General features: G+C 37.4%; 1 long non-coding RNA gene across 1 annotated transcript; it reads left to right on the top strand.

The window, feature by feature from the left end:
* Positions 1-67,297: 67,297 nt before the first annotated feature.
* Positions 67,298-124,681, top strand: LOC132673521 (uncharacterized). Its single transcript, XR_013557065.1, has 3 exons — positions 67,298-67,367; positions 67,918-67,953; positions 124,080-124,681. It is a non-coding gene; the product is annotated as an uncharacterized LOC132673521 (long non-coding RNA).
* The last annotated feature ends 19,498 nt before the right edge of the window (positions 124,682-144,179 follow it).

The raw sequence follows: 144,179 nt of genomic DNA, 5'->3' as shown, positions 1-144,179 counted from the left end.
TAATTAGGTCATGAGGGTGGAGCCCTCGTGAAGGGGATTAGTCTCTTTATAAGAAGAGATACAGGAGAGATATCTCTCTTTCCACCAGGTGAAGAGAATGCGGTCATCTACAAGCCAGGAAGAGGGCTCTTACCAGAACTTGACCGTGCTAGCTCTCTGATCTTAGGCTTCCAGCTTCCAGAAATGTGAGCAATAGATGTTTGTTGTTTAAACCACCCAGTCTGTGGGACGTGATAGGAGCCTGAACTGACTAAAACACACCCCCCCCCCATCTCAATTGTATTTCTTTTCCCTTGAGATCATGGCCCCATTTCCAAACGGATTGATCAACAGATAAAGTTCTAGCCTGGGGCTTTACTCTATCACCCTGTTCTCTGCTACACTCACCCAGTGCCTCTGCAGCTCCTAAACACACATCCACTATGCACCGGGACACAAGACCACTCACTTTTGCTTCAATAAGCCAAGTGTTTTCATGAGTATTGACCTCTGCTCATGCCGATCTCTAAGACTGAAATTCTTTTCACTATCTCTGAGTATTGAAAACCCATTCATTTTCAAGCCCTTCTCCTAACCAAGTAACAGACATGAGCTCCAGTTTTCCATGTGCAAAACGAGGGAATATATAGCATCCCCTTTTTGTGGTGATGGTGAAAATCACTTGAGAGTATGTGTGTGATACTCTCTCGTAAAATGTCCTGGTGTTCTTTAATTATCACTTCATCTCTGAGAACCAGAAACATGTTGCCCTTAAAATGCTCAGCCTCTTTTTATGCATACCTATGGAAAAATCTTTTTCTATACTTTGTAGATCTTATAGAAACACTGAGCATTATTTATATCTATATAAATACATAGCATTTATTTGGGGCTTCGGACTTAGTGGGAACTTAGTGAATATTTGTTAACATTGCTTGCCCAAATTATCAATGTACCCAATGTCCCAGTGCATACTCTTGGATCATTTGGACCAGTTCCAAACTAAATTTGAAATTAGTCCAATTCACCAAGTTTATTCTTACTGCAACATGTCCTCCACAATCAGTGCTTCTGAGTTACACCTTTGGACAGACTGCCACAGAGGGTTGGCATATGAAATACAACAACATTTTTTTGGCTTTGCATGATTCTGTAACAGTGATGCAGTCCAATTGGTGAATTGAAGAAAGCCTAGAAATGGAACTTCATTTACAGGCTTTCCTCGTGCTTATAGATTCTACATTTACAGCTTCATTTTTAGCAGTTTTGGTGCTGGCTTGCTGCATTTCAGACGGCAATACTATGAGCATAAGTGTCAAACCTCATGGTGTGAGGGACATTTTACTTCAAGTGGCTTCTCTGATGCCAAAGGTACCCATTGTGGCACAGAGGAAGAGGGAGGTACTCCCCTTTAATATAGGACTGTGGTGTTGCCACATATTAATGAGCATAATGTGACAGGACCACACCAAAATTGTAAAATGCAACACTTCGAAAGGTATAGTGGGCTCCTTTATCAGAATTTTCAGACTGGCTAGCATGAACTGTCTTTGCTCATTGATGGAGAGATTTGATACATTCTAAAAGATGAGTTGCAGAGTTTCATGGTTTTCTCCATGTTTGTTTAAGCATCCTGTTTGATATCAGCTGACCAGCTAATGAAATAGCAAAAACTTTGTCTTTTCAAAAAAAATATATAAAAATGCTTCCTAACTTTTGTTTTGTTTTGTTTTGTTTTGTTTTGGCATAGGGTACAGTACTCTCTCCTTATCCACAGTTTCACTTTCCATGGTTTCAGTGATTCAGTTACTCAAGGTCAACTGTGGTCGGGAAGTAGATGATCCTACTGAAAAATCATCAAAAGGTCAGTAGTAGCCTAACCCTATGTCACAGCACCTGCGTCATTCACCTCACTGCATCTCCTCACATAGGGTTTTACCATCTCATAGCACAAGAAGGGTGAGTAGAGCGCAATAAGATGTTTTGAGAGAGAGACCGAGAGAGACCACATTCATGTTACTTTTATTACAGTATTTATAACAATTGTCCTATTTTATTATTATTTTGTTAATCTCTTATTGTGCCTAATTTATAAATTAAATGTTATCATAGACGTGTATGTATAGGAAAAAAAAGCATAGTATATATAGGCTTCAATATTATCTGGGGTTTCACACATCCCCTGGGGGACTTGGAACATATTCCCTATGGATATGGCGGGGCTACTGCATATTTATTCACATCCCTTTTTACTCCCTCAGAGGAAGCTGGTCTCTTTAAAATGTGTGTGGAGGGCTAAACTTTTGTCCTGGCAGCAAGTGACCAGCCCCAAAACTACATCCCATAAGGCACTGAGGGAGAGACCACTCGTGATGCCGTCTTTAGACTGAGATCACATTGCTCTGAATAAGCCTGCTGCACAGCTAGTCATTTTAGGTTCAAGCATTTGCCAAACTGAGTTTCCCCAAACTGCATGTAACTCTCACCTCTGCCAATCAAACCCACAAGTTTAAAATATATGGAAGGAAAAGAGCACCAAATCCTTCCAAAGATCCATTAGGCTTGTATTTTGAAGCAAGAAGTGGAAATATATATATTTTAAAGAAAGAAGTAAAGTTTGCCTCTCAGGCCAAGTATTTTCAAGTTCTCATATGTCTCAATGAAAGCCAGCCTAATTAGTATAAATCAGGGTTTTGTATTATAGACGTTCAAGTATAATGAGTTCTATTATGACAGATTGCAGTAGGTGAGATATGTTATTCAATGGTACGTCTAGGAAAAAAATAAACATGCTTCACTTCTTCATTAGAGAATGCTTATTTATAGTGCAGTGTATATCTACCTCCACTGTAACATTAAAGTTTTGACTGCTTTTTAACTATAAAATGTGATATTGTTGTGGCAGCTGTACTATTCAAATGATAGCTGTAGAACAGCTGCTATCAGCGAGGGAGATTTATTGCTTCCCTGCACGGATAAGGATATGTGCATATTTACTTTTTAGTTTCATTGCTGGTGTCCTATATTTTAATGACACAATGTAATAGAAAAGAAGATTATAATAAAGACGTCCTTTAATTCTGTAATATCAATGGTAAGCTTGATATAAAACTTTGTTTTAACTTTATGTAAATTCCCTTTTTCCTTCAGTGAAACAGTCCACATAGGTAGAGAACTTATACTCCTGAGAGTTCCCTTGTGTTTGTTTTTGACATTTCTTTCACACCAAAATCACTGGGTAGGAGACAAAGGGTGAAGTGAGGAGGGGAGAAGAGAGGAAAAAGGAGAGATTGAGTGAGTATCCCAAAGTAGTTGGGCTCATTTTTGTGTGTGGTAACTCATTTCCGAGGTAAGTTGGTTGATTTGTTTGGAAGCACGTGGCTTGCCGGTCAATAGACAATAAAGAAAAGTATCAAAAGTTGAAAAAAAAAATTTCCAACTGATTTTGTCTCTTGTTCTTTGTCTTAATATTGTCTCGAACCAATAACCTAGTGACAGATGGGCAGAATTCTGAGCTCTTGGCAGTTTGGATTAGATCTGATAAGCATTCAGTGCTATTTGGTATTGAAACAGAGTTGGAAATCACATGAAGACAGGCTTTTTCAGAAAAGTCCATTACTTGGTAGTTTCTGATGGGTTGAAAGTGCTGCTGGAAGAGTCTTTGGAGTATTTGGGGATTTCATGATTGATATCAGGCAATACAGAGATGCCCAGTGTGCTCTCAATAGTATTAATCACACTCTTTAAGGCAGGAGAAAGTTTTGATATGTTTTTTTCATTATCCCCCACTCCTGAACTATCCCTTATACTCATATGCTCCTCTGAATTTTTTTGTTCAGACTCTGGGGGGTTTAGAATGCTGTTTTAATTATTTCTACTTATACACTAATAACCTGTGAAGTTGGCAGATACACATGCCCTAAAGTGTATGAGATTTAAGGGGACATGTCTTGACCTTTCAATTATCAGAGAAATAGTATATAGCTCTCAAAAGGTCATCACGTGCATGGTTGAAAATAAATTGGCAATTCAAATCATTGAACAAGGAGATCAGGTTATTTCACCTGTACTCAAAGAAAGTGAAAATATTGATCTTTCTCATCTGTTTTCTTCTTTGCTCAGTAATTTAGTAGCATTGTTGATATTTTTAAAGCTAATTCGGTGTTCTAGGTATTCATTTTTGTACTGGAGTCTTATGTGGGGATTGTTCTTTACGCTTTAGCCACGTGCAAACCACATTTCCACTAAATATTTATCAAAATGCAATTCCTAAAAAGTTCATAGGTGTCTTTTAAACAAAGTCCAAAGAGCTGCCTTTGTGAATTAAGCAGACAGACAGTTTGGGTACATGAATTATTGTTTCTGTAATAACTGCCTGCAACTGACTAACACATGGAGACCATCTTTGATAAATTTAGAAATAACTGAGTTTGCTAAATAGTCTTTGCATTATTTCATTATAAAGCTATGCCAGTCAATTAATTCTTCTTTCCAGCATGTGAACACATTGTGCACCAAGTACTGGAATGAGAGTGTTAGGCGCTCCTACAAGCTAGACCAGATTAGAGACTCCTTCGTGGGGAGAATAGGAGCAGGCATTCACTTCCCTTATTATGTCTGCATGCATACATTTCTTGGTTTAAAATTACCTACTAAGAATATGAGTAAATCTCCAAGATGACTGTTTCTTCGCACCAGTCCCTACCCTGCACCACTGTCCCCCACTTCCCACCATATAACATGGCCAACCAATGACACGGTTTTACTACTAATGGATATTTTACCCAAATCTATTTTAAAGATTATGGGCATATGGATTCTTTTTTTCAGGTGTTTTCTAAATAAATATTTAGTATGTATGTGTGCTTACAGTAATTTAATTTTTTTGTTGATGTGGAAAAAAAAAACTATGGAAATGCAGAATTTCACACATTTCCACCCTGGATTTTAATATCAAACTTTTTAAGTGACAGCACCTATCAAAAGTATGAAATTCTTTGAGTAATACAGATGAGAAAACTTCTGGTAAAGAGAAAATCATCACATGAATAGGATCATAAGCAATATTAAGTTATTTTTGCCAGGTGCTTAACTGTATTTTATTCTCAAATTAGTTCTGTCAATTGATTAAAAGTAATGACATCTTTGCTGCTGTAAATTTAATGTGAAACACTATAAAATGGTGAAAGTTTATTTAGAATTTGAATTTAATAATTTTACAGTGATAATTTATTTTTCATTTATATCTTTTAAATTCCACCACCTAAAGATGCTGCAAGTAATTGATTCATTGATCGATTTCACTTTAATCTACTTCTTCAACACACTTGTTTCAATCATTTTTGATTGAAACACCTGATCACTGGCTAGTTATTAACTGGAAACTTGGATAAACTGGCATCTATCCAATTTTTATATTTGAAGAAGTTTCTAAGTGGTTTATAAACGGTCCCTGTAGAAAGTGGGAGGGAAAAGTTGAAAAATTAACATTTTCAAGTGCATTTTCATTGAGAGTGAGTTGTCCCTCTTCTAACAGAATGGAAAAGAATGTCCGCATTATTCTTTGCTGCCAAATTGTGATGACATTTGGGGATGGGTAGGCAAGAGGGTATGAAAAGATCATTGAGAAACCTGGTTCTGTATTGGGAATTTGAAAGCATGCTAGCATGTCATTGCTACAGCAAAGCTTAGCCAATAGCATTATGGGACCAGCTAAGTAACTGTGGAATGGAGAAATTAGGTAACTTGTTTCATGTCACCCAGCTGTAAAAGTGGCACAGTCACAATACAGGAGCTGCCAGAAGAATCATTGGTATTTTAGATAAATGCTTTCCAATAGACATATGTGAACCACAGATTCAAGCCTTATATGTAATTTTGAGATTTCTAGTCATATTCAAAGGAATAAAAGGAAACAGTTGTAATTAATTTCAATAACGTATTTTATTAAGTGTGTCCACTTTTATTTAGAAGTACAATAATTAAAATTACTATTGATGTGAGTTTTGGTATTTTATTCATACTGTCCAAATTCAGTATGTATTTTCATTTATAGCACATCTTTTTTCAAGCTAGTCACATGTCAAGTGCTCAGTAGTTCTATATAGCTAGTGGTTACCATTTTGGACAGCATACCATTAGAATCTTTGAGAATCCAAACGTATCACACCCAGTACTGTGATTGATTGGCTAGTAACCATTATAATTCAAATGGCCAGAAATTCCAGAGAAAATGACCCTACTGACATAAACATTAATTTGGGGTCATGTAGTGAAGGGTTGGTTTCATTAGGGAGGACATAATTGTTGTAAGGGAATATGTTACTTAGGAAATTAGAGTACAGGACAGCATAGAAAAGATGTTCAAGTCTGCTGGTTGGTGAAACTAAGCATATATGGTTTCCTGGGTTCATAATTTTATTTGCAATAAACAAATGTTGTTAAGTGCTATGGTCTCTGAACTGCACTATGTACCCAGAAATAGCCCATTGGTCTAAGTTATGTGTACACATATATTCAAAGAGAGAGAATGACAAGTTCTTTTAAAATTGGACATCACATGGGCGCCTTCGTGGCTCAGTCGGTTAAGTGTCTGACTTCGGCTCAGGTCATGAACTCATGGTTTGTGAATTCAAGCCCCGTGTCGGGCTCTGTGCTGATAGCTCGGAGCCTACAGGCTGCTTCAGATTCTGTGTCTCCCTCTCTCTCTCTGCCCCTCCCTCACTCGCACTCTGTCTCTCTCTCTCAAGAAAAAATGAACATTAAAAATTTTTTTTTAAAAACTGAACATCAAACTACTGGGTATTTACCCAAAGAAAATGAAAACATTACATTGAAAAGATATATACACCTATATTTATTGCAGCATTATTTACAGTGGTCAAGATATGGAAGCAACACAAGCATCAATCGATAGATGAATGGATAAAGAAGATTGGTATACACACTCACACGTACACACACACACGCACACGCACACACAATGGAATATTACTCAGCCATAAAAAGGATGAGACCTTGCTGTTTGCAATAACATGGCTGAACCTAGAGGGTATTATGCTAGGTGAAATAAGTCAGACAGAGAAAGACAAATGCCTAGTGATTTCACTTATTTGTGGAATCTAGAAACAAAACAAATAAATGAACAAATACACAAAACACAGAATCAAACTTATAAGTACAGAGAACTTATCAATACACAGAACAAACTGATGGTTGCCAGACGGGAGGGGGTTGGGGAAAGGGCAAAGTGAGTGAAGGGGACTGGGAGATACAGGCCTCCAGTTATTGAATAATTAAGTCACAGAAATAAAGGGTATGACATAGGGAATATACTCCATGGCATTATAATAGCGTTGTATGGCGACAGATTGTAGCTATGCTTGTGGTGAGCATAGCATATCATAAAAACTTATTGAATCATTGTGTTGTACACCTGAAACTAATGTAACATTGTATGCCAATTATACTCAAATTAAAAAAAAAAAACCGGACATTGACAGATATTCAAAGGGACTAAAGGACCATGGCAGCTATCCCAGCTCCCAGCTAGTTCGGTACCAGCTCACTGCCAACATATCATGGGTATACACAAAAGGCAACCAATCCAGCAAAGAAAAGAAAAGCAGTAAAAAAGTTGATCTAGAAAATGACCAGGTCCAACCGTTAGCCATTGACCTTTATAGTTGCAAAGGTTTTAGAAGAAGGATTGACAGTGAAAACAGTTCACTCTTTTTAGAAGATATAGGTGTTTTATGGCTGGTGTAATTAATGGGTAGGTGGCTCTGCTAATGATTTTATTGTGCTGGTTTTAAGTTCTCTTGAAATAATTGCTTTTTTTTCATGTGGATTTCCTCACCTACAACATAATGTGCATCTATCTAAATAAAAACATATGCATTAAAAGCATACCTCTGATATCTCACAGCCTGGGTACAAACCCTGGGTCTCTGTGTTGTAGAGCAAGTTACTCTGTTCCCCAGTAATATCAACTGTGAAAGGAGCACAATGACCCTCTACTCACTGGTTGTATGGAAGAGATTAAATTAGTTAATATATGCAAAGGGGTTAGAACACTGCCTGGCATATAAATGCTCCGTGGATCTTAGTTATTATAATTATTATCATTACTATTAAAGATATGTAGGGAAATTTTAAGTAATACACTTTCCATGACTCTATTTCATAGTTACTGAATTGGCCTTTTGGGAACTGCCAGTGACTCTGAGGACCAGTGGAGTTTGGAAACCACATTATGGATAGAGGACAAGTATTCCTGGTGAAGCCGATCATTCTCAAGATTAGCCGTTACTCACAACAGCGGTGAAGTTTGAACCCTACACTAGAGTCACCAGAGAGCACCCAGACCAATTGAATGAGAATTGGCTCAACGTGGGTCCCAGGCATCAGTATTTTCACAGCACCCTGCCCTTCCCCCACGCATGGTAGCAGCATGTAAAAACGGCAGGGAACCTCTGATCTTAGGTATGTTTAAATCCCCCATCCTATTTTTTTTTTTTTTTAGAAAAATGCTTCTAAGGTTTTAGATGATGGCAAATTGACATAAAAATAGCACATTAAGAAAAGCTTTATGAAAAGGGTGCTTAACTGACCCAGTGTTATCTTTCCCTGCCCTTTTTTATATGGATGAATAAAGACAGATAGGAGTTAATTGCTCTTCAGCTAGATCGAGGTCAGTCTTTTGTACCGAAATCTTAGAAGTAGGTTAAACACGAAGGTATTTTTTTTTTTTTTTGTATTACTGTACTTAACCTTGACTTGGGTCATTTATTGCAGTGTTTCCTAAACTTAGTTGAGCATCAGAATCACCTGGGGAGCAATTTCAAAAGTACATTACTTAGCCTCACCTCAAAAGATTTTGATTTGGTTGGTTTAAGGTGAGACCCAGGAACCTGAGTTCTTTAAAAGCTTCCCATATAATCCTAATGATACCATTATCATTCGCTGCATGTAGTGAATCAAGGTACCAATGGGTGGCGAAACTGATGCTAATGTTAGTAATTAGAAAATGTTGACATAACAAAAGCAAAACAGTATTGTTTCCTCTTTGGTATACAGTTAGTTAACTAGAGCTTCCCTGGCAATGATTTATCTAGAAAATGACTTTTTCTTATTCCCTATTTGGTACTTGGCATCCAATAGTATCAAATGTTATGGACAACTTGCTAATGATACAGAGCAATTTCTAGGCATTTTTTGTTATATAACTAATCCTCATGACAATCTTTTGGGAAGGAAATGTTGCCTCTATTTTACAAATTAGGAAACCAAACCTTAGCTGATTGAATAACTTAGTTGCAATCACCTAGCAGGTAAAAGTAATGGGATTGAACTAGAAGCCAGGTGTATGTAACGTCAAACCTATGTTCATACAATTAATGAGCATCAATAACCTGACAAACAATAGTCCTAGCAAGAATCAGTAGCAGACAAAAAGAATCAAATGTGTCTTTTTAGTAAGTATTCATTTTAAGAAATAAATAAAAAAAGAAGTTTCTGTTATGTATAAACTCTGATTAGTAGGAAAGGAAAGTTGTTTTAAAAAATATTTTTTCTGGATGCGTGGGTGGCTCAGTCAGTTAAGCATCTGACTCTTGATTTCAGTTCAGGTCGTGATCTTATAGTCCTGAGATTAAGCCCTGCGTTGGGCTCCATGATGGGCATGGAGGCTGCTTAAGATTCTCTCTCCCCATTTCCGTCTGCCCCTCCCCTGCTGACATACTCTCTCTCTAAAAGAAAACAGAAAAAGAAAAACATATATTTTTTTTCTTTTTTTTTTTTCCTAAGCAGTTGGGTTTGAGAGGCTCTACATACCCATGCCGATAATTTTCATGTGTTTATGATGAATGGAATCATCACACTTAAACCAAGACAGACTTCTGTGTTGAAGAATCTCTGACTCCTTTAATAAGGTGTTCCAAATAACTGTTGGGTAAGTCCTTTTGGGAGCAATAATTTTAACTTTCAGGTACGCTTTATAGTCAAATTTAGGAACAAATTGGAGAGAGGTATCTAAATGACCCCTAAAGTTTCGTGATCTGAAAATACTTTTTTTTTACTCAAGGTTTAGTCTTTGGGACATTTGGAATCTGTTTAGGCACACACTTGGTTTGTGGCATTGGGATTTAGACTTCACGTCGTGTGTCCGATGTCCTTCTGTAAGCTGTAGTAGGAGGTTGTGCATTGCTTGTGTAGCACTCCTGATGGTCTAGTGTCATGGTCAACCTAATTGTACATCTTCTATTGAGGCTTGGTCATCTTCAGCACTGGTCTAGCGCAGTGCAATCACCTAGCAGGTGATTGGTTGGTTGGTTCTCAGTGTCTGTTGGAAGAGTGAATTGATGTGATTAGTGGAATGAAGAGCTTAAAATATGGAACTAAGTCATGATTTTTCTCATCAGATTCCTCACTTCGTCTAGAGTTACTCAAGCCTTGCTTCCAATCATCTAGTAGTTCATGGAATGACTATATGCTACCAGAACCCTTTTATCCCTCAAAGGAGCCCTTGGGTGGATTCAAGTGCATGTCCATTGCGGGCAGAAATCAAAGCATTTACATTTCAAAAAACAGAAAAAAAGGAAAAAAAAAGAAAACATATCTATTACTCTGATTTTGATACACAGTTAAAAAATATCTGCAAACGGGGTGACTGGGTGGCTCAGTCGGCTAAGCGTCCGACTTCGGCTCAGGTCACGATCTCACTGTCCGTGGGTTCGAGCCCCGCGTCGGGCTCTGTGCTGACGGCTCAGAGCCTGGAGCCTGTTTCGGATTCTGTGTCTCCCTCTCTCTGACCCTCCCCCGTTCATGCTCTGTCTCTCTCTGTCTCAAAAATAAATAAACGTTAACAAAAAAAAATATCTGCAAAGGAGACAGTTGAAGCTATTGTAAAGAATTTGAGTAGGGACGTGTATAGTTTTACATTAGCGCATAGCGTTACTGTTTGATAGTCTAAAAATTAAGAGCAAGTAGCAACAGTGGCATATGATATATTTAAAAAGATTTAAAAATGTATTCTTTCACCAAATGGTGTTAAGTTAAAGTAAGCTGTCAAACTGACAGCACATTAATGCCATCTTCACAGTAGCACATACTGTATCACAGTGGAAATTGTATCAATTTTATAGAGAAATTAAAGATGAAATCTGAAAAAAATAGCTTGAAATGCTTTCTTTCCTTTTTTCCTTTTTTTTTTTTTTTTTTTTGCACTTTGAGAATCATCATTACTTGCTAGAACCCACTCCAAATATAACCAGATCATGATAATTAAATTGGAGCTTTATTTTGGGGTAAGGAGCAGCAGATACACTTCATACTACTTACTCAAACTATGATTATTTTCATTAAACTATAAAATTGCTTACTGCAGATCTACTCTAAACGCATACAATCGTATCCTTAACAGTGAATACTACTAGGCCACAAATGTGCAAAATAACTGAAGTCAAGTGCAAAATAGCCATCCTTGATTTGTACTTTTTAATTATATATCTTTGTATACACAATCAATGTACTTTTGTGGTTTTATAATATATTCCTTCTTATTTTGTTGAAACATCTGACAGGCTTATTCAGTCTCCATCCTGTTAATTAAAGGATAGTGTCAAAAAAAAAAAACTTATGAAAATGATGTCAGGTGCCTATTAACACAAACTCTCAAGTAGTTTGTGGCTGTCAAGAGTACAGATTATTCTAGAAATAAAAGGTCTGGGGGATAATCTAATAGGTTTTATGCTTTGTGAGATGGGAAGGTGATCAGAAAGGTGGTGGAATAATCTAGAAAAATCAAGGAGACCTAAAGTATTGCCCTGAAGTGAGTGGTATATTTCATACAAAGTGAGTGAAAAATAAGGTATTGAGAGCAAGGCATCTGAAATCGTACACCTTCCAATATTCTTGTAGTTACCAAACAACATATTTAACAGATGCCTTGGTGGCTTTATTTTTTAAGTGCTATCTTTGCCAAGAATGTTTACCTTTATAAACTTTGTCCCATCCTATGATATCCAGAGATTGCACTTAATAGGAATAGAAGTGGAATTCATGTGTTGTTTCAACACTTGTCAGGGAGATTCACAAAACTTGTGAATATTGTCAATACACTGTGTATGTCTATTGTTGTATGGAATATGGTTTCTACTGTATTAAAACATAGATACAAGATTGTTTACAAACATAACACATTACTTATTTAAATATTTGTTACCTGAAAGAAACTTTCATTTTTGTTATTGTTTCCAGTTTGACTAGTAAAGGTCTTGCCGATGTTTTGACTAGATCTCCGTGTACACATTCCTAAGAAATGTAGATAACAAACGATTTTTGTTTTTATTTTACTAAGATTTAATTATTTCAGTTAGCTATCTATGTTTTAAAATTCACTTTAAAATAGCAAATACCACTTTTCTAGTTTCTGTATAGATACAGCAAAAAACAAATCAGTGCAGCATTTGGTAAAATTGTGTGGATACAGTAACTGGGGAAATGAAATTCCAGTTTTCTTGTCCAAGTCCAGAAAGAGAAGTGTCTCTCTTTTGTGAATCTTGAACAAAAAATCTCAAGTGTATTCTGATTGGACCAATTTAAGTCACCTGCCCCCAAGGAATGGGTTACTGTGATCAGGGAAGCATGCATCCATGAGTGGCCTAGACTTGGTTATATGACCCTCCTTGAGCCCAACCTGTGGCAAGCTTAGTTCTACTGCTTGGTTCAGACCACTCGAGGCCCCTCATTGAAATTTGGATTGGGATGTTGGTGCTCAAAGTGGATCATAGAAGGTTTTGGCTCTGTTAGTAAAGAGGAAAGGAGAAGTTGTTGTTTAACCATTTTAATTCAAAGGTTTTACATTATAAAGGGAAAGTTAACTTCTTCAGAATATCCAAAATTATCTGTAGTGGTTTTTCTTTGACTTAAAAAGAATATAGCATTAATGGCACAGAAATGACATTTCTTAGAGAAATTTATTTTATCTCAGTTGCCTATTTTTCCTGAGAATCTTTACTGCTTTATATTGTTATATTCATACTCATATATATTCTCAATTCTAAAGAGTATCAGACTTTACTAAAATAGTTTTAAATCACTCATATTGGTTTGTTCTTTGATCAAATTGTTTTTCATTTGAAAGCTACTGTCTTCAATGCATTCTTTTAAAGAAATAGAAACCAAATTTTAAAAAAAGATGTTAACATAACTCACGTGAATGTGTGAAAATTAAATTTAATGTAACTTATATATCACAGGACAGAACAATTTTTATCACTAGAGGTGGTAAAGAAATATGATGGTGGTGATGAAGAAATCTAGAAAAGTTGGAGTGTTCAGTTTAAATAAGAAACAATAGGCAGCTCCTGGGTGGCCCAGGTGGCTGAGTCTCTGACTCTTGGTTTCTGCTCAGGTCATGATCTCATGGTTCCCTAGCTGAAACCCTGTGTCCGGCTCTGAACTGACAATGCAGAGCCTGCTTGGGATTCTCCCTCTCCCTGTCTTTCCCTCCCCTGCTCATGCATGCTCTCTCCATCTCTTTCTCAAAATAAATAAAACTTTAAAAAAGGTAATTTTTGTATATTTTGGGCAGCAATTGGATGATATATCTAGTCTTCGTAGAAATATATTCGCTATTTTGACATTTTAAATGTTATGTCATATAATATAATAATAATTCTAGATATTGTATGCTGTTTTATCTGCTTTACTTGATTTTTATTTGTGTTACTATAAAATGACTGGTTGTATATAATTTTGTCTTGCTAGATACAAATGCTCAACCTCAATTGTGGGTGACTTTCAAATCATATCCATAAAATCAGATTAAGATGCTTAACTATGTCTCAGATTACCTAGATAAATTGACTTTCAAAATCAACAGTTGTGATATTTGAGTATTTGTTGCAGCTTTCAGTCATAAGTTTAAAGATAGTTTTAAAAAGGCGTTGTGAGTGCATCCCTGTATGCAAGCTTAATTTATTAGTGTGTAATACAGAAAAATATGTATATGAATAAAACTTTGTTTTCTACTCTTCCTCTACCTCTTTAGTCTCATAGAATAAAGGTAATGCTATGTGGATAACTCTGAGATTAAACTCGTGTAAGTCAGATGTGTTTTCAAGCATTTGAGTGAAAATAGAATACCTTGCTCTAAAAGTTTTTCAGAATTACATCATAATAGACTTATACTCTATACTGTGCATAAAAATGATACTATAGCCACTAGGGGTAACTACAGAATGATGAGCTGGTCACAGAAATAATCAGTGAGTGGTATTTTTTTATGCAGCCACCTTGCAACCTACATTAGCTAAAACTTTCTGCAAGTGACAGAAAATGGAATCTGTTCACTCTAATGACCAGAAAGTCCAGAGGCACTGCTTGTGTCAAGCTTAGTTTGACACAGGGGCTCAAACCAAGTTCTCAGGACTTGGTCTTTCTTAATCCCTTAGTTGGACTCTGCTCCTCTCCACATTTTGGTTTCATGCTCAGTTTTCATTTTGTAGTAGGCTGACTCCTCTGGCCATAATTTCATGGCCTCACAACTCCATGTGGGGAATGGTTGCAAGAATCTTGAGGCTCAGAGTCACCCTGACTGTGTAGTAAGCTTCAGTCATGTGCCCACCTCTGAACCAATTGCTATGGCATTCAGTGATTGCTTGCCTTGCTTAATGCTGGGTCACATGCCCATTGTTGGATTCCAGCAAAGAGTATCAACAAGACTACATGAAGTCTCCAAAGAAAATAGGGGCTGTTGCTGGAAGGAGAAGTAAGTGCTAATAATGCACATGTTTACTATTAGAGTCTGTTTAGGCATTATGGGATGCTAACTTTACTCAAGATATTTCTGGAATTCTTGTCTTAATGTGGAAAACTTATGAATGAATCATTCCACCAAAAACAGTCTTATTATTCTATATTCCCAGTGCACTTTTTATTGAATAAGATTTTATAAAACTTAATTAGCCATCTCACTTGTTAGCTCTGCTGTGACTGACTTCTGACTAGTTCCAAAATAGCATTTGTCTACATAGGAAAGGGTTTGCTTTTGTTGACAATATTCACAAGAGTGCACAAAATATTTTCTTGTTAATTCCAGAAGCTCAGATCTTAAAATATTCTGGGAAAATATCAGTATCATTAGCATAAATGTGTAATATTCCAAGACAACTGACTTGAAAGAGTCTACACTTATTTGGAGATATATATTCTGGTTTATTTGGGTACAGGGTACAAAACATTTCTCTATAGTAATGTGGTTATGAGCATGGGCTTTGAAGCTTGACCACCTGTGCTTGAATGTCAGGTGAGGCTCCTTGTGGTCTTAGAAAAGTTACTTAAGCCCCTCCTAGTACAAAATTTCAATTTGTAAAATAATAATTATACATATTTCACTGGATTGTTTGAGGACCAAATGTGTTAATATACATTTCCTAATAAATGATAGATCTTATTACTATTATTTTAAAAATATATCTAAAATTACTATATTCTGGGGCACCTGGTGGCTCAGGTCATGATCCCAGGATCGTGTGACTGAGCCCTGTGTCAGGCTCTGTGCTGAGCGTGGAGCCTGCTTGAGATTCTCTCTCTCTCTCTCTCTCTCTCTCTCTCTCTCTGTCCCTCTCCTCCAACTCATGCTCTCACCCTCTAGAATAAACAAAAATTAAAATTACTCTGTACGCTGTGTGAAAAGAAAAAATACTCTCTAAATCAACTTACAAAAAATATCAAACCTATAGTCAATCAAGAGTACAAAATATGCCATAGGTAACATGGAAACATGAGGCCTATATTTGAACCCTGACTTTTCCTTAAATAGCTTTGATCTTTCTAGGCTTCAGTCTCTTCACCTACAAAATGTCTTCTTGTAACAATGAAATTGGATAATTTTATAAGTGCTGATGCAATGCAGAATGAAACAATGACCAGAATTGGCTTGGATTAATTAAGCAAGACATCCCAGTAGACACAGTTTGGAACATGGTTTTGAAGTATATTCGGGAACAAGATTAGTGGAGGGAAAAGAAAATAATAAGAGGGTCTCCCAGGTGAAGGTAAGTAGAGGCCAGCAGCAGTGGAAACATAAAAGTGGAGTCCATCAGATAACTTATGTAGGTCGGCTGCATTTGCTTTCATTAATGTATAGAAAACATATTGTGAAATAATAGTTGAATAGGGAGAGGCATGAAGCATTCATCTGCTTCACAGTATTGCAGGCTAGGTTTAAGATTTTTAAAGCAGCAAGAAGTTCCTCTAAATTTGTGAATAAATTAGGGGGATAAATGGTATTTGAGATGATGACCAGCATTGTGAAATAAGCAAGTTACACATAGGAGCTTTTCCAGGAATGTGTGTTGCTTTGAAATTCACTGGGCTTAAAAAGAGATACCCCTGATTGGAATACTAATACATCATGGCCTTCATATTATTCTTGTGATAAAATGTTTCCTTTTAATCATAGGAACCTGCCTTTGTTTTTTAAAAGTTACCTATGTCTTGCAGTTAAACTGAATTCTAGGAGACAAGTGTACTTTACTTGAAGTACGTACCATATGGTTATTCTATTTACTATATTTCATTCTGGAAGATGTTCCCTCCAATTAGAGAGGGACTTACTTAGACATAATTTTATTCTTCGTAGGCTTAAAGGAATAATATTTCTCAGTAAATACAGGTGTAATTAAGGATATCTCTTGTCACACTTTGCCCCCATCTAGGACTTACAAGAGATGAAGTTGCTTCTAATTTAACTGAGGTTATTACCTAAATATTCACTGTCCTATCCTGTACATATTTTTTTTCAGACCCCTTTTGTTTGTTTTCTTTCTATCCTTTCTCAAAAAAAGTAGGTGAACATTATCCCTTCCAATGCTAATTTCTCTATTAGGCTTGTTCCTTGTTCATATTGTGTGAGATCTATGAATTTAAAGTCCAATGTCTGCTCTACCTTTCTACCATGACTAGCCTCTTAAAGAATACTACTCTTGGGGTGCCTGGGTGGCTCAGTCGAGCATCTGACTTCGGCTCAGGTCATGGTCTCACTGTCTGTTGAATTCAAGCCCCGTGTCGGGCTCTGTGCTGACAGCTCAGAGCCTGGAGCCTGTTTCAGATTCTGTCTCCCTCTCTCTCTGTCCCTCCCCACTCATGCTCTCTCTCTCTCTTTCTCTCTCTCTCTCTCTCTCTCCCCAAAAGTAACTAAACATTTAAAAAAATTTAAAAAAAGACTACTACTCTTGAGGAAAAACCAGACATTTGAATATGACATTAATTGACATTAAGACATAGTGATAAATACAATTAAGACATTAGTTGTATAAGGCATATAACTGAAAATTGAAACTAATTTATGGCATGATTTTAAACAGTTGATAGGATATACAAAGGGAAATCTATTTTATCTGAGTAGTACAGGGCTGGAAATACTGTAGAGAAGTTTAAGGAATTTGGAGAATTTAGCCAGAGTGCACTGATATTTATATACTCATTACATTAGTAAAAAGAGGTGAGTGCTACTACAGTAATGAACAGTCCCCAAGTTTTAGTGGCTTGAAACAGCAAGGTTTCTTTTTCATTCCTGCTGAATATGAATTATAGGGTGGGTAGATTCTGCTTTATGCGGTCCTCACTTTGGTCCTAGTCTGGCTGCTGTAACAAAAATACCATGGACTGGGTGGCTTAAACAAAACTTTATCTCACACAGTTCTGGAGTCTGGGAGGTTCATGATCAAGACACTGACAGACTCAGTGTCTGGTGAAAACCTGCCTCTTAGTTCATAGATGGTGTCTTCTTACCATGTCCTAACACGGTAAGGGAGCTCTGTGGGGTCACCTTTACAAGAGCATTAATCTCATTCACCAGGATTCCACTGTCCTGACCTAATCAATCACCACCCTAAGGCCTCACTGCCAAACACTGTCACATTAGGCATTAGGTTTCAACATATGAATTTTGGAGGGACACAAACATTCAGTCTATAGCACCAGGATAAGATAGCCATTTTTCTGGAACACTCTGGTTATTGTGGCAGAGTGCTCACTACACTCACAGAGAGCTCACTACACATCATACACTGGCTCTTAAAGCATCCATATGTCACTTCCATTCACATTTTTTTTTTGTATTTTATTTATTTGTCCTGTTTAAAATTATTTGAAGTATAGTTGACATACAAGGTTATATTAGATTCAGGTATACAACATAGAGATTCAATAATTCTATACATTATACAAGGCTCACCATGATCAGTGTAGTTATCATACGTCACCCTGCAGTGTTAGTACAATATTATTAACTATATGACTAGAAGTTTGTACCTCTTAATCTCCGTCACCTATTTCACCCATCCCCCACTCACCTTCTCTCTGGCAGCCACCAGTTTGTTTTCTGGATATATGAGTCTGTTTCTGTTTTTTTTGTTTGTTTGTTTGTTCATTTGTTTTGTTTTTTTAGATTCTACATGTAAGTGATATCATATCGTGTTTGCCTTTCTCTGTCTTTTTTTTACTTAGCATAATAACCTCTAAGTCAGTCCATGTTGTCACAAATGTCAAAATTTTATTCTTTTTGCAGCAGAGCAATATTCCATTATATATATATGTCATATATATATCACATATATATCACACACATATATATATATATATATATATATATATATATATATATATATATTTATCACATCTTTATCCATTCATCTATTGATGGACACTTACACTGCTTCCATATTAGATATTATAAATAATGCTGCAGTAAACATAGGGGTGCATATATCTTTTTGAATTGGTGTTTTTGTGTTCTCTGAGTAAATGCTTAGTAGTGGATTTACTGGATTATATGGTATTTCTATATTTAATTTTTTGACGAAACTCCATACTGTTTTCCACAGTGGTTGCACCAATTTACATTTCTACCAACAGTGCATAAAAGTTCACTTGTCTTCACATGTTTGCTAACACTTCTTTCTTTTTTTTTAAATGTTTGTTTATTTTTAAGAGAGACAGAGATAGAATGTGAGTGGCTTAGGGGCAGAGAGAGAGGGAGACACAGAATCCGAAGCAGGCTCCAGGCTCCCAGCTGTCAGCACAGTGCCCGACTGGGGGCTAGAACTCACGAGCAGCGAGATCATGACCTGAGCTGAAGTCAGGCACTCAACCGACTGAGCCACCCAGGCGCCCCACCACTTGTTATTTCTTGTCTTTTTTGATACTAGCCATTCTGACTGATGTGAGATGATATATCATTGTGGTTTAGATTTGCATTTCCCTGACGATTAGTGATATTGAACATATATTTTTTTGTGTCTGTTGGTTATCTCTGTGTCTTCTTTGGAAAAATGTCTCTTTAGGTCCTCTGCCCATTTTTTAATCAGACAACGGTGATGATGATGATGATGATGGTGATGATGATGATAGTGGTGGTGATTATTTTGGTGTTGGATTGACGATCTAAATGTAAGACTTAAATGTAAGCCATAAAACTCCCAAAAGGAAACATAGGCAGTAAACTCTTGGACATCAGGCTTAGTAACATTTTTCTGTATATGTCTCCTCAGGCTAGGGAAACAAGCAAAACTATACTCTGGGACTACACCATACTAAACAGCTTTTGCACATCAAAGGAAACCATCAACAGAATGAAAAGACAACCTACTGAAAAGGCAACAAAGGGAGAAGATTGTTGTAAGTGATATATCCAATAGGGTGTTGATATCCAAAATACATAAAGAACACATTTTTTTAATTTCATTTTTTTGAAGACATATTTCTTTTAGAGCAGTTTTAGGTACACAGCAGAATTAAGGGGAAGTTAGAGATTTACCATATGGTCACTGCCCCAACCTGAATAACCTTTCCCATTATCAACACCCTCCACCAGAGTTGTGTATTTGTTACAATTGTTCAACCTACATTGACACATCATAATCATCCAAAGTCCGTAGTTCACATTACAGTTCACTCTTGGTGTTTTACATTCTTAGTTTGAACAAATGTATAATGACGAACAGCCATCATTTGATGACATATCCATCATCCATCTATAGGGTAGAGGATTTTCACTGTCCTAAAAATCTTCTGTGCTCCACCTATTTATGCCTCTTCCTTTAAACACTGAGTGACTGATTCTTTTACTGTCTTCATAGTTTTTTTTTTCTAAAATGTCTCATAGTTGGAAATATACAGTGTGTACCCTTTCCAGATTGGCTTCTTTTATTCAGTAATATGTATTTAAGTTTCTTCCATGTTTTTTCATGGCTTGATAACTCATTTCTTTTTAGAATTAAGTAAATGGATAGACTACAGTTTGTTTATCCATTCATCTACTGAAGGACATCTTGGTTTGCTTCCAGTCTTTGGCAATTATGCATAAAGCTTCTATTAATATCTGTGTGCAAGCTTTTTTGGAGACATAAGTTTTGAACTCATATTGGTAAATGCCAAGAGCACTATTGCTGGATAGTATGGTATGAATATTTTTATTTTCATATGAAACTGCCACTCTTCAAACTGGCTGTACCATTTTCCTTAATAGGTTTGCAGTGGTATCTCATTATTGTCTTAATTTTCCTTTCCTTAATGACATATTGTGTAGTATCTCTTCTTTGTCACATATGCTTTTCATATACTTCCTTTCCATCTGTGGTGAGGTGTCTGTTATGATATTTGAATAATTTTATAATTAGGGTGTTGTTTTGTTATTGTTGAGTTTTAAGAATGCTTTGTATATTTTGGATAACAGTCCTTTATCAGACATGTCCTTTGTAAATGTTTTCTCTCAGTCTGGTTTCTCTTCTCATCCTCTTGACATTGTTTTTCACAGAGCAAAAGTTTTAAATTTTAAATTTGGGGACACCTGAGTGGCTCAGTTGGTTAAGCGTCTGACTCTTGACGTCATGATGGCTCAGGTCATGATCTCATGGTTCATGAGACTGAGCATTGCTTCCAGCTCCATGCTGTTAGTACAGAGGATTCTATCTTTCCCTCTGCCCCTCCCCTGCTTGCACTCCATCTCACTTTCTCAAAATAAATAAACTTTAAAAAAAAGTTTTAAATTTCAATGAAGTCCAGTTTCCTTCTTACCAATTCTGATTCTTTCTTTCTTTCTTTCTTTCTTTCTTTCTTTCTTTCTTTCTTTCTTTCTTTCTTTCGTAATTTCTATACACAATGTGGGGCTCCAACTCATGACCCTGAGATCAAGAGTCAGATGTTCTGCCAACTGATCTAGTCAGGTGCCCCATCAATTATTTCTTTTATACATTGTGCCTTTGGGGCACACCTGGGTGGCTCAACATCCAACTCTTGGTATCGGCTTAGATCATGATTCCAGCATCATGGGATAGAGCCCCAGGTTGGGCTCCATGCTGAGTATGGAACCTGCTTAAGATTCTCTCTCTCTCTCCCTCTGCCCCTATCCTCTACTTGTGCGCTCTCTCTTTCTCTCTCAAAAATTTAAAAAAAAAGTGCTTTTGATATTATATCTTAAAAGTCATCACCATATCCAAGGTCATCTTGGTTTTCTCCTTTGTTATATTCTGGGAGTTTTATAGCTTTGCATTTTATGTTTAGGTGTGACTCATTCTGAGTTAATTTTTGCAAAGAATGTAAACTCTGTGTCTAGGTTCATTTTGCATGCCTAAGTTTAGTGGTTTCAACACCATTTCTTGAAAAAACTATCTTTGCTCCATTGTATTGCCTTTATTCCTTGGTCAAAGATCATTTGACTATATTTATGTGGGTCTATTTCTGGCCTCTCTATTCTGTTTAATTAATCTATTTATCTATTCTTTCACAATACCACATTGTCTTGATTACTATAGCTTTATAGTAAGACTTCAATGCAGGTAGTGTGAGACCTCCAACTTTGTTCTCCTTCAATATTGTGTTGGCTATTATGGGTCTTTTGCCTCTTCAAATAAACTTTAAAATGAATTTATTGATATCCATAAAAAATCACTGAGATTTTGATTTGGATTACTTGAGTCTATAGATTAAGTTGGGGAGAACTGACATCTTAACAATATTGAATATTACTAACCATGAATTTGGAGTATTTCTCCAATTTATTTAGTTCTTTGATTTTTTTTCAACAGACTTCTGTAGTTTCCTCACATATATTTTGTACATATTTTGTTATATCTAAATACAGTAAAACCCTGGATTGCAAGTAACTTGTTCTGTTGGTGCTCCGTAAGATGAGCAAACATTTCTAATAAATTTCAACTTGACAAACAAGCAATGTCTTGCTATATGGGTAGTACGTGATGCCAAATGCCACATGATCACAGTGGAGCAATGGTTCTTCTCTCTCTTTCGCTGCGGGACTGTGGGTGACTGTCTCCCATGCTTGGATGCTTGGTCTCACGCTGTGGTGTTTGGTAGAAATCAGTGATTTTTCAGAACACTGGAAGATACCCACAACTGGCACTAGTGTATTTTTTGTCATTTCAAAGCACCTATGGAAAGTACTTTGCTTTTCCAAACAAGAGTAAGCTTAGGAATGCTTTGCTTCATTCTAGGTCAGGTTGCCTGCAGACATAGACCCCTTTCCTCTGCTGCCTTATTGCCAGTTACATTAAATACAGTATATGACAAGAGTTTATCAATACTGTACTATAGTCAACATCTATTAGTGACAGTGAAAGTCATCCTATATAATAACCCTCCTCTCTCTTGTCTCCCTCAAACCAGCCAAGAAGGTTTTCAAAGGTAAGTGCAGGTTAATTTGTTTATTTTCTTTATATTTTCTTTATTACTTTATATTATATTACAGTATTGTAATCACTTTTATGTGAATGTTTTTGGGTTGTGGAACAAATCATCTAAGTTTCCATTTTTTTCTTGTGGGCAAATTTGCTTTGCTATGCAAGTGCTTTGGATTATAAACATGTTTCCAGAATGAATTACACTTGCATACCAAGGTTTTACTGTATTTCAATTTCTTTTGAGTGCTAATGTAAATGGAATTGTGTTTTAATTTAAATTTCACTTATTCATTGCTGATACATAGGAAAGTGATTGACTTTTACATCTACAACTTTGCTATAATCCTTCAATAGTTCCAGAATTTTTCAACTTTTTAAAAATTTTTCTGGATCTTTACATAGATAAGCACATCATCTGTGAACAAAGACAGTTTTGTTTCTTACTTCTCAATCTGAATAACTTTTATTTCATTTTCTTATCCTATTACATTAGCTAGAACCTCTAGTATAATGTTGAAAAAGAGTGATGGGAGAGAAGTCCTTGCTGTGTGCCTAATCTTAGTGGAAAATCTTGATGTTTCTCACCATTAAGTATGATTTAGCTGCCATTAACATTTTGTAGTTTAAAGTATGTTGTGTGGCTATATTATTTCCAAGGTGGCAGAGAAATCCAATTCTAACTTCTGTTGAGAAAGAGACTGGGAATATTTGGGAAAATGGCTACTACATTTATAAGAAAGCAAAATATTTGAAAAAAATTATTAAAATAATGAATTTTCAACTTTAAGAACCAACAGAGTTAAGCACAAAAGATTCAGTTTTGTAGTGCAATGTTGGCAGTGTCTTGCTCAGAAAACTTCGTTTCTATTTCATAGCCTCTTGAATAAAATTCTATTTCCATAGACTGGCATCTCCCTTCAGCCTTTTTGTCCTTACCCTCCTACACAAATATTATTGTAAACAACATTGAATGGAACTTCTTCTGTTGCTTCAGAATTTTTATGAGGAGCAAAAGCTGAGAAAAATAGGCAACAAGTGGCCCTATATTCCCAAAAAGGGCAGCTCCCCTCATCATCCTGCTGATGTATGCAGATGAGTAGATATTAGAATGCATTCAATGAGTGGTAAGGTATAGGCATAGAGGGAGAACATTTTGATTTCTCTTCTCCCTGTCCTTCCAAACCTACTGAGGACCATTGAGAAATTTCTCATAAACATTAAAGTATGTACCAAAAAGAAAGACTGACATCTTCCATTCCTGATGAAAGCTTGCTGAGCCCTAGAAATTCATGAGGCCACTGCTGGCACAGACATCAGAGTGGAGAAAAGTAAAAGTTTTGAAAGGGAGTTACATATGTATAACTCATAGAGTTTGCTTAAAGTTATTCAAACAGAATTCTGAGAGAGAAATAGAGCATCTGTAACACAGAGGAAGAAGAGACAGAGCCATCAGGGAAGTCTGCACCATCAGTGTTTTCCATGACAAGGGTGTGTGAGTATCCCGTGGATCAAGTGGAAGCTTCAGAGATTTCCTGTGTCGTGGGAACTGTGCCAGTAAGAAACTGTCATGCAGACCCAGGAGCAGGAGATGAGAGAGAGAAGAAGTCAGCTGTAGAATGTATCATCCATCTTAGGAAACTTCTGGGAGATGGCAGCCCTGAAGAACCCACAACAAATTCATAGATCGGCATTTGGATGACTACCCTTCACACTTTCACCTCTCATGTATCCCCTTTGACAGGCCAACAATGTTGTGATGCAAGGGAAACCTGGAAACTGCAGAAAGGAAAAGAAGCAGTGAAAATGCAAAAAAAGGAGGGGGGGTAATAAAACAACAAACTATGGTATCCTTCTCTATTGCAGGAACGTCATCACAGACGTTCTAGAATATCTATATCTATCCATGTCTATATATCTATATAGATATAGATATGGATATTTTTAAAGTTTATTTATTTATTTTGAGAGTGGGGGGAGGGGAAGAGAGAGAGAGAGAGAGGGAGAGAGAATCCCAAGCAAGCTCCGTGCAGAGCCTGATGCTGGGCTGAATCCCATGAACTGTGAGATCATGACCTGAGCCAAAATCAAGACTCAGAGGCTTAACTGACTGAGCCACCCAGGAACCCTGATCTAGACTATATTTTAAATACTGAAGGGAATCCAAAGTCTTGGGAGTTTTCTTCAAAGGACAGAGAAGGAAAGATTACAGAGTATTGTTAGATGGAGTGATTAATGGAAAAAATAAAGAATTTCTCATTGAAATCATTCTGAATATATTTGCCTATTTCTTATATCATTCTTTCTCTCAAATATTTGAAGAACAAGGCACTAGGCAGGTGGGCTGAAGGACCTGGGCTTGGCATGAATAGGGAGTGTACTGGCCTACAGGCAGAGGAACCCAAATTCATGGTGATCTGGCAGACCATGTCCATGAGTGAAACTAAAATTGAAAGCCTGCTATTCAGTCTAGATGAGGCATCAATCTAAAAGGGAGAGAGACAGATGGCAAGCAGAGGCCAAAAGGATAAGAAATGGGAACACCAGATCTTGCAGAAGTTTTAAAGAAAAAATGGGAGATGGAGACTTGAGATGTTTTGGATACTAGAAAATTCCCATCCATTCTTCTGGGACAGCTATAAAGCCACTACTTCTACAAAATGTACTTACCTGACTGGTTGGAAAGATATCTCTTTTCCTTTGAACTACAATAACATGTCGATATTCACACCTACATATAATTGTGCACCTATGTTTCCCATATTGCCATGTGAAAATCAAGATGGTTAGTGGTTACTTATACATATAGAGGAAGTATTTAGAAAGTATTTGTTGGCTGAATATTACTTTGAAAGTAAATTCACAATTTAGAATAATTTTGAGCCTGATTTTTAAGCTGCAAAAGACATGGCAGATGAAGTCAACATCAATAAGTGGTATTTATTAAGCAATCACATTTACATATTGACGTTTAAGCAACATGCCAAATAAGTTAAATAAATTGTTCTCAATTTTCTCAGAGCAACTTGCAACCTTACCATTTTGTGATGTCCAGAAACAGATTGACTAGAAATACAATGGAATGCTGTGAAGTCAAGAAAATAATTTACAACAGTTGCAGAATGGTTGGCAATGGCCAACAATTAGAGAAAGATAAGATGATAGGTAGTAATAAAATGTAGTTGTGGTGTCAAGCATAATAAGAAATCATCATTTTTTTCTTGATAACTACCACAAAGCACCTGTAACTGACTCTAGACATTTACAGATTCGCATAATAGAAGTACAAGACTTCCGGTGTGGACCACCTATCCCATTTGTTTCTGTATTCACACTCTACGTTTTATAATGGCCATTTCCTTATCTGCCAAGAATAAGATGTACTTTTCAGTCAATTTTCTTGGTTAATATTTAAAAAAAAAAGCAAGAATGAGATTAAGGCAAGTGTAATTCCTGAGCTAAAGATATAGAACCTGAGGCATGGAAAGGTCAGGGTCACAAGTTGACCCACTCACCATCCTGGATCTGCAAATGTACTGAAGGGTTTTTTTTGTTTGTTTTGTTTTCTTTTTTGTTTGTTTATTTGCTTTTTGCCTCCTGGAGCTTTCTGAAAATTGTGTGAACTTTTTTTTTCCAGTTATGTATTTATATAATGGTAGAATCCTAAGGGTTTTATTAATGTTCTAAAATGGAATTTATGAGTATATTTGCATACTCAGGGATTTATATGAGCTGTAAGAATAGCCTATATAGATAGAAATATACTATCGAGGAGAATATGAGGTCCAGTACCAAACACTCTTTATTTTTATTTTTAAAAAAACATTTTAAAATGTTTATTTATTTTTGAGAGAGAGAGAGAGAGAGAGAGAGAGCATGAGCCGGGGAGGGGCAGAGAGGGACACACACACAATATGTGAAGCAGGCTCCAGGCTGTCAGCACAGAGCCCGACGCACACTCTAACCCACAAACCGTGAGATCATGACCTGAGCCGAAGTCGGACGCTTACCAGACTAAGCCACCCAGATGCCCCCTAAATACTCTTTAAAATTAAGGCAATGAATTTGATAATTAGAGAGATTGAACTGACGTGCCAGCCTACTTAGAAGACCCTTTCTACTGGAAGGTATTAAGATTTATACCAGAGAGGCTTCCATGCCCCCAAATGTTTATCCCACTGCAAAATTAGTCTGGTTAGCTGAGAGAAAGGGAAAGAGATATGAGAAGAAGTCTGATTTGAAAAGATGGTCCTGTGCCTACATTTGCTCAGGCTCTCAGCCTGGGGAATTTTAGAGTAGAAGAATGGCTGTAGGCATTGATGCACTTCCGGCAAAACAACATTTGGAAAATCCTTAGTTTGATCGACTACCACCAAAAGCCATGCTCCTGCCTGCACATTCTTTTTGAAATAGGACATACCCCAGCTTTGTGAAACCAACACAGAAGAATAATGCTTGTTCTCAAGCCAATTGGAGGAGGGCAGTGTTCATCACAAATATTGTTATAAACAGAACAATGACATTGGCAACATCATTTGATCTTTGTGCCAAGGATGAAATTAATGTCATATGCTTACTCCGACGGGTGACTGGAAGTAAGTTTCCACGAAGCACACTTAAAAGCAATGGTGTCCTCTCTCACTTCCATTTTTCCTTCTGATAAGTCAAGAAACTTTCATAAGCAATACTGGCTTCTTGAGGGTTTGACATAGCAAAGGAGGCTCAGAAGTTTACAAATTCGTTTAACTTAGAGATATTTTGTGTTCTTCCTTGGAAAAGAAAGAGACAAACAACCATGCAAACAAAACCCTCCAAAGGTACCAACATTTTCGATGAACAGAAATTTCTTCCATTCTCTCCTAATCTCGTGTACCCTTCATAATTGAATAAGTTCTTGCAGGTGTTAGGAAAATATATTATGACATGGGTCCTTGGAGCTTGGCCAGATCCAATGCTGGCAAATGCCTACCATTCCCAATCTGGGTTACTTCACATTTATGATTTTCTTCATGAAACGTCTCTACTTGTGGCTTGGTGCTTTGTCAAAGAGGTTAGTACCGAATCAATGTGGACCATTTCCCAAATTGTACGTGTCCACTTTTAACTGTACCTCACCAGGCCACCCCAAGACAAATAAATGAGATGCAGTACGCTCTCAGGCTGGGGAGGCAGAGGCACGTAGACAGCTGAGCCTTGTTGGCACATGCAAGCTCTTGACTCTGTGTTTGCTTCCCGGCTGGCCAGACGCCAGATTTGGGCGAGGAATCGCTCATGCTTATACTCGAAAAGCCTGAGAAAGAGAGGCGCTACCTTGGTATTTCCACCCTCCTGCCTCAAGCTGGGAACTTTCAAAGGAAGAATATATACTCGGGAATGTGTAAGAACCAATGCTGATCAATAAGTAAGGTTTGATGGTGATTCCTCACCAGGTTGGATAGAAATAGTGTTCTTGTGAGAGGCTTCGGATATTTCTTTAAAAAAACCAATCTAACTGAATTTGAAAAACCAGTGTCACTTTCATTTTTAGCTGTGGTGTTTATAGATCAATAAATAACAGGACCGAGGTTGCATTTTACTTGAAATATGCATTAAAATAAGATTTTCCCTTCCTCAATAAGAGGTAGTTCATTATCTTATGCTAAAGTCGGACCACACTACGGATGTCATAAATGTTGTCATTTTTAAAGTTTAATTGGTCACGTTATTGCAAAGGTAGTCTTGGGGGAAGAAAAAACCCAAAAAACCGCTGCATACCATCTTGGCTGTCAATAACTGCCGGGACTGATAACCAAACTTCTTTAATATGTCTCTCCACAAACACTGGCAGAGATGAGGAAGTTGCCAGAGTTGGAAGGATATCACTGGGGGCTCTGGGAGTTTCTTCTGAAGTCATTCTGAATTAGCAGCTAATGGGAAGCTCTCTTTGATAGCGTTATTATAATTAAATGCAGCTGGATGAAAATCAACCACAAAGGGAACTCGTTTGTTTATCATTACTTCTGACTTTGTTAGCAGATGTTTTCGAAGTACCGTAGTAGCCAGCTTAATTTGTCTCTGTGTAATGTGAAGCAGGTAAACTTTGATTAATAAACTGACAAGTTCAGTCCCTGATTTCTTTTCTGAAGTTTCCTTCTGTGACTCTTATATGGCACATATGTCAAATCCGGAAAGCACACGGATAAACATTCAATTTCTTTTTATATATGTCAGGCCAGCTGAAATGGAGGTGTCAGTCGGCGGTGAGCTGGCTTGTCAAATGTTCATCTTGAAAGCTGCTGTAGTCTTATCGCATGTAAGTAGGCTAGTGAAAAAGATAAACACATATGGCACATACGTACCAGGCTATAGAACGACAGCTCTCTCGGTTGTAATCACTATTGGCTTTCCATAAGGGACTCAATAATTTTCAGTAAATTGGATCCTTTATGGGTTTAAACATTAATTCATCTATTTAAAAAGGGTAATTTTGACATATCCTTTGCTTATAATAAATGCCTCCTCCACTTCTTCGCAGGCAGACTTCCTCACCACCCACTTTGTCTGTTCAACCCACTAACTTCAGTGTCTTCATTCAGAATGTACTTTCTACCTGTCTCCCTCAAGAGCTTAGAGTGCCTCACTCCTATCATTTAAAGAACGCTTGAAAATCGCACCCCTCGCTCCAAATCTTTCCCACATACCTGGAAATAATGTGATTTTTTTAAATTGCTCAACAAAGTTCAAAGATGCACAATCTGCGATTTATACTGTATCCGTTACTAAAGCCACGAAATTCCCGTGTCCTATGATTTTGCCCTTTCCTCAAGATTACTATTTGCTCGAGATAAAGTTGCATATGTGCCTGCATGCCCTTTGATTTTTTCGTGTCCCTGTCAATGTTATCAGCTTCACGTTGGGATGTCTACATCTGGTTTTAATTGCCATGTACCTAGCACAGTACTGAGTACTCTGTATGTACTTGAAAATCACTTGCTGGTGCTATAACACATCTATTTATTCAGTTATTTATTACTTCTGAAAATTTACTTCTATGGATATGTGTGTCAGCGTATATTTATGTATATGTTTGCGTCGTCACCTGCTTGCTGCACAGAATTCATTTGGACTTAACTCAGCAAAAGGGATGAAAAAACTTTGGCTAACTCTGAAGTTCTTTGCAGATAAGTATAGGGAAATGTAATCTTTGGCACTATTCTACTTCCCTTTCTTTAAAGGCCTGATTGAGTTTTAAAGTGTTCTTCATGTAGGCAGAGTGGAATAGAAGAGGGAGCGTGAGCTGTGTGACCAGATGGGACCGAATCCCAGCACAGCTCCCTACTCGTTGCCTGAGCCTCAACTTTCTCATCTGTAAAATTAAGGACAATAATATCACCTTGTGAAGATTAAAGAGGATAAATCCAACGATCTTGGCACACGACAGGCCCCAGTTTATATTAGCCAATGCCATGAAAAATAAGATACATGCTATTTCAGTAGAAGAAAAAAAGTTAAAAACACTCTCTGTTACATGGAACAGTATGAGTGGCCCTCTATCCTGGTCTTCATGAATGATGTTCACAGCCTGTATCGGAACACCAGTTGAGACGTTATTCCATGCAAAAACTAACCTAAAATGTTAAATTGCAACAACAACAACAACAAAAAAAAACAATTGAAATTCATTAATGCCTAAAGAGTATTTCTTGTGAAAAGAGAACACCTATCTGTGACCGGTGCCAACTGTATATTCAGCTCCCAACTACCAATCGTCATCTGATTAAAAATAATCCATCTTGAGCAGGTATATTTCTAACCGGGGGACTTTTCAAGGAAGCTTCATTAAATGCCCACTCTCTACAAAACTTTTTGAAACAATTGTCTATATTAGAAATGTCGGGATAATTAGTTAAATCACAATCTTAGGTTGATATGTAGTGAGGACCAAATGTGTATTTGTACCTTTATGTCATTTTGGAATATTTGAGAATTTGTTGGGATTTTTTTAGCCTTTTAAGCTTTTTCTCTAATGGGAATCTGTCTTTACTCTTCTTTTTCTGGGGTGAGGAGAGCAGGGCTAGAGTCACAATGCTTTAATAGAACTGCAGATTAGCTAATTTTGAAAAAAAAATCCTTGTTAAGATGATTGCCCTTGAGGAAAATCCTTCAAGTGTGAGTAACTATCTTTATTATTTCAACTACTTTGCTAGAGAATAGAATTACCTGACAACATTTTGAAGGAGGATCATACGTTAACTGAAGTGTGGCTTACAAACAAGGTGGCATATGCTTTCTGGAAAAGTCTGCATGTTGGTGAGTTAGAGAATTCAGTAAGGGAGCCATTGCACATGACTCTGATTCTTGGTTCTGTATTTTATCTCTTAAGGTGACCAGATTCATAGACTAGATAAAATCAAATATAGTTAGCATCCTTTTCATATGATGGAGAGTGGGGAGTCCACGGAGTGCCGTCCTTCACCTGAAAATAGCCGAAACTAAATCACATGTGCCTTTCTCAAAGCTGGGGGTCATAGACATCTGTGATGCCAGAGTGTGGATTTACTCCAAAATCTAGGGAAATTATGCCACATCTTAAAAATCCTGCCCAGTCGTTGCAGCATCCGTTAGGCTAGTGTGAGTGAATGTGAGATACTAGCTTGTCAGAAAATTTGTGGGTGCATTGCTGAAAATAATGTTATTTGGCAGTTAATAGCATGGCATTTTTTAAGCAGGATGACTGTTTCACTGTCACTGGAAGGCAACTTGTGTTGTGAGATTCCGAATAGATATTGCAGTTTCAGGGACCATGCCATTTTTGTGGCATTTGCTGAGTCTCTTAGGGTAATGTTACTTAGAACGTGCTCAGGGAGGTATTTATAAATAAAAAAGGAGGGAGATTTAAAAATGTTGGTATAAGGAAAGCTGAGGCCAGATATACGGAAGATCTTGAGGATCTTGGGGAAAGTCAAATGCTCTTTGCAATTGAGAAGGAGGTCTTTGGGGCACCTGGGTGGCTCAGTCAGTTAAGCCTCCGACTTCGGCTCAGGTCATGATCTCGCGGTCCGTGGGTTCGAGCCCTGCATCGGGCTCTGTGCTGACAGCTCAGAGCCTGGAGCCTGTTTCAGATTCTGTGTCTCCCTCTCTGCCTCTCCCCCACTTGTGCTCTGTCTCTGTCTCTCAAAAATAAATAAACTTTAAAAAACCATTTAAAAAAGAAGTTCTTCTACCAGGTGCTACTGAAAATGGATGTGCATGATTTTTATTATGATGTCTGCAATATGAGGGGTTTTTTGGGTGTGAGTCAGGGAGAATCAGTGAGTGGTGTGGGAGCTGAAAGCCAGGAGTTTGCAAAGGTGATAGGGATTCTGTGAAAGGTATCTGTCCAAATCAGGCAAATCTGTCTCTGGGAAGCTGCTGGCATGTGTACAGCTTGTTCTTTGTGTTCAAGAGGGAAAAAAAAATGTGTCCAAAGGTAAGGAGCCAATACAAGAATGTATGTGAGTAGTGCTAATGGTAATTCTTCTGGTGATATGTGTCTGCTTTTAAATTTCCAGAAGCCCTGACCCTGGCTTAAGTCCTCCCAGCTTATCTCTTAAACTGTTTCTGGGCCTTCATCCGTTTGCTCTCAGCCTGCAGCACGGGGGTGAACGTGGCAATGACCTTGTTGATGCCCTAGAGTCCCATGTCTCTGCCTCAGAATGATCTGTCAAAGAATGGACCCTCCTAAGAACTGCATCCCTCCTTGAAATTAAAGAGAGAAGGGGGACTAACTTGAAGGATTGCTCCTAGACTTTTATCTATCTCTGATTTTTACCCAGCAGCTCTTGTGGAAAGTTCTGCAAAAGTCTGTAAAAGAAAATAGAGCAGATGATGGAAACAGATGACTAAAGTCAGCTGTTCCCTAAAAGCGGCAATAATGTCAGAGTGGTAACTGGATAATCCATTTTGTTTTGGGTTTTGTCTATTTTTCTTGTATCTGAATTGTCACTTGGTTGTCTCTTATTTATACTTCAGCGAATGGTTCACAATGTGTGTGTGGGGGGGGGCATGTGAAAAGTAGCTGTATTGTAATATTTATCGTTAAAGAGCTGCCTTTGTTTCATTTTACAAGCATCACACTGATGATTTGAATAATAAAGCTGACTGGCTTACTCACTGAAGGTTACTTCCATAATGGAGCAAATTTATGTACCGAGGTTCTCGTTTTCTTTATTAGATAATTGGACAAAATGCTGAGAAACTGCTACTAATTGAGCACTCATTCCAGCTTTTGTCTATGTTGAGGCTGGACAGGTTTTCTGATGTTTGCAAGAGAATTAAATATCCATGAAGGCTTGCAACAGCTTCTCTCATCCCAGTATGTTTTCATTAACTTTAACTGAGTCCCTGGGCTTAAATGTGGTTTATCCCAGAATTTTAACACTCACCTTTTATAAGAATCACATATTGGAGGATGTTTTCATTTTAGGAAAAAAGTGTGATCAAAGACAGGTCATATGTTTCCTTCTTTGAGGCAGCAGGGGCCAAATGGGCAAGGTTCAGATCAAATGTTTTTGCTAGCATGACATTCAATAGGTAACAGTTGCCCTGCAGCAGGGCATGAAAGAGTTAGGGGAAAGAATAATAGAAACTGAAAAACCTTTGAAAATCCATATAATATTAGGTATTTTGAGAATCAGAAGTTGAAAAAATGTTCTTTCTAGGAAATGCACGGTAAAGCATAGCTATGCTGTCACAGTAGAGCCCTCCTCTCCCCCTCCTACTGCCCCTGTTCGAGTCTGAGCCTTAAGAGTCGCTCTTTGTCTTTCAGGGTAGCTTCCTTAAAGTATCCTTTGAGTCCACACCACGTCTTGTACTTCGAGTCTGTCTTCCACGGGACCTCTGGACTGTTTCTGGAGGCATACCTGATTCTGTTACCGTCAAGTTGAAAAAGAATAAAAAATTTCCCAAACTTAAAATAAGAAAGCTCTAACTTGTTAGCATGACAATCTTTAACTCTGACCTACTTTATAAAGACTTCTTTTCTCATACACATCATGCATTCAGGTTTTCACTACGCTGGAGTGGCTACCTGCTCTTCTGAAGCAAAGCTCCATATGTACTCCCTTCCACGTATGCGTGCATTGTCTTCCTGAAACCTGTGCTCCTCAACTCTTTGCATTTCTACCACTTGAAATTCTATCTATCCTTTAAAGGTCTACTCTGGCATGCGGCCTCTGAGATGGCCCCCGTGATCTTGCCTCTTGGCATTCGTGGCTCCCACTGAGTGTGGGCTGGACCGAGTGACACATTTCTAATGAACATAGGATAGCAGAAAGGATGAGATGTCACTTGTGAGATTAAATTGTGGGAAGTCTGTGATTTAGATCTTGTTCATTCTTGCTCTCTTCTTTCACTCTGAGGGAAGCCAGCTGCCATCCTGGGAGCTATTCTATGGCAAGGCTCTGATAGCAAGGATCTGAGGAAGGCCTTCAGTTGATGGCCAGGGAGGATCAGAGGCTCGCAGTCCAGTAGTTTGAGAGGAACTGAATCCTGGCATGAATGTCAGCAGACTGTCTCCCAGACGAGCCTTCAGAAGACACTGCACCCCAGATGACCCTTTGATGGCAACCTTGTGAGAAATCGGTAGGGGCATCCAGCCAAGCTCCACCAGGAAGTGTGACAGAAACTGTTGAGATGATAAATGTTGCCTAAGCCATGACGTTTGGGGGGCTATGTGTTATATAGTAATTGATAATTAATATAGATTTTGGTACCAGGAGTCGGGCTTAAATCCTTGCAACCTATGATTCCTCTAGTAAGAACTCATATCTCTCTTCTGTGTTCCTAGGATACATTGTGGGTGCTGGTATTTTGGCACCTTTCAAATTCTGCCTGCTTTTGTTTCCATTTGTGCATAGCTTTTCTCCTGTATAAAACTGCAGAGTTCCTTGAGGTCAGGGGCTCTGCCAGATCAATCTTGGAACTTCTTTCTCCCAGGTTTTGGCAACAGATTTTATGTAGTAAGTGCTCAATAAATATTTGTTGAATTGAATTCAGTGAATGTATTCAATCATATCTCAGTGAACCAAAGTTCATAAGTAAGAACAATTGACCAGTTCATGTCTAATGATTTTGGGTTTTGTCAATAATTTCGTATTTATTCAGGGACATCTTCCCCCAAATTTCATTATACTGAACCTTATTTCTTAGTTTTTAGGGAAGTGAATTACAAGAAAACATGATTTTGGTAAACTTTCTGTAGATTTAAACTTTTCCCAGACTAAATTATGAAGACTCAGATTTTGTCATATGACAGCATCTACTGAACTATCAGGATTGTGAGGATGTTTTAAATCATTTTTATTTATTTATTTATTTGTTTTGAGAGAGACAAGAGAGTGCGAGCTGGGGAGGGACAGAGAGAGAGAAAGGGAGAGGGAGAGAAAGAATCCCCAGCAGGCCCTGCAGAGTTAACGCCGAGCTCGATGTGGGACTCGAACTCAGGAAACTGTGAGATCATGGCCCGAGTGGAAATCAGGAGTCAGATGCTTAACCCACTGAGCCACTCAAGTGCCAGATGTGAGGATGTTTTAGACTTAAAAATGATAGCCACCTGGATAACTTCACAGCATCAATTTCTCTTTAGAAGCTCCATTTTCTTTGCTAAATATCTGTGTAGACATTGATTCACTACCCTGTGTAGTGGCTGAGAACTCACAAATTACTTATGAAATTTGGTACTGCCATGCGGTAGAATAAACGTTGATTTTTAAAAATTTTTTTATTAAATTTTTTTTAATGTTTATTTTGTGTGTGTGTGTGTGAGAGAGAGAGACACACACACACACAAAGTATGACTAGGGGACGGCAGAGAAGGAGAGAGACACAGAATCCAAAGCAGGCTCCAGGCTCTGAACTGTTAGCATAGAGCCCGAGCAGGGCTTGAACTCTTGAGCCATGCGATCATGACCTGAGTTAAAGTCAGACGCTTAACCAGCTGAGCCACCCAGCCGCCCCATGAATGTTAGTTTAGGAGTGAAAATAGTTCTGGTTTGGATTTTTGCTAACAATTTATTTGCTATTTGACCTTTGGCAAGTTACTTAGTCTCTCTGAGTGTGATGGCATATTAGACCCCAAGCCGTCGGTTTTGAGGAATAATTGATACATTATTTTGAATAGGTGGAACTTGTGAGACAAGATATATGCACATCATATGTATGTGACGGCTAAATTTTGTTCAACAGTTAATGCTGGACAATGATCCCAGGGTGTCACAGTGAATATCGTATTTAATCAATTCAGCAGCACTTTGCAGTGCCATTATTCCTCCCATTTTACAGTTCAGGAAACTAATAATCCAATTAAGGGAATCGCCTAAGATCAAACAGCTAGCAAAGAGATAAGGAGACAGAGAGAGACTACATATTATATATACAGACTATCTCTATCCATCCATCCATCCATCCATCCATCCATCCATCCATCCAAAGAGCTTACTGGTGTGTAGCAGTTAGAAATTATTAAGTAAATGGTAGCTGAATAATACTAGCCTATTCTTTCTCTTGCTAGCTGTTTGATCTTAGGTAAGTCCCTTAATCGGATTATTAGTTTCCTGAACTGTAAAATGGGAGGAATAATGGCACTGCAAAGTGCTGCTGAATTGATTAAATACGATATTCACTGTGACACCCTGGGATCACTGTCCAGCATTGACTGTTGAACAAAATTCAGCCGTCACATACATATGATGTGCATATATCTTGTCTCACAAGTTCCACCTATTCAAAATAATGTCAATGTGTCTGCCAACTGCAGACTCTTTACAAGTCTGGGTGGTCATTTATAATGGCATCTAGGATGGGGATGGCTTCTAATATCTCACCGGGTTCATGGATCTAGAAAAAAAGATGTGTTATCCATAGGTCATCAATAAAGGTAAACATTTGCATATGACAATGTGTAGAGAAGACACCAGGCAGGCTCCATCTAGGTCTGAATGAGCCGGTTCCTTAAGGTAGAGGTCAGCCAGTAAACTGCTCAATCACCCTCTTGGCCAGTGAGCACTAGCACCCCACAGCCTTTACTTCCCTTTGTTTCTTCCTTCACGCCTCTCTTGTGCCAATAACATCCTGTTTTGCCACCAAATACCTTTTGATTCTCAGAAAAGAGTTTGAGTATTTCCCAAAGGACAAACACAGGATTCTTCTCATGATTAAAACACACACTATATAGGTGCCCCTGGGTGGCTAGGTTGGTTAAGTGCCCAACTCTTGATTTCAGCTCAGGTCATGATCTCACGGCTCATGAGTTTGAACCTCATGTTGGGCTCTGTGCTGACAGTGCAGAGCCTGCTTGCCCTCTCTCTCTGACCCTCCCCCACTCTTCTCTCAAAATAAAACACACACATACACACACACACACACACACACACCATGTATTATAGCAGGTTGAGTGGTCTAGCCTCAAATAGATAGCAGGGTCATGCTTCAGGCCTACTCATCTGCCATCAAAAGAACTGTCAAGTATGCTGGGGCACTAAAAGCATCATTTTATAGGTCCTTGTTGCATGCTGGATTCTAAGATGTGGCAACCATGGATATGTGCAGCTCAGGTCTCCTTCAAGAGAAGAGCCTACTGCTTGGAGCAGAGTTGACAGGCTTTCCTAGCTGCTCCCACTGTGAATTCCAAGACCATGCATTCCCTGGCTGCTCCCACCAGCGGCTGAGTATGGTGAGGACATTAGTGCGGACCCTCTCCCTGAGACTCAGAGCTTCTTCCTCTGACCTGATAATTTCTCAGAACTGCCCTGCAATCTGGGAGCCTTCTTACCCAACTTCCCTTTCCTCGGTCTGTTCACAGGTATCAGACCAGACATGTGATCAGAGATCTTGTCCTGCTTATTACAGTTCCTGTCCCCTTTCCCCAGGAGAAAAGTTTAACCTCCCCCAAATCTTGCATGTCACATTCTGCCTTGGCTTCTCAAAAGATCCACACTGTCACAGTTGGTAATATGTTACCATACTTGAAATACAACTCCATTCATAAGGATGTTATACTGGAGGTATTCAACCTCATACCCTTGAATCCAGGAATCTGTGCTCTTGCAGTGAACAGAATATGCCTGTAGTCTCTGCCATGAGAGAGCCTGTAAATTTATACAGGATAGAAGATAAATGTCTCAAATTCATTAGCACAATCATGGGGCCCTCAACTCAGACTTGCAATTTGTATCTTCGTATATGCATATTTATCTAATATGTCTACATGTTTATATATATTAATTCTCCAGTTAGCCTATAATCTCCTTGAAGGCAATAGCTGTATCCAATTTATATCAATTTGTGCTTTTCCCTCTGACATTACACACTTTTGAGACTGACAAGTGATATGTCCAAAATTAAAAATTCCATAATGAGTCCAAGAAGGAGCTCTGGTTCAGAGCATTCAGATCTAGGTTCAAATTCCAGTGGTGCTGCTTCCTGTTTGTGCAACCTGGACCATGTGACTTTTGCCTCTTTGAGCCTCAGTGTTCTCCTCTGTAAAGCGAATTTTGTGAGGATGAAATGAGAAAGTGTAGTGAACACACAGTCTCTGGTGCAGTTAGCCATCTATATATGGTACCAAGGGTTAATAAATTTCATAGAAAAGCATTGTTAACTAGTGCCGTGCATTGTAAGTTCCCCATAAGCATATTCAATATCAACATATACTTTATAAAATACAAATAAGCTTGCCTAACTTTTTAGGATCACAAATTTAAAGAAAATTAAATTAAACTTTATACTGGACTCTGCTCTCTAGATACTCGCTATAGATACTCAATGTTTGTTATCCTGCTAAAATAATATTATAATATGCATATAACATAACTATAGCATACCATAATATAACATAATTATATTATAATTAAAATTATATGATTATTTTATAGTATATTATCATTAATGCCATTCATAATATTAATACTGAATACTAATAACATTAATTATTAATGTAAAAACTAGATTAGTCTTGGATTATTTCAAAATACAAACAATCGGAGTGTCTGGGTGGCTTAGTCAGTTAAGCACCTGACTCTTGATTTTGGTTCAGGTCATGACCTCATGGTCAGTTGTGAGATCCAGCCCGCATCAGACTTCACACTTAGTGTGGAGCCTGCTTAGGATTCTCTCCCTCCGCCTCCCTCAGAACCTCCCCTACCTGCATTCTCTCTCTTTCTCTTAAAAAACATGAACAAAACCAACCAACAAACAAAAAAACCCAAATACAAACAATATATAAGAAAGCTGTGTTCCTAGCTGAGTTTCTGCTGTGCATACATTCATTTTTTATAGGTTTACTTATAGTCTTTATAAACGTAGAATATCCTGAGTGAAGAGCTCACAGTAATTTGCTCAAGGCCTGTTCTGTTGGCTGTTGTGAAAAAGGAGGCAAAGGTTTCCCTTAGCTTACCTATCCCCCATCATCTTATCTTCTCAAGGCTGGGCTTCCATGCCTCCCAAGTTTACAACTGGCTGATGGAAATGAGTTACCCATGTTGATATGTTAAGGGATAAGACAGAAGACAGTCCCCAAGGCCTTTCTTCTTTTTCAGGGTAATGTACAGTTTAACAGTGACCTTCAGAAGATGAGGACCTTGTTTTCGTTTTCTAAATAAAATATCCCTGGTTGCGAGAATATCAGACTGTGTGGGAGCAAATCGCTGGGGAATGTGTTTTGGGCGTGCGACTACTTTTGTTAGTCCTGAATTGTATCATAGCAGAGGCAGCCACATCTACCAATCACTTCAAAATGAGCTTGTGGTTTTCACCCTGATGATATCAGAACATTTAATATTGCTTGGAAACATACCCTAATTCCTACAGAATCTAGAGTTTTTGATAGCTGGATCAAAACATATGTATGATTTCTGCAAAATGTCTAGTCCTCTATTCTGCAATAGTTAACACATGTCCTTCCTAAGTATCTATAATTTTTTACTTCGTATGGCATATAAGCCTGAATTGTCAAACAATTAATTAAGATGTTCATGCATGATAAGCTAGAGAAAGGAAGATTCTGATTTAGAGGTATTAAACGCACCATGTAAACTCTTTGACAGCTGAGAAGAACACTAAACTAAGAGAAGATATTTCAATGTGTTCTCCACAAAGACCCAGAATGAACCTTTACACCAGAGCGAGTAGAAATGATTACCTTCTGTGTTAACACCTAGTTTTTGACCATGACCACTGACAAGGTTCTTTCTGTTAGCTAACCTAAATATTTGATGCTGCAGTGCAAGAACATTTTTCTTGTTTTCAAATTCCCATCAAAAAGTATTTTTTGATTCATAGCAGAAAGAATTTTCACATAGTATTTCCCCATCTGCTTTTAATTTGCTACTAGAATACCTCTGCCTTCCACTGATCTAATTCCTATTTTATAGAGCTGCTTTACTCTGCCTCACCTCATAACCCTAGATTCACTTCTAGCCTTGCTTTCCTACTAACATGTAGGAATGTTCATATGTGTATGCGTGACAGTCGTAACCATTGCATCCAAACAAGCAGCACACTCTGATGCTGTTAGCGCCTAAACATTTCACAATTTTATCTGTATTTCTCCATGGCTTAGAACACACTTTAGTCACTCTTACCCAGAACAATGGTGTCTCTGAGCTTTTGTTTTTCAGTTCCCCCACTGCTAAACCTTTTTGAGCCTTGGTTTCCAGTTTATATAGCTTATAAATGAACTGGTATATTAATTTATTATATACATCATAAAATGTATAATTTTATACATTACAAGATGAATGCCAAAAGGTGAGAGTTTTTGAAGGAAAATATAAAAACAATTAGAAATAGAATCTCAATTCCTTTTCTCTCTAAATGAATTGTCTGGTACTCTCCTTGAGAGAAGTACATCCCATGCACCCATCTTTCAAGACTATTGTCCTGAGATATGGCAGAAATATTTTAATCCATGTTCTTGCGTTTTAACTTATTCGTTTGAATTCATCTTTATTTAGCTGCCAAGGTGAGCCATGTGAATACTTGGCCTTGTCATTCCACTGAATTCAGGGGTAGCCTCTGCCAGACTAATCTCAGACCTCTCATCTGAAGCTTTTCACACCCTTCCCTCCAGCCCCCTTTGTGTGATTTCCCATTTTAGTAACATGAAAAAGTTTGTAGTTTGCCTGGGCACATCTCATTTTTTTTTAAGATGTTTTTTAAATGCTTATTTAAAAAATTTTTAGCATTTATATATTTTGAGAGAGAGAGAGCAGGGGAAGGACAGAGAGAGATGGAAACACAGAATCTGAAGCAGGTTCCAGTCTCTGAGCTGTAGGCACAGAGCCTGATGTGGGGCTCCAACTCATGGACTGCGAGATCATGACCTGGGCACCACCCAGGAGCCCTTAATGTTTATTTATTTTTGACACACAGAGAGAGACAGAGCATCAGTGGGGGAGGGGCAGAGAGAGAGGGAGACATAGAACGCAAAGCAGGCTCCAGGCTCTGAGCTGTCAGCACAGAGCCTGACACAGGACTCGAACTCGCCAACCATGAGATCATGACCTGAGTGGAAGTTTGAGGCTCAACCGACTGAACCACTCAGGCGCCCATGTGCACGTCTCACTTTTATATGACTCCGTGCTTTTGCTCATTTTGTTCCTTTTGCCTGGAATAACTCTCCTAATCTTGAATCCCTATTCCAAGACTTATTCTTCAGAAGTCATCTCAAGCATCTTACCTCTTTTTCTAAGAATTCTTCCCAGGGTGATTTTAACCTCTAGATGTATTGGCACAGGGAAAAGACCTATGGGATCAATAAAGACCTACTATAAAAGTTAACAACCAAAAGGAGGGAAAATAAAAACTGCAAACTTGAAATGAATAAATGTTTAATTACTTAAGAACATGACATGTCATTATATCAACCAATCAACTGCTATTGCAACTCAACTCCAATATTACATATTTGAGTTACATAAAAATTACATTCATTTGTGATGTGTGGTAGCATGTCAATATATTTGCTATAATATGAAAGAGGACCTCAAAAACTGGTAGTGCATTGGGCCTACTAATATCATAGATGTTCCTGACTTTTTTGTGTCACCATATGGTTCTGAAGTCCTCAGATCACTCAGACTTTGTATTAAAATCATCTCATATGTCTGTCTCTTTCACTTTTTCTAGGATATAACAATCATCAATTTAGAGCATAAGGATCATATACCAGGATTTATTTTTCTCACTGTATTTTATAAAAACGAAATGTCCATCAATCAATATTTTAAATAAAAAAGATTAATAAAACTAAATATTTAATACTTCTCAAATACAAACATTTCTAAATATTATAAAACATAAATAAAATTTAAATTTATAAAACTATCAATATTATGTATATACTCTAACACAGAAAATTAAAGTGATACATAAAGCAATATTTAAAAATAAAAAAATATATAAATGAAGACAATTACATAAAATTACCAAAAATTAGTTGATCTTTTAAAAGTAATCTTAGAGGATATGTTTCATCTTTTTAATTTTAAGGAGTTGTTTTGAGAGAGTGTAAGCAGGGGATGGGCAGAGAGAGAGAGAGAGAGAGAGAGAAAATCCTAGCAAGCTCTATGCCCAGCATGGAACCCGATAGGGCTGGATCTCACAACCCTGAGATCATGACCTGAGCCAAAATCAAGAGTCAGATGTTTGACCGACTGTGCCACCTAGGTGCCCATTATGTATGTTTTATTTTTATTTTTTTTGAAATTTTCTTCAGTGGCTGACTTAATTATTTTTGAATCTTTACTACTAGGAGACATATCAAGGAGATAGGCCTATAACCAAATATATTACAGTAATTACATCAACATTGTTTAAGATCATTTTTTGTTTGATAACTTTAGGAGAGCATTATAAGCTTTCTCCCTGGAGTTTCATCCAATCCTTTTGTTAATAGCCATGTATAATTTTGTTTCAAAGAAAGCATTTAGGGTTCATCTTCATTTTCTTTGTTTTTATTGCATATAGATGGAAAATTCAATGCACGGTTACTTTATCAATACCAACACTGGTCTGTTGGCATCACATTTGTTCAGTAATTATCTGTGCAGTATAATTTTTGCTTTATTTACTCCCATTTTCTAACTCTTCCAGGGTATTATGAAATTTTAGAAGACTAATTTTAAGTGAGAACAACTTTATATCATTTGTGGTCTTAACACTATTTATAACTCTTTGAGTGGAGATGATGTTCCTTTGACAAGTGATTTCACTACACATTGGTAACTTTTCAATTAATGTTGATTTCAGGAGGTTTGTATATTGGTCTGTATAGTTACCTTTACCAAAAACTTGATATTTTCATACGGTTTTGAGTTACTGTCGAGCAGCCTTTCATTTCAACTTGAAGGACTCTCTTTAGCATTTCTAGTGGCAGGTCTAGTAGTAATAAACTTACTCAGCTTTTGTTTATCTGGCATGTCTTATTTTCTCTCTAATTTTTGAAGGACTGTTTTTGTAGAGACAGAATTCTTGCTTGATTTTTTTTTCTGTTGTTACTTTAAACTTTTTCTAATGTTTATTCATTTTTGAGAGACAGAGTGTGAGGGGGGAGGGGCAGAGAGACAGAGACAGAGACAGAGACAGACAGAATCTGAAGCAGACTCCAGGCTCTGAGCTGTCAGCACAGAGCCCAATGTGGGGCTCAAACCCACGAATTGTGAGACCATGACCTGAGCTGAAGTTGGACACCCAACTGACTGAGCCACCCAGGTGCCCCTGTCATTAATTTAAATAGATCATCCCACTGCCTTCCTGCCTGCCAGGTTTATGCTGAGAAACCTGCTGACAAGCTTATTGAAAATTTCTTGTATGTTCCAAGTCACTTTCCTCTTGCTAGTTTCAAGATTCTGTGTTTGTCTTTTTTTTTTTTTCAAACTTGATTAGAATGTGTCTTGATGTCATTTCTTTGAATTTATTCTACTTGGAGTACATTGAGTTTCTTGTATTTGTATATCAATGTCTTTTGTCAAATTTGGAAAGTTTTGAGCAATCATTGCTTTAAATAAGCTGTCTACAACTTTTTCTTTCTCTTCTCCTTTTAAGATGCCCGTAATGTGTATATTGGTTTCCCACAAGTCCTTTAGAATCTGTACACTTTACTTAATTCATTTTTTTCTTTATACTCTTCAGATTCTATAATTTCAAGTGACCTGTCTTCAAGTTCACTGCATCATTTTTTCTGTTTGTTTGGGTTACTGTGGAACCCCTCTTGTATATCTTTTCATTCAGTTATATTTTTCAGATCCAGAGTTTTTGTTTCCTCCACCCTTAATCTCTTGCCTCGAGGGTCTGTGGGCCTGTAGAATTCTTTCAATTTTTACAAGTCATGACTGTTGCTTTCTGCAGTTGCTGGTAGTCTGAGATCTGAGTCACTTTTGTCCATCTGTGCTTTAAGTTGGGTGACACATGGAACAGTGCCTCAGGCAGCTTAGAGTCAGGTCAGAAAGTTTCAAATTGTTCCCACTTGGTTCTCAGGTCACCGAAAGGAACTGGAGACCGATTGGACTGCTTCTACCCCCAGACTGGGAGGGAGGGACAAGCATGAGTAAAGGCATTGTGAAATTCTCCACTATTTTGTGTGTGGATTTTCTTGGTTGGGTGTTTGCCTGGTGTCTGTAGATCTCTGATTGAATTCGAGAGTGTCTATAAAGTTATTTTTGTCAGTTTCAAAGGTTTTGCTTTAGTGTTTTTAGAATTTTAAAAATACCACAATAAAGACCTATATGGAATACCCCTGGTCTGTTTTTTCTGGCCTCTAGTAGTGTAGTTGCTTCTTTGGGCTGGAGTTTCTTCCTCCACGGCTGACCTTTTCTCTATGGCTCATGATATAGCTAGTCTAGTGAGGCTTTAATATCTTCTTGCCAATATCTTCTGGCTACTCTATGAGAAAGTTTCAGAACTACTGACTCTGGGCATCTCCTGTGCTTTGGCCAGAGGCTATTTTGAGAAAATTGTGTTTATCTTTCTACCACATGGAGAATTAAGGATCTATTTAGGCAGAGATAACAACCTACTTCACAGTATTCTTCCCCTAATTTTTTTTTTTTTTTTAAGATAGAGAAGGGGTAAAGCGGAGTTTGGATGGGTTGGGTGGTGGAATTGAAACAGCAAAACAGGAAAAGGCCCTAATGGGCTTTAAGTGAAGATTTCAGGGATGGAGGTTTGGGAAGGACAGGAAAAGGGGAATGGTGAGCAAAATTATTGAGTCGTGCCCAAGGTAATGTTATTTCCTCTATTCACCCCTCATGTTCTTAATATTACAAAATAACATGGTCTACCAAAAATACTGTATGACAATCTGATTCATCTTTGTAATTTCAGTATCTAACAAAGTATACTAAGCACTTAACTGGTGTTCAATATATGTTGAACAGAAATGACAATGATCTAATCATATAAGTGGTTCTTAATGCAGACCTTTAATATATAACTTTCCCACAAGGAAGTTATTTATTCCTAAATAGTGTTACATGATCCTGTCCATAAAGTGTATGATTATTACCTAAAGATGAAGTGTATGTGAAAAATATTTGTAAATGTATGTTACTTTTATCTCTGTGAAGTATGAAGGAGATTATGAGGATGATGAATATTATTCTTTCCTTGACATGAAAGTTTTTACATCTTCTATTTCCCTTTCTCTCTTTCTCTCTCTCTCTCTGTCTCTCTCTCCCCTCCCCCTTTCAATTAGTCAGTGAGCCGTACTGTGGATGTGTTTGCTCAGGATTTTGCAAGGTGCTGTCGGGCATATTACAAATATCATAGTTACGGTCCTAGGAGAACAATACAATATACCTGCTCTCATCTCACTTCACAATGAGTTTATTTTTTCCTAAATGAGAATTCTTCTACTTCTGTCCAGTTTGAGCTTTTGTTGAGTGAGATATGGAAGGAGGTGGAAGAGTGACCTGATTTAATTTTCTTTTGAGAGACTGTCTTGTGTATAGGAATGAGTCTTGGACTCAGCAGCAGAATATCTAAGTTGTAGCCTTAGTTCTTCCACTCTCCACTGATGTGTCATTGTTCAAGGAAATTTAACTCTTCGTTGTTTTTTTTTTTTTTTATGTATAAAATAAGGACAACCACAGTTTCCTCACGGAGGAACTCCTCTGTATTCCTAACAGAGTTTTTAGGGGGTCCACGTGAGAGCATGTGTAAGAAGATGATATAAAATGAATGAGTGTAATGATCTTTCCCTTGACCCTTTTGTTTGTTCTGTTTTCTCTGTTGAAGGAAATAGACATTCAATAAATTGAAGGGCAGAAATTGGCATCACTGAATGCTCAAGCTAGTAGCTGATGGAAAGCATAAATTGCCAACAAATCCCTGTGTGTTGGAAACAGGAATGTTTGGAGAACTTAGAGAACGTGTGTGTGTGTGTGTGTGTGTGTGTGTGTGTGTCTATTATTAGGTCATGTCTCCCCTGAGCGTCACAATTCTCCAGGGGCTTTCCAACTCACTTAACTTAAAATCCAGCATCCTTCCTATGGCCTTCAAGCCCCTTTCTCTTACCTCAAATTTATCTCCTCTTCATTCCTCTCTATTCCTACATCTTTACTGTTACACAAACATTCCAAGCCCATTTCCTGCTTACGGGTTGTGTATTTCAATTCCTCTTTCTCAATCCTGTCAGTTGCATGACTCATATTTTCTCTTTATTCAGTTTTCTACTCAAAGGTCACCTCTTCCGAGGGGCCTTCCCTGATCATCTATCTAAAATAGTATTTCCTTTATCTCTAGTCCCATGACCCCACTTATTTTTGTTTTTAGTACTTAATGTGACTTCTCTCTGTTTTATATCTGAAATTTTAATTATTTTTATTCCCCACTAGAATGTAAACTTCAGAAGGGCAGGAACTTTGTCTGTTATTTTTCCAGATCTATGTTCAGTGTCTGGCACATTGTAGATGCTCAATAAATAATTGTTGAATGAATGAATGGCTGGATGAATGAATAAACATTAAGTGTACATTCCATGAACTCCATGTAAGATCTGTATCCAAGTCTGTATTTTTGGAAGTATTATCTCTTGTTGTAGATTAAGCACCTGATCACAGTTAATAGCACTTAGCTTCTCCCACTATTTATAATACCACTCTTTTGCTCTTGCCTCACAAGCCTGAATGGATTCCTTTTAAGCCATTGCTTTGAAGGCATTTGTATATTTTTCTAAAGATGTGTAATGAGTGGAAATAACCATGCATGAAGCACTTTTAGTGTAGTCTTTATAAAGTCAGCTTTTGCATCTAGAAGTCTTGTTAGGTAACTCACTGGAAAAAAATATATTTGTTTGTATCAGATTGTTTCTATCACAGATGATTTTTGAAGCTACTTTTTAAGTAATTTAAAATATGAGGTTATAGCAGGGTGACAAGACACAGATCCCTGAAACACAGAAATTCAAACTCGGCTCAGGCAAAACTCAGTGGACAGTCTTCCTGACAGCATGACCACGTGAGCAGTTGGAGGCAACTCTGACTACGTAGGGACCGCGGCTTGGCTGCTGCCGGCACCGCTGCTAAGGTCGGGGAAAGGAAAACTAATTGTAATTCGTGAGATTCCAGAGTTTAGTGCCCTAACCACTTAGGAGAGTAGCTGCCCTGGAAGCAGAGGGAAAATGAGAGAACATAGGAAATGATAGAGACCTTAGCACAGTTGTGTCCTCTCTGACTTGGCTACCACAGTAGTGCTGAGTTTTGTATTACTGCAGTAATTTTTGTTTTAGCCATGGGATATGGCAAAGTGCACTGGGTGACAAGGGTGAGGAGCAAAAGAGAGAAGTCTGTAATTCTCTGTTAGGTAGGTGGAGACGGAATGTTCATAAAATATGTAGTTGAACAGATGCACCCGTGTTTATCCCTGGGTTAAAAGCAAAACTCTAGCCCGGGCCCCTGAAGATTTTACAAAGGGAAGAAGTCACTTTCAAAAAATGTATTAAAAAGTATGTAGACAAGGAGGAGAGGTATCAGGCCAGTATGTATCTTCGCAGTCTATCTTCTTATCATTGAGAAGACAGTTTATTCCCAGGTTTGGCTAGGAAAATATGTATCCTAATTTTCTTTGTTTGCTCTCTTCTTTTGAAAAAGACAAACCACTTTGAAAGAAACGTTAGTCCGATATGCTAGGAAGTTACTTGCTGAGCTCTGATATGACAATGGAGAGCATTGCTGTGAGCCAATCAGGTGCTGCCTGTGGAGATGTTTTTGTTTGCAGCCATTTTCACACATACTTATTCAATAAAGCTTTTGTTTTACTGACATTGGAAAACAGTGTGCCGCATTATGCTGTGATTTTGAAGTGACAGTGTCAGTGGGACTAGGGTGAAAGATTTGAAGTGAATTGAGGCTGAAAACTAAAGCTTTGTTTTTGCTTAGTTAGGAAGGAAAGTTAAATTTAAGATCCCCCCCCCCCCTTGCTCCAACCCCTGGAAAAACACAAACAACGCGAACAGTAAGAGAACAGCAACAGGAAAACCAAACTTGTGTCTTTTTACACTATTTTCAGGGAGAGAATAAAATTCCAAATATATTTTTATATTTCTCGGGTAATAAGAAAATCGTCGCAACTTCTTCTGTCAAAACTTATGATGGGCAAGGCGTATTTAATACTCAATAAGTAACATAGCTGAATCTGGTTACAAGTCAACATTCTGAAAAGTGTCTGTTCAAGTAAGATAAAGCAATACTGACGGCAAAGAACAGTGTCTGCAGTCAGGGTTCCTGGGATAAATCCAAATCACAACACATTTCTTCCTTATATCTGAGTTATACACTTAAAACTTAGACTTTGACCCAGTAAGGCGACAAGTCATGAGGATAAACCTGCTGTAGTTCAAATGACTGTACTGTTGTGCAACTCTGTCCCCCGTGTTTGGATTGACTTCAGCGCCCCAGGGAACCTCTGCAAGGCTTTATGTTCTGCATCTGATTGAAGGAGAGCACTTCACTGCACTACTCCTAACACGTCTTTGTGTTCTAACTCTCTAGGAATCACTTTGTTTCGGAAAATAGGTAATTCAAACACCGTGGTGGATCACTTAATTTCTTTTTTTTATTTTTTTAAGTTTACTTATTTATTTTGAGAGAGAGAGAGAGCGAGCACAAGCAGGGGAGGGGCAGAGAGAGAGGGAGAGAGAGAATCTGAAGCTGACAGTGCAGAGCCCTATTGCGGGGCTCAGTTCCTGAACAATGAGATCATGACCTAAGCTGAAATCCAGTGTCAGACGTTTAACTGACTGAGCCACCCAGGAGCCCTGTGGTGGCTTTTAATAAGACATCAATAGAATTTTGTTCTTCGTGTTGGTGTGCATGTGTGCACATGCCAACACTACCCCCTGAAAGTTATTATTCGTAAATTTAGAGTTAAATATTACTGGCCTCCACTTTCATGGAAGGGGGGAGATGATTATAGTTCCCACGGGGCTCCCGCAGTTCTATTTTCTATCGTAGCACTTATGCTGTTTGGTAATTGTTTTGTATGTCCTTGTCCTCCATTAAATTCTGCTGGTTTTTCCCATTCCTGATGTTACAGTTTCTCTTGTCTTAAAAAATAATTGACCCATGAGAATCATCATCTTTTATCACTTTGTTCCCTTCAAATTCAAGAGTAATATATCATACTGTTTCATTATTTACCTTCCTTATTTTTCTAATTACCAACCAACATTCTCTATTCATTTTTTCAAAATACTTCTCAAAGGCACTTGACCTTGTTAATTCCACCCTACCTTGTGGAAGTTGTGCTCAGTCATTCTTAACATTCACTGTAGACCCCCCAGCTTGCAGTGGACAGAAGACTTTGGTATTTTTAGGGAACTGAGGCTTGGCCTCTTCTCTTCACACTTTTTCCCAGGCTCCTAATTTATACATTTGAGGCCCATAGTCATCAGATAACTTATATTCCCCAAATTATTGCCTGCGGTCGAGTCATTGCTCCTAAATTCTATTTGAATCTTGGTCAGATTTACTCAGAGGCCTACTGGCACTTCAGGTTCAATGTCTTCAAATCAGAACTGACACCATCTCATCCCCTACTTCCCAAATCAAAGATTTGCAAACTTTCAGATTCTTTTTTCTGTGTTATTCTCCCAACATGGCCTTAGGCTCTCTTCTAGCCTAAATCCTAGACTGTATCTTCTCTCTTCTCCTAATCCATCGATACTACTTTAGTTTAGACTCCTAGCCCTTCACACTGGAGCTATTATATAGGTGTTTTATGAAGTTTCTTTGCCCATTTGTTTTCTCTTCTATTCATTCACCACACTGCAGTCGTAAAAATTAATTAAAAGTGCAGATATTATCACATATTTTGCCTGTTTAAAACATTTTAATGTTTGCCGTTGCCTCTCAGAAAAGTTGGAATATCATGGCACGAAAGACCCTTTTTTGGGTATCTATTTTTCGAAATTCATCCGTTGGATTTCCCCCGCCTTCTTTTAGAAGATGCACTATGGTCATACACACTACTAACAGTTCTCTACACATGGCATACTGCTTTATATCTTTATCTCCACACTGTTTCCTTACCTGGAGTAGCCTTTACCCGTGATCAGCCTGCTGGACTCCTAGTCAGCCTACAAGACCCAACTACATGAACTTTTTTATGATATTCCTGTAAGCACAGTTGACTGTTCAACCTTTGAGTGTTCAGTGCCCGTCCCGCATGTAATGTCCAGATCTCATTTACCTTCTCTCATTAATCGTGTTTTATTTATACCTGAATCCTCATTTACTGCTCCCAATAAATAATAGTTACTGAAAACATGTTGGGTAAAAAAGGTACCAGACATCCCAGAAAATAGTTGAGAAGTATGACTAATAATGCAACAGTTTTCCTAAGGATTTTGTGATCTTCTCTTGTGTCCCTTCTTCTCCCCGTAAAAATAATCAGTGAATAAAAATAATTAAAGCAGGGGGTAGGTTGGTATTAAAATCCTGAAGGATAACATGGCTGTCGGTGGGGAAAGATCAAGAGGAGGAAGCTGGAGTATTTTGGGCACTTCTGAAGGGGAGATGGAGACCATCTGGAAAGGAGGATGCTGCAGGAATGAGAGCCAGGACGGAGATAAAAGTGAATGGAAAGGAAATGGTGGCTGAACAACATCAAAGAGGCAACTCTACTGCAGCATTGAACAAGTAACTGTGCACTCACTCTGGCAGAGATACAAGTGGGTGGCATTGGATGACGGATCCCAATGGTTATGACAAAAGCTAAGAAATGGGGACATAATTTGGTGTAAGACCACTTCCTCCAGTGTAGCTGGGCTTATGTGCTTAGGACAAAGTAACAGGAAGCAAACGGGTACTTTCTGATGTTTTCAATTTCTTTTTACGTGCAAATGTATCTGAGCCTGTGTTTTCTACTTTAAATAGAACTAACTTAAACTATTAATTTAAAGAAGTCCTTATTAGCCTGTTTAGCTCTTTTTCCTTTAAAAAATCCGTCCAACTGCTGAAAGTCCACCAAGAATGTTATTGTAGAAAAGACCCCTCCTTTCTGAGAGCAATCATTTCTGTGTTCTGCCATGAATTTTTCTCAGCCGAGCTCAGGTAGACCTGTCTGGGGACGGGAAATTCATGTGACTGAAACAGGATACAGCATTTGTTTGACTTAGGAAAAAAAAATTGTAAACGTAAACATCCTCTCCAACCATTTGTTTACAATTAATTGCTAATGATAGATAGAAAGCTTTGAGAGCAACAGGAAGTATAAATAATATAGGAAGAAAAAAGAGAAAAGAATAGTGTTAACAATAACAGTTGCAGATGGTTAGCGTTTTCCCTGGAAAGTATTGTTTTAAATTTCTGTTAAATCTTGCCAGATTTCGGGAGATTGTTTGATCTTAAGTAGAACATGTTGCCACTACTTCAGTGATAGTAAATGCTGCTGAAACATTTGCAAAATAAAGATCAATACACTGGAAATGCATGAACCTATAGGTTTAGGTGATAAATCCCTAAGTGCCACAAAGAAGTTACTTCTTGTGTGGTTACAGTTCCAGAAAAACAAGTTGGATGCTTTAAACTATTCACACAACATCGTGATCTGAAATGCGATTTTTCTTGGATAGAATTGGAACTCAAAAAAATGCACACACACATACATATTTTCTTTTACAGACCTGCAGTTAATTCCTTCCTTGTTCTTTAAGCAATGAAAATAAAACCAAATAGTATGTGAGTAATTAATATTGGTAGTAATCTAGATACTGAGAGCTTTCATAGTATGGTAGAAAGGAAATACTTGAGTATGTCCTATAGCTGTTGGGCTGACTGGTAGCTCATTGTTTCACGTTAACAGTGAAATGGTGACACGTTTCCTATTGTGTTACCGTCACACTTATTTGGCCATTTCTCACAAGAGTTTTAGGAAGAGATGTGATAACTGTGTCATCTTCAACCTGAGGAGTCATTAGTCAGTGAGATTATGGTACCAAAACCCAATGAGCGTTGATGTGCGAGGAGGACAAAATAGCAAAAATGGAAACACAAAAACACAAGATAAAGAACAACAACACTACCCAGTAATGTTGTAACTACTCATATAGTATTCCTGTTGATACCAGGAGAGGGCAGGTATTTTTAAGTTACTTTCACTTTAAGACCAATTCTACTTTGGTCTATTTGCAAAGCCAAATAAAAACAATAGGTTAGGGGCGCCTGGGTGGCGCAGTCGGTTAAGCGTCCGACTTCAGCCAGGTCACGATCTCGCGGTCCGTGAGTTCGAGCCCCGCGTCAGGCTCTGGGCTGATGGCTCGGAGCCTGGAGCCTGTTTCCGATTCTGTGTCTCCCTCTCTCTCTGCCCCTCCCCCGTTCATGCTCTGTCTCTCTCTGTCCCAAAAATAAATAAAAAACGTTGAAAAAAAAATTAAAAAAAAAACAAAAAAAAAACAAAAAAAAAAAACAATAGGTTAATACTAAGTATAGTTGTAGACACTGATATATTAAAGAATCTGAGGCAGAATCCAAAACAACTTTAAAACCTGCTTTAAAGTAAGATGTGTTATTCTAAAGAAATTCTTTGGAAGTTGTCCCTCTTGAATTTACAGTCACAAATTTATATTCCCTTTGTGATATAAGTGGAAATGATCTGTCTTCTGTTCAAATTGCCGGTCAATATGTCAGTCAGATCAAATGCCACTAATAAGATGCTAAAAAGTGCTTCTGAGGAACGGGGGATTTCTTTAACAAGACATAAAGTGCTTTTTAATCCATTTCTTACTTGTTAAAAGCATTATGACTCTTACAGATTGTTCTATCATGATGCGGTTTTAATCCTTCATGAGAAGTAAAAATGCATTGTGGAATTATGAAATAGAAGTTAAGAATTGAGTGTGGGTAGCCTCCTCACTAGCAGCCTTCCCCCAGGTTTGAGGTCATAACAGTTCTGGAAGTACTGTACTCAATGAACTGTGGAAGATTTTTAGGGAAAGCTATAAAATATTTGGGAATTTTTTATGAATGAAGGTTTAAAAACTTACTTTTGACTTCTAAAGAATTTGGTTTCTCATGTTCTGAATCAAGTCCACTCCAGAATACCAAACCGATGAGCAATCATGGGAACCCTGAGAAGAAGCAAAGATAATGTTGCCTTGTGGAAGAGAATGCTTTATTTTCCCTGTGAAATTTAGTTACTCTGGGAGTAAGAGCAAAATTGCCAACCTTTCCCCATTTCTAGTTACCCCCTTTATCCCATGATTTGCTTATCAGTCTTTCTTCCCATTTGAGGATAGTGAGCACATCTTTTGGTTAAATTGAATAATTTTTTAAATGTTTATTTATCTTGAGAGAGAGAGAGAGCATGTGCAAACATGTGAGTTGGGGGAGGGACAGAGAGAGAGGAGACAGAAAATCCCAAGCAGGATCCACGCTGTAAGCACAGAGTCCTGCGTGGGACTTGATCTCACAGACTGTGAGATCGTGACCTGAGCTGAAATCAAGAGTTGGACGCTTAACAGACTGAGCCCTCCAGGTACCTCTAAATCAAATCAAATTAAATTAAATAATGAAATAATTTTACTGATAGCTAAATGTTAGAGGTACAACAGTGAGTAAAATCCTGAGAGAAAGGGGAAAGGATAGAGACTAGGGGAGAATGTGCTGACAAGTTCATTATCAATTTGCCTGCTGTGTGGAGAATGAATTGGAGAAGGGCAGGTATATGAGATGGTTTTCTATTGCAATTGTCTACATATGGTATGATGGTGGTTTGGATTAGGAAGGTAGAACTGATGATAGGATGGGGGTGAAAAATACATGAGTAACGTTGTAAGACATTATGATGAGGTGGATATGGGAGAGGAAATGAGGTTGGGATCAGGAGTGGTGCTTTGTATTACTTCGCTGGGAGAGAACATTGGAAGGGGGCCAGCTTGGGGGTGGAGAAAATGGGGTTAAAAATAGTAAATTGGCTTGAGACATTTGAGACATATCAAATAATTTTCATCTTTATATTCTAGACTCAACTCACAGTGATGGCTCAGTAAAAGGTAAATCATTTAATTAGTAAAGGTATGATCTACATTCAGAGTATATGGCATAATGATTAGAAAAAGCAAAATTTTACTTTTCTCAGCATGCCATCACTCCTATTTTTTATATCATGGATCTTTTCTCAATTATGATTTATATAGTTGCTTTTATGACTCTCTCAACAAAGTAAAAGGAATTTAAATGATCTTTGTTTCTTCTCTTTTTAATAATATTGTGTTTACTGTCTTTTGACTAATGGTCTATATATGGAGCTTCTTACAGCTGCCAATAATCTAATAGATCATGACAGGCACGTAATTTTGAGTGGGCACAAGAAGCTCCAAGTATGGTTTTTCTACTCATACTTTTTTAGGATGTCCTTGTCTCTGTCAGGGAATGTGTGTTTTTGCTTCATGAACTTTAGAAGAGCCTTCTCTGTTTTAACTCCAAGCCCAGTAACTAACCTACGGTCAGGAAATAGGGCAGGCACCCCCCATACACACACACACACACACACACACACACACACACACACACACGCTCATGAATTCTCTTTTAAACAAAAAATGAATGAGGAACTATACCAAATGTATCTGACCGAGTTTGGAAAAGAATGTTAATTCTTTGGTCCTGTCTATGCTGGCAAAATGGTTGAAATTTTGTGGTAATTATTTGAATATCACATTAAGAAAACCTGATTTGAAGATCTAGGTTCTCATTTCCTACTGAATTATGGACAAGTTCTTTGGCATAGCATTTAAAGCTTTCCACGGCACGCCACTGAGCCACTTTTCTATCTTTATCCTCCCCTAATCCTTTCTCTCTAAGCCTGTGCTCCAGACAAACTAGACTGCTTGTCATTCCCCACTTTCCCTAATACTGTTCTCTAGACCTGAAATCTTTTGCTTTCTTACCAGATCACTTCCCTTCTTGCTTTTCATTTCCTGCCCGTGTCCTATTCAAAACTTTGAAAGTTTTGATGACTTTTCTTTCAAGGCCTGTGTCAAACGCTAGCTGTACCGTAGCACTGCTTGGTTTTTTTTCTTAAAGCATTTTTAATAATTTGCATGCTCAGCTTATCCTTTAACCTTGTAAAGCTCCTACTCACCCTTGTCTTTCTTATAGTGGCTCTCAGAGTGACTTGTGCATATTGTACAACCAAGAAATATTTTTTGAATGAAGTCGAATCATCTCCACTGACAGCCTCTACTTATGTTAGACATTGGGAAATTATTCACATCACGAAACCGTCTTGGTTGCTTAGACAAAGGTACTGTACCAGGCTCTCCCCATTATATTGCCTCATTAGGCCTCATTCACCAAACACGGGTTGAACACCTACTAATTGCAGTGTGCTGTGTTACTCTGTCCTGGAAACAGGACCAAATATAATTACATAATCAAGTGTCAGAAAAAATATATAATTACGTGCATCTCACATATTCAAAAATAAATTTCTAAAATAAAATAATTAGACTAACTTGATATCAATTAAATCTTGTCCAAATAAAGACGGAACATTCAGCTTTGTTCAATCTCATGTAAATGCTGATAAAAGAGAGTTAATCCTTCCACTTGAGAAAAACAATTAACACATATCTAACCCAGGCACTCATTTATTCAAGAACTTTCTCAACCAAATTCATCAGTGAAGACAAATTTTTCTTCTCAGTGCCTTCCATGGTTGTTTTTCAAAGGATCTTCCAAGGATTTTGTTTTAGAGTCTGATTTTAGGTATGTGACTCAGGAGTGGTTATAAACAGGACAGAAGGAGAGTTGAAGTGCGGCAGCAGCAACAATTGTGGAAAATCTGTGAAGTAATGTTGTCCTTGCAACATTTTCCGGCCTACTTTTCAAGACCCATGGGCTTTAGATAAGCATTAGGTATGTGTCCAAAATAAACCACTGGGGTTTTTAAGCCACTGTCCATCCTTGGTGTAACTTTCTCACAAATCATCAACTTAATAAAATACACTCTTTTTCCATGATTAAAAAAGTTGGGGGGGTGGCGGGGGGGGGGACTACCTGGGTATGTGTGATCCGACAATTCACTGTTTTAATTTAAAATTTCTGCCCAACATTGCATTCATAAAATGACCACACGTTGATTTGTAAGCCAAAAAGCATAAGAAGTGCATTGTGGGTAAGCAGTTTATTTTTGTTATTCTTTTGAAATATTCAGCTGGTATTAAAAACAGATCTTTTGAGCTGGAACAACAGTGGTACAGGTAGACTTCCTACTTTTGGAAAAGATCTGGTCTTTAGCTTATGGGAATCAAGCCGAAGCAGATGTGAAAAGTTCAACTAAAGGAAGAACAGATTAAACGCACTTTTGTGGTTGAAAAACCAAAACAGATGTTATTATTAAACCACAAAAACCTGGGTACATTTAAGTAACACTAGGTGTCTGAATTTTAAATTTGGATTTGAAGTAATGAAGGCATTTAAAGTTACATAGGCTGTTGTGTGCCACTAAACTCTTAATCTCAAATCGAGCAGTTTGCATATGAAAAAAAAAATTCAGGAACATTCCGTCTCTGTCATTTTGCTCATCATCTGAAAATGAGAAAGCATCTGATGATAAAAAACAAATCCTTTTGATGATATTTAAATTATTTTCCCGAAGCATTTTGAAAATATTTATTTGCATAAGGTTATTGTATCTTTACAGAACAACTTAGAAATGTCTAGACTACTGTTACAATGTAAATCTTGGAGGGATCAAGTCACAGAGCAGAATTAAGGTGATGCCAATACATGAATTCACAGACCATTGGTCAACTTATTGGACCATTCCCTACCCATGACAGCTCTACCATGGGATATCAAATGTGGGAAAACAAATACAAATCAGAATTGTCCCACAATGGCATGACTACTCTTTGAGATTTGATTTTGGCTTTCCCCGTAACTTTTTTTCTAATATGCCACCCCTTCCACTTCAACCTAAAGAGGTTAAAAACCTGAGTTAAAAGGACACAGACACCAGGTGTTATCCAGTGGAAAATCTTGTGCTAGAGAACAGCCAGCAGAGAAAGGGCAATAAAGGGAAGGTGGCTGTCATTTTTTTCATAACCTTTGATCATTAATCTAGATATGTTTCACACATTAGGCCAAAAGGGATGTATTTAGCTAAAATGGACATTAAGGATGTCGTCATACACTTCTGTTTGGGAAAAATGAGTGTCGCATGATGTACGATGATTTAGGAGAGGGCTGGGAGGGTGCCAAACTTCCATGTCACATGATCTTTGGATTTTGGAAGTTAAAGAGTCCCTATTAATTATCTATTCCTACTGGAAGGATTCTCTTTTCCACTTTAGTTCTCAGCTTGGGAGAAGAAATGGGGTGACTTCTAAACTGTTTGGGGCATTTTTTTCAAATCATGCATGCTTTTTTCTCTCTACATGAACATTTCTAAAAATCTTTAAGATTATCCCAACTCACACCTTTCATTCCCTCACGTGGCCCCCACCACCTTGAGAATCACAGTTTTGAACACTCTGCGTGGGAATAACCTGTTCTTTAACACTCTAAGATTCATGACATAGCCAGGTGGTTACAATCCCTGCATAGCTCATACAAGAACTTATATCATCATATTGATTACAAATTAGATTCATAATGCCCAGATATATATTTTATTGAATAAAATATATTATCATAATTTTCCTTTTTCTTTTTAGGTTTTGAATGTGGTTACTAGAAAATTTAAAATAACTTAAATGGCTTGCATTTGTGGCTTACGTTTTATTCCCATTGGACAGCTCTGTCCCATCTTGTAAAGAAAAGAAAGAGAGAGAGAGTAAAAGAGAGAGAAAGGAAGTGGGGAGAAAGAGCGAGAGAAACACATGACTAAGAGAAAATAATATATCACATCTCGTTGCTTTCAGCTGTACTCTGCCTTAGCAGCACAGTTTTGACCATGTGTGAATTTCATTTAAAACCAGGTTAGGCAGCTACCAATTCTGAGATGATAAGTAATAAGGCATGATCCCAGAACAAGCATCTCTTGGGTGGCTAGACCAATAATTACAAAGGGAAAGATGGCATTTCAGCTGGGATACATGGGAGAGGATGCCTTTGCCTGGCCTGAGGACTGTGCCTAAGGGACAGTGAGCTGTGGATAGTGTAGACCACATTCTCCAGGAGTGCAAATTCCAGGTACAACCTGGATGTGTATAATGCAGCATACGGAGTTCTTTGGAAAAACTGTGACAGAGAATGTGAATGGAGAAATAAGAATACGTGGGAAGGATGTAACTCTCCAACAACTGGAAATCATTTATTAGTTCATTCTTTAATTCTATAAATATCCAGTGAGCTTCTATTGGGGCCTATTGAAGCCTTTTTCTAGATAGTAAAGAGGGAACCAAAGAAGCCAAATCTATGTTTCTATGATGTTTGTATTTAAAGGGAAATAGAAAGATAATAAACATGTAGACAAATAGTTAGGGCATCAAGATTTTCTAACAGGAAAGATAAAATAGAGGAAGGGGATAAGGAGGGAGGGGATGTTGATTTAAAAAAGGTGTTTACGAAATCCCTTTTTGAGGAGGTGATGATTGAGCAGAGACATGGCTGAAATTAGAAGATCAAGTGGTAACTGCGGGAAGACTTTTCCAAGCCATGGTAGTGGATATACAGATGTCTGAGGCAGGGGCTGTGTGGTATGCATTTGAGGAGTAACAAGGGGCCCAGTGAGGCTAGAGAGGAGTGAGGAACAGGGAAAACTGTAGGAGATGAGGCTACAGAGGGGGTTGGGGTCAGATTGTGCTGGACTGTGGAGGATAAAGTAAGGATTCAAGAGTTTATTCTAAGTGAGATGGCCAGCCATGTAGAGTTTGGAGAGTAGTACTGGTGCCATCTGGTTTGTATTTTAAAGGATCCCTCTGACAGTAAGTAGAACACAGATTCTAGTGGGGAAATGAGGCAGAAAGACTGGTGAGGAAGCTGTTCGAAAGGCTAAGTTTAAGCTGGTAATAGCTTATACTACAGGGCTAAAAGTGATGTGGTTAGGAATGGCTGGATTTTAAATATATTTGGAAACTGAACCAAAGGGGTTTCCTGATGAGTTGTATTTGTGGGAGAAAGAAAGTAAAGAGTCAAGGATAACTCCAAGGGTTGGGCTTATGTAGCTATAAAAACGGAATCACCATTTATGAAGACAAGGAAATTTGTAATAGATAGTAATAAGCCAAAGATGTATGTTGTAATCTACATGGAATACACTAAAGAGAAAGCTAGAAAATGTATAGCTAACACGCTAACAGAGGCTAAAATAAAATGATTAAAAATATGTGATTTATTAAAAAGAAAAATCAAGAAAAAAGTATAAAACCAGTGGATCAAATAGAAAACAAATAATGTGATGGCAGACATAAATCCAAATATCAGTAATTACTTTAAATAGTCCATTTAGGGGCGCTTGGGTGGCGCAGTTGGTTGACTGTCTGACTCTTGATTTCAGCTCAGGTCATGATCTCATGGTTCATGAGATCAAGCCCTGCATCGGGCTCTGTGTGGGCAGTGAAGAGCCTGCTTGGGATTCTCTCTACCTCTCCCTACCCCTCTGTTTGTGCTCTCTCTCAAAAAATAAATAAATACACTTAAAAAACATAGTCCATTGAAAAGTAAGATGACAGAATGGTTAACAATATAAATTGAAAAGAAAACTGCAATAGGAATAGATAGGAAAGAGTGAAAATTGGGATTCAGTTTTCCATATGGTAAGTAGAGATGGTTAGTTGACACATGATTATTGAAGTTTGGAGTTTAAAAGACCAAGGCTGAAAATGTCAATTTGAATCACTAGAATTTTTAACAGTTAAGGGTCTATCTTTCAAACTCATGTTTAAATAGTGACTTAGCTGATTGGCTACTTGAGTACCAAGAGGGCATGTTTTAAAAGAGATTCAAATACTTTACTGATAATTGTATTAACAAACTTGTAAGATTTCTTCCTGTTTGGGATTCTATACACTATCAAAGAAGTATTTCACTGAGAGGGAATTTAGACAGGATGGTTGCTTATAGTCCTTTCCAAATCTAAAATTCCATCACTGGAAGGTGAATGCATGATCATTGCTCCACAACAAAGTGTTCCTTGTTGTGTTTTGTCTGAATCATGTGAAAGAGCTATGAAGGATACTAGCTCTTAAACTCCTTTTAAGGAGTTCCAAGTTGCCGTGAGACTCATTCATTTACCTTGATAAATGCCATTGGGCAATCACTGGTAAAATGTATTTTGTTAAAAGTTTATTTTGTTAAAAATAGTTGGAGACTTGGAGATATGAACAGGGGGATTCAGATTTATTTTATTTTATTTTTTTTAATTTTTTTTTTAACGTTTATTTTTGACACAGAGAGAGAGACAGAGCATGAACGGGGGAGGGTCAGAGAGAGAGGGAGACACAGAATCGGAAGCAGGCTCCAGGCTCCGAGCCATCAGCCTAGAGTCCGAGGCGGGGCTCAAACTCACGGACTGTGAGATCGTGACCTGAGTTGAAGTCGGACGCTCAACCGACTGAGCCACCCAGGTGCCCCAGATTTATTTTTTATTACAACTTATCACTACTTTTCTACGTGTATAATTAAACATAAAATCTAAAACTGCTTTTCTACTGTGTGGTTGTTTTTAATTAGCCTATGCATTTATTATTCTAATAGAGTTCTTACCACTCTAGTTTTTGATTTGGGGCTCATATTCAACAGGTGGTCTTTTTCATATAAATTTAGGTATTTGTTATACGGAGCCTAACTAATATTTGGAACTTAAATCCACAGGTTTATAGTATGGTGTTAAATTTTATCTTCCTTGGCAATTCTAGATTATAGAGATCTGTTTGTATATTGACTCTGTATTCCAAAATATTCGCTCTCTTCCAAGCTTTATGTTATTGTAAAAAAAGGAATATATACTTCCTTCTGCATCTCTTAATCTAAGCCATTCACAAAACCTTTGTTTGAGCAGACGTAAAAGAACAGAAGCCCAGGTATATCACATCAAATCTACTTCTTAGCATGATAATGATCAAAAGCCTGCATTCATATTTCATCAGAGACAAATTTAACTTAATTGCATTATATTGTCCCCATGAAAACAATAAGGACGATTTTAGAGAATTGGGAGAGGTAGAGAGAAAAAGAAAACACTGTACATAGTAGAGGCTCTTCCCCTTCATTCTGCTTAAGTGATGTACGCCTTGTGGTTGCAGTTCTTATAGGATTCCTAATGTTCATTGAGTTTGATCATTTTGTCAGACTGAGTGAGGTTCTAGTTTTTAAAAATTTGGGGGGATATACAATATGGTTTGTAAATATGAGCCAACCACTTCATATAATGCTCATAGAAAAAATGATTAGCTACATAGCTGTGGGAAAAACCGGCCGTGTTGTTCTTACTGAGACAGACAGACATGTTGAAAACAATCTCAAAGGCAATTTTGGCCACATGGTATTATTATGCTACAAATGAAATGTGAAACCTTCAGTAAGATACAACTTCCCTTAACTGTACCATGACTTAACCTAAATCTCCATCTCATCAGTGAAGAAATGATGTATAATTTCTGATGGGAACAAAGATAAATTATTCTTTTGCTTTTCCCTAAACTGGAAACATTTCCATAAAATGAAGTTAGGCTACTGAAATATTATTTATTACCTGTGGATATTTGCTAACTTCTAGCTGTCCTTTCCTTCTTTAATGCGACTGCTCGTTATGTTTTCTAACACATTTAGCTTTTGATATTTTCTAGACTTTTTAAAAAATTGAGTGGATTCACACATATTCAAATATTCTGATATGAATGCAGAGGGCAATACTAGATATCAGCGGGAATTTAGTTTCCTCATCCTGCAAAATGCTTAACACTGGCTTTTCAATCTCTGCTCATGCAGTTTTTCATGTCACATTTCACACTGCCTTCAAAGATTCAGCATTTTCACAAAGTTTTCTTTGTGATTATGTCCTATGCCAAAACTCTCCTCTTATAATGTATTCATCACTTCTAAAATAATCATTCACTGTTTAAAAATGTTGTCTTGTAATCACTCATCACTAGTATTTGTAAATATGCATTAAACATTTATTATAAATCAGGTATCATTTTAGGTATTATGAGCATAGAAGTAGCAAATGAACTCTCTTATAGCCCAACCTAGTTGTACAGATAGTACATTTCAAAATGTATCCACAATCAAATAGGGTGTGGTTTAAGAGAGAGAAGTCATAGATGCCTTAACTGCATTTGAATGGCTCCCTTCCCTAGCTTCATGTTAGAATCACCCAAGGATTTAAAACAAACAAACAAATGAACAATAACAAAACCTACGCCTTGATCACCCAAGGATTTAAAACAAACAAACAAACAAACAAATAACAAAACCTATGCCTTGATCTCATGCCCCCCACTCTGATTTACCTGGTGTAAAATAGACCTGAGGCATTAGTACTTTCAAAGTTCCGCGGGTAATTCCAATATACACCCAGGGTTGAGAGCCACTGGTCCCCCCTTTAACTGAATGCCTGTTGGGGATCCTTAGTTTATAGGGTATTGACACATGTCCCTCTGGCTAAATGTCAGTATCTCATTGAGTCTTCAACTTTTCACAAGGAACAGTAATAAAGAATGGGTCTGCTTTTAGCATTCATTTTTGTGGTCCCAGCAGTGAGTTAGATTCTCTGTGGTACAGCCACAGGAACAGAACAGCAGCCTCGGGAATTCTTTACCTATCAGGCATCAATGATCTTCATCCTCATAGAAAGTAAATAGTACCCATTTCGTTCCTTCACCAGCTCCTTTCTGTGTGACACCTTGGCCTTTATGCTTTATCCTCAACTTTTCTTTAATTTTAAAGATTGTTTTCTGGGCCCAGACACTTTAATATTCTTTAAGCAAAAGTGAACAAATTTCATGTCTACTATGGATAAAAAAAAATAATTTTACTAGTTATCCAAGTCTAGACTTACCAAAGAAGAAAATATTTATTCTCTTAAGTCAGGCTAAAAATTGTGTTGTTTAAGGTACACAGGAAATTGAAGAAATCAAGTTTTCCCTCCACCCACTATATATCTCGATAATTGCCTCATTTCTCCACCCTTCATCACCCTGTCCACTTGTTTTGCTGCATAAACAACCTGGTCTTACCTTTTGTGGTATCTGTTTTTTCTTTAACTAGGTACCCTTCAGAGGTTAAAAAGAGAAAGAGAGAGAGAGAGAGAGAGAGAGAGAGAGACTATCCAGTCTGCATCACTGCTTAAAACTATTAGAAGACAGTAATTCACTAGCTGGGACAATACAATTCAAAACACCAAAAAGATAACAGGTTTTGAGAAATTGGCATATGTTAGTGATTATGCAATCATTCATTTCCCACAGATTTCTTTTTATAGGAAACTTTGGAAAATCCCAAAAGAACTGACCGAGTCATTTAAACCACAACAGGTTTCTTTCAACATCAAAACCATGGGTAGGAGTGGGCGAGGAAAAATTTTCTTTCTTTCTTTTTTTTTTCTTTTCTTTTTTCTTCCTTCTTTCTTCTTTCTTCCTTTCCTTTCCTTTCCTTTCCTTTCCTTTCCTTTCCTTTCCTTTCCTTTCCTTTCCTTTCCCTTCCCTCTTTCTCTTTTAAATGTGGACAGCCTGGTCTGAGCGTGCAGAGCTGTGGCTTCCACTTCTGTGGATGCCTTCTGAACAGCAGATCTGACTTCCTCCTCAAACCAAGGCATCCTGAAAGCATCCAGGCAGAGGAAGCATTTTTTCACCATGACATGGGAAAGGGCCACAGAGATCCAAATGGAAACGGACATTTCATGTGAGTGACTATTTCTACCCCAGCTTGGCTTCTTGCCTAATTCAACAGACACTTAAGTGGCTGAAGAGGGAAATTTTTGTTAAAGTGAATCCAGTTCTGAGTTGGATACGGAGCCTTTTGACTGGTGGCCGAGTTCCTTGTGCAAGCTGGCAAAACTCACAAATTTTTCTTTTTGGTTGTTGCTGTTGGTTTTGAAAATACTTCATTTCCTGGCAACAATTTTCTTTCTCTAGTAGATAAAGGGGAAGATCTTTTCCATCTACGCCATATAACACTCCTATCATCTTAAAAAGTGTTTTCTCAACTAGGCAGGATCCCCCCAAAGACTCACTCTCGCTCTCCATGGCCCCTTGACAGCTGGCTTATAACCAAGGGGTCTCAGAAAAGTCCTCCCTTTCCCTGATTGTGTATGTCAGCGGGCGTCTGTTTGCTGTCATCAGAAGGTTCATCTTACATGTATGACCACGGGAGCTGTGTGTGCATGCATGCGTGTGTGTGTGTGTGTGTGTGTAAAGGGTGGGCACAGAGCCCAGTTTTAAGCTTTCAAGAATACTCAAAGATGGTGACTGAAAAAATTAGAGATGGAGATGGCACTCCTTCCCCTGTTGCTCCCCAGGAAGCAGCGTAAAATCTCTTGTCATGGCCCACCTATCATATTGATGCAATATGCACCACTGTGTTAATCAAACGTAGACAAACTTCTACACTGGTGGCAGAGTGAATTGACACAAACTTTCTGAGTAGCAGTGTAGCATTACAAGTTAAAAGCTTTAAAAATCGTCTGTCTGTACTTAGGAATTGATCTTAAGGAAGTGTTCATGAGCGTACACTAAGATTTATTAGCAAGGCTTTTTCACTACAAAATAAAAAGTGAAAACAAATGTCCAACATTTGGGAAGTGGTTCATCAGCTGTGATATGTCCATCTAATGGAAGATTTTGCAGTCGTGTTTTTAAAAAGTCTGCGAAGATAGGGGGTAGGGTTTTTGGCATAATGTAGACGGGAGGAAAAAGAAGAATAAGAAACTGACACTGTTTAATGACAGCTTTGTATAAATACATATATGCATAACTGCACAAGTAAATGATCCATAGGGAACACACCAAAATTGTAGCAGTGATGTTGTCTGTAGCTTGGCATTCCAGATAGGGTGGACGGACACATGGATGGATAGGTAGATAATTAGGTAGATATAGGTAAAACTGTTTTTGTAAGGAGGAAAATGCTCTTTGTTAGATGCAAAAATGCTTACCTAATCTGTAAGTAATATAAATTATGAAAACATCCGTATCAAAGTTTAAAAAAGTTTTTCATTAGTGTAACCATCTCAGACACAGAAATAGCTTGAAACAAATGAGCGATTTTAGATAGGGCAGAGGGCTAAGAGATCACCTAGTTTCTCTCTCTGTTTTCCCAGGGGAGAAACAAGAAACACAGAGAGGTGATATCTCTTTTATCAAGGTTATAGTAACTTTATGATAGAGCTAGAACAAGCCTTAGCCCGTAGCTTGTTCCAACAGGCAATGGATGGCATTTTATTGTTAATGTTCTTTCTTTGTTTACATGTAGGTCATTGATTTTGCTTGTGGTTGGATTATTTGGTTGGCATGTTTACCTCCCAAATGGTCACCTGTTTCTCCATATTGTGGGTGGTTTGACATTCTAAATTGGAAAAGGTTGTCACAATATTAATAATAGCCTAGCATGCTGTGTAGACAATGTCTGACAAGTGTTGGTATGCAGCAAGAGCTTCTGTCTTTGAATCCGTTGCTATTTATGCATCTCACTTTTAACATAGATGACTTTGAACTTGAGACTAGTCAAAAATGCAAGGGAAATAAACTAAAAGAAATGATTTCCAATCCAATAACACAAAGATCCTTTAGTTAGGTATTTTTTTCCTGCACCAAATACAGAACCTTGTAAGTGTCAATAACTAGCTGTTGACCAAATTAATAAATGCACAATGTTTTTGGAAACATTTTCCTACCATAGAATTATATGTAGTTAAAACTGGCATTACCGTTTAAATAATTCACATAGGTCTTTCTTTAAATAGTATAGTAAAATAAGATTTCCAGACACTCAAGAGTGGCTTTTTTTTTTTTTTGGTTTAAACTCTTCCCTTTATCACCGTGTTTATGTTGCAAATATTATGTTGCAAATATTAACTGTGAAAACATCACATAATACCTACCTGGTATTATAGCTTTCTTTTTTAAAAAAAATTTTTGATGTTTATTTATTTTTGACAGAGAGAGACAGACAGAGCATGAACAGAGGAGGGGCAGAGAGAGAGGGAGACACAGAATCCAAAGCAGGCTCCAGGCTCTGAGCTGTCAGCACAGAGCCTGGCACAGGGCTCGAACTCACGGACTGTGAGATCATGACCTGAGCCGAAGTCAGACTCTCAACTGACTGAGCCACCCAGTCGCCCCTAACTTTCTTATAATTCAGTGAGCATTTATAATTTCTTAGTAGGGATATTTAAGTTAATGAGTTCTTCCTCCATTCTTTTTATTGAAAGCATTAAAATCTTTTAGAAATTACTTTATGAATGCCGTTTTAATTATTTTACCGTATTCATTGACCACTGCTTTAGCAAGAAAAGAGATTAACTGATTCGGGTTTAAAGAAACAAATTGGTGCACTGATCTTCAGGTATTTCTCTTCCTGATATGACCACTAAAGTCTAAGTGTGGTAGCACAGGCTCGACCACAGTGCTGGTTTCATTGGTGTTCCCCTCTATTACTTGTCAGGGATTCGAAATTTGGTGTAAGAAACACACTAACCTTCAGCACATTCAGAAACAGACTGACTCCTCTAAAATAATTCATGAGGGCTGGCCTCATGAAAAGTTAGGTGAGTCCACCAGGTAGAAGGACATCAAGTGTAATACAGGAGCTTTAAGTAGCAGTTAGACTCAAGTTCAGGATTCTTGAAATTAACCATTAAGGAGTCTCTATGTCATGGACTATTGAAGGGCCCCGAGCAGGATTGCTGGAACTGTCTCCCAGTGGTAAGGTGTTTAGTTTGGCTGTGAAGTCTTTTACCAAATTGGGAAGTATTACTTAAAAGCCAGGTATCTAGCTTCCTTTGCTACATTGCAGGATCTGGTAACCCTAGGATTGGTGTGTGCTGGGTAGAGGCACCTGTCTGTGTAGATGAGGCAGGTGCCCTTTACTGGCTGTGCTGACTCTGACCTCACCTGCTTTACGCAGACATTTCCAGCTTCATCAGTATGGATATTTGAATTTTTTTTTTACTGCTATCAAAGGACTAAAGCATTGTCGGTGCTTCCTTCTGCCCTAGGTGTATGTTGTTACTCGACTCAACATCTAACCCCTTATTGCATCAGAAAGTATGCTGAAATTTCAGTAGGTAATTATCTTTTATGTCCTTGTAAGTATAAATTATAGGCTCTTTTTTATTCACGTTATGACTTCTTTCTATTTTGAAGGAAATGATACGAGGCTTCCTAACCCATTTTTTTGGGCTACTGCAAACTTTGCTTTTCTCCCTCTTTTCTGAACTCTTATAGTATGCTTTGTGTCTAAGAATTTAGTTAAGATTGGCACTATAGTATTGCTCTGGAATTCAATCCAGTCCAAAGCTAGACATTTTTCTCCACAAAGGGTGAGGATAAAGCATTTTACTAATATCACATACAATGAGAATATTTTTACTAATATCACTGCTAATAAACTAGTGTTAATTTACTAAAATTCCTCATATTACTGAACCTAGTAGAACGCTGGGCACACAGCGGATCTGCAAGTGTACTCATTGATTGAATCAGTATTTCCACTTTTTTACTATTTAACCTAAAACATTAATTTCCTTCAGCATGAAAATTATTTATTGAACTGTAAGAGATCACCCATAAAACATACTAAGTCAAATAATATCACTTCCTCTTTCATGTCTTTAGGAAGAAATGCTTCTACCAAATGCAGAATACAAAAATGTAAGTCGCTGCCCTGAATTTCTGTTGCCTTATACATTTCTTCTTACCACTGCTGAGCCAATGTTTTCCTCTTTTAATTTCTCTATTAACTTTAATTAGGCTCATGAGTTTGCTGGCCAGGTGGGTTTTCCCTAAATACCCACAACTCTGTTTTCCAGGCTAACAGTAGAATTAAGTTAAGCTGCAGATCTGAGGCAGAATCTAACATTATAAGCTATGGAAGGTTCCAATGCCACTACAACTCATTTTATCCACTGAGGATTTCAGCAGGCAGCACTTTTAATAAGCCAGGCTCGACATTTTTCAAGGAATACTTTGGGATCCAGTTTTGAAAGCAATATTGGTTACGATTCCACAGCTGGAAGATTTCCGAGAAAATAATGTTTTGTCCTCTGGAAAACATACTTGGTCCATACGGCATACAAAACATAATAACTCTAAGCAACCGGTTCTAAATGTTACTAACACGTATCTCTAATATGTAGTTTTCCAATGGCATTGTCATAGGCACATGATATAAGAATAGTACAATGATTTCCAATTTACTCTTTTATTTTATCTCATTTTATTTTGTCTTTTAGGAAACACAAATTGCCTACATTATTTATGTATTTCTGTACATTGACATAGATTTCACTTGTAATTTTCTTACTGAAAATTTTGAAAAAAAGCAACAGAACAGAGCTGAAAATCTTCTGCGATCGTACAGGGCATTAGATCGTCTCAGGTACTGGCTGCTGGTTTAATAAAAGGATAGGATTTCCATTTACTCCAGGCAGGCTTAATGTATTGTTCTCAGAGTGAGACAGTCAGAATGAGTCAGGAGCCAAAGAATACACTTTATAGACACAAATAATCGTAAATTCAGAATGTCACCTTTAGGCAGAGGCATTTTTATTATTGTTAGTGGAGCTGCTGAGTAGGTTTGATGTTTTATTCTCTTGAGGACTCAATGTTCCTGAGTCCTGGAGCCCTGTCTTTATCAGGCTCGCAAGGAGGGAGCCCAGCCAAACTTGCTTCCTATACTTCTCTATGATTGATAGCAGATGGCATGCTTTAAAATAAACCTATCCATTAGCAGTCCTCAGTGTTTTTACTCAAGGCATTTACAACTGTCTCAAGCAGAAAACACATTCACTCTGTGAGCTAGTTTCAGTCCACAACAGCTGTACAGGTGCAAATCTCTCATTAACTCTTAAATAGTAGTGAAATAAACAATGGCTTTTTCTCTTCCTTTATTTGAGGGAGCATACTTCAAAGCTGCTGTGGAATTATTCTCCTCCGCAGCAAAGCTTCAAAGGGTGGAGTTTTATTAAAACCGCATAATATTATGCAATGATAGGCTAGCCCAAAGAATGTATAGATCATGTGGTGGATGTTATAGTTTAAGAATTTGTTTCTATGCACACAGATTTAGTGGTAACTTACCAGTCTCACAGGAGTGATTGTGATGAGGTAGGGGAAAAAAAATACTCAACAAGAGTCCCTGGCAGCACCGAGGCCCCTGGTGACAGGCACCTCTGCTCAATGTATAGCCTCCTCTCCCCTTCCCCTCCCCCTCCCTGCTTGCAAAGGGAGTGTTTCACCTGAACTTTTATTAATACAGTGAGTTAATGGTTTGTTTTTAGGCAGTCAATTGAATTTCCTTGCATATTGGTAGCTAGAGAAAAGCAAAGTCATTTAAAAGTTAATTTGTTACCCATACTGAACACCGGTAAGAAGGTTGATTTGCACTCAAGTGAAGAAAAAAAGCTTTGTAGTTTAAAAGAGTATTACTATTAATATTGGCAAACACCTCACAGAACTCACCTTGTGCCAAGTATTGGTGTATAATCTTACAAATAAAAACTTATTAAATCTTATCAATAACTCTTGAGAAAACTCTTGTCAATATCCCTAATTTTACATGTAAGGAAGTCACCCTGCTGTGTTATCTTTGGTGTAATTAATAGTCAGACCCCATGCCTGAGTGGCTCAGTCAGTTGAGCAGGTGAGCATAGGACTCTTGATGTCTTCTCAGGTGATGATCTCACGCTTCATGAGTTCAAGCCCTGTGTTGGGTGTCAGTGCAGAGCCCGCTTGGGGTTCTCTCTCACCCTCTCTCTCTCTGTCCCTCCCCATAGGTGTGCTCTCTCTCTCACTCACTCTTTCTCTCTCTCACAATAAACAAACAAACAAACAAACAAGCAAACTAGTAAGGCTCCAAGCAGAGTACTTCCCTGTAGAAGTTGAGAGCATGGTTTCTAAGGCCACACTGCCTGGGTTCAAATGCTTACTTCAGCACTTACCGTCCATATGACTGCAGGAATGTCATTTGATGGTCCCTGTTTTCTCACTTCTTACTTTACAGCTCCACTGTGGGCTAATACTTGTTCTTTCCTGTAATGGTTGTCGTGATGATTGAATGAATAAGTGTATGTATAATGCTTAGAACAATGCCTGAGACTTAGTAAATGCTATAAAAGTTTTAGCTAGTGCGTTGTCATCATCATCATTATGAAAAACATGAGGTTGATTCTTAAGCCCTTAATATAAATTAGTCTTTTCTGTGTTTTGAACTATTTTAATGTTCAAACAGAATAATCCATTCATTTTTATTTCACATTTTATTAATCAAACACATACACAGTTGCAAATCAGAGACCCTGATCAGCATGAGGTAGAAAGGGTTTTCATATGAAATTGATAAGATTTGACCCCAAAGCAAAGTAATTGGACATTCTAGCTTTAGCAGCCATACTGTTGGTGAGTGTGTCATTCTTTTGGGCCTCCTGAGATAATGAAACTGGTTAATGGAGCCTCTCATCACAACCTCCCATGGGTATCAATGGGCCCACGCTGCCATGATAGGTAAACTCATGCCAAAATATCTCTTCAATGGGCAGCTGAAAGACAAAAGTAACAGTCATAAAATACGCTCTATAACTTTCCTATCCCCTGCTATAGTTTATAAAGGGTAGCCTGGGTTAAAGGATTTTTCAGAGGAAGGCTCACATACCAGTGACGTACCATTAACTTCCCAGTGACCACTCAACTAAAGATAGACAGAAAAATATGCTGAAAAAAATCTAAGTGCACATAAGGTACTTCGGTTACAACCCATCTTCACAGTGTCTGTGTGTTTTCTCACCGGGAGCCTTTTGTAGAGAAATTTGCTTTTCTTGTCTTTGCAAGTGCACTCAAGTAAGTTTTAGGTAATAAATATAACCTATACACAAGGTGAAAAAAAACACCCAAATGATGTGGGGAAATTTAAGTGATGAACAACTGGGTTAGTACTGGGTTATTTTATGTTGGTATGGATATGAGATATCCAATTATTATAATTATAATAACGATTTGGTTACCCATAACATTTCATTTGGATTTCTGAAAAGTAATTCTATATTGGGTATGGTTATAGAAGGTAAGTGCTGGGCCAATGGATATTCCATACTTCTTGCTGTAAGCTTCAAGGGAATATGGCTAGTAATTTGAGATTACTCAAGGGCACCTTGCTGTGCATTTTAGAGGAAGTTGGTATATTAATGGTTCCTCTACACTTCATTACTAGTTTTAGTATCACACTGAATGGGATTAAGTCAGTTAGATTTATAAGCTCTCTATACAGAGAGAAGGAAAGAGAAAAAAAAAAAAAAAGGAACAAGACCTAGGAAAATCAGTACACTTATTGGATTAAATGTCCTAGAGAGAGAAATTAAGTTTTAGTAAGAATTTTTTTTCAGAAAGATAGATATTAGTAGCTTGAAAAAATTTAAGAATATATTTAAGCATTAAGATTTTTATAGTAGCATAAACTAAGACTATATTATTACAGAAGTATAACTATGCATGATTTATATCTCCTGTAGAATGCCAAATAATCAGCATTTGTAATGCAGTGGAAGAAAGGAGGGGTAAGGAACTAGACATCAGTGTACCTGCATTCAGTAAAGAATAACAAACCCAATATCTATATACCCTTAGGCCAATTACTTCAGCTCTTTTTTCTTAAATGCAAGTTCCCTATGTCTCAGATTCCTCAACGGTAAGTTCAGAGGGTTGGACTATCAGAAAATCAAACAAATGGCAGGTGGGTTTGGATTCCCCCCACTCCCGTGGCCATGATAGGCAGCAATAATTGATTACAGACTTCCTGCTAAGCCAATATGAGGCTTTTGAATTCTCAATGCCGTGAGCTGAGCAGCCTTTCTGTGGTCCTCCTTACTCAAAGTGAACTTGAAATGAGACTCACTGACTCTATTAGCACCTCGATGGTCCCTAAATTGCAAAAATTCTGGATTAATACTTTCCCACCTTGAGGCATTGTCTGAGTTTAAATGGGAAGATGTGTTAAACGGAGAGACAGATAAAAATAATTCATATTTTGGTGAAGATAGTATCAATGCTGGTGTCTTAATGTTACTTTCAATGACTGTATTCCTATGAGGAATCCTTCCTTTTAGGGAAATCTTGATATCCTTTCACACTAGTTTATTTATTTACTGTTATAGTTTTAAAACTGCTGAACCTATTATTTTCCTTTAGTTGTTCACTTGGCCCCTTATTCAACATAACCTTTCTGCTAGTTTATACCCAGTGTCTGTTCTTCTAAACTGATCCAAAAATTGTGTTCCCAATGTTCTCGTCAATAGCTATTTATCCCTTGAGCTCCCCTTTTTTCTGTTTGCTCTTTTGAAGACTTGTTCTACTTTGTTCAGAGCTTGAAATTAGCAATTTCCAAGTAGTCTATATCTGTCTGTTTCTTTCTCTGAACTCTTGTTTAATTGGAATGTTTTAGAAGTTGAGGTTCATTCCCAACTATGGGTCACAATTGGGTTTCTCTGCATTATTAGTTACATGTCAGAGTAGACGGCTGTTATCCAGAGCCTTGCGATGTGAATAGCAGCTTTTTAAAATCAGGAAATTATCTTTAGTTTATGAAACGTCCCTGATATATATGTAACTTATTGTATCATCCAAAATAATAGCGATTTCTTAAGAATATATTGCATTACTCCTTGCAATAATTCTTCTTTTTAATATAGTTTCAGACGGAGGGCCTAAACTCTCCCAGTTCAGAACTTTATTACTATTGTACCTTTTGGTAGCATTTTACATTTTGGAGAGTGCTTTGTAGTTTCTATTTCTGGTGATTTTCAAGAAAATGTGGTCTTTTGGCTATGATTATGGGTTGGGACTTAGGAGACAGATTTTGGCCCTTTCCCATCTCTGTGACTATGATTTAAGTTACAATGACCAGTGACCCTATTTCTCCACAATCAGGCTTTCATCTCTGTAAAGTGGGTGCAATGTTGCTTATTTTGTTTGTGCGTGTGGTAGAAAGAAATATTTTTTCTAGGCTATTTGCCTTAAGTTCTTCAAGAGAAAAAAGCCCTAAGGAGCATGCAAGGTAGCACTTACCATGTCATCTTGGACTTCGTTTCCCATCCTCATGTTTCTTTCCTAACAAAAAAGTAATGAAATTATCCCTGAGAGAGAAGAGAAGCTGGATGGCAGTCAAGAATTTGGGCGGCATCCCCAATGGTAGTTGACATTTGTGTGAATCAGTTGACTTTCTTGTCACCTGGAGTAATGTTAAGTTGAATTTGTATGTTCAGCACAGTGAAACAAGCAGAGTTTTTAAATGTTGAATGTTCAGCAAATTAACAGTTACAAGCCTTCATATCCAAAGGCAATAAAGTATTGTTATGTAATTAAAATTAAGCAGAGTTCACATTGACAATAAATAAATACACACTTTAAGATGAGAAAAATGTGAGCAAATATATTAGCAATAATTAACATGTAATACTTTAAATAATATTTGAACTACTTACAAAACTAACTTTTCTGTTGTACATTGACAGCAAGGCAATTGGGGCATTAATCAGCCAGGTTCTGAATGGCAGACCATCAGAAGTTTGACAAAAAAGCAGGTCAAAGACTTGCTGGTACACTCTCTTTGAGAAAGCTTGTGACTATTCCTAGGAAGATAAAGCAAACACACCTATGCACGTGCACACACACACACACACACTCACAAACCTTTATAACAAACAAAAGAGCGATATCACTTTATATGGAACCTTTATTTTTGAAGGATCCCAGAATGCTTATAAACTATTATTCAAACCACATACAGGAACCACTGAAGCACAGCCCTATTTTGGAGCCAGAAGAAGATCTGAAATGTCAGTTGAAGAGGATGTTCTTGTTCTGGAAGGGATGTGGCTTGAGGGACCTAATAGGAGTTTTCTGGCTCTGATTTCTGCAGAGCTGTGTGGGTGAAATTCCTCTGCTTTCGAGCTGCTCGTATAAGATGAGGCTATATTGCTTCGGTAGGTGGGAAGTAAAGGAGAATCCAGTAATGGAAAGAGGAGGCATGGAGAATGGATTGTTTATGTTTCTGTCACCAAATGGCAGTGACTACAGCACAGTCACAAGTTGCCAGGGCTCTCTGCTCCTGGGGTAGAAAAATTGTCCCAGGTGCTAATTGAACCAAGTTGTTTGAGTTGCCAAATGAAAAACTCCTCTCCTATGGGAATTTTTGAAGGAAAAATGTAATAACAGATTCAACTTGCTTACATAGAATGTTCGAATAGGATGGACACTAAGGAGTATCTAGTCAAAAAACTTTACCTTTAAGAAAACTAGCACCCAAACAGAGGAAGGGATAAGAGCACTATCTTAGATCAATATCAGAATCTTCCAGTTGGAAGAGACCTTAGTAATTAATTAGTTACATCTCCGACATAATTGTAGAATGACGTCTAAAACCTTTCTAAGAATTATTTCAGCAATTCTGTCGGCTGACAGACTTAGATTGTCAAAGAGCAATGATTTCCATTGTTGGAAATCTCCTCATAAGGAACATTCTTCAGAATATTCATTCTTTCATTTCTTTAATACACATTTATTGAGTGCCAATCATGTGCCAGGCATTAAGATATGCTTTGGAACACAAAGGAAGATAATACAAAACAACAGCACCTACTATTTATTGGGACCATACTACAGGTTTGTTAACATGTACCTTATACGTATGAACTCATTTATTCCTCATAACAAGTCTGTGAAGTAGGAAGTGTTATTTTCCCCATTCATAGATAGGTAAGGAAGAGAGTGTGAGTAACTTGCCAAAGAGAAGCAGCTAATAAGTGTCAGAGCAAGGATTTAAGCCAGGTGTGATGGTTTTAGAGCCCATGCTCTTCACCCTAGCACCATGCCACTCTTTAAGTCACCAGCTAAACAAATAAGTGAACAACACAATAACTGATTCTTATTAGAGCTATGAAGAAAATGAGCAGGGTTCTGCAAAAGGCTTCATGAGCCCCATTAGCCAGGGGGTCAGGGAGGACTCTGAAGGGTGGGAGTATTCCTAGGAACTAGCCATCAGAAGAGCTTTTGTCAAGGGAAGAACAAGCTCAAAGCCCTCCAAAATAAGAATGGAGAAGAATCTTATGGAGCCCAAACTTTCTTCTTCCAAAGTTCTCCAATTTAATTCTATTCTTGAAACTACAAAAAGTACATTGAATTTCTCTATCATATACATTTGTTTGGGAATAAGTGAGGCTCGTTTTCTTGGAGTACTGTATAAACCATCAATCACTGATTTTATAAACAGACCTTTGCCTTTTAATAAAGACCTTTGTAGAAATTATTAGGTTTGTCCTTAATCTCTGCTCCTTTTATTTTATTGTTTCTATCACCACACTTGCTGCTCCCACCTTCATAATAATCATGTTTGCTATAAATGACCTCCACTGATCCTTGGCACTTTAATGGAAAAAAAAAAAACTAAACTAAAATGTATTTAGTATTTACTAGTGTTTGCTATGTATCAAGCTTCAGGGGAAGACCCTTATATATTTTATTTCATTTAAGTCTCACACTTCAATAGGTTGTATAATTAAATAATTTAACACATTGAGGCCAGGGAGATTAAATTTCCTGAGACCACTCAACTGGTTAGTAGCAACCCCTGAATTAAAAAAAAATTGGTTTGCATGATTTCAAAAATTGCTCAGTTATTTTCTTCCCATAACTCCCCCTGTTAATTTGCTGAATGTTCTGATGTTTAAAAAAATTGGTTTGCTTGTTGTCATGGCATAGTTTTTATTGTTTGTTTATGAATGTGCTTGGTCATAGATAATTATATTGTTTTACTTCATTTGAGTTATATGTGGATTGTTGCAACTACATATGTTTAGTTTAATTGCTTCTTATTTTTATTTTTTTTATTGAAGTATGATTGATATATAACAGCATATTAGTTTCAGGTGTATATTATAGTGATTTGATATTTTTATACATTACAAAATGATCACCACAATAAGTCCAATTACCATCTGTCACCACACAAAATTATTACAATATTGTTGATTGTGTTCCCTATGCTGTGCATTATATACCCATGACTTATTTATTTTATAACTGGAAATTTATGCCTCTAAAACCCTTTTACTGATTTTACCCACCTTCCTGTAATTGCTTTATAAAGTGTTTTCCTGCTTATAGTCTCAAAACTTGCTGTTTTATGCCTTGTGTTCAGATCAAAAATCATAAAATCAAAACTTACAGACTGATTTCAAGTGGTTTGGGAAAAAGTTAGAGGCAATGGTATAACCCTCTTAAAGAACAAAATGGCATCAGTATTCCTCTGACATATATAATGCTACTGCATTAAAAAATTCTATGCATACTGTCATCATTTAATTAGCATCACTTTTAATTTCTTAATAGTACATAAAATAATCCTCAGTGTTAGAGCCCATGACATCTCAGAACTGATTAAATATGATGAATAACTTGACCAAATTCACATAGGAAAGTCACTGGTAGTGCCCACAATCACAAAACTTGTAAAGAATTCATGCTCCGGGCTCCTGATTACTAAACTATCCTGCCTTTTAGTAGAATACCAAGAAATTATATTTTTCTACTCTGTGTATCAAAGATGGTAAAACTTACTGAATGTATTAAAAATTAAAATGTATTCTGCATTATACCAAAAAAAAAAACCCTATATACCTTAGAATGTAACATAATAAAAATACATATTCTATTAGGATGGATTCTAATCACTAGCATAAGGTGGTATGCTTACAAATGCTAACATTGATTTATCTCCAATTAGCCTTCAAAGACAATAGATTGAGATGGTAGCCATTCGCTCATCATTCTAGGTTCCCTTCACTTCATGTTTCTTTCCCTGATGTATAGGACTGGTAGTCTAATATGTAAGGATACCAGGGCTTGACATGTAAAAAGGAAGCCGAGACTCTGTATTATCTTAAGGTAAGAACAAAGAAGAGAAAACAAAACTCCTTAGGAAAGAGTTAAAGACTTTCCTGATGGAGGCGTATCCTTGAAATTAAATATTTCTCCATACAAGTTGACATTTAAAATGTGTGACTTAAGAGAGATAAGAAGAAAATTGTGAGAAACATAACCTTAAATATTTTGGATCACATTTTCGTGGATTATGCAGCATTTGGCACAAACTTTCGGAAACAGAAACACTCCAGGGTACTGAGGAGTATTTGTGTGCACTTTATGTGAACATATATGCATACTCACACAGTGTATTTGGGGTATAATGTACTAGCTATATAGACTATGTCTATGGCAAAATTGCTTTTCATGTAACATTTCCATCCCTGGGACTAAATGTTGGCTCTTTTAAATTTGTTTTTATGGATGCTTCCATGCTGAACTTATGGAACATAGTTGTTGGATCGCACAAATATTGTTTTAATTCTTCATGGGCAGTCAAACGTCCTTTGAGAAGTCACCCTGGAGCCATTCTTAGAGATGGCATGTTGTAGACTGGACAGAACAAAGCAGTAAAAGAAATAAAATGGAACTATGTTATCATTGGCTGCCCTTTAAACATATTAAAAGCTCTCAGAAGAGATAATCTGCAGTAGGGAATAGTGCTGTGTTGGCATAGGGTGTACAGGATGAGCTAATGGGTCTTTTCCATCTCTAATTCCTGTGATACTGCAGATCTAAGAGATGTAGCCAGTGATTGTTTACAACATAACAGATTTCTGTCTCCCCTCGCCCCCCCTCCTCTTTTTCCCCCCTGTCCCTGGGGTTCAACAGAGAATCTCTTAAAATAAACAAGAACTGTGAGAAACTAAGAGAAGTCAGCGACCGGCCCACTTTTTTTGTGGCAGAGTATGGAAAGTATGAAGCGCTGATCTGACTGTAAGGGCTGGAAAGCGCAGGGGCCTGAGCCATTTACACTACAGGCAGTAGTTAAAAAAGGAAAAAAAAAAAAAACAAAAAACTTGAAAAAAATGGGTGTAACCCTGGGCTTTGATACAACTGGCCTTTCAGCCCCCACTTGAGATTTGAACATCCCCAAGGGAAGCTGTGGTTTGGAATAAGATCGTGCATTTAATTTCACTCAGGGAACTTATTGGACTTGGCACCAAAAGAAAGAATTTGCAGTATATTTTTTGTCATGATTAGTGGCCCCCTCACCACAACATTTGATTATTTTGGAAAGGGAAAAGTTAAATCCTTGTAAAGTTGTGATTTACAATTTGCGAGCATCCAGGTAGGGAGCATGGCTTCTGCCAGCTTGATCATGGGATCCACATTTTATTCTCGCTCATTGATGTGAGAAAACAAAACAGTTCTGTGGGGGGAAATAGACTTGGAAATCTATCCCTTGATTATCCTGGGAGATTTTCTCTCTACACTACATCTTCTCTCAGTCACGTTGATTTTGGTCTCCGCTGGAACTTGTAGCAAGAAACTGGCATGGGGCTGGTTTACTTTTCATTTCGAATCTGTAGTATCTGGCATTTTTATGATTTGATTTCTTTGCCCTCACAGTTATGCAAATCTTGAGGCAAAGAAGTTAGAAGGAGGTTCCAATATTATACCTGAAAATAACTTTCACTGGACTGTTTTTCCTCAAGGTTTATAATTAAGATTGGAGATCTCATGGATGTTTTAATACAGACTAAAATATATCCAGATAGCCAAAGGGAAAGGGAATGGCCAACTGGGTAGGCCGATGAATATTTTCCTGATAGATGCACAACTTTCCCCATAACTGTGATGCTTTATCCTCTGACGTTAAGAACGCTGTTTGCAGAAGTAACATTCCTTTGAACACTCAGCTTTCTGAAATGGTGTCCTGCCACAAGGACGGAAGTAGGGTAAGTTTGAACATCAATGCTGAGTAATAGCCAAGCAAATTACATTCTGTTCTAGTGTCCAACAGTCAGTCAGGTCTTGAAGTAAATCACGAAGTAGAATTAATAGCAATTAAATGCCACCTCTTTTACTACTTTTGAATTTGGGGGGTCTATTTTTAGTTGGATTTGTGCTTACTGGAAAACAGTCTGTAATGTTTAGGCAGAAAGTTCTCACCATGATTACTGAGTGAAAGTTATTTGCTGAATAATGTCAATGTAGCAATGTTAGTGGTATTGTTGGCAGAGGGAAAACACTTTTCTCTCATTCTGGACTTGGACAGGAGATAAAGATAAATACAAGACTTTCATTGGTATTTGGGAAGTATTCCATTTGGTATACTTGTCCCAAGTTGGGCATGGTGGTTAAGGGAATAGATGGGTAAGGGCAAGGAGCCCAGGTTCCAGTCCCAGCTAGCTGTGTGACCGTGGGCAAATTGTCTCTCTTCTCTAGGTCTGTTTTCTCGTCTGTACAATGGAGCAAGTAAAACTGTTTCATTTGGTTGTTGAGGGGATGGGAAGGTTAATATAGATATATCATTAATGTTGTGTAATGATTGGACCATAATAAGAATTCAATAATTGCTAGTTATTATGGCTGTTTGGTATTGACCTCATTAACAGGATAGTTCCTGGTTGTACATCCTGGTAAATTTAGATCCATTTCTCTCTGGAAGTAAAAATACAACATCTGCTTCCTCTTTCTACTCTCACTGACTTAATGACAGGGAGTCAATGAGAGTTTTCTTATTTGACCCCACCTTTGCAAAGCTATTATAAAACTTGAATCAAAAGCCAATTTATTCTGTATTAATGAGGCCTCTTTCAATTGACCATGACAGGAAACCAACTCAAACTTTTTCTTACATTTTCTCATGTTTCTAGGAATTCTGATCCATGGGTTCCTGTTATCTCCTCTTCCCCTGTGCCCTCTTTCCCCTTCCTTTTTACTATCTCCCTTTCCTCTCCAGGATTTACTTTCCTCTGCAATGGATTCATTTTAGGCAGGCTGTCTACACATGCTGGCAAATATGCTCTCCAGTGTAGGTGATCTGACAGCTAGAATTCCTAAAGGATTCATATCAAAATGATGTGGCCTTCTCATAATGAAGGCTAGATTGTTCCTCCAAATATGTCTAGTGGATATCCACTTACCAGTTACCAATTGTGGGCCATTTTTCTCTACATATGCTCTTTTTCATATCTGAACAATTTTGTAATGTCCTTGCCTAAAATAATGCAACCCTCCTCTATACTATAAACATATTCACTCCTTTCACAAGAGTTACAAACCCACACCTTACTTTTTTAGTACGTCCAAAATGCAGGTTCAGGATATTTGAGGGATGTGTATTTGCCTGGAATCTGACACAGATGTGGCAATTTCATAACCTAATGACAATTGCTAAATGGTATTTTCAATTACCATCTCCGTGGACATTGGAGAAGGAATGAGTGGATAAATTCACTAAGATTACTATTCAGTAAAGGCGAGAAGGAGTGGTCAAGAGTTTTTGGCATATACCGTATTCCGTTGGACTGGAGGAGCAGGATCCCTTTGTTCTGGTGGTAGAAAGCATTTCATGGCCCCAGTCTGGCTACTCTGAGATATGCTTCCTGTCCATTGTCTTTCAAGACCTCATCTGAGAGGGAAAAGGTTCTCCTGCTATGGCAAAGTGATTTCAAGCAACTCAGGTCACCCGGACATGGTATCAGCGTCCTGGTGATTGACTTGGGGATTGGCCATTCCTAGACCTTTATTTATCAGTCTTTGAGTTTCTTTGATAAACATCTTTAGGGGTGCCTGGGTGGCTCAGTCGGTTAAGCGTCCGACTTCAGCTCAGGTCGCGATCTCGCGGTCCGTGAGTTAGAGCCCCGCGTCGGGCTCTGTGCTGACTGCTCAGAGCCTGGAGCCTGTTTCAGATTCTGTCTCCCTCTCTCTCTGACCCTCCCCCGTTCATGCTCTGTCTCTCTCTGTCTCAAACATAAATAAATGTTGAAAAAAAAAAAAAAAAGGAAAAAGATAAACATCTTTAAAACCTCAGGGGGCTGCCGATCTGTTTGTTTTACTTGAGGCGCTCTACATGTTATTGATTCTAAGATGCACATTCTTTTTTACCTTTTCACATTTTGGAAATGTTCCTAAAGCCAGTGAACACGTGGAGTCAAGGGCTGTCAAGAGCTGGATTCTAGACCTGTTCTGGGGTTTTGCTTTTTTGCTTTTTCCCTTTAGTAAGAACCTTGATGTGTTGCCCACACCTCCTCTACTGCCTATGTATTAACAAGCACCCTAAGGAAGGGAAAAAATTCTACAATATTCACTGATTAGAGTGGTTAGGAATGTGGAGGGACAAAATGGACAAAATCAAACACAGTAACATACCTGTTTGTTACCTTTACAACTTGTAACATTTGACTATTTACTGTTAAAAATACCTTTGATGTTCACTAATGCCATTTACATTAGAATTGACATCATCTAGGACATCTACCCCGCTCTCTTCCAAAATACCTCTTGATACCACTTACAGAGACACAGTCAAAGTTAGACTTGATTTACATGATTCTGATCAAATCTGGCATTTAAAAGTTTATCTGTGCTAGTAAATTCGTCAATACGGTCTCTATTCATAATTTCTGTGGAATTATTATTACTTTTTTAATGTTTTTATTTATTTTTGAGAGAAAGAGACAGACAGAATGCGAGCAGGGGAAGAGCAGAGAGAGAGGGAGACACAGAATCTGAAGCAGGCTCCAGGCTCTGAGCTATCAGCACAGAGCCTGATGCAGGGCTCGAACCCACAAGCTGTGAGATCATGACCTGAGCTGAAGTCAGACGCTTAACCAACTGACCCACCCAGGCACCCCTCTATGGAATTATGAAATTGTCATTTGCATTTTAAAAAAATTAACATCCTCAAAATCCACCTAATCTTATGCAGATTAAGTCCATTTTCAGAGAACTGTAGGAATTAGTTTATTTGCAAGGAGCAGAGCTCAGACTCACTTATGACATGGTTGACTTAGCTGTTTTCTCTCCATCCAGACCCCTGAGTTCTGTGTCCATTTATTGTGTCTACTTCCTTTTCAATCTGCACCTGAATAACTCATCTTCCTTTTTCTGGACACGCACCTCTGTCAATACCTTCTTTGAAGAACAGATCTGTTGTTAATTAGTTTTACTTTTGTATCCTAGCTGTGCTTTCCTTTAATGCTGCAACAGGCGTGCTGGAGAGAAGATGTTCCCCTTCTCCCCTAAAGCACAACTAGTGAAAATACTGCTCACACTGATTAAACATAAAATTGAGGATAAGTTAGCTGAAGGCCTAGAGTCATGCTTAGTAAACTTAATCATAAAACATTATCTGGAGCATTAAAAAAAAAAAAAGTTTCCTGGGCCCGGTTCCAGACTCATCGGGTCAGACTTTCTGAAATAAGGTCTTGAGAATTGTTCTTTAATGAACTCCCCAGGCAGTTCTTATGACCAGGCAAGTTGGTCTAAAATAAGCCAAAAATGGAAGAGGGTATAAACATAAGAGCTCAATGGATGCCACAAAATATTGCATGACATGGAAACGGGTAAAAGTTTGATCGACCTTTTCCAAACACATTTATGAATGGTATAATCTTATTGAAATGTTATTGTTGCCCTCGTAGTTTCTCTTTCCTATATTGTAAAGTTTAATATGTCCAAGACGTAGAAAGTTATATGAAGTTTGAAACCAGAGAGAATAAATAACTAAATCCCACAGGATTTGAACGTGAGGATTCTATAGAAGTGAGATGTACTTTTGTACCCACACACATAAACAAGTACTTGGTTTCATCTCATTTACCTCCTAAAGAGTAACTTTACTCCAAATTTTGCATTTCTTTGACTTTATTTCTTCATATACCTTAATGTTTCTTTTTCAAAAAATTATATATTTTCTCACTTTATTGAGGAATAATTGACAAACATAACTGTATGTAGTTAAAATGTACAGCATGAATATACATATGAGTAAAATATATATTATATGTAATGTATATATACACACACAGGCAGTGGAATGATTACCAAGATCAAGATAATTAACATATCTTCATCTCACACAGTTAACTCTTTGCGTGTGTGTAGTGAGAACACTAAAGATCTACTCTGAGCAACTTTTAAGTATACAATATCATATTGTTAAGTCCGATCACCATACTGTACATTAGATCCTCAGAACTTATTCTTCTTATAAATGAGAGTTTGTAACCTTTGGCCTACATCTTCCCATTCTCCCCTCACCACAGCCCCTGGCAACCATCATTCTGAGAGCATTATGGCAGGTGAAATAAGTAAGACAGAGAAAGACAAATACTGTATGGTATCATTTACATGTGGAAGAAACAAACAAACAAATAAACAAAAACCAATTTTATAAAAACTGGGAATTGAATGGTGAAACTTAAATCTTTCTAATATGTTATTTTGCGAGTATTTTATTACTTTAGAGAAGGGTAATTTTATAGGTAAAAATGGTATGATGTACACGATCGTTTGTAATTTTTTTACTATTTAGTATTTCTACATTAAGAAATCCATTTAAAAGTATTCTAACATCAACCTTTGAACCAAATCGCCATCTATCTAGATGATATTGAAATGGTTAAAATATAATCCTTTACATAATTTCAATAGTGCTATGTTGCAAATATCTTGGCAGCAGGACAAAACCATGAAGATCAAAGATTTTGACAAAAGACATTCTTAACTACGACAGCCCCGTATTTAATTAAACCTTTTCTGCAACAAGTATTTGAAACACTTCATTCCACATTTCTAATGTTAATTATTTAATTACTGTCTTCTAGATAGGCTGTAAACTGGCTTAGGTACCTACATTCTATATTCCATTTAGTCTCTACTTTGTAAGTCTGTGGCCAGTTAACTAGTGGCATTTCTGTTAGTCTAAAAACAGAGACCAAACTGCCCCAGATCTGAGATCATCTGTTCTATGGCTTTCCAGATCTCCTCATGTAAGGATTTGAGAACCCAGCAAAGAGAAAGAGTTAAGCCTATTCTCCTAGTTGGCAGAAACTTTGTAGTTTAAAATTACATACTGACTCTGGTGTAGAGACATAAGAAATTATAGAGCAGACACTGTCCAGGACAACGTATAATTTACAATGTACTAAAGAATGTATACCGCATGGCAAAGTAAGTGAAGTGCTTCTTCAAATATAAGTGTTTTGCATAGAAAGGCAGTAATTATCCACTCCTAGGGAAATGTTTGCATTCATTCTAAATCAATATTTACTATTCATTTCTTGTGTTCAACAAAACAGGGATTTAACTTTTTTTTTTAATTTTAATGAAGCACTAAGACTATAATAATTCTGCAATGTAATTGTCTTGATATGAAATATTGCTAAATGGTGTTGCTATTTCGAGAAAGAGCAGTGTGAAATGGAAGGGTATCCCTGTTTGTGAAATGTTACTTTGGGAACATTCAATTCAAACTCAGCCAAGCAGGGCAACTCACCAGTTTTCAAAGATAACTTAAGCTGTCTCTTTGGTAAGACCCTTAACTAGGATCATTCAGATGAGTCTTTGGCTTTATATCTTTTTTTCTTGCTCCTAACACAGGCTTTCTGATAACGATTCTGTTTCAACTGAACTATTGCTTTTCAGTGTGTGTGTGCGTGTGTGTGTGTGTGCGCACATGTGCGTGTGTGTAAGAAATTCTTCTGTACAATTGTTCTTTTCTGCAAGAGGAAAAGATTTCTTCCCTTTTACCTTCCCAATTCCCCCTGATTATTTTGTTCAAAGGAACCTCAAGGAAAATGCTGAGGGAAAAAATAAGAAAATAGGACACATGAATACTGTACTCTGAGACAAGACTGAAAGTCTCTGGGATATTTTTATTTATAGAGCTTATGGTCTGATCATTCTATGACTTGTCTTTGGAAAATGACTACGATTTTTTATTATAGAGGCTAGAAAAGAACTGGACAATATAACAATATGTTATATTACAACATGAATACTCTTTTTTTTTTCTCAGGAACAGAAACAATAATGGCTTTGCCCCGAGTGTCAGGTCAAAGCAGAGTCCTTCAGTGCACATCATTACATTACCAAATGCTACATAAATGCCCAAGTTTTCTGCAAGCTTATCTCTCTGTCTTCCACTTCTGCATATAGTTAAAGATCCAAGGTTTTCTCTTGTTGTTCTCTTGATGATTTTGTTTTTGTTATTATTTTAGCGGTGGGTCAGACCAATGGGACATCTTTTTGAAAAATCCCACCATTCCCAAGAGGTTTTTCAGATTCTATATCGATTAGCTTATTTGATATTAAAATTTAATCAATGTATCTTTGGATTCACAGCTTCTATAGTGTCCCTGTATTATTTAAAATGAGATTAGGACAGGAAGGGAATCAAAAGTAAATCATATACCTTTGCAAGCTCATTATATGGTGTGGCTAGTCTGACTTTAAAATGTTCGTGTAACAGCAGTGTGGAGTAGGTCTGGACCAAGATTCCCTCTCTGTGCTTTCCTGCCATTTATAATTCATGCAAGCTCTTTGAGTGAATTACTATTTGGTATGTACTCTGGGGACAAATAATATCATTTATGTATTGTGATTGCTACTCTAGTCTATCTTCCTTTTTATTGACAAGAAACAAGGGTGTTGCTTGTAGTTTTGAAAATAAATGGGGTGCAGAAATTGTCCTTCTCTTTCTGAGAAAAGCACCTTCTTTCTGCAGGAAATGCTATTGTAAACTGTACTGTTATAAATGGTGTGTTACATTTCAAGATATTCCAGTCTCAGTGTATGAAGTAACAAAGTGTTCCTTTAGCATTCAGTAGAGAGAGCCAGTGGAAAAGCAGCAGTTAAGGACACGTTCCTAAAGTCTGGAAAATCAATGGGACACTAAAAAGGGAACTGAAGTGGGACCGGAAGGAACCTCTTGAGGGTCATTTACAAAACCAGAAACTGATTATGAACAGAGCTTTTACCCAAGGAACTGGAGGGGGCCAGAAACCCCATTCTACTGCGCTCGGTGAAATGCCTAATAGTTGAGATGTTTTCTGCACAGCCCATAAAGGATAATGAGGAAGGCTTTGATAGCTTTAAAGAAAGTCACTCTGTGGCCTCTCACAAAAACATGATCTGAGTGTAAGTGGCAAATGCTTGCAGACCCCAAAATGAAAAGGGGCAATGCCAGCTAGGTAAGGCAGTTACCTTGCTAATTGCACAGAAAGAGGTCCTGATGTGAGTTTGCACCTGAGGGAAAAATAAAAGCAAGGGATGTCAGAGTGTAAAATCTAAGATCTCATTTACTTCAGCTGAAGCCTTCTGGAGTCCTTGAAATTAGCTATGGTTTTACCTCTACATGATAATTATTTAATGTAGGTCAAATTAAGGACTAACCTGCATTCTTAGTTTTATTTTCTTATATATTTTTTTGGATTATGCATCATCCTTATATTAGTTGGGGTTCAAAACTATCGTATTACTGCTTTCCTATTGCAATCATTTCTGAGATTTCTCTTGTATATCACCAACCCCCCCCAACTCAAGCAAAGACTTCATGAATAATTTAAAAAAGAAAAAAAAAAGGAGAACATTCATGTTGAAGTATTTATATTAAGTTTGGTAATGAAGAAAACAAGTTTCGTTAACTGTTCTTTTTATGGTGCCTTTGCTACTCTTAGCAAAAGTCTATTAAAAAGAGAAACCCTAAAATCCTCTCCCAAGGCACTGAGGACACTTGCACTGACCTTGTATTCATTCTTTCAGAATATGAGACAGTTACATTGAGTAAGAGAGTAGCTGAATGCTTTTATTCATAGAAGTAATTTGCTACGTGGATAATAGACTAGTCGACCAACAATGAAGTCATGCTCTCTGCCAGTCTTTAGGCAAGATCATTGATCAGTTGGTAACTTTATGACCATTGATCACATACCTGCTTGGCATGATACCCAAACAACTGCTGAGATTTAGCTGCAAACAGATTGGAGAACAACTTCAGCTCAGGTCATGATCTTGTGGTCTGTGAATTCGAGCCCCGCCTTGGGCTCTATGCTGACGCCTTGGAGACTGGAGCCTGCTTCAGATTCTGTATCTCTCTCTCTTTCTGCCCCTCCCCCACTTGCTCTCTCTCTCTCTCTCAAAAAAAAAATGAATAAACATTAAAAAAATTTTTTTTAAATGATGATGCTCTTTGAATCAATGATCTGAAAAAGAGGCAACAGAATGTCCTGCAAGGCGTGTCCTCAACCACTCAGAGAAAGCCTACTCCTGATATTTACATGGATGTACTGGTTATGAGCCTCTCTTTATCTTAGTACTTACAGTCCTAGAAGACTGACTGACACATGGCAGAATGGGGCCCACAGTGTGCCCCCAGTGTGGGGCCCACACTTGGTCATCACCCGTACCTGGACTTATTTCAGCTCCAGGGATGTTCAGTGCAATATCATTGATGAATAGATGCCTCTTCTTTGGATTATTTCATTATCCATGTCAGCAGTTTTCAAATTTTTTGGTCCCAGAACTCTGATCCACACAAAAGTTATTGAGGACATTTAACAGTTGGGTATCATATCTATCAATATTTACCCTACCAAAAATTAAAACTGAGATTAAAAAAATACTTATCAATTTATTTTTTTAAAAAAAACAATAATGAATCTATCACTGTGCCATAAATAGGCTTTTCATGAAAGATAGCTACATTTTCCAAAACAAAACGTTTAGTGAGAAGAGTGCCACTGTTTTACATTTTAGCAAATCTCTTTAATATCTAGGTTCTCCCATCTGCTTCTTCACTAAGCTAGTTGTCTTTTCAAATATTATGTAGCCTTTGGAAAACCCCCTTGTAGACTCCAGAGAGAATGGAAGTGAAAAAGGCAAAAGTGTCTTAATATTGTTAGGCAAATATTTTTGATTCTGCAGACCCCCTGAAAGGTTCTCAGGAAGCCTCAAGGAGCCTCGTGTATCACAATATTGCTCTAGAATGTGTTGAATTCATGGGTCCATTTCCCTCCCCCTTGCCAAACAATGAGTTCAGTGGAACACCTGACACATATTAGGTACTCAATATAATTTCTTTTCCAATTATTCTTTTCTAGTTCAAAGGAAATCTTTTAAATTTGTGTCTCAGGGCTCAGATAGCTGCAGATCCTGATGATTTTTCATGCAGGGAAGAACATTATCTCACTCTGGGTCTCCTTTTAGGTCACTTCTCTTTGCCCTTGAAGAAGGTTAGGGCAGAAAAGGAGAGGAAAATGGGAATGGGAGAAAAAACAGCATTCTGGGATCCTTATGAGGAACAAAATCACACACCTGGGATTCTGGATTTCTATGTTTCATGTCTTAAATAGCCAGTCCTAATGGGTTCTAAACTATTTTCACAAACATACTAATTTTAAAACAAATAGGGTGTGCATAGGGTGCCATGTGGTATGTCTGAGGTATGATTGAAGGATAAATCTAGAACCTATTACTGTTTCACCATCTGAGAACTGATGCCATACAACACAGCTTATAAACATAAGTGCCATAACTATCAGATGTATATCATTACATCTGTCAACAGTCAAACCAATCTACCCAAAGTATTTAAAGCCTAGAAAAAAAGCAACACGCGTATTTTCACAGTTTGGCATTGAGTTTTTGATCATGTAAATGTTAAAATTCATTTGTTTTACCCCATGTTTCCTGGGCTGCTGTGTGCTACAGATAAAGCAATGTAGAAAGAAACATTATTTTAGCTTTCAAATGCCTTGCAGTCTAATGAAATCTACTCAGAAAACATAGCAATTAATGATGCAGAGTAATGCATGTTAGGATGTAGAGAAACAAGATGCTTTAAGAACCCATAAAAGGGGACATAACCTGGTCTTTGCAGGAAGAGTACAGCTGCTTAGGGAAAATGAAGTTTCCTGAAGAGTGAGTGGAGCTGGCCTGGTTGGCATTCACATGAAACTGGAAGGATCTGCCAAGTAGAAGGAGCGTAGAGAGAGACCACAATTCATTTGCTGACTCATTTACATCAATAACTTTGAGATTGTTTATGGAGTCTTTGAAAGGTTATGATCAAAATGTGATCACAAAGAGGCTTGAATTTTGTCAAGATCATTCTGGCTGCAGTTTGGACACAAAAGGCGAGACTTGTGTCATGTTGGTCCTAGAGAAGGAGGATAGAGGGCTAAATACATAGGATGGCAGCAGAAGTGATAACTGTGAACAAATTCTAGAGGTACTGAGAAAGTTGCTCAAATAGGCTTCAATGATTGGTGCAGAGATGAGGATGGAGTGAAGAGGGAAAGTTAGTTTGAAGCTCAGGTTCCTTGTGTAAGCAATTGAATATTTTCATTGAAACAGGGAGCCCAGTAGGAGGAATATACAAGTGCAGATGTCAGAGAAACATAACGAATTCACTCTTTTTGAAATGTCTGGGTGGAGATATTGAATATTAGATGTCACCTATGAAATCACACGTAAGTTTTATGGAATTATGGAGTTCACAGGCTTATGGACTCTATTAGACTGACCACTATGAAATGGAAAACTCATACTTTGTTTCTTAATTGCTACCCCATTGCCTATCATATCTGCTCCAAACTTATGAAGTTCACTAAATATTTATAGAATAAACAAAAGTGCAAGTGGCATGAATAAAGAACTATGAGTATCAGAGGAGCGATTTGGAATGGCCGGATAGATTTAGAAGTCAGTAGCATGTGGGTGACAGTTGAAGTCAAGGAATTAATTGAAATAACCCGGGTGGATAGTTAGTATAGGGAAGAATGAGGAGGGAAATTAACAAGTACCTGAAAGAATTGCAACTATATATAAGGAATAGGCAGAGGAAAATGAATCTCCAAAAGCTATAAAAAAGAGGACCCAGAGAATTGGAAATTACAACCATCTATATTCTTTTTATAAGCAACAGAGACTGACTATCTATCCTAAGCAAAATTTAAACATATCAAAAAATATCTGGAGATAATACAAAGGCAGAAAACATGGAAAACCAGCCTTGGAAAATGGACATTAATGTAAGCTATGGAGAGCTGGATAGCATAAACTAGAATAAGCATAAATTGGTGGTGGTTTGGAGGGGGTCTTCTGTCACTGTCAGTGCATGAATATGACTTTTAATCATCCCTGTAGCCTGACTTGATCAAACTTTGAAATCCCAGAAGAAAGGATCTGATTGGCTGAGCCCTGCTTACAGCTCTACTCCCTGTGCCGGGGAAAAGAAAACATTATACCCCTTCAACTTTCATAATGGGAAGTGACAATTAACTCCCACCCAAACTCCATTCCAATGGAACATTCCCAAAAAGGGAAATAGAAACATTGGTAAGGAGAGGGGAGTGGGTACTGGGTAGAACAAAAAATGGCAAATATCATCATGAGACAAAAGCTAGAAAACTACGGTAATCTTATAAATTGAGATAAATTTAGATAAAGAGAAAAAAAACCCAAAGACTTCTTCATTGGCAGCAACAGCAAGGAGGTCATCGTGACTTTGGCAAGAGTAATATGAGCAGTGTGGTGGTGCTGTAAACCAGACTGGAATCGACGGAGGGGTGACAGCTGGGTGACAGAAGAAAAAAAGCTAGTGTAGACAACCATTTTAAGAAGTTTAGCTTAGATTAATACAAGGGGAAATTTGCTTTTATCATCTGGAAACATTGAGAATGACAGAGAAAACAATTTTGCCCTTAAGCAGAGATTTTCTAATTCCGATGACCAGGGAAAGAGTTCTAAATCTTGCATGACCCGAGATGGGTAAATTTCCACATCTGGGCAATTGCCCACGCATTGGAATCTCTCGTTCTTTTTGCAGGATGCCAGTGGGTTGCACAACTCTGTAAGCGGCTTTGCCTTTGCCTCTGAAAATCTTAGCCACATGATTATCACTCCGATGTTTCAACGTAGGTTGATGTTATCCTTAATATTGCTGTCCTTCTATTTTTCTCTAACTAGGATTTCGAGCACATTGAGGCAGGGAGCTCTTTTAGTCCTCACGGTACCTGCCAGAATAGTAGCATGAAATAGCGTCCATGCTGAAGGAATATTAATTGATTAGTTTTTTGGTTTTAGAGAACTTTGACTAAAATGGCATCTGTCCACAAATGTGCACAATATATTTTGTTTTCCTCCTTGAAGTTTCATTTGATATCTCCCCTGACCCCCTTTTACCATCTTTCCTGTGAATAGCTGTTACGAAAATACATTAAAACACACACACACACACACACACACACACACACACACACACAGAAAAAAACGAGCCTTGTTGCATTTTAAGATGGAATAAACTTTTAGATTGGAAACTTCCAAAACAAACTGAAACCAATGAGAAGTGCATTTTACTTCTTTATATCTAAAAATGGCACTGCTCAATTTAAACTATTTTTAAAACCTGTATATTCATGCAGCTTGCATACCAAAATGAAAATTGGTGAGTTATAAACCTTTGAAAAACAGGGTTTATAATGGAAACAGTAATTGACCCTTAAGTACAACATCAAAAATACAATACTATATAATACAAAGCCCAGGGCTTGGGATCTCATCTGTGCTCTAACCTCAGACTGGCATACTAACCCAACACCACAAAGCCAACTAATAGTTATATTCCAAGATGTTTTCTTCTTACATGGCAGGGAAGTGGATATGTGATCCAATGGCCACATGAATCTCAGCTTCACAGAAACAATACCCCCAAATGTCTTTAACGAACATACAGCTCCAGAACTACAACACACGACTAAAACATTCGACTTGCTTGGAGAAACCACTTAATTAGGGGGAAAAAAAAGAAAGAAAGAAAGAAGAAAGAAAAAGGAAAGCTACCACTACTCTTGGAGGTGTGCCGTGTTGCATCACGGACTTTGGGGTGTGTAACATAACACCACAGGATGTAGTGAGGGTACAGTGACCAACTGTCAGGAAAGCTCATGGGGTTACCGAAAATACTCCCGAGATATTTAGTTGTCTTCAACTTTGCTCTAGTTCATGGTGGATTCAGGTTCTCATTTTCTAAGCTCCAACCATCCATTTTTATCATGCGAAAATGCAATCTAAACGAAGGAGGAAAATAAAAGTATTAATAATTTAACTAATGAGATATGAAGGGTAAATCCATATTCCAGGTTATACCTTGCTCTAGGCAAAGAGGTGGATATGTGTGTGGGTATGTGTGCACACATACGCACATGCACCCCGAAGATCTTAACTTGTACTGTTTGATTTTGTGTTTTGTTTTGTTTGTTTTGTCTATGGAAGGGAGGGAAGGGGTTAAGGGAGTTTGTTGCTAAAGAAGGAAAGTTCAGGGATGCCTTTCATTTTAAACTTGAAATGCGAGAGCATTGCCAGTTTATTCCTTTAAGAAGCTTCCAAAGAATTTGTCAGCTAAGAATACTTAAGATTTTGCCTTTTAAAATGTCATCTATTCACACAAGTTTTCAATGACTTATGTTTATCAAGAGACAGTTAGCAGGACTCTTTGGTGTTTTCTTACTGGGACTCGTGTTTCTCTTGCTATCTTAACAACTGGTGAACTCGGCAAAATGAAAATGCGTGAAACATTAGTGACTCTGGGTACACTACTTCTTCATCTATGCCATGTGACCAACACACTAAGTGAGCTTTGGAGAAAGAACCCTTGAAGAAGATTAGAATCGGGACAGAAGGGTATTCTTCTTCGTGGAAGTTTTTTGAAGATTTTAGAATTGCATTCAACAATGTTTTTTCTAACTGCAGTTAAAACGTTGTATTTATATAGTGATGTGAAAAACTGTCCTGTATCATAAATTTTGGTGCTTAAACATAACAAAATAATTCCGAGGTCACAATAGGGCACCTCTATGATTTCTTCCAACATTGAGATCTATCTCAGATAACTTTATGGTCTATACTACCAATTATGTTTGCTCAGTGCCACACCAAAGAATACAGATCTCCCATGCACATATTTGAACACATATACACAATTTCTACTTGATCTTTTTTGTTGTTCCTTCTTTCTTTCCTTATAATTCTTTCATAGTACTGAATCTGTTTCACACAAGTTTATACCCTGTGTAAATACTATAATTATATTCATGGCTTATTACTTTGTGTATAAAGAATAATGTGGTTGGTTGAAGTTTTGAAATATTAACTGATGCTTTCCCTTTTCCTTGTACACCTTGGCCTTTTCCAGAAAAGTCAGAGAAGAGATAACACATCAAATGCAAAGGAAAAATGAGTAAAGTACTAGCCTCTGAGTTTCAAGAGCATACTCCTTGGGAGAGGCAGAGAGAACTCAGGGCATGAGCAAAATAATTGAAAAACTACCTGATAAGTAAAGAGCCAAGCTGCATTGTTGGCCATTAGATAAAACTGTCTCAGGCTCGGGCACAATGAAAGTTGAAAAGTAAACATTAAGAGATTAGGATAGGAGGATCCCAAGGAAAGAAAAAGACTCATGTCCCAGTCTCTTTGGCCGCCTGTAGGTAGGTGGGAAGCAGGATGTGTAAGGGGAAGGGAATGTAGGACAACCCAAAGCAGGATGGAGTCTAAGTATCAAGAAGCTTGCACAGATCCAAGGCTTCAGCAGGGTCCTGAGGACCAGGGTCTCATCAAGGAAGAGAACTTCTGAGATGTCCCATGTCTCAGTCTTTGTCCCCCAAGTTCACACAAGTTGCTTGAGTCCTGCCTGCCAAGCCCATTCCGAAATTCCGAATTTCTCTTTCTAACTTCTTTCTAGCCTTTTCTCAGATCACTGAACGCAATCCTGCTGGTCCCATGGTCCACTGGGGTCATGGGAATCTCTGAGAGGCCCTTTGCTATAGCTTTGGTTATACTTAAACACATGAGAATTATTATTTTGTTGTTGTTGTTGTTGTTGTTGTGTGTGTGTGTGTGTGTGTGAGAGAGAGAGAGAGAGAGAGAGAGAGAGAGAGAGAGAGAGAGAGAGACAGTGAGTGCAGGTGTGAGTCAGGGAGGGGCAGAGGTAAAGGGAGAAAGAAAATCCCAAGCAGGCTCCATGCTTAGTGTGGAGCCCAACACAGGGCTCTGATCCCACCACTTATAGATGACTGAGTCTCCCAGGTGCCACACACATGAGAATCATTCTACTGTCATCAGATGCAAAAAACTTTCTGAGCTGACCTGGGTCCACCTGCTTGGCCTCACCTCTCAGTCTGTGGTCTGCTGACATCTCAGATTCCATCTGGAAAGGGCACTAGTCTCCCCACACTTAATTCCCAGCCTACTCTAGGAGTAGGCTGTCCTTTTCTTACTAGAAACTGACTGGGTAGAGGAGGAAAGGGAAGTGGAAATCTGTCTTAGGCACCCATTCATATCTTAGCTTTTAAAGTATACTCTGTAATCCTCTAGGGAATTTTGTCTTTCAACTTCAAATATGATATCTTGGTTCTAACTCATCAGTGAATACATTTTCTATTATCTGGGGTTTATTTTTTGATTTTTTAATGTTTATTTATTTTTGAAAGAGAGACAGAGCATGAGTGGGGGAGTGGCAGAGAGAGAGGGAGATAGAATCTGAAGTAGGCTCCAGGCTCTGAGCTGTCAGCACAGAGCCCGATGCAGGGCTTGAACCCATGAACTCTGAGATCATGACCTGAGCCAAAGTCAGCCACTTACCCAACTGAGCCACCCAGGAGCCGCTGTTATCTGGGGGTTATTGAGCTGATTCATCCTGAGGAAAATGTACGAATAGACTTGTTTAGTTTCATTATTTTTTTCTTTACGTTGTGGTGGCATACCTTCCCAGAAGTAAAACCATAGATGACCTTAATGGATTAAGTCAGAAAAACCCTAGGGCCCCAGGAAAATATATACAAAATATGAGTTAGCATTTCAAAATATCCCACCACAACTATTTGTGCAGTTTCATTTAATGCTGTCCCTCCTGATAAAATATAAGCTGGACAAAAGCACAGATATCTTTTTGCTTATTGCTCTGTCTCTAGCTCCTTGTACATTGCCTGAAACATACCAACTACTCAGTACATGCTGTTCAATAAATGAAGAAATAAAATGACAAATAAAAAACACCTCAAATGCTGTTACTATTCTGTGACATGCCCTGCCATTTCCTCAAGAAGAAACTTAGGTGATTTATTTTACCCATTACTAATTCTGAAAACTACTGGTTGCAATCAATTTTTGGTGAGCCTTTTCTTTCTTCCCTGGTTTTGCAAACTTAATACATTCTTAATACAAAATGAGGTGAAATTTACAAATACAAAATTAGACCGTTAGGCTTTTTTGTAAACCACTGTTGATCTGAGTGAGATTTGAACATATCTCTTGAGAGAAAGTAGTCATTTCAATTAATGAAGAATTTCTGGCAAATTGGTCGAGTCCTGCGAATGTTTTGAGTCTGACTGCACCAGATACACAAGGTTGAAATAAGAGATGAAGACTCACGGAAGTTTATTTTGCTCTTAGTATTGAGTTTTAGTTATAAAGTAAGGTTTTTTTAAAAAAGAATGTTTTAAGGTTTTTACTTTATTCTTTGATCAAAGCAGAGGTTGAAGGTGAACTCGCCTTTGATTCTTCTGAGTTGCTCTCTAAAGTCTGTTTCCATAAAAATTACCTGCTACAGATTCCTACTCCTCAAGCCCTACTTCCTGTCTGTAGTTCTCACTGACCTAAACAGAGGTTCAAGGTGTGTTGCTGAAGAGAGAAATAGAGGCTGTAGAGATCTCGTGTGTCACCCAAGTGTGTGTGTGTGTGTGTGTGTGTGTGTGTGTGTACAGAGGTCATTAAACCACATATTATCACCCCTGCAAGAAAAGCCATTCAGTTCTGGAAACTGAAAACTAGAGTTAATATCTTCTTCCAACTGTATAGAACATATAGATTAACAGAGAAAAATATTTCCATTCTAGTCAGTTATTCCCTAGAGATAAGACTGGTAGATTGATACAGATTGTGTATGTGTGTGTTTGTGTGTGTATGCAAGCATGTGTGTGTGTGTGTGTGTGTGTGTGTGTGTGTGTACGGGGGCAATCTATATAACTAGCATCAAAGTGATATAGTTAGCAGCAACAGAATATAGGTGCATTTTTAATAGATCACCTGGCATAAATGATGGCTGCTTACGCTCCTTTAATGTGGATCTAATTTGGATTTTCCTCTCAAGGTAAATGTCAATTTCATCATCAAGGCATAACTTGATCAAATAATATAAAATACAACTTTGAAAAAACATTAAACACTTATTGAACACACATTAGATAAAACTGTAGCTAGTCAACATTTATTAAATACCAAGTCATAGTTCCACTTTCCTTTTTGATAGTTTCTTTTTGATAGTTCTTTGATATAGTTGAAAGCTCATGTCTAGAAAAAATCAGGTGCAATATTGAGGACTCAGCAAATAAATTTTATTTACAGAGGAAGTCAGTCAACATGATTTGGTATTCCTAAAATAATTGCCTAGTACCTTTACTACAGCTTAAGTAGATGCAGAGGAGAAACTTCCCTGGATGTTTCTATTGATGTGTATGTGTTAGGATAATTCCAGAGGCTTCTTCTCAGTGTTGGGAAAAGGCCACTTTGCTTTAAATTCCTGCATATCTTTCCCACATTAGTTCCTCTAAAGGGAAAAGTATACTAATTATTCATTCATATTTGGAATACTTTAAATTGCAGAAGCAATCAGTAATAGTTTATTAAAAGAAATAAAAATAGTTATATGAACACCACGTCAGTCTTGAGCAACAGATTAAATTTGAAAAGTTTGAGTCTGTTGTGGCATTGACATTTCTAAAGCAGTCACCATGAAGTACAACTCAAAATGCAGGTTTTAGGAAAGACCACAAAATACATATTTATATTATAGTTTCCTCACCATTCCCTATTGTTATGGGCATTTGTCCTGCCTTTCCAGTTTTGAAAGAGAAAAGCCAAGAAGAAAGCCATGGTTTTTGAAGCATCTATTTTAGGTATGTGGATGGTTTTTAATAAGGCATGTTCCCTTCCTTCCTGCATTGCTTTCTTTTATTTTCATGCCTATAAGAATACTACGATTTCGAGAGCACACTTGCAACCCTTATCATCAGCTGAAAGTAAGTATCACCTTGTGGGCTGACCACGTAAAAAAAATAATGAAAAATTCTCTGTGAATTGGGTGTGCTCATATGCTTTTCCTTCCAAGGATCATAGGCCTTCATCTTTGGAGGGGAGCCTTGTCAAATGTTATCTTCAAGATCAGGGAAATCATATGCTGCTAATGTATTGAAATCTCTACTAGTTTGTTCATTACCTTTTTTTTTTATTTGCAAAATTTTCCCTTCTTCTGTCCCCTTCCCCTCTCTCCCCTCACACTTACAGAGCCAAAGTAGTGGCAACCAGCAGAACTTTAGTTTTAATATTCACGGCTCCAGGAATCTGTGATCGTCGTAGTGCACATCTAAATGGAATTTAAATAATGTCACTCAACCTTCTGAACATGTGGTACTTACTTTTCTTACTATTAAGAGATGGGGAAAAGATTGAAACGAGAAGCTACGAGATACATTTGACCTTTTCCCAAAGATATAAAATCCAGTTATTCATACTGATAATTATGACAAGATCACTAAGATCCATGCTTTATGTCTTCTATGTGGCAAAAGTAAAGAACATTTGTTTTGGCTAGAATTATAACCAAATCCCATTAAACAAAGTTGACTCTAGTCTTAGCCTTGATATACGGTGTTAGAAATGCCAGCATTTATGATTGAATTATTTTAATTAAACTTTAAAAATTTTGATTAGGACTGGGATCAGAAAAATCTGTGTTTGATTTATGTCAGGAAATATTCAGTCACACTTTGGGCTGAATTGAATGCGTATACCACCGCCTTCCACTCATCCTCACTATCTACATATACTGTGAACAAAATCTAATTCACTTAGGTTCATTTAATGTTGAGGAGAACAAGCTGATATCAAATTCATGTTTGAATTCAGTCTGTATATTGTTCGTTAATTCAACTAAGTATTAATGGCCCATTCTGTATCTAACACTCCTGTGGGATCAGAAGGCCGAAGGACAGAATAGAGCCTGTGTGTATGTGTGTGTGTGTGTGTGTGTGTGTGTGCGTGTGTCTTGTGTGCATGCATGTGCACATACACGCATGTGTGTAATGTGAGTGAAAAAGACCCCCTGATGTGAGAACCTGCATTCTAGAAGGCAGACAGCATTTTTCAAAGGATTACAGAGATCTATAAGAAAGTATCAATCTATGTTGGCATAAGAGCTTTAAAGGAGAAGAAGAAAATGTTACGAGAGTATTGCTTAATTAGGGAGGTCAGGAATTACTCCTCAGAGGAAGTCAGGACTGAACTGACATCTAAATGAACAGTAGGAGTTCTGGCATGAAGGAGATTGAGGGACAGGAGGAAGGAGCAATGACCCAGCTCTGGGATGAGGAAATGTGAGGCGTGAGAAGCAGGCAGAGGGCAGGCTATGGGTTTTAGCCTTCTTGCTGAATGCAACGGGCAGCCACTGACATCTGAATCAGGATTAAGGGGAAAGGACACAAGAAAAGAATAGGGCATTCCTCACTTGCATTTCAGAGAGAACATTCTGATTGTGCTATGGGAAACCACACTGACTGTAAACGAGTACTTTTAACAGGAGTTTGCTCCAGTACTCCAAGAAGGAGGGGAATGAGAGTTTGTATTGGGATGATGATGTGGAAAAAAAAGAGAGAAGAAAGGAGTCAACACATAATTATTTATGATAAAATTATAATAAACCAATAATATTAGTGTATTATAAACAACAAATGTTGATTTATTATTTATAAATATAAGCAATATCTCTATTATTAATATAAATATTCATATATACTATCCAGGGAGTTTGATTTGGATTAGGAGTTTGGGAGAGGGCATGTTATGGGATGCCACTGAGGGGCACCTGGGTGGCTCAGTCGGTGAAGTGTCTGACTCTTGATTTGGGCTTAGGTCATGATCTCACGGTTCACAGGTTCGAGCTCTGCATTTGGCTCCGCACTGCACTGACAGTGCAGAGCCTGCTTTGGATTCTCTCCCCCGCCCCTCTCTACCCTTCCCCCCAAAATAAATAAATAAATAAATAAATAAATAAATAAATACATAATCTTAAAAAACAAGAGGCCACTGATTTCATTGATTGTACAATTGGTACTCTGTGATGCTCTTCAATGAGGAAAGAGGAGCCGAGGAAGAGGGCCAGGATTGGAGTAAAACCATATGTGTGGTATGGCCCATGGCCTTTGAAATATGCAAATGCAAATATCCAGAGAGCAGTGGGAAATGAGGCCTGGAGCTCAGAGGAGGGAGCTAGACCACAGATAAGCACGTGCACAGCTTTTGTGTGCAGGTGGTGTGGATAAGGTTGCCGAAGGAGAGGATAGAGGGTGAAGAGGAGGGGGACACAGTCTGCCCAGGACCCTGCACATATTGAAATTATAAGAAAGAGGTAAAGGCCAAAAAGTCAAACCAAGTGGTCAGGAACGTGGGAGGAAAAGAAAAAAAGTATAATGTTATTGTCATACGGAGGCAGGAGAATGTTTCAAGATGGAGGGAAAAAGGGGCACCTGGGGGCTCAGTGGGATAAATATCTGACTCTTGGTTTCACTCAGGTCATGATCCCAGGGTCATGGGTCAGAGCTGAGCCCAAAGCCTGTTGAAGATTCTCTCTCCTTCACTCTGCCCCTCTCTCCCACACTCTCTCACTCTCTAAAATAAAAAAAAAATAAAATAAAATAAAATACTTTAAAAATATGGAGGAAAATGAAAATACAACATAATAAATTGCTATGTATCCTGAGGTAAAACTGAATTCATATTTCTTTATTGGCTCCGTTAGTGGTAGTGGTAGATGCTAAAAAATGTCTAATGGTACCATTTTAACTTGAGACAGATAAACAGAATCGGGTATGTAGTATGTGGAGGAATGAAGTCAATATTATTGCTGAACAAATGGATGCATCTCAGGTATGAAATAAAAACCAGAAATCTCTGAATTAGAAAAAAAAAAACCAAAACAACTTAGGTCTTGTCCTGCTCGGGGTCATGTGGTATTAAAACCCCTAGGAGCTTCCTTTTCCATAATATAGAAGGGCTTATGCCTTGACAGGAAGACTTCCAAGATAACTTTTCATCTAAAGTTCTGTGACTCTTTTCAGCTAACTCTGCTCAAAACAGTGGAGCAGATTTTTTTCTCTGAAAAAAAAATGGCCTTTTCGAAAAACCTATTGCCATCGACGTTGATTTTTAAACTGTGTCAATAATATTTGAAGAAGGGGAATCTTACGACACGGTGCCCTATTTCACATCCTCTGGCAGCATACCTATCTGCCATTGCCGTGGTAGCCAGCTAGCTCAGGTGCACCTGGTAATATCTGGCCTCAGCTGCATCCTGTTTCTCTTGTTTTCTACCCTAGGGTTTCTCTACAGCCTTCGACTTAAAGGCTGAGCTTCTGAACATCTGGAAGTGTAGGCAATTCACATCCTCAAGGGTACTTTGACCACTAGGGCGTGGGAACCACAAAGGAATACTCTCCTCTCCGCTGGCCTCCGGTAAGCAATCCCTTGGTGAACTACTTCGACATGATTTCCCTCAGCGTCCCCCACAACACTGAGCCCCGGTCTCTACAGTGGTAATCAGTTCCCTGTTACTTTTCCTGCCCCTCGTCTGTTTTGCTTTCTCCACTTCCCATCCCTATTGTTCTTTGGGGGGAATTTCCCGAAATAAAGGACCTGACCTAAAACCCTTTTCAGGAGGCTGCTTTTTGGAAGAACCCAAGTGAAGGAGAATTTTGTTTGGATTGATATAGGTTCACAGAATTGACTTTACCCAATTAAGATATTTCTGAAATTTTATGGGTAATTCAAAACATTCTAAACAGTATTTTGCTCATTGATTGGCATTTCGGTTTTAGAAATGTTTTCTCATTATTTTGTTGTCAAACTTTAATTGGCATAGTCTTCTAACCCTTTTAGCATTTTACCTAGGGTATCTTCCAGCTTTTGTACCAAAGAATCATCTGTAAATAAGTATTCAAATGTATTAGCAATGTAGTTATTTAAAGGAACTATTTAAGAAATAATTTCAGGGCACCTGGTTGGCTCAGTCATTTGAGCCTCTGACTCTTGATTTCGGCACAGTTCATGATCCCACGGTTTGTGATATCTAACTCTGCATTGGGCTCTGACAGCATGGAACCTGCTTTAGATTCCCTCTATCTCTCTCTCTGGCCCTTCCCCACTCATGCTCATGCTCTAGTGCTCTCTCTCTCAAAATAAATAAACATTTAAAAGAAAGAAAGAATTTCTTTGCCAGTCACAGCACAGTTACTTGCTAGCATGTGTATTTTCATAAATTTTATCTTGGATTATCATTTTGTTATGTCAGGTTTATATAGATTTTAATCCTTGTTGCTAATGCCCTTCACTTGAACGTAGAAATTGTGTTCCCATTCTCATAGTAATGATAATGCTTTTCCCTGATCCACAGATTTGTTAAAGTAAGTAGTATATACACATAGAAGTTTCTTTTTTATTGGGAAAAAACTAAGTATTTTTCTTCTGCTGTTCCCTCACCCATTAATCACAATACAATATATGCTATTAATTATGCTTAAATGCAGTTTGCTTATATAATTTGTGAACATCCAATAACTCAAGACTTTCAAATTATTTGTCTTCTGTGTAGACATTTTGATTACTAAAACATTCCTAAAGCTAGGAGAAGGAATAATAACATAGGATTAAAACTATGAATCACCTTTTGATTAAATACTCGGCAGTCTTTGTTGCTAAATCTTCACTCAGAGAATGACTTAAGTCTCATTTTGAACTTGTACATTTTAATTCCATATTGATCACCATAACCTAGTAAAAGCAATACATATTCACTCACATCACAGTTTGACTTTAAACTGGATATTGATGCTTTATTACAGCAACAGTGGTCTCTAAGTGAGCAGCTCCAATAGATAAGACTGAGGGAACAAAATAGGCAGCATAAGGTGGACAGTGGCATTTGGTGACAATCTCCTTTCAATGTTAAATTTGCTGTATCTCTTGAGTTCATATGTTCACTCAGCTCCACCTCTATTTGAGTGACAGACTTCAGCTCATAACGTTTTATATTGGCAATAATAGAAATAATAGATGTGTATATATAAAGATGTATATATTTTAAAGTCTTTCATGTGCATTATCTTATTTGACTTGAAAAATGATCTTTTAATGCAGGAGAAGGAGGTGTAATCATTTGCATTTAGGCTTAGAGAAATGGTGTTGTGTATGACCCAATTAAACCACGACTAAATGTAAAGTTGGGAACCAGGTGTTCTGTTTCCTGGTCCAGTGAGCCTCCCAGTATATGCCTGTGTCCTGATTTATACTCTAACTAGGCCATTGTCTTCTCAATTAGGGTCTTGTCCTGTCTCCCACTCTTCCATTCTTCCCTCCTCTATCTTTCTCAACAAATGGTAAGATATGTACTGGGAGCTGCTTGGGACCAGCTGTATTCTTTGCTTTCTTATTCAGCCTGAATTTTGCATAGGATCTTTCTGTGATGGTTTATTTTATGTGCCTACTTGGTGAGACTATGGTGCCCAGTTATTTAATCAGAACCAAATGTAGATATTGCTAGATTGTGGTTAATATCTATACTCAGTTGACTTTGAGCAAAACAGATTATCCTTGATAATGTAGATGGGTCTCATCTATTTGAAATATAATTATGTGTGTATGTGTACATACACACACAAATGGTGGAAATATAGAAATGTTTTTCTGGAGAACCCTGACTGAAACACTGGCCTTATATTTGCCTTAGAATATCAAAATCATAAAATTATACTCCATCAATATTTTACTGTTCCTTAAAGGATCTCTATATATCTGCTCTTTATTTTCCCTCCTCTTGCCAAAATTTAAATTTCCATTCGTGCTCCTGGATTCCATAATTTTCTTCATTACAGGACCTGTTCGACCTATTTTCTCTTGCAATACTAGTCTTTCCATTTCTCCATGAATGAACATAATCCTAATGTATAGGACAGAATAGTTATTAGTTGGCTCCTTTCAATCTTCCTATCAGCAAAATGAGAGACCATTCAAATCATACTCCAAATATCTTACTGTTAGCCAGATGGACACATATACATATACACATACTAAGTTCTAACAAATATATTTTATTTCATTTTTAGTTTCAATCCTGTATTCCAACCTATTTATATTTTTGAAACAGAAGGCTAAAAAGCAAGAAATCAACTATGAAATAAATCACAAATACTGGCTTTCATAATTAGGTATTGAATACTTTCATCCTTATGGCTTTGCATACTAGTAATTCTGTAATCTCTAGGCATCATTTTTTTTTTTAATTTACCATAGCATATTGTCCTAGGTAGCTAGGAATTTTTGGTTGCCTACTCAAATTCATATGGATGTTCTACATGCAACTCAACTAAAACCTTATCAAAATTTAACTCTCAATTTTTCCTTCCAAACTTTAGGTTACTTTTCTTATATATTTGGTTAATGGCAATATCATTCATATTTCTCAATGACTCTTGAATATACATTTTCCTGTATGTGCCCAGTTTGACCCCAGTCCTGCCAATTCCTTTTCCTTACTAAATGCACCATACTCTTTTCATGCTCTTCTATGCTTTTTTTCAACACCAATTCATTCATTTAATAAATATCCGTTGAATGTGTTATCTGTGTCAGACATGGTTGTATGTGGCCAGGATACACCAAGGAATAAAGCAAAGTAGTGGACTTTACTACGTTGCAGAAAGATGAGGCAAATAATTAATTAGTATGATTAGGGGCACCTGAGTGGCTTAGTCAGTTAAGCATCTGACTCTTGGTTTTGGTTGAGGTCATGATCTGATGGTTTGTAGGCGTGAGCTTTGCATCGGGGTCTCGGGGTCTATACTGACAGTGTGGAGCCGGCTTGGTATTCTTTCTCTCTCTCAATCTTTCTCTCTCTTTCTCTCCCTTTCTCTCTCTCTCTCTCTCTCTCTGCCACTCTCTGGCCCATGCTTTCTCTCTCTTTCTCCAAAGAAAAAATAAATAAGTAAATAAACTTTAAAAAACACCAATTAATATAATTAAACAAGTAAATCATATATGTTAGAAGATGACTTTTTCTGGAAGGAAGGAAGGAAGAAGGAAAGAGAACAGGGCAAGCTCTTCTCCCGCCGACCCTGGGATTTGGGTAGCTAAATACGTATTTAATAAACATTTATTACATTAGTGGTTGACTGAATGAATAGTACTTTAAACTTCAGTATGTCTTGTGTTCAATATCCTACAAGAAATGAATTATGCATAAATAGGACTTAGTTCATCTGTTTGTTTGCTTTGCTTGCGTGAGGATTTGTTTTGTTTTGTTGTCTGTTTGCTTCTTTGGTAGAATAAATGGGTGAGGGCTCAGAAGATGCTGACAGTTTAACATAACAAGTGCGTTGTTAAAAAAAAAAAAAAGGTAATGTGCCCCTCTAGTTCTCCCTCCCTCCTTCTCTTCCTTCTTTCCTTCCTTCATTTAATTTAGCAAGAAACTAAGTCATTCCTACTATGATGTAGGAATCATGCTTGGCACTAGAGATGCAAGACTTATTAATAAATAGCCACTGAACTTAAAGGATCTCCCAGTCAGGTGGGGAGACACATATACACAGAGTCAGGGAAGGAGCCCTGGTAGGTGAGAGCCAGGGTTCTGGAGCTATGCTCTGGCTGGATTACTCTCTCTAAGCCTCAGTCTCCTTTTATAAAAAATAGGGGTAAGGATAGGACCTATGCCGGAGGCTATATTAGGATTCCATGAGTTACTATTGGTAAGCTGCATAGAAAAGTAGTTGGTATACAATACTTACTTAATAAGTTTTCGCTTACTTTATTTTTTATTATAAGGACAATATGCTACGGTAAATTCAGAGAAGGAAGCATGCCTAGAGATTATAGAAGGCTACATGTGGTAGAACTAAAAGTAGAGGGATGATTCTTTGTTGTCTGTAAATTAAGAAGTGAAATGAGGTTCCTGGAGATGAGGATGGGGATCAGGTTAGTCGTGAGGCTCAAAGAGACGGTGAGTTTGGGAATAGCCCTCAGTGAAGAATGAAAGCAAGACATGCTGAAGGGCTAGAAGTACTATTGGTAGTGCTGTCTGGAAATATATCTGGCAAGGAAACAGGCTGTCTGTAAAGTCATGAACGAATTAGTGGAGTTTTCACTTTAGCCGTTGAAGTACCACTGAACACAATTAGCAGATTATTTCTCACGAAATGTCATGGCCAGTACTTATAATTGTAATCGTCAACTTTACAGTGCTGGTTGTTTGGAATTTGAGAAACTTGGAGTTCGTAATTAAAATATTACAGCAGTTTTGTGAATTGTAGTAGATGTTTATGTGTATGAACTGTTATATTTTCTTACCTGTAAAATGGTTCTGATACTATTAAAGTATATTCTCACTTTAACCTTGTTTCTGGTTAAATTTTCAAGCTGTAGAATTTCATGTGTTATAATTTCTGTGTGGCAGGTTTTCTCAGGGGATATAGTTGAGTTCATGCACACTTTTATATGATGTGTAGTTCTTAACACTAATTTCAATAAATTAGATAATACATTACATTGCTACGTTTCACTGTTAACATAGAACTGGAAAATAAGGTTTTTTTCCTAAAAATAAAGGGAACAGTGATTTGTTTCCTACATAAAGTATTCCTAACTTGCATGTGCACGCACACACACACACACACACACACACACACACACACAGGTCCATGAATGCATATATTTGTGTTCAAAGAGCAGAAAAAGATTTAGAAAAGAGGGCAGACTTGCTAGGATTTTAAATCAATATTTGTATGACACCTTTTTATCTACTGCCGTTAAGAAATAAAAACACATTAAACTTTTTAATAAAAGTAAGTTAGAGTAACTGAGAACATTTTCAATCACATAATAAAGATTTGTTTCAGACATAAACAATGACTTTCTGTGAGCTCTGCCCTGACCTCTAAAGAATTCAGAGTGACATTCACTATCCAACAGGGTTTTTCCTTCCGAAAACACAGCCCACCAAGCATCCCCTCGTCTTTGGTTCCCGCGTTAAGACACCAGGCAAGCATGAGAAACCAAAACAGGCTGGCTGAGGCTTGGTAAAGAAGACAGTGCAGAGGACAGGAAGGCTTAAGGCAGAATTTTCCTAGAAGCCCGTAGCTGCCGAACCAGGCCTTCAGATCCTGACCCTTTTCTGGAAAGGGACCAGTAGGAGCTGGGTAGGGATAAAGAGGAAAAACATGGGAGATGATCAGAGAGCAAGTAGACCACATCCCCAAGCTCTACATAGTAATGTATCAACATTCATTCATTAATTCCACAAATCTTTGCATGCCAGGCATGGTTTTTGGTAATAAGATACAATACTGAATAAAACAAAGTCCCTGCCCTCAGCCTAGTTCAAGAGACAGACAAGGAACAAATAAAGATGTCATAAGTCATGTGGTGATACCTACTATGGAGAAAAAACAAAATAAAACAAGAGGAAGTATTGGGATGGGTTTCGACTTGCCAGGGCATTACGTTCAATTTTTATTTCACAAGACATTAAGTAAATTTTTAGTATAAGCATGTCCTGTGCAATATTGGGGATTATTAACTTTTTTAGTAGAAGTATGTCTTGTGTATTATTTGGGATATATTTATGCTAAAAAATGAAGTATTTATTGTTTATCTGAAATATAAATATAACTAGGTGCTCCTCCACCCCCAATCTTGCAACCTTATTAGAATTAGAAGTGGGAGAGAGATTTTATTTTTATATTGAGTAGTCAAGGAAGCCTTTTGATAGTACTACAGAAAAGCAGGACCTAAAGGAAGTATGTCACTCCTATGTGGATCCTGAAGAACTTAACAGAAGACCTTGGGGGAGGGGAAGGAAAAAAAAAAAGGTTAGAGAGGGAGGGAGCCAAAACATAAGAGACTGTTAAAAACTGAGAACAAACTGAGGGTTGATGGGGGGTGGAAGGGAGGGGAGGGGGGGTGAGGGGTATTGAGGAGGGCACCTTTTGGGATGAGCACTGGGTGTTGTATGGAAACCAATTTGACAGTAAATTTCATATTAAAAAAAAAAAAAAAAAAGAGTGGTGTTCCCCTGAGACACAGTATGTGAGTGAAAAGGTCCTGAGGCTAGAGGTGTTTCTGAGAGACCAGTGTAGATGATGGGGGCTGAGAAACGAGTTGTAAAATTCAGGGGGATGAGCTCAGACAGTTGGATAAGGAGCCACATCCTGTAGGTTTTATAGGAGAGCAGAAGAACTTTGGCATTCACTCCAAAAAGGATGAGAAGTCACTGGAAAATTTAGGTCAGGAAATGCCATAATCTACTTTGAATTTTAAAAGGGTACGCCTGCTAAGAAGAACAGAGAGTGGGACTAAGAAGAGAGGTGGAAGCAGGGAAACCAGTCAGGAGTCAATTGCAAAAATTCAAAAAAAGAAATGACTGTGGTTTTGTGTGAGTGTGGTAGCAATGGAGGAAAAGAAAATGGGACATTTTCTGAATAGATTTTGAATACCTCTGGGTAGAACCCATAGGGTATGTTGACAAAGTGCATGTTGTGCGATTTGTGGGAAAGAAGGCAAGGATACCTGTCATGGGTTTGGCCTGAGCAATGAGAAGAATGGGAGATTGGAGTGGATATGGATGTAGGAGCAGGCTAAGGAAGGTTATGTGTTTTACAGGGCAGTCCGAAGCATGTTTTTAAGGAGTTGGGTTTGTAGTTCACATGGAGATCACTAACAGGCAATAGTATACATACATCTGATGCTTAGGGGGAGATCAGGAATGCAGACATACGTGCGAGTTGTCAACAAATGGATGTTATATGAAGTCATGAAATTAGTGGAATCACCTCAAGAAGAGAGAGGATCCAAGGCTTGATCTCTGGACACTACCACAGGTAGAAGCATAGTAAATAAAAGAAACATTGAAGAAGAAGCATTTAGAGACATAAGAGGAAAATTGAAGGAGAGAAGTGTCAAAGAAAGTGAGGGAAGAATAGTGTGTTAAGGAAGAAAGATAATCAATTATGTTAGATGCTATTGATCTTTTGAATTACAGTAAGAGTACCCCCAAGGTCTTTTAACTATATTGGTTTCACTCAAAATACAATAAAAGATGAGATCTATCTATCATGATATCTGCGATGGGGCTTTTAATCCCTTCTTTTTTCTTTAGCTCCATCTTTCTAGATTGGAAGTATTTTGGTAAACAATTCAGCAATATAAGAGGACAAATATGAGTCAATATTGGCAATTCCTGCTGTTTAATTCACTATACTTGTATTTGTTTTATATTCAGTTAACTTTCACCACCTCCTGGACTCTCTAGGTCTTTTGCTAATACATCCTATTTTTAATCTGAATCTCTATTTTGAATCTACCTATCTTTTATTTGATTTTTCTGTGCTCACCACAGTCATTCACCTTTGTAAATACATATACGAACGCAGGGCCAAGCTAAAGTTTGACTTCCCTGACCATGCCTCCACTTATTATAGCTAATAATACACCTTGATCTAAAGAGTATCTAAACCTTATTTCCTTGAAATAGAAACTTCATCTATTCAGTGATCTACTCCCTGTGTTCTGCTAGCTGATCCAAAGAACAAGTCAAATTAATGTTTTGAACATCTAGTAGCCTAATAGCCTCCATTTCAAAATACTACACGTTAAAGGAAGCACAGAATAGCTACTGAAGAAAAAAAGTTGAATTATATCTCAATGAGAAGTCAGGTATGAGGACAAATTTGATAGGGAGGCAGTTTGGAGTCGGTCTCGGAAAAGTCATCTTCAACTCATGGAAAGTACACAGTTGCCCACTTTTCAGCATGGTGTTGCCCCTCTATGTATGAAAGAATTACCTCATTCTTTTCCTCAATTCAAGCGAAACATATAATGTGCAAAATATTTTAGGATTATTTTTTTGTTTTATTTAGAAAAAATGAATCAAATATTTTCTCTACACACTCCCATAGTTCCTATTTAGTGTGTGTGTGTGTGTGTGTGTGTGTGTGTGTGTGTGTGTGTTCTGCTAACAAGAATATACTTATTTAATGAAAAGGACAGTTACAGTTAAAAGTTAAGTCATATTCACATTTGTGTTCTCAAAAAAGCAAGCATGGAGCCGGATTATCAATCATCTGATGTGAAGTGTAGATGTGAGCAGGGGTTCGTTTACTAGCCTCACTGAGCCACCAGGAAATCCACTTCTGGCTCTGCGGTATGTCTGTGCCTAGCGTGGGTAATCTGAGCTGCTCGCGCGTTCTCCTCTAACTAGTCAATGGAGTCAGGCAATCAGACTCTATGAGCTGCAAAAATGTCACCTTTGTTGAACCTGAAGGCCCTTAATATCAGGTCCTATTTAAATAAAACGCGATGCTCAGTTGCTTATCTGTTTCCTTCCAAACGCTCAGAACCTCACAAGTTAGTCGGCAAAATAGGGTTGAAAATTTGGCCACGTTTCTAGAACATCCGCCCCTGGTGCTCGCCAAAAATATCAAAACAGCGGACTTTCTTGTGGTACTCAGGCTCTTCTGATTTCAGGCCCAGTTAAATACGAAGCACTTTCTTCTTCCTTTTTGGGTGGGAAAGTAGGGTACGAGAAAACTAGAGGAAGATGGAATATCTAGACATTTAGAAATTAATCTTTTCATATTTTCAGCTCCTTGACTGAAAGTAATGTAAAGTAATGAGTTGGAATGTTTTTTTGTGTGAAGTAAAAAGAGAGCACAGAAAAAAAAATGGAGGCAATCTCCGTGCCAAGACCAAAGGGTAATTTTGTGTCCTGGCAGTTCAGGTTGTGGGTTGCTTTGCCACAACTATGCTTCCACTGCTATTCCTTAGTCTGCTCAGAGTTCTACCCTGACTAGTGCCCACATAATCTAATAATGAGCAGATGCTCCTGCTGTGGACACTGCTCTTAAATGATGATTTCGGAGGGGAATTTAACTGTTTCATGATCCCAGGAGACCATGGAATGGAAAGGAAAAAAAAAAAAAAAAAAAGAAGAGTAACACAACTTCCTAAAATAATTAATATAGCTTACAAACATACCTAATGTACAAAAAGGACCTGAACCAACAATTAAAAACAAAACAAAGCAAAGTAAACACACAAGAGAGAGAATAGTGTTTTAGAAAACTTTCTTTTTTACTTTCTTTAATGTTTAGGGATCTTGGTGGTATTATTCAAAGTATCTTGGTTTCATTAGGCACCATTGATCAAAGAAATCACATAGTTTGTCAGAGGTAAGATATTTCCATGCTGCACGTAGTTGAGTGATACATGTTCAGATTTCAATGTCTAGCAGGAAGTGGTACCTGGCTAAATGATGGTTCCAGGAGCAAGGAGCAAGGTTTTGATTTTGAAGAAGCAAAAATACATGTAAATGATATGTAATTAAAGAAAAACTTTCTAGCATCTATGGACACGTCAGGAACAATAGGTATTCCAGAAATCTAGAGAATAAATTGTGCTTAAGAAGTTTGCTTAAAAATATTTCCTTAGGCTATAAATTGTGAATTTTATTTTATTGTTTAATTTTTTTAATGTTTATTCATTTTTGAAAGACAGAGAGAGACAGAGCACAAGCAGGGGTGGGGTGGAGAGAGAGGGGGGGGATATAGAATCTGAAGCAGGCTCCAGGCTCTGACCTGTCAGCACAGAGCCCAACGCAGGGCTCGAACTCACGAACCGAGAGATCATGCCCTGAGCAGAAGTCGGATGCTCAACCGACTGAGCCACCCAGGCGCCCCATGAATTGTGAATTTTAATTGTGTTACTTCTACCATTACTTCTTCTGGAATCCTCTCCATAACTATAAAAGAGAGGGTGGAGAGGTGCACCTTGCAGAAGATGGCAGATCATTAGTTTGATTAACAATTTAGTTATTTGGGGGCACCTGGGTGGCTCAGTCAGTTAAGCATCCAACTTCAGGTCAGGTCATGATTCTGCAGTTGGCGGGTTTGAGCTCTGCTTCGGGCTCTGTGCAGAAAACTCAGAGCCTGGAGCCTGTTTCAGATGCTATGTCTCCCTCTCTCTCTGCCCCTCCCCCGATCTCTCTGTCTCTCTCTTTCTCTCTCAAAAATAAATAAACATTAAAAAAATTTTAATAAAATTATTTATTTATTTGATGTTTTTAAATAATTTATTTCACAATATCAATGTAATATATGGAAATAGAAGAGGTATCTCCAAAATATATAGAATAAAATAAACATTTATTCTCATTACTCATAGTTGAACATTATTGACATTTGGGTGTTTTCTTTCTATCTTTTCAATATATATATGCATGTGTGTGCGTGTGTGTATAGATGTATACATAGATATATAGATATACATATATTCATTTGTGTTTTGTTTTCCGATAAAATGACATTATTTCCTCTAAAATGGTTTTCTATAGTTTTTGCTGCTGTTTTTTGCAATTTGTGTTTTGTTTTCCTATAAAATGGGATTCTATAATTTTTGCTGCTCTTTTGCAGTTAGCATGATAGTTTGAGCAGATTCCATGCTATTAAATATTCTCAAAACCATGTTTTACAGTGGTTATATATTATTCTGTTATATGATGGACTGCAATTTATTAAATCATTTCACATTTGAAGCAATAATGATGACTCCAAAATTCTAACATCATAAATGATCATTCAATAAATAACCTTATACATAAAATTTTACAACCACTTCTCATGATATATTTTGGAAGATTTTTTTTTTCTGGTGTAACTGCCAGATCAAACTATATATTGTAAATTTTAAAATTTGATACATATCGGCAAATTGCTGTCCAGAAACATATATTCCTTGCAAAATCACTGTCTGTTTGTAATATGTGTGCATTTTAAGCCTTTCACAATGTGGTCTGTTTTCTTAGCTTTTTTTCTCACTGGGGCTTTGATGTTTCATAAGGTTTGTATTTATATTCCAGTGGTTAGCTTTATGATTATACCTCATTATAAGACCCTTAGTCTTCTCTTTTTTAAGACAGCATAGTATTTTTCTACTATGGATATTCTGGTTATCTATTGCTGCCTACCAAACCATCCTAAAACTTAGTGGTATGAAACAATATTTGATTTTATCTCACAATTTTGTGGGTAGAAATTCACATAAAGATCAGGTGGGTGATACTTCTACTCCATATTTCATCAACTGGTTTCACTTGTTAATATTTACCTGATAGCTTGGCTGTCTGAAGGTTTCAAAATGGTTTAACTTACATGTTAGTGCTTTGATGGAAATGGTCAAGAGGTTGGGCTCAATTGGGATCCTCTCATTTCCCATTTAATCTGAGGACCTTTCCAAGTTGTATGTCTCTGGGGGGCGGGGGTAGTCAAACATGGCAAATCATGGTACAAATAGTATCATGTGAGCCGTGGGAGGAAGCTGAAAGGCTTCTTATGATCTTGCTTCAGTCTCAGAAGTAGTTGAATGACATTTCAACTACCTTCTATTGAGCCGAAAAATCACTGGAGTCTGGCCTGATTTAAGGGGAAGGAAATTTCAATGAAAAGAGTAGAAAATAATTCATGACTATCTCTAATCTAAGCTATTCATCCTTTGGCCACAAATTATTTACTTTCTACAACATAGGAAATACTTTCATCTCCTCCCAAGACTTGCAAATTTTCACCCCCTTATTACATCTGTGTGTATTCCAGGATTTTATCCACTAAATTAGGGCTATGTACTCTCTGCTCCCCATCCCTACATGCAACGTTGAGGTAGAGATAGAATCAATAGGCCCTCAAGTCAAAAAAGGAGAACGTGAGGTACTAGTGGTTGAGAGTAATTCCAAAATTCAGCGGTTTTTATAATCTAATTCAGCTCCCTGAAAAATGATTCTTTGAGAGTCTTGACTATACCCTCTGGGTTTCTGGTTCTTGCCTCCAACTCATCCCACCTTTTTCATTAGAAATTGCAAATACTAGTATGTATGTAACTTTCTCAACATGCTTTGTAGCTATAGAATTTTTGAAGTTCAAAGATCTTTTTTATTTTGTACAGTTTTTGTACATGTCAACTTCAGTCCAATCTAATATAATCACTTTAAAAAAGCTTTTTTAAAAAAAATATCAATTAATCATTCACTTCATTAGATAAAAGCCATGTTCACAAATCTCTTTGAGAATAGTTCCTTCTTTATCTTAGGCTTCCTGTGACATTGCTGAAGGACAATGCTTTTAAAAGTCTCATAAATACTGTCTGTGGATGAAAGTTTTCTTAATATGTGCCCCTTCTGTGGTCCGTGCTTCCTCTGCCTCTCAGAACCTAACCCATTCCCTCACTGCTTTTGCAGCCAGTTCTGTGTTTCTTTAGTCCCTTCTTGGCCACCATTATCAATGGATACAGTCCATATATGGAAGGATTTCCTTTTTTCTGGCACTTTCAGAGGTCTGCTATCATTAGCTATCCTGGCTCCATTTTTCATTTCTTTGCTACTACTTGTGTTGCCTCTTTCTAGAAGGATTACCGATTACCCAAACACTTTGTCAGTCTCAGCTGCCTTAATCAGCACTTAGACAATTTGAAATCTGTCTCCAAAATTTCCCTGGAAATGCAGTTCATAGGTTTTGTTCTTGCTGTTTTCCTTCTTGTATAGTTTCCAAGAGAGAGGAGGAAAGTTTCAGATTTAACCTCCTACCATGTTTCTACCAGATTTAGAATTGATTTATTTTTAATATTCTTATATTTGAAGAAGTCACCTTTAGAGGTGAATACCAACTTGAAAAGGGGTGAAATAGAACAATCTGAAGTAGAAAGTTTGATATTAACTTAATTGGTAACAAGTGGGACACAACTTATTGAGGCCATTTGGGTATCACAAATTGTAGTAATATCTCAACAAAGCACCCTGTTCTTCATTTCAGTAATGAGTTCAGATGGGGCTGAGAGTCAGAGATAAGATGAAAAGAAATGAGGAAGAGGAGATAGTATAAGAGAAGGGGGACAAGATCTAACTTTTAGTTCATGAGATAAGTCAAAGTGAACTAAAGTCAAAGCAACTAAGGTGAGAACACTAAGTCGAAATGGACTTTTTCATAAATATCACATTAATATTTGGAGAAAAAAATAGCATATTTACATTAAAAGAAGCATGTGTATGTTATAAAATCCACTATAAAAGTTAAATAGGAGTTAAAACAGGAGATTTAAGTTAAAACAGGAGATTCTTTCTAGAATTCTCTTTGATCCGACCTTTATATATCTGGCCCTGATCATTCAGATGTCAAATGTCACCTGATGAAGGACTTCTCTGAACTCTCAACCCAAAGTAGTCCGTGAATCTCCAGCTTCTCAGTCGATTTTAGTCTGTATAGTATTTTTTGCCCTCGGATAATCCTTGTGTATTTTTTTTTATTTATCTCTTACTCCACTCATCCCAATAAATTATAAACTCCCTAAGAAAGGCAACCTGTGGGACTCTTCCTGTATTGTTTGCTCTGCATCTAGACAGATCCTGGTGCCTAGTTGGATCGTGATTGCATTTTGTTTATGAGTGCTAGAAGTGACAGAAATTTCAGACTGGTAGTAGTGGGCCACGGAGGTTTCCACTTCTGGACATCTAATAACTCTTTTCTGATCTTCAATATACTTAGATGCCAATGGGATTTTGTTCCTTTATGTTGGCTACTTCTAGTATTTAAGAAGCTAAAGACTTTATTATTTTTCTGTTGCATTTGATCATCTTACCAGCATTCATTAATTTTAAGTGTTTTTAAGTTGTATGCTTTGTTTTCAGTGTGGTCTAGTCATAGAGATAACTTTGTTTCCTCCTTTCCAAAGGTTTTATTTATTTTGTATAAACGATTTCACTGGCTCTTTAATTAGCCAGGACCTTCCCAACATTATTGTGCAATAATGATGATGGTGGGAAGTCTTCCTTTGTTCCTCAGCTTAATGAGAATATCTGTAGAAATTTAAAATAAGGTAAAGCTGATTAATGATTTAAAAGCTATTCTGTACAATGCTTAATAAGTAATAGGATTGCATTTTATCCAATGAAACTTCTTTATAATGGTGAGTTTGATTACTGGTACTTGTATTTGGTATTTTCACATCTGTATAACTGAGATAAGTGCACAATATTTTTTTTTATTTTCTTGTTACTCTAAGCAGATTTTGATATTAAGTATTTCATTTTTAAAATTAAAAGAGTACCTTTTATCTGTTAGGAGCTCTAGAATAAATGATACAGAGCTGATTTTGTTCTCTGAAAATTTAAACACAAATGCTCACTAGTTAAAATAAAGTATTATGTTGGCCTAGAGCCATCTTTAGAGATTTTTTGGGGGTGGTGTAACATTTCCAATGTATTCAATGGTTACTTACATACATGGGATGCCTATTTAAAGTTGATACAATTGTGAAATATGTATTTTACCAGAGAATTGCCCAGTTCTTTCAATTTATCAAACTGATTAAGAATTATGCATTCTTACCTCTTATAACCATTTATCTAATGATTTTATTAGAAATAACATAGCTGTTAGGAGCACAGGTCTCGGAGTCAAGGCAAGGAGGTGCTACATTAAAATCCATATTTGATACATGTGGAGTTTTGTGATTATAGTAAATTAAACCCCCAATTTCAGTGGCCAAATTTGTAAAAAACAGGAAAACAAATAAGCACTTTAGACTTTTGCTCTAAGGATTAACTAAAATAATATACAAATCTCTAAGGATCATCTGCTACAGAGAAACACACAACACATACTATTTACCATTATAGTTATCATCATAATCCTTTCCCTCTCAATTTCATTTGCAAATTTATGTATGTATGTATGCATGTATTAATTTTTTTATTTATTTCTCACTCAATTTTTTCCATTCTTTTATACTTCTTGAATTTATTTATAATATTTCTATGATCTTCCTCTTTTATAATAAATTAATTTCTCCCCTTATCATCACTGTTATCTTTCTCCTATTTTCCTTAAGTGTGTTTTCTTTTTCTAATTTCTTTAATCAAATGCTTGGTTCATTTTCATTTTTCTCTTGTGTAATTATAAAAATATGTCAAGGCTGGTATTTTGTCTCTGGATACTACCTTGGTGGCATCTCATAAGAGTTAAAAAGTAATATACTCATTTCTTTATTTTCAAAATAATCTATATGTATTAATTTTTATTTCTTCTTGGTCTAAATTTATTTAGCAAAATTATTGTAAATTCCCTAATATTTAGAATTTTTGCTGGTTTTCTTTGTTTCTTTAGCTTTTTGTTATTATTTCTTACATTTTCTGGGTTTTCAGAAAATGTACCCTGCATAATTTCTGCTTTGTAGAGTATATTGAAATATTTCGTGAAACTATAGATGACTATTTTTTTCCACATGTTATATAAATATTATATATTTTATGTTTTTATAGAATTTATAGTTAAAATATATTTATTCAACCATATTACTTTTTTGAATAATTAAAATTTTTTTTTCTTAACCTACTTAACCTAGAAACATCTAGGTTTCTTAACCTAGAAACATCAAAGACAGAACTGTATTAAAGTTGTTAAAAAACAAAATACAACAAAGTAAATATGAAGATCTAATTGGTTTTATTAGGTGATTGATGAATCAGGGAGCATCCCATCTGTCAAGTAGAGAGGAAACTCCCAGCAGTTGTACAAAAATGGAAGGTTTTTATAAGAAGCAGGGTGGGGCAAGAACTTATTAGCAAAAAAAAAAAAAAAAAAAAAAGAAAAAAAAAAAAAAAAGATTGTTTCAGGCCAGGAGGTCTTTTCTGGTGAGAACGGGTCAGGAGGGTTTCTATCATGTGGATTTCTATCATGTGGTGCTGACCAGGAAATTTCAGGTTGACTGTTATAAGGTCACATTCCTTGAATAGGTTGAAACTGTAATTAAGTCTTGGTTTGCTATCTTGGAGGAAAATGACTCGACCTTGGGCTTGCTTTTTCTTTTTTACTGAAGTCTTCTACAGAAGTTCTGTTTCTATCCATTTTTCACATAATGTTTTTTAATGCTATTTGTTTAGCACATAAAGATTTATGACATTTTTACCACTTTATTGTAAAGTACATTTTTCTGTATAAATGGCCTTTTGTAATCTGGTTACTTTCCCCTTCAAATATATATTGGTTTTGCCCTCATATTTTCATCCCTACAATTGAACTTATGGCCACTTTTTCTTGGTAAAAATAAAAGTTATATGAAAAGAACTGAAAGATCAAAGTCCCTCATGATATATTTAGAGCAAGGTAACTGCCCTTGTTTTCTTTCTGGAGGGAAAAATCTTTGCCTGAAGAATTTTCTCCTGACATGCAGGTGATAACATGTAACATTAGCATGAAAGAGTATGAGAAAGAAGGATTTGCTCTTGACTAGTTAAGAAATAGGCTTAACAATTCACAAATTTCTTATGGGATTAGACTTTAATACCTAATAATCACCTTTGTCAGGGAAAATGTATGCGACACTGTGGGAAGTAATTGCAATTTATGGAAATGTTTTGAACCAAAGGAAAACTCAAAATATTGCTACTGAGAATGGCAATGCAATGTTGGCTCACTGTAGCGAAGGAAGACTCCTCTTGATTAGCACATCCTCTGGTCTTCCTCTCAGACAAGACTGCATGTCTGGAAGAACTTCCCAGCTTTGGCTCCTTAAACTCATACTTCATCATCCCAATTAAAACCCCATTTCCACAACACTCTGGAAGAGAAATTGCAATTGATTCCCCAGGTAGCTTTTCCCTTTCACACTGATATATATACATATACATATATATATATATATATATATATATATATATATATATATACACACACATATACACACATATACGTATATATATATATACATATATACATATATATATATACATACATGTATATGTGTATATATATATATATTTAACATCTCATTACTTACACAAATCCTTGCTTAATTCCTTTTCATTTGTTTGTATCTTCCTTCTCCAGTCACCGATGGTAAGCTTCTAGCAGACAGGAATCTTCTTGAGGTTGCTCTGTACTAGGCTGAACGCAGACAGATGCTTAAAACTCTACCATGATGTGCCAGTCCTTTCCTTTTATGAACATTATGCATCCATTCTTGTGCCTCCTTTCTCTTTTCCCCAAAAAGAGCATAAAATAATAATTGATTCTAGTCCAAGCGTTAGGTAAAGCAGTGAGGCATAAAGATGAAAGAAGTTTTAATTTTGTGTTAAAATCTTCAATTTTTGCCCACAATTATTTGAGAGCTACATTTGACAAGGCCTATAATATAAATTTAGTTTGAAATGTTTTCATAAATTTGCAATTGCATGGTAATTGGGGAGAGGGAGTAGTAGGTTAGCTGTAAGTTGCTGTATCATCTCATCAAAGGAATCTAAGTAGCCTCTTGTCTCAATCTATCCATTAATTTCCATTTATGTCTCAACCACTTCATAATCTACTGATTACTGAATGAGTTGTTATCCATGCAGTCTGATATTTGGGGGCCTTAAAAAAGCAATTGTCTGCAATATGCAGTACCTGGTAGAGGTTACAATAAAACAATGCCATGGCAGGACATCTAGGATCCCTGAATAGTCTGTAATTAAGGAGGAGTTGTGGAGGAGTGGTGCTTGTATTATATAAAGGAGAGATCTGTAATTGAATTAAGCAGTGGGGGGAGGGGAAGAAAACAAAGATCAAAGCTCAGATAACATCAGTTCCTTTCCTTGGCAATGACATTAACGATGAAAAGATTTCTTTGTTCTTTTGCATATTATACCACCCCACTTAAAGTGAACACGCGGTTGCAAAATTTGCCATTTGCCCTCGAATCCTGAGTATTTTGAATCCTAAAGGACAGCTTTAACAGATTGAGCTTGAGTTTCAGAAATCTCCTCCTAATACTTCCTACGCAGAACTTTAAGGCTGTACATGAAAGCGGCTGACAAGGCTAAGAGAAAGAAAACCCTTAAGAGTGAACACCCTTAGTAGTGTCCTACACAGAACTGCAGTTAGGATTAGCCTCAGGGGGCCATTTCCAGGGAAAGCCTCACCTGGTGAGGTCAGAACCTCAGGAGTTTGAAAGCAAGGGTCATGCTTCATTACAATGTGGGCTGGAGGTGAGCAAACAGATCCCATCGCTCTTTAGAGAAGCTATTTCAAGGCTGGCCCAAGTGCTCAGGCATAAATACACTAGCAGGAGGCCCTTTAGAAGGGGTTCAGACAAGTTATAGTACTATCTGAACGTGAGCCAGGCCAAACTGCTAGGGCCTGAATTAAAAGGAAACAGTTTATAGGCTGTGGGACCTCTTACCAATCCATCTTTTTTCACTGGGGAGAAAAAAAAGTCTCTTTTGCGGAGGTGATGAAAACCTGTATTAAAAGGTGACACAGCAGAAAAAAAAAAAAAAAAAAAGAAGGCTAAGCCAATTGGTGGAGTATTTCAGAAAACAAGAAAAAAAATAATAAAAGCCAACATGATGTTAAAAGTATTTAAGTTGGGAAGGGAGAAAATGAGGAAAAATCATGGTATAGTCTATGATTAGCAGTTCCAGGACAGATGATAATGACAGTAAAGAATTATCTAGAAAATTCAAGAATTATGTTCTATTTAAGTAAGCCTCTACTTTTTGAAATAGCTACATATATGAATATGTTGATGAACCCTTCAGTATGGTGTGAGATGTAAACTTTGTAAAATTTAAACACAGCCGATTGAATAGGACTATAGCTAATGCCTGTGTTCTTTTTAAAAAGATTTTTTTTAATGTTTATTTTTGAGAGAGACAGAGTGTGAACGGGGGAGGGGTAGAGAGAGAGGAAGACACAGAATCTGAAGTAGGCTCCAGGCTCCGAGCTGTTAGCACAGAGCCCAACACTGGGCTTGAATTCCTAAATTGTGAGATCATGACCTGAGCAGAAGTCGGACGCTAAACAGACTGAGCCACCTAGGCGCTCCAAGCCAATGTTCTTGATAAGTCTAGTAAGGGGCAGTCCAGCCAAAGCACGACATATGAATCTGATAATTGTTCTTCTGTACTGTAAATATTAGCCTATAAATGACCTTCTGCCTGCTTCAAGTTCTTTTTCTTATCCCCACGAGCCCATGGGCACTTGTACATACATGTAAACTTCCATTCAGATCACCAAGTTTTACTGTCATTGCTCATTACAGGTTGAAAAACTAGAATACATAGTAACACACAGGGTGTCCTGTTAGTAACTGTCTTTTGGAATGTGCTCACATGGGATATATATTATTCTTTCATGTTAATATAAATGGCGTAAGAGGATTTGCTAGATGGTACTATGACTGCAAAGAATGGAAATGTGTCACCCAGATTCCCTGTAAGAAGGGACTTATTGCCCTAACTTCTAGCAGAGAGTCTCCATCTGTCAGCTCCTTCAGGGCCTGCCAAACTTTCTATGGGTTCCTTCCTCCCAGGCATGCTTTTCCTGCCTCCACCCCATCCCTATCTGATGACTGATGGAGACATGTATAAATATCCAGCCATTTCTGCCCAAGACAGAGTAATTCTGAAGGGGTATATATGTACTAGAGCTCTTCTGAGCTTCTGACCAATAGTTTATTGTGCTTCTATGGCTATTCAAATTCTCCCTCTGCACCACCTTGCCTCCTCTCCTGACATTTTGTAATTGTCAAATTCAGTCTCATTTCCTACTTCCAGAGAAACCAGCCTGTGAATATGACCATATTAAGAGGATTTCTAGTAAGTGTTCTGTGCATGGACCTTATTTTACAGATTAAGCAATTAAAGTACAAAAAGTTTGCTTGGGACAAACTGAATTACATATTAGGTGCAATGGCTATGATTTTCCAATCTCCGTATTAGCCTCTCATCTATCTGATTATAAGACTTTCCAGGGATATTTAATAAGAATGTCAACTCTGTAAGTTTCAGTTCCATAGGCTAGTGTAAATCTTGGCTGTCAAGTGACTTTAGTTGTATATTAAAGTTATGTAGGGATGCCTCGGTGGCTTAGTAGGTTAAGTGTCCAAATCTTGATTTTGACTCAGGTCAGGATCTCATGGTACATGAGTTCGAAACCCGCATTGGTCTGGGTGCTGACATTGCAGAGACTGCTCAAGATTCGATGTTCTCTTCTCTTCTCTCTCTCAAAATAAATAAATAAACTTAATAAAAAACAAAGTTAAGTGTAGGGTAGCTAATGAACTAAAACATACAGGGATATTGAATAATTGAGAATCACCGTTAAGTTTCCATCTTTTTCTAAAAGATTTTTGTCATATCTTTTACATTTTCAGTAAAATTATGTAACTAGAGGAGAACTTGGAGATGATGTAGTTCAACCTTTTTAATCGGTACATGAGTAGAACTTGAAGCTATGATCTTAAATAAGAAAAGTGGACAAGATGGGCCACAAGTAGATAAACCCAAGGACAGTCAATGCATTAGGTGGTACTGGGGATCAGTATGAACCATGAATGTTGTAGACAATCAGGTGTAACCATTTTCATGCTAATTAGCCAGTTTTTATTAATTAGTTATCGATACACATTTACTTCCTTTAGTATGTAAAATGGATAATGAAACTATATGATGTATCCTGCCACTTACCTTATTTTCATGTTTCAAACTTTCAAATTGAGTGAAAAATATCCATTTAGATTACGAATGCTTATTTAGTATATACTCTGTGCGAGGCAATATTTTAGGCACTGGGAATATAGTGATCAGCAAACACAACTCTCTGACCTCATGGAGCTCATTATTTCTGGTAGAGGAAATAGCAATAATTAAGAAACTGATTAATTAAATCAGTAAATATAAGCCATAATCATATATTATAATGTCAAGTAAGTTTTAAGAATTAAGATGAAGTAGGATGAAAGAATAGTGACACCATAGGCTGTTCTATATATATATAGGTAAAGGTTGAGCTCTGGGAAGTTGATGGTGAACAGAGAGGTGAATAAAGTAAGAGAATGGGCCATGTAAATATCTAGCACACAAGTACTCCTAGCAAAGTGTGAAAGCCCCGAGATGGGAAGGCGAGTGTTATTGGAGTGCAATGAGTAAGCTGAAATATGTAGGAAATCAATTCAGTCATTCCAGAAGATGGATCTCGTGTGGACTTAGAAGCCATGTAGGGATTTTGAATTTTATCCTAAGTATAATGGGAAGGCATTGAAAGATTGAGGACAGGGACATTATATACTCTGATTTATCTTTTAAAAGGATCACCAACAACTGTGTGGAGGTGAGGAGGGAGCATCAGTAGAAGCAAGCAGTATGAGGAGCATTGCTTATTGTGGTAGCTCATTGCTCATTACTATTGCAGTGATGCAGACAAATGAATATAATGGCTTGGTGATAGCCCCGGAGATGATAAGTTGTTGGATTTGCTAATGATTTGGATGTGGAGTGTGAGAGAAAGAGAGCAGTCAATATTGCCTCTCCATGTTTTTTTGGAGCAACTAAGTGGTTGATGGTACCATTTACTGATATGGAGGCCACTATGGCAAGGAATAAAATGTACCATAAGTAAATACTGACCTATTGCCAATGGTTCATGCATGAGATAATGAAGTTTCCAAATCTTTTCTTACCCAATTATGGCTTTGCTTTTGGTTTTTAGTCCTTCATCATTTAGCTGGGGTCAAAGCAAGTACAAAATAAGAATGTGACATGGCAGAACGCCAAATGAGGAAAAATGAGATCTAGAAGGCATAAGATTGTAGGATGGTGGGGATACTTAGGGCAGAGCATTTGTACTTTTTTTTCTTTCTGGAATGGTTACAGCAAAGCAAGAAAGATGTTCTGCCCCACTATGAGGAATATAAAAAGCACAACACGAGGGTTCTTTAACATTCTATAATATCCCCACTTTTTAAATTGATATTTTGTTCTAAAATAAAATAGGAGAGAATTATGCAAATAGCCTTTCTGCTTGCAATTTTCATTTCTATTTCTTAAATTATAGCGCCTCACTCCTGGCTATGTATTCAGTCACGAAATAGGCAGATGTCAGTCAATCTCCCAATAATCCTCTTTTCCTTATTCACTTCCTTGCTGCCTTGGGTGGAGGACTGCTTTAATTGTGGCTTAATGTATGTTTGTGAGAAGGAACTTGGGCTGCAGGTATTTGACAGGTTATGTTTACATTTAAGTTTCCTTTTAAGTTTCAGCCACAGTGCTTAAAGTCTGTTTGTTTCAAGAAACAGTCATAAGGCCACAGTTAGGGTGCCAGCTAGGATCCCCTGAGAATTTGAAGCCACACTGAACCTCAGTGCCAAGAGATTAATGTTTGAGGAGTTGAAGTTGACTAACTCTACCACTTACCATACCAACCCTCATCCAACCAGCAACAAATGCCTAAAGAATAAAGTCTTGGCTAGTTCTACTAAGACAAATGTGCATTTGCCTTGGGAAAGTTTTGCCAAAAGCAGAACATGTTGGTGAGAAGCCCTCACCAAACCATCTGATCATCAGTGACATTGTCAATAACCGTCATTATCTTGGGGTGGGAGGCAAGGAACGTTTGTGGTAAAGCAATACGTTTCTTAGGCACAGAGAAGATTTCTAATCTCTTTTCCACATACCTCATAGACTCCTGTGTCTTGAGATTTTTTAATATGCATGTTCAGAGACTAGTAGTGGTAATAATAAAGCTAAGCTTAATTGATGTCCTGCAGTAATCTGTAGCTCCAACTAACTCTTATAAAGTGGCAACCAACCTATAGAGAAAAATTCCAATCCTTAATTATTATGATACAGCTACCTTGTGATTTATCTCTAAAGACATTTCAATGGGCATTGAATTTTCAATATAGGTCAATTAATGTCAAATTAATTGCTGTTATTATGTTGCCCCAATTGACCTATTTCATATTTGCAGGACTCCAGCGAGAAGGAGGAAAAGACAACAGAATAAGCCTTTCCTTCTGAGCTGCTGAAATGCCCCATCTTTCTGGAATTGCATTCAGAGTAAGGATTTTGCATGAAAGAGCTTCAGGAAGTTACAAAACTCCTTTACATGGCCTGTTGGATCTGTGTACAATTTCCAGCATTACCCAGAATAAATACCAGGAGACTGGTGTGGTTTATACAAGAGTTTATAGAGAAAAAAAATCCACCCACTAGCTCCCATGCTGAGGATTACAACCAGGTCCCTACTGCCAAGTTTTGTGTTTAGGTAAAGCATGAGAAAATCTGCCATTTTTTTGAAAGTCACAAAAGGGTTTCTATAGTAAGGAGTGGTAAGAAGCTGACAGCTTTTTATGCATAAAAGGCAGCTGTTCCTTCTCAGGTAATATTATTAATAAACCCTAAGGTAATGTTTGCTCTGAAATATGTCTAATTGAAATAATTTACTCTGACCCTTGGAGAATTATGAAACTGTTTTCATCATGTTCACACACAGCAAAATAATTATGAGATGCCATATGGAAAAGCCATCATGTGGTAGATGTCTTTCTGAATCTATATTTCTGAAATGTTTCCCACAGATAAATCATATAGCTAATTCACAAAGTAGAGGTGAACAGTCCCTTTTCCACGTGGAGATTTGATGTGAAATGCTTGCAGTTCCAGAATATTAACAGGGGTGTTGACATCAGTAATTACTACAGTTATGAGACATTTCTCACAAAGTATTATGACAGCAATACTTGGTCACACAGGGAGAAAAAAGGTATGAGACTCTATACACAGCATTTGAAATATTTAGGTACCTTTAGTCCCAGAAAACTGTGGGCATATTGGTGCCTGAGGTACTTTTTGCCTTTAGCATAAAATCTGTCTGGAAAGTTCCAGCAGTTTCCACTGAGATAGCACATTTGGCAAGATGAGCCTGAGCGTGGTATGTAAGGACTTTCGGGAAAACTTGTCAGCTTTCACAGGGAAAGGTCCAAGTGTTTATGGGAACTATGAAGTGGTGTTGGGTGGCTCTCAAAGGGATTTGTGGGGTCATTTGGGACAGGGATTTGAAAGCTTTTTGATTGAAGCTCTTCTGAACTTATCAAAATGGTTAAAAGTCTGGCTGTGAGTCTCATGAGAGCAGACTTTCTTGTGAAATTTCTGGTATGGTACTTTCCTGCTGGGGTGAGAAAATCTTAGTAGGACAGACTTTCTCACCGTATTTTAATTCTTGAGATCTGTGTCCCTGTTAAACCCAGGAAATGGAGAGTCACAGGAAACTGAGCTTTACTTGAAACCTCCGGTAAGTTAAGATTCAGATTTCTCTAGAGTTTCAATTGTTTAAATCAACTTGTTCTATTTCCTGACAATACCCCTCCACCCGCCCCCCCCACCCCCCACCAAAAAAAGTGGGATGCAAGAAAAAAAACACATAAAAAGAAGATTTTTTTAAAAGTGTGATTCCCTTTTCCATAACATTCCAGTTTGTCCAGATTCATATTAAATTAAAAAAAATTGATAAGTAAAGTAAAGCCTGTTAACCCTGTGCATTTCCTACCTGGAGAAATATCAAAAGCCTCCTTGACCCTTAACATTGTCACTGTTTAGAAGGATCTCCATTTCCAAAGCCCATGACTGGATTTCAGAACATTGAGTCACAGTTGAAACAAATGAGCATTTTCTTCTTGTAACAGCTCTTTTGAGGCAGACACTGGGATGCAGATTGTGAGTCTGGCCAGGCAGTGTCATCCTCACAATTAGCTAATATTTGGCACATTGATAGCCTAGTTCCGTCCCCTCGGGGCCTTGCAGGAGCCTCCCATTTGTTTACAGCCTCATCTTACTTCAATTCTCGGCATGCAATTATCCTGAAACTTGCAAGGAAAAACAAATTTACATAACAGCTCATGGATGTATGTGCGCTTTACAAATATTTACAAGGTTTTTAAAGAAACGCATGACAGACACTTTTTTCACTTCTCCAAAATTACAGTTCTACCTTCAACAACAGAACATGGGATTAAAAAAAATAGTGAGACGCAAAACTGGAAACTGGACAAAACGATGAAACCGCTGTTGTGTTCTAATATATTTTAGGTCAGATTCTTGTACTTCCCATTTTTAAACAACTGCCAAGCATTTGTTTTTATATCTCCTAGACATCTGTGCTATTGGTGAGTACTATTTCTAGCTATTGACTGTCCTAAAATAAAGGTAACATTTCTGAGTGATTTATAGTCTATCATTATTACAGTGCAGCCTCTGAATGCATGAACTAGAGATTTACTGCACGCTTGTGTCTTATCCCCGACTCATGTAATAGAGGAAAGGTAAAATGTCTTGGCTTCGTGATGGCTCCCTTCTTCAAGCAGCTGTCTTTTTTGGTGTGGTGCTTGCAGCTTGATTAAACTACATCGAGAAGGTCAGTGACCAAAGTTTGCCTTTAACCGTTTCCCATAACGTGTATTCCTCATAGGGAGCTCTTCTCAGCGCAGGTTATTTCCAGCAATGTTCTCAAACCGAAAGAATGGTATTTGCAGTAAACCAACACATTCCCACTTTCTATCCTTTATCTCACACGTAAGCGATGACAGCATTTATATTTCATCTGCTGACTGGGCCAAGAACACTGGATAAGACAGTTTCTTTTTCATACGTGTATTATACTCTTTCTTTGACCTTTCAAGACATGGGAAGCTTTGGTTTCCTAAGACCTCTTGGGAGGGGAATTCCCCAAACCCATTCCTCTCCATTTCTCACTGCTTTTTCCCCTACACACGCAGCCAGCTATCAGTGGGAATAATGCATTCAGTATACACACACACGCACATACACACACCAATCTCAAACACATTTACTGGAAACCTAGAGTATTAGCAGAAGTATAGAGAAAAGCTATGCTATGGGATTGGATTCCCACCTTATGTCACACTCCACAAACGTTTCTGGAAGACACGATCACTAAAAGGTTAGCTAAATTAAAAAATATGTTCAAGAGAACATAGTAGTTAACCCTAAGTGAGTGAAACTTTGGAATGACATTTTGACACTTAATTTCCTTTTCCAAAATATAGCAGTGATATTTTCAAGTTTTATTACCCATTCTTGTTTAATAATAGTTCCTGAGTTCTGACTATGTTTTATATGTGAATGATTGATGATTATGTAAGTATAGAAATATGGGAATATCACTAAATTCACAAAGCCAAATCCTAACGAATACTTCTTTTACATCCTTCAGTTGTGTACCAAAGTGCTAACAAATTTCTACTTTAGATGCCATGATTTCTTTCTGGGGTCAGTAGGACTGCCTGTTTTTTCCCCTTTTTTCCATCTGATGAAATTTAGTTGAGACTAAAGCAGCAAATTGATGATGTCTTAAAAGAAAATGTTGACTGAGGGCAATCTTTCAAGCTGTTGGTAAGTGCGATTGGTTGTTGGGTAACTAGATTTCCCATTGCTCTCAGAGTATTAAAATATGCACCTAAATATTGCCTCAAGTTTTTGCTGTTTAGACGCTCACTTCGTTTTGTCACCTCAAAATAAGGTAAGATGCTTTTTAGTAAACTGAAGCAGTCGGTCAATTAATTTTGTTCTGTGGGAATATAGTTTAAATGGATATATTCCTAGAAACTCCATCCGACCCACCCCCCAGCCACTGTGGGCTAAGAACCACAAATAAAGCTGGAATCTGACCACTCTGATGTTAACTGCAAGTGAAAAAGAGGGCGTAGAACTTAAGGATGGCATTCAGGAGCCTAGAGTTTTCCACAAATCTCTTGATTCCACTAGCCATCTGCCAACTAAAGAAATCCATTTGGCAATCCTACAGGGATCTCATGATGAACCCGTCTAAAGTGGAATGTTTAATTCTTACCTCCAAGTTGTTCCTCCCGTATCTAGTGCATCTTAATAAATAATGGCATTAATAATGCAGATGCTCAAAATAGAAAACCAAGCATGTTCCTTGATGCCTCCCTTCCTTATCACCTACAATTTACATATCTTCTAACCAGTCCAAATCTCTTGATTCCTACTACTAGCACCCTAGTTCCCTAATTTAAACCACCATCATCTTTCACCTGAACTCCTGAGATTGACTCAGTCAGGGTCAAGTGAGGAAAACAGTCAGTGCCTGGTAGCTGGACATTAGGAGTATAAAGCTTCTTATCAAATTATTAGAAAAACTGAAAAGCCAAACAATGATGGAATACCAGCCCTAACATTAGCTATACCAGTAAAGCACTTCCATCCAGGACTGGAGAGCAGAGGGAGGATATGACATTAAAAGAGCCAATGGGGGTGCCTAGATGGCTCTGACTCTTGGTGTTGGCTCAGGTCATGATCTCACAGTTCCTGAGATTGAACCCCGCATTGGCTTCTTTGCTAACAGCTCAGAGCCTGATTGGGATTCAATATATCTCTCTCTCTCTCTCTCTCTCTTTCTCTCTCTTTCTCTCTCTTTGTCCCTCCCCAGCTTATGTACATGCATGCACTCTCTCTCTGAGTAAATGAATAAACTTAAAAAAAAAAAAAGAGCCATTGGAGCAGAGCTGCTGAGAAGGAGGTAAAATCATGGTGAGAAGGGCTGGGTGCCTGGGTGGCTCAGTCGGTTAAGCATCCAACTTCGGTTCAGGTCATGATCTCATGGTTGTGGGTTCGAGCCCCACATCAGGCTCTGTGCTGACAGTTCAGAGCCTGGAGCCTGCTTCGAATTCTGTATCTCTCGCTCTCTCTGCCCCTCCACAACTTGTGCTCTGTCTCTTTCAAAAATAAATAAAACATTAAAAAAAAAAAGAATTAGAACCATGAAACAATGGGGGAGAGTTGGTGTGGTAGGCTTGACTTTCTCCTTCCTTGGGCCGCAAACTCATATTATAGCTTCCCATTTACCCTACCTAGCTATAAGTCAGTTGACGAAAGTAGCCTTGGAGATGTCTGCAAAAAGCCAATTCCTGGAGAGCAGAGTAAGGGCAGAGAATGAATCTATGAGCACAAGTACAAACAAGTGTCACACAGTTTACCTCTTTTGCTATACACCAGGTATTCTCCCCAACCATATATAACTTATTCCCACACAACAATTACATGTTGCCATCTAACAAAATACAACCCAAATACAAATAAAAATTCTCCCACTCCTCCCCCACAAAAGGGTCACTTGAAATCTCATTATTTACTCTTCATTCTCAGAGGCAAAGGTCTCTAGGTGATAAAATATCTTCATCAGGACATCTGGATGTCGTTCCTTAAAGTATGGTGATTTATGAATTAAAATGAAAATTTAAGTATCACTGACACTCTTCTTATAGATAGTAAAGAAAGAGGAAAGGATAAAATATGCATAATTTGTTAATATATGCATAACAAAAATGAACAGAGCTGGCATAGCCAGCCCTTCTTTTTGTCTCTAATCATGAAATTGCTTCCTTCACCTCTTGCCCTCAACCAGAACCTCAGTGGGTCAGGGTTCTATATCTGGTTGGTGACCCAAGACTTCTTTCCCAAAGAGTCTGAACACTTAGTGGTTCTGGTCTTATTGGGCAATTGTTTTGGATTTGACAACTGTGTTTAAGATTACTAAGGTGGGAAGGGTATCCCAGTGAATTCCATTATGTTTCGACAAACTGATGTCTTGTTGGTAAGCAGGATCAAAACCCTCATCCCTTGTCTTTGCCTGATAATTTAATGGCAGGAGAAACCCAAGCTATCCATGAAGTGGTGTCAACTTAGAATTCAATGGCAAAATTATTGTGTCATTAATGAAAGTATTTCTCTTTTGGAAACTAAGACCTCTAAACTTGCAGAATGAGCAGTTATAGGGGTAGGAAACAAAAATGATGCAGGTATAGATAATTTGGTGTAACAGTGAAAACAGTAATGCCTACTTCTACTTCTTTGTTCCCAAACTCTTATGTACGGGCCATGGGAGAAACAGCACCTGATACTAGTTCCTTGTCTCAAAGCACCCAGTACTATCAAGATGTGATCTTCCAAATGAGCTCACAAGTGAATCATCAGTAAGCCTTTCACTATTTGAAGAGGTCAGATTCCTTTGGGCAATGGGGTGCATTGCAATACAAGTGAATTTCATGGTTGTAAACCCATTGGTTTTTGCTGTAAAATGAGCTTTAATATGTTGTGCGATTCTGTGATGATTAGCAAGATATGTCTACAAGTTCATGGATGATAGTACTGGCAGATGTAAAGCAAGCCCATTTACAGAATAGGTATGTATTCTGGAGGGGTAAATGCCCCTTGAAAATTATAGATGTCCAGTGTTTTCAATCTGCTATCAGGAAGTTGTTGGTCTCTTTGGGAATGATGCTATGTCAAGTGTTAAGCATTGGTCATTGCTATGCCGTGGAGGTAAGCAGAAGTAAAATCTATGGCATTGAGCCCTTGTGCAGCCTCTATTTCTGGTATTGTGGTACCTTTGTATGTGGACTCACTGAATAAGTACTGTAGTGCCTAGGAAAGGATGCTGCCTGATATCCATTGCATGAATGATTTTACCCCTATGATATGCGGGCCTCCTCAACAGTGGATGTCTTTCACTGAGCTTTTCACATGGGATACAAACACCCTCATGCTGTGTGTCTGTACTTGGTACATTTGTCTAACTTTGCCCCAGACAGTACTCACCAGTTTCCCAGTGCTGTGTTTCTAATTCCTGGCCAACTAGCCTAATGACCAGTGACTGCTTATAAATCAGTGTGTTCCTTAAGCCATTTCTCTTCCTAAGCAAATTAGGTAACCAGATTTCCTGCCCCAGGTCATGCCCACAAGAGAGAATATCCCTTTATCATATTCTTTTAGTGGGGACTCATATTCTTTGAGCCACTTATGAGTGGGTCTGCAGTGGAATACATGGCTAGCTGGTACTGGCATATCAGGCAGCCCATCTGTAACGAGGTCTGAGTTTTTCTCCCTTAGTCAAATGACCATAGGAACTATCTAATAGGTGTGTTATTGTGTATGGATTGTGTGGCTTGAGAGAGGCAGAGATAGTGTGGTCCTGAATGTAAAAGTGAAATCAGTTCTATTTGACTTTTTTTAAATGGCTGCCTCTTCATTTTGCTCCTGAGAATTACCTGCTTATCTATTCTTTTCAGTCACCACATCACTGGGCTGTGGGGACATTTCGGGGTAGAAACAGCTTTAGTGCGTCACATGGGTGCTAGTTACAGGGCCTGGGAATTGGAATCGAGAATCCTCTCTGAAGCTCTTGGTAGTTCCGCATTGTATGGACTGAATAAACCTGTATCTTGTGGTGTCTTATTTCTTGAATCTAGACCTTAACCTTGAAGTTGAATTCCTCTGAAGAACTCTTTCAGGAGAAATCACTGAGGCCTTTATTAGTCAAAGCGTGCATTAGATGGGATCTGAGGAATTCAGTTCCTAGCAGTCCCCTTTTTTCCCCCCATAGTTCCAATTTGTTTCAGTAATTTTCCAGTGTCTCTACCATTACTCAAAACTTTATCTCTGGATGGAGAATTTGCATTTTATAATTCCACAAATCATAGGAATAATTTATTATGGTCATTTTAAAGTGATGACCCGAGCTTCTTCCCTATATGCTCCCAAAAGGCTGGCTTGAGCAAAACTTTGTGTTTCACACAGGACTGTACTGTAGGCTCAAACGAGGACCTGCATCTGTCAGGATCCTTAGTGCAAGCCACAGAAATAAGCCCTGGATATTTCAAGAAGAAAAGGGAGTTACCAAAGGGCATTGTGGCGTTAACTGATGGCCAGGGAACTGGGCTCCTACTTAGAACAATATCTAGAATCACACCAGAGTTCTGTCTATGAGGACATTGTGTTGCTTCCTTTCACCTTTGCTACTGATGCTTTTGGTGTTGAACACATCTGGGAGAAGTGTCATGGGTTACCATTTTGATGTGTTTCCCCCACTAAGACCTTTTCAAAATTATAGGTATATCTTTGTTTCTATACAAACTGGGATACATTTTTTAAAGTCAGCAATACTTTGTGAATCTATTCTTTGTGTGCTCAGAGGCTTTTTTCCTATAGTACAGTTTATAATGGGGCATAGTCAGTTATCACACAGGTCTCCCACTGTTTATTTAACAAATCTCATATTACTTGTGCTGTTTAGAAGTCTTTATTATCTTACAGAAAGCCTTAGTGAACATCTGTGCATTTGTATTTTATGCAATTGCAGGATATTTCTTTAGGTTAAAATTCTCAGAGGTTGAAATCCTGGTTCAAAAAACATGGTGGTTTTTAAGCCTTTTGACTCATATAGCCAAACTACAACTGTGAGAATTATCTTGAGAAATGGAGAACAGACCCAAGATCATTTTTTGAGAAACAATTTGTTATGGAAAACAGAATACCAGGAAAGGCTAAAAGATTCTTTATTCTTTTATTCCCACCCTCATTCTATAGCGTTTCACTTATCTGGATTCCAACTCCAATTCTGACCGTCTTCTCTTTATAAGATTGTCATGACAATTATGTTAGATGCTGCATAAAATTGCTATGTACCACAGGCCTTGCACAAAGAAAAACTTTTTTAAAAGTTAGATATTATTATTACTGCTATGATTAATCTGTTTTTCATCCTTATGATAGTCAACTCCCATTGTGTCAATGTTATTTTCTCTGTTGTTTTGCAAGGACTCTTGATGTTCACAATATATGCATAAGAAATGTTGCCCTTTGAAGACAATGAGGTGTAAATTTAAGACAATTATAGGTATAAAAATGTAAATGTAAATGTAAGACAATTACAGGTAGAAAAACAAATTTTCTTCTGAACTAGATCTCACATTATCCTTAAAGCCTCTATAGAAACTAACAAACTGGTCTCTCATAAACTGAAAAATATTATTTGCATGGGTATTCTTAGAAATGTTTGGGATAAAAATGTATTTTAAATTTATCTTGACAGACATATGTTTTGCAATTACATCACCAGCACATACAGATATTATATATATGTCGCCTTGACTTAATAGTGACCTGAGAAGGAAATTTGTAGGTTTAGCAAATCCCTTCTAGTAACACCCACAGAACTGAAAACTTATCCCACTTCTTGGTGGTCTTCTGCCCATCCAAAGCTCCAGAGAACCGTAAAAAATATTGGTTCCTCTCCCAAACTGCTGTAAAATATATCCTGTGAGGCCCAGGGGAAAATCTTTCTGAGGCTGGGCATTCCATGGAGACTCAATATTCCATATTTTGAATGTAGCTAGAAGTTGAAATGGATTTACTTCTCATGATCTCTTTGTTCATAATTAGGGTTATAAAAAGCGGAGTTCAGAAAGTGAAAGAAATATGATTGAAAAGAAAAGCCTTGATTTTTACATATAAAATTTCTTTACCAGATGGGTGAACTGAGGTAACTTAATATAGTACTTAGAATTAAGTAGCAAAATTAATTGAAACTACCAAATATAAAACTTCTGACATCCATGAGCTAGTTCCTAGAAAGAAACTTATCATATATTGTTAATGTGTTCACACATTTAGCATTTATTACCATGTTCATTATATATAAGGTATAAGGCTTATAAGAACTTGAAATTGTACATCATGCAGTGATGATAATAACCATTCAGTAATCACTGATGACAGTAATGGTGTTAGTAACCACAAGGAAGGTTATTTAGTTTGGTTTTGTTTTTTTCGTTTTTTGTTTTTCCAAAACTGGAATTTCTCTTGAATTTCCTTAGTTTGATTTTAGTATCCTGTTTAAATATGACCTCTTTTTTTCCAATAATTATTTATGACAAATATATTTCTATTTGTTATCTAGAATTCATTAATAATTTGGGTATTGTCCTAGCAGTCTTGTGTTCCATTTTTCACTCTATTAGTTAGGACTAATTGCTGTGATTTCTCTCTTTCCCTCCTTTAAAACCATCATATATAGAACATTCTCCCACAGGGCTTCTGGGTGGCTTAGGCAGTTAAGTGTCTGACTCTTGATTTTGGCTCAGGTCATGATCTCAGGGTCGTGAAATTGAGCACTGCCTCGGGCTCTGTATGGAGCCTGCTTGGGCTACTCTATCTCTCTCTGACCCTCCCCTGCTTGGTCTGTCTGTCTGTCTCTCTCTCTCAAAAAAAAAAAAAAAAAAGGAAAGAAAAGAAAAAAGAAAGAAACCATTCTCCCTTGTGTGTTCAATTCAATACTGATATGGAATTCACAATCTTTAATAGCATTTAGTTTGAGCTTGAGTCAGAGTGATATGGACTTAGTCAACACATCGATACTATATTAATTAGAACATTGACACCACTGAGAAACCTGGTCATTTTGGGCTCTAGGGACTGTTTTAGTAGAGAAACCCCATCGTTTTCTTATGGGCTCCAGAAATCAGGTTCTTTAGTCATATTCTGGTGTAAGCGGAAGGCCATAAGTTTCTGGGCACCTCCCATGTTGATTCTTCTTTTTTGTCAGTAAACCTCACAGCAGGCTTCTGTTTTATTACTTTTCCCATTTTGAAGACAAGTAAAAAAAAAAAAAAGCTATAGCACTAAATGGTAAAGCCATAATTAAGATCCAGATTTCCCTTCATTTATTAAACAACAAACATGTAGCATATGCCTATTTTAGGCACTGGGGTAATGGAAATTGTTGGAGTTATAGAAGAGTCTGGTACCATGGAGAGAATTGTCCCAACGTTGCTTTGTATTCTACTGCAGTTGCTAAAAATATTTTAGGCACCTCTTCGGTATTTCCTGAAGATTAGAATCCTAATGTAGTAAGTCAAATTTAATTTACAATTAAATCATGCACAAACCAAAAAGTGGAAGTCAAACACACTGATTGTGTCTATGCTGGGATTGTCGTCAACAGTGACAAGGTCTTGACAGAGTCTTGTTCAGTCTGCACATCTGTAGGATCTGTAATATTCAGTGTGAAGTTCAGGTAAACACTCAGCTGGTATGCTCCACTGTGGTCATAGCCAGAGGTGGATTTTCATAAAACTAATCACATTTAGGCTTCCAAAGTCCCAAGGGAGGTCTCAGTCGTGATTGTTTTATTTTCCTTTTTCTCATATTTATTTGAGAAAGCAAGGCAATTTGTATTCACTTTCTTCATGAATATATTCCAAATTATATTAATTTTAGGCAGAATGAATTCTTTATACACCTGTAGTTTTACCGATTTTTAAAACATTGACCTGCTCACATAACTGGTTATTTACGAGCTGCAACTCAAGTCCTTAGAGGTCATACCTCCCACTCAAGCTGTAGTGGCTTCTCCTTGGAGATCACTGGCTCTCTTTATGATCCAGCATGGAGAGGTCATGCCAGAGCAACAGGAATGCTGTAGAATCCTACACCAGTGCCATGGCTGGGACCTGTTTGGATTGGTGTTTCTTGTGCTTTATTGGTGGTTAAGTATTGTGAATATCTTCCCATGCAAACCTGAAGATCCAACTGAATTTCAAAACTCCCTTTAGCTATTGAAGGACACTTATAAAGCAATGTCAGCTACTTTGTCAGGATCCAATTACTTTGGCTTAATAATTAGGTAGAACTTGAACCTGTCTGAGTGCCCTGAAATTCGTTAAGTAATTAGCCTAACCTCAATAAGGTATAAAATCAAATAATCATTTCATTCATTACATTTGTTACATTGTGAACTTTGACTCTTTGGATCTTGGGAGAGAGGGGACTGGACAATGGCTAACTGTTCCCTCTTCCACCTCCTTTCCTGAGTTAGACTCTCTTTTAGGAAATGGTTGTTCTGTTCCATCCCTCTCATTCATGCCCCCAAGGATTAATATTAAAGCCCAGGACACTAAATAATTAACATTTTTAAATTGACAAAGTATTACTTATATTTGGACCTCGATGATTCCTGAATTGAATCAGTCATAAATCGTTGGTTCATGAATGTCCCTCTTTAATTTATGTTAATTAATTATATTATAATTATAATTATTATAATTATTAATTATATTATTATGATATATTAATTATATTAGTTACATAATAATAATAATTATTAATTGTATTAATTAATTAATATGCCCATGAACTTACCAATCAATCTAACAACTGGTTGTGAATAACTAGGGTGATCCGCAGTCCAGGTTTGCCTTGGGACAGTCTCTACTTACCATCACTTCCCTGCTTTACTTATTAATAGTGCCCCCTTTTGCTTTCAAAATTGCCCTGGTCTCGAGGATATACTGCACTGTCACTCACCCTTGTGCTTCTTCCTGTCCCCTCCCTCTGCCTCACCTAAAAGGAAACCACTATTATTAATGTTGTATTTACTGTGTTTTTATTTGCTTGTTTGTTTCTGTCACACATTTGTATATGCCTAAATATATTTTGTTCATTTTAAAATGTTATAAAAGGGGTGTCATACAATTAATTCTACTCTTCTGGAATTTGCTTTTTCTACATAAACATTATGTTTTTAATATTTGTTTCTAAGATTTATTTATGTTGTTGTGCTTAGAGGTTGTTTATTCATTTGAATTTTCTCTGCTGTATTATATTCCATCCTGCGAATATACTGCAAGTTGTTATTTCCAGGTGATTGTTATATGGATTGTTTGCAATTTTAAGCTATTATAACCAGATTTGTTATGAACATTCTGGTACAATTCTGAGAGTTGCGTGTAAGAATTTATATTGTAGATACACACACACACATATATATGTATGTGTATATATATGTGTGTGTATATACATGTATATGAACAGAATTGCTGATATGTGTGTGTGTATATATATATATATATATATATATATATATATATATACAGTATCACATATATACATGTGGGTATACATGTATATGAACAGAATTGTGTGTATATATATATATATATACATATATATATATATATGTATATATGGCATATGTGTGTGTGAATAAGTAGATTGCTATAGGGTTAGTGAAGCTTCAACTTTAAAAAATATAATATCAAAGCACTTTCTGAGGTATTGGAATTGTTCTGTTTCTTGATCAGAGTGTTGACTTTAGAAGTGTGATAATTTTGTAAAAATTCAGAGAACTATACACTTACGTGCAATTTCTACATTACATTATTAAATAAAAAGTTTAAAAAGATAAAATAATATTGTTTTCCAAAGTATACCAGTTTACATTCCCACCAACAATATATTTCACATAGACCTTTAAAGAAAAATTTTAAAAAGAATATACATTCATCAGAATTCATTCTTTTTTTAAATATTTTTATTTATTTTTGAGACAGAGACAGAACATGAGCAGGGGAAGGGCAGAGAGAGAGGGAGACACAGAATCTGAAGCAGGCTCCAGGCTCTGAGCTGTCAGCACAGAGCCTGACATGGGGCTCGAACTCACGGACTGTGAGATCATGACCTGAGCTGAAGTCAGACGCTTAACCAACTGAGCCACCCAGGCACCCCATCAGAAATTTTTCTAATAAAATATACTTGTTTTTAATTTTCTTGCATCCCTTACACATTTTTGGCAGTTTTTCTTTTTGAGAGAGATAGAGAGAGAGAGAATGTGTGTGCACACATGAGTGGAGGAGGAGGGAGAGAGGGAGAGAGAATCTTAAACAGGCTCCATGTCCAGCTTGGAGCCTGACTTGGGGCTCAGTCTCATGACCATGAGATCATGAACTGAGCCAAAATCAAGAGTCGGACACTTCACTGACTGAGCCACCCAGGCTCCCTGGTACTTTTTTAAAGTATCTTTTTTTTTTTTTTTTGGTGATAAGAAGGTGGCAGGAAGGCTGGTTAGATAAATTATAGCTCATTTAACATCTGTTGGCAAAAATATTTATTAATGGAATAGTAAATTACCATTTACTTGTTTGTTAACTACATCATATACTAGATACATTTTCACCAAATTTGGACTCTATGTTTAAGATGGTCTGACCTAAAAATAGAGATCGCCTGGCATACAAGAATTCCTTTTGTAGCCATGCAGTTTCACAAAGAGAAATGTGTTTTCCAGAACAGCTCATGAAAGACCCATTGGGAGAAAAATGATGTAAAAATGAAGACATTAGTGACAGAGAAAGAAATCTGTGTTTTGATCATAAACTCCAACAGGAATGACCCAAGGCACACACCTGAACGGAAGGTACTGATTGGTGATTGTGCAGCTTCTCTTAAGGGACGGTCAACAGGTGGGGCCTTTTGGATTCTCTTTCCTTAGGCTACTTCACACTCCACTCACTGCTTTCCTCCTGTTCCCTCTATGTTGATCTGTTTTCTATGTCTCCTTGACCTGTTTGGACTTTTTCCAGATTCTGCCCTGGGCCCTCTGCTCCTCTCCTCACCTACTCTTTCCCTAGGTGATATGTGCCAGTCCTGTTTCCAAAAATTCTCTGTAGGTTAATGACTCCCAAACTGTCTTCTCAAAACAAAAACAAAAACAAAAAACAAAACCAAAAAAACCCACAACTCTCTTCCAAGCTCCAGATCTGTCCAACTGCTGGTTCAACACTTCCAATTTGATAACTCAAGGTCAGTTGAAATTTTACAACTGAAGCTGGCTATTGATTTCCCCCTCTTCCTCAGTCTAGTCCCACATTCCCTTTTATTTCCCCATCTTTTATTCCTTTTGCTCTCAAACTCCACATCAAATCTATCATCGAGTCTTAAAGATGTGATTTTCCAAACATACCTCAAGTCTGTTGTGTCTTTCCATGTCCACTGCTCCCTAGTTCAAGGCTGTGTCATTTTTCACCCGGATTAATGAAATCTTTTTTCCTCTGGTCTCCCTGTCTCTATATTTATTCTTTCTAATTAAGTTTTACCTATCTGTTAACTATATCATTATTCTCTGTGCAGGGAGAATCATCTTAAAAAGTCAATTTTATCATGCTACTGTAGGGCTGAGAACCCTGAATGACTTCACGGTTCAAAATCCTTACCATAGATTGTAAGGGCCAACACGGCCACTGCTAACCTTTCCAGAATCTTCCTCTATTCACCCAGTATTTGTTACTCTCCCAATACACCAGTCTTATTTCAGTTATTCATCCGAGCCTGCACTTTCCTCTTCCCAAGATGTTTCTATTTCTCTTCCCTTGATAATATAAACTTACCCTTTGGACTTAAAGTATCAGTTGCTTAGAAAATTTTACCTTCTCCCCATCCCCCCTTGACATGAGATCCCCAGATAGACGCCCTCAGCAAGTGGTATTCTTCCTTCAAAGCTCATATCACTGGATGTAGTTTTACTTCTGTTCCTGGGATTCTTAGCTGGAATCTCTGCTTTCTCTACTGGAAATGTGTATGCTACCCGAGGGCAAGGGTGCATGGCATTTTTTAAATCCGGCCCAAGGTAGGTGCTTAATGAAATTTACTGAATGAATTAATGGGTCAATTAAATATTTATCAAGTATCTTCTGTTCAGCACAGTAATCATCTTGAAGGAGAAAGAATACAAGTTAATTCAAAGTACGTAAAAACATCTCTTAAACCACTAAACCTCTAAACAATTAGAGAAGAAAGGAAGACAGCATGCAATTAAGTGTGAAAATGTGTGATACATCATGAAACTGCTAGAGGAATGCAAAGGAAGAGGTACTCTGAGGCTCCAACAACCAGGTGACTCTTCCTTGGACTGAGTAGAGCTTCCATGAACATAGGTTTTGTTCACTTCAGACAACAGATATAAATTTTTATTCTCCCATAGCCACGCCGGAATTACAACAATTATTGATTTCTTTTTACAGCCGTTCTTTTGCTGTTGTAAAGGGCCTCATAAATATGTTATTATTTAAAATTCCTTTTTTCATCTTGACATAGTCATATGTTTCTCTGCTGCTTACCACCCGTTTGAGTGACATCAAGCAGTGCAGCGTTTGCTTTAGAGGGGCTGTCCCAGATCAGAGCCTTCAGAAGGAATGGTGTTCATGGCACAAAAGTGACACTTCCCCCACCCCCAGCAGCACATGAAATATTTCAGAGAGGACATCTGCCACCACCACTGAGATTTTATGGAGTACCCACACATGTAGACTCACTAAAGTGGGCATGACAGCTGAAAAATATTAAAAGTGTGTGTGTTTTTAAAAACAACTTATGGTTAGGAATTAAGAAATGACTTTTAAATAAGAACAGAATTTTTTTTTTTTTTGCAAGTGTGTACTTTTTTTCTTTTTCCTTGTTCTTTTTTTTTTTGAAGACCCCACACTTGCAAAATCTTTTAGGTCATGTGTTTGCTTTACGAAACATTTGGCAAGTAATAGGTGCCATGGGGATATATCCACTCCATCTGGAATCAGCAGATCCTCCTGGTTTCCCCGTACCTGTGTTACCACCAGTCCCTGTGGCTCACAAATGTTTTTGTTTTCTTTCTTTAATAAATTTTGGATGCAATAATTAAATGAGGAGCCCTAGTGAAGGGAGTTCCTCCTTAAATTTTGTAAAGCAAATCTCGGGGAAGAAAGAAAGGGTATTTTTGCCAGCTTGATGTTTATAAAAATGACACCTGTGTAGAATGTGATTACTTCTTTCTTTGGTAGAGCATTTTCCTTTCATAAAAGAAGGCCCAGTGAACACATTATTTCTGACCTAGCTTGTTTTCTGCCCCCCTCACCCCTCCAATGGAAAACTTTTTAAAGGCATTTAATTTTATTTAGATAATAACAAGTTATGGGTCATGTTGTCCTAACTTTTGTGTTCCTTTTAAAAATTGAACAAATATTGAAACTGATTTGGTTATCTGATCCACTCACTGTCAGGGTAAGATTGTTTCTTGCTATATCCTTTTTTATTTTCAGCTTCTGTCATCAACTGAGGATGGTTATATCATTTCGCAAAAAGCTTTCTGGATTTCCACTCCTCTGATTATTTTATTTTGTTTTATTTTATTTTAAAGAGGAGGTCATGTAGAAAATCAGCCTCATAATCTCACAAATACGGCGTCCCTTGTTTGATATTTGGATCTTTCTTCTTTCGTTTTGGCAAGAAATACTGTGGGAATAAGTGTTTCTGCCAAGTATCAGTTATTTAAATATTTCATTACCTCACAAAATAAAAAGAAGACGGGAAAAAACATAGCTTCTCTAAGACAATTGGACAAAGACAAATTCCTGATTTATCTGAAGACTGAGGTTCTGTCCTTTCTATAGAACAACACACTATTTTCTAAATCTCTTTAAAATTTTCTGGAGGTATTCATACTATTAAATTAATTCAAAGGTTGACAATCAAAGACATAGCTTTCTAGTAGGAAAGATTTTGCATCAAAAAGAAAAGAAATTTTCTCACAAAAGCAAAAACAAAACAGAATGACAATCAAAAATATAATAATAAAGTATCACTCTAAATACACTATTAGGAGAAAGAAAATTCATACACACATACACCCACACACGCAACCTTTCATTGATCTCAATGCCTCCAGCCATTTTCTTGTTACACATATACTTCTAATTAAAACGATTTGAGGGGATAATAGTCATAAGAAGAGATTGGTGTGGTGTGTGTGTGTGTGTATTTGTCTATGAAAGCAAAGACTGAGCAAAACTAGAGATACTATACAGAAATGAATTATTTTGCATGCGCTAAAATATTTTATTTGCTTCATTGCTACAAAATATAACTTTGTTTTTGGTGGAGAGCCATAAATCTGAAGATTTGAGTGTTTAAATTTAGTAGAAATCCAAGTAGACCTAAGTAGGTGCAATCTTGCTATCGAAAATATATTGCTTGATTTATATGGCAAGAATAAGTCAAACCAATTTTAGTAAAACACATTTCTAGTTTCATGTTTATTTCATCCATCACTTTATAAATGTGTCCTCAATGTTGTTATTGACTAATTTGCCAAAACATGAATGTACAAGAAACAGAAAAAGAAAAGAAGAGAACAGTGAAGGGCTAATATATATTTTTTCAAAAGGAATCTTATTAGGACATTGCCGATAATGGTGAAGCGTTTGATTCAAGACTGTTTCTTTTGGACCTAGTTCAAGGGTCTTTATACTCTAGTTTCAGAATGTCCCTTCTTTTCATCCATGTTAGCTATCTGACAAACCTATAGCATGGATGTAAGGGAAGCATATTGTCAAGTTTCAGTGGATTATTATTTAATTATATTCAATTTCCTAATGAGAGATGGAATCCCCTTTATACCAACCTGTTGCTCCATGACTGGTTTGAAATTTCCATGTCAAAATAAAGCCAACTTCTCCATTTTAATCTAGAAAAATTGATTTTGGAATGAAAAGTACCAAACCTCTGAGAAGCTAGAGATAGTCAAAACTCTAGGACCCACTTCTTTGTGTGCCATTAGATATAATTTGAATACCAGTAGCTTACAGATTCATTATATGTCGGATATAAGACTCTGATCTTAATGAGTGGAAAGATAATATTTTCCGACATTGTTTTCTAAAAGTAAAACTTTACAATATTTTATCACCTACATTTTTGTATAAGATGATACTATAAAGATGAAAAGAATAAGTGATTATATTACAGATTCTAGAACAGATCCAACACTTATTAGACCTGTGACTTTAGCTGATACCTCTAGGATTTCTTTCTTAATAATTATTTTTGTGGACAATCCTCTAAAACCTAGTTATAGTAAATCTCTAAACATTTCCATATACTAGGGATCAGGGAAACAAGTCAGATTATTCCTCTCGAGTCTTAAATGATATAGAATATTAAACTACAGAGAGAATATATATATCAGTGCTTCTGATTTTATTCATAAAAAGCATGTTTTAATGGAATTTTATTTTTAAATCTTTGAAAATAGCTTATCTTATGGAATAATGACTCAGAAGGTGTTGCATGAAATAAGCAATTTCTGAGACTCCCCCATTCTATGAAATATGGTTTTAGTAACCACTGGGTCATCTCCCTTTCTTGAATGGCTTGGCCAGTCTCTCTCTCGCTCTCCCTCTCTCCCTCTCTCCCTCTCTCCCTCTCTCCCTCTCTCCCTCTCTCCCTCTCTCCCTCCCTCCCTCTCTCCCTCTCTCCCTCTCTCCCTCTCTCCCTCTCTCCCTCTCTATCTCTATCTCTATCTCTATCTCTATCTCTATCTCTATCTCTCTCCCTCTCTCTCACACACACACACACACACACTTGGCACCTTATGCATTTTTCATTTGGTTCCCTTGACTGATAAATTTGGCCAAGACATTTATATATGGTGATATGGGCGGAGGTGGATATTGGTTTTTGAGGCCTGAAATATATAAAATTTGGGAGACCATCCTTGAGAAAAAGAATTCAAAATTACAAATATAAAAAGATCTTGGAAAGAACCCTTCCTAATGAGTTACCAGAATTTTATGCTTCATTAGCATCTGAGAAATATTCTAGTGAATATAGGATTATAGATTATGGCCTCTGTGTGAAGCTTCAGACCTCTCTCTAATCTCTGTCCTTTTCTGCATGTGATTCCCAAGGAGAAGTGTTAATGTTGACAAAGACATTTTTGACACCTGCTAATGTACTAGTCTCTCTGTCTCTGTCTCTCTCATTCTCTCACTCTGTGGTTGGTCCTTTTGGACACTTTTATCATCATTTCCCCTTCCCAGCTTTTAGATTGGGACATGTCTTAAGAAACCCTGGGTGGAAAGATGACATTGTTCTTATTGAGTAAGAAACTCTTACTTTTCCGTCTCTCTCTTGAAGTGTTTTTCTCTAAACTCATTATTCCTTGCCATTGATGTCTTCAGATATAGAGGGCTAAGGTCCAGCTGGAGAATTTAGAACAAGTGTCTCAGATTCAAAGCCAGGCAGGTAATGAAAATGAACAAAGCATATCTGGTGTAAGAGCCACCACAATGAGTGGCCGAGACTGGAAGTTTTGTTTCATGGACAGAAGAGCCAAGCTCTAGCTCTGGAAAAAATGGTCTCAGAGAGGCGTATATTTCCAGTGGTGCAGATCTTTTTTGTTTTCCCCAGAAAAATACCAATCTTTCTTTTTAAAATATGACATTTTCTGATTTTTTATAGTGTAATTTTTTTTAAGTTTATGTATTTATTTTGAGGGGAGGGGCAGAGAGAGAGAAGGAGACAGAGAATCCCAAGCAGGCTCCCTGCTGCCAGCACAGAGCCCGACGTGGGGCTTGAACCCTGAAACCATTGGATCATGACCTGGGCTGAC

Source organism: Panthera onca, chromosome C1 (assembly GCF_046562875.1).
Source record: "Panthera onca isolate mPanOnc1 chromosome C1, mPanOnc1 haplotype 2, whole genome shotgun sequence".
Classification (NCBI taxonomy): domain Eukaryota; kingdom Metazoa; phylum Chordata; class Mammalia; order Carnivora; family Felidae; genus Panthera; species Panthera onca.
This window is presented reverse-complemented; position numbering and strand designations above follow the sequence as displayed.